This window comes from Myzus persicae, unplaced genomic scaffold (assembly GCF_001856785.1).
Source record: "Myzus persicae strain clone G006 unplaced genomic scaffold, MPER_G0061.0, whole genome shotgun sequence".
In the NCBI taxonomy this organism is placed as follows: Eukaryota; Metazoa; Arthropoda; class Insecta; order Hemiptera; family Aphididae; genus Myzus; species Myzus persicae.
Genome location: NW_019104031.1, coordinates 1 through 144,179, shown reverse-complemented (window position 1 = coordinate 144,179; position 144,179 = coordinate 1). Strand labels below are relative to the sequence as shown.

General features: G+C 30.0%; 4 protein-coding genes across 4 annotated transcripts; all 4 read left to right on the top strand.

The window, feature by feature from the left end:
• The first annotated feature begins 37,364 nt into the window (after positions 1-37,364).
• Positions 37,365-68,758, top strand: LOC111037818 (dynein heavy chain 2, axonemal-like). The gene is given in 58 exon segments (XM_022320597.1): positions 37,365-37,410; positions 40,224-40,346; positions 41,307-41,431; positions 43,341-43,507; positions 44,028-44,207; positions 45,273-45,430; positions 45,506-45,651; positions 46,199-46,348; positions 46,424-46,616; positions 46,930-47,093; positions 47,277-47,344; positions 47,421-47,548; positions 47,631-47,873; positions 48,535-48,665; positions 48,972-49,270; positions 49,353-49,476; positions 49,551-49,702; positions 49,763-49,874; positions 49,940-50,078; positions 50,154-50,368; positions 50,439-50,547; positions 50,608-50,735; positions 50,795-51,014; positions 51,076-51,417; positions 51,495-51,967; positions 52,048-52,392; positions 52,910-53,027; positions 53,200-53,336; positions 53,419-53,574; positions 53,641-53,852; positions 53,912-54,100; positions 54,153-54,430; positions 54,584-54,913; positions 54,984-55,093; positions 55,278-55,393; positions 55,476-55,786; positions 55,851-56,119; positions 56,186-56,325; positions 57,208-57,364; positions 60,177-60,385; positions 60,445-60,772; positions 60,829-60,993; positions 61,054-61,220; positions 61,293-61,464; positions 61,527-62,106; positions 62,182-62,609; positions 62,750-63,116; positions 63,175-63,321; positions 63,385-63,685; positions 63,741-63,957; positions 64,020-64,211; positions 64,321-64,505; positions 67,050-67,380; positions 67,775-67,925; positions 68,000-68,154; positions 68,222-68,311; positions 68,390-68,537; positions 68,607-68,758. Coding segments are annotated over 58 exon segments (11,688 nt in total).
• A 9,415-nt stretch (positions 68,759-78,173) lies between these two features.
• LOC111037819 (laminin subunit alpha-1) lies at positions 78,174-135,621 on the top strand. Its single transcript, XM_022320599.1, has 50 exons — positions 78,174-78,663; positions 104,293-104,585; positions 117,796-118,044; positions 118,131-118,376; positions 118,648-118,872; positions 118,975-119,124; positions 119,218-119,376; positions 119,449-119,592; positions 119,710-119,976; positions 120,148-120,383; positions 120,461-120,686; positions 120,781-120,995; positions 121,059-121,246; positions 122,084-122,193; positions 122,262-122,439; positions 122,550-122,656; positions 122,730-122,910; positions 122,986-123,125; positions 123,190-123,417; positions 123,483-123,734; positions 123,848-124,024; positions 124,082-124,254; positions 124,393-124,527; positions 124,591-124,849; positions 124,912-125,108; positions 125,166-125,359; positions 125,456-125,709; positions 125,799-125,910; positions 126,340-126,484; positions 126,574-126,721; positions 126,786-126,950; positions 127,013-127,167; positions 127,245-127,383; positions 128,729-128,960; positions 129,027-129,200; positions 129,269-129,435; positions 129,494-129,661; positions 129,721-130,169; positions 130,239-130,407; positions 130,471-130,636; positions 130,793-131,034; positions 131,102-131,245; positions 131,329-131,388; positions 131,453-131,796; positions 131,874-132,174; positions 132,254-132,385; positions 132,459-132,608; positions 132,677-132,833; positions 134,142-134,504; positions 134,714-135,621. The coding sequence occupies exons 1-50, from the start codon at positions 78,546-78,548 to the stop codon at positions 134,860-134,862; spliced, it is 9,732 nt and encodes a 3,243-aa protein (XP_022176291.1). The 5' UTR covers positions 78,174-78,545; the 3' UTR covers positions 134,863-135,621.
• A 3,368-nt stretch (positions 135,622-138,989) lies between these two features.
• LOC111037817 lies at positions 138,990-141,488 on the top strand. Its single transcript, XM_022320596.1, has one exon. The coding sequence runs from the start codon at positions 138,990-138,992 to the stop codon at positions 141,486-141,488; it is 2,499 nt and encodes an 832-aa protein (XP_022176288.1).
• A 183-nt stretch (positions 141,489-141,671) lies between these two features.
• Positions 141,672-144,133, top strand: LOC111037816. Its single transcript, XM_022320595.1, has one exon. It carries the CDS (start codon positions 141,672-141,674, stop codon positions 143,916-143,918), a length of 2,247 nt encoding a protein of 748 aa, XP_022176287.1. The 3' UTR covers positions 143,919-144,133.
• Positions 144,134-144,179: the final 46 nt, after the last annotated feature.

The window sequence follows — 144,179 nt, the reverse complement described above, 5'->3', positions numbered from 1 at the left end:
GTAAGAGCTGTAAGTATTTATCCTCTATTGCGTCATATTCCTACCTCGAGGCTGTTAAAAGTGGTTTGATTCTGAAGTGAAAAATACATACATTTATTGCTTGTACCTATTTTAATGTGATGTATTTTAGGTGTTACTTCAAAAAGTTTTAAACAAAACAAGTGCGATAAAATATACAACATTTAACTGAAAAAAAAAATAGTAGGTGTACCTACGTAAAACAGATTACTAGATTGGAACCTCGGATTTTACAACAGTATGGATGACAAACTGGTACAGCATAATTCAAATCTCCACTTAGTGTACGATTAATCGGATGGATAAATGATTAAAAATTATAATGGACTAGTAATGCGTACACCTAGCTGGTGGAAATAATCCTGTTCAAACTGATTTTTTATTGATAAAACAATAAAAAAGGTGACCGTCATGGAAAATGTAGATGGACGGACAAAATTACGAAGGATAAAAATAAACAAGGGAAATCCCGAGGTGGAGGACTTTGCCGTAACCGAAGCTTGTTGAGTGAATTTCCCAAAGAACATCCTGCTGCAAAGGGATGACCGGAGTTGCATAAGGCAAAATAAAATGAAATAATTCAAACTAAAACCACACGAGTCATATTATATATTTTAATGTCGCGTTATACCATAATATACTATATAATGAATAATAAAAAACGATGACGGACATTGTAATGCTATACAATATAATATAGATAATTACAATATCATTCATCAGTATTTGAGCGGTCTGAAAAATAAATAAAAATAACTGTTGAGTTCAATTTTATTATACTTGTTATAATAATATGTGCCCACCAACCACGCCATTGACTTTTTATAGATATTTCCCAGAGTAGGCTATGATTTAATATAATATATTGAAATTTATTGACGTAAATCTTTTTCCGTACCTGTATCAGATATTATCTAAATTCGTATTTTATTAATATTACTCAGATTACGATTTTTCAATACCAATTTGATACCAAATGCTATGTATTAAAACTGACAACTTTTTACTTTATTGGCATAAAATTACCTATGTTATATTCCATAAGTAAACTTAGAAATACCAAAAATCAGACTTGGAATAAATTACAAAAAAAAAAAAAAAACGTGGTTGATCATGTTTGCTGAATCACTCTGTACAATAACTATTTTGTTTTGTTAGACTGGTATGGGTATTTTTAGTTTAAGTATTGAATTAATATAAAAAAATATATTTTAACTAGTTATTCAATTGCCATACAGACATTATAATATTATAAGCTAACAGTAAGTTGAAATGTATTTATTAAATGTATTGTCAATTATTAAATACAAAATAATATGGGTAGTAGGTTGGAACTTTTTTTTTAAATGTATATACCATCAAAGTATTTATATAAAATGGAAATATTTCCATAAATATATATTAATTAAAACAAAATACAAATATTGACTTTGAAAATGTTTGTATTGTACCCACTATATTGTTCATTGCACTGTATACAGGTCATATATCACTCATATTAAATAAAAAAAAATTAAAATCTAGTACTACAGATATATTTAAATTTATGTGTAGGTATAAATGTTCAATACTATTTCAAATTAGAAATTCGAAACACGGTGATCATTTCAGACACTTTGTACAAGTAATAATGTATGAACATAATTAAATATTTACACAATTACTAATTATTGGGTGCACCTCACTTCCAAACTATTTTGTAGTTAAACATTTATAAAATGTTCAATTGTTATAGCTTAGGATTGAAAATTTAAAACAAGGTTCCACATATAAGTAGGTTATATTTTCGTAACTAAATAATCTAAGATATATATAAAAACAGTTATTTTTGATAGAAATTTTAATTTTAATTTTTAGACGAAATTACATATTAATGCCAAGAATAACGATTTAAATTATTGTCTTGTAATTTAAAACTCTTATTTGTGGGTGCTTGAAACGTTTAGAGTATATTATTATATCTTATACCCAAAATTGATGTTCAATTTCTTCGGCCAAAATTAAATTAGTCTAATGTAGTACTAATAATGCCTATAAAATAAATTACATTAATCACAATAATATCATAAAGCTTATTACCTAAGTACCTAATATGGACTGCCTTCACTTAGAATCATTTTCAAACAACAATATTATTTATTTCTAATATCAATAATAATTCAATATATTAATATGTTTATTTTAAGACATTTTTATGGTATATAGATGCAAAGAGATATTTTGTGTTCAGATTTAGAATGAAACGCTTACTCGAGAAGTATTTAATATGTTTGTACGCCGAATTATATAGGATTATGAATGATGAAAAAATAGCTGAAAATGATGCTTAAAATAATTTGTTTTTAAAAATGTTTTTTTTTAGTCAGTTGCCACAGTTAACAAACATATTTTTGATAATCATATTATTTGAATAATTATCTACCCACATATTATGTTTCATTGTATGCACTTGTTTCAAAGGTGATAACTTTTTTTAACTTGAACTTTTCTCTTAAATTTTTTTTACCTCTTCGAGTAATTATACTTACATACTTTTTGATAATATTATACTTATCTGGGTAGGTATACACCTGCTATTATGACAAACAATACAACAAAACTCGTATGTGATACTAAAAAGATAATTGATTTTTTATGTAATTAAATATTTTTAATTCAAAATAAAGGTTTTATTGGATGTTATATTCAGATTTTGGAATATATGCCACTGATTTCATATTTCAGTTTTACCTATTATTTATCGTTATAATTTTTTTTTTTTTTTAGTGTCAAATAAATATTTGAAATTGAATATATCTATTTTACTGAAAGAAGATATGTAGGTTTAATTAAAGTATGGATCGAAATATTGAATATAAAAATATAATTGTATTGTCAAACAACCATCTGTTAAAAATAATGAATCTTTATTTATTATAATTTAAATAAACATCGTAAGGTTAAAAAAATAATAATAAAATCCATGTATATTACTGTTTTGGGGCATACTAAGAATGGATTCTTTAAAATTCAATTATATTTATTTCAATTCTGATATATTTAAATATTGATTGGTTTACTAATTCCTCTTTTTTTTTTTTGCTTAAAATAATAATATATCTAACATTACTAATTTAAAGATTACCACATTTTAATTGTCTAATGAATTACTTGTCTAATGTATCTTATTAATCTATCAATGATTTTGATTTTTTGATATCATAAAGTTTGGAAGTAGGTTGAAAGTATATTCAAATAATAGTTGATCGAAAAATAACACGAATGGGAATCTAATTATTTTCTATTAATTTATTGTCTGTAGGGAGTAATTTATTTTATTGGTTCTGTGGGAAACTTTATAGAAGATATTAGTATGATAAGATTTTTTTTTCTTTTATTGAGATTTCAAGTATAGAATTATTAGATTTTGACGATTATATTATGTATTATTATTATTATTATCAGACTATAAATCGAGAATTTTGTATGTGTTCACTTATAATACAAGTATTGTTATGCAAGTATTTACATCGTCAGTATTGGATGATTACTCTAATAGCACCCACGATACCGATGTAGTTTGACATAAGATGTCATTTTGTAGTAATATTTAAATTTTAAAATAAATTGTGAAAAACTTTAGATCTACCGCATACCAGTTGGCAGTTATTAAACGAATTCGTGTTGGTAAACTTTTTGTAGTTCAGAAAATTATATCTTAGGTACTATCGAAACTTTTACCGATTATATTAGATTCTGAGCTGAGCGATGAATATATTGATTTTACAATGATGTGTTTTTTTGCTTGTGTGTCTGGCATCACGTTTTGGAGACAGTACAAATGTTTCAGCATAATATGTTATGGTAGGAAAAAAAATCTAGTTGCTACTAATTTAGGAGTCAAAAGTAAAAAATTCACATTAGTTTTCAAAAGCAGTGGAAAAAACAAAATAACAATAAGGAAGAATGGCGATTTTTACTCAAAGCCAATTTTTGACAAATTCGATCTTGGTTTTTGTTGTAACTCTAACAGAAAAATAACAGTAGATTCTAAACTCATGAAATTTTACCCAAATGTTTATATTAGCATGATTTATTCAGTGTACAGTTTTAAAAATATTTTGATTCTTCTCGAGACATTTATAAGCATAAGCAAATTTCGATTTGTATTAATTTTTTTTTAAAACTGTTGTCGATAAAAAATAAAAATAAGGTTTATAGTGAGTTATTTTTAACAAAACAATTTGAAAAAAGTTGAGAGTCCACAATATTTTATTGAGCATTTAAACTTCAAATGTTGATACAATTCACAATATTTGCAAATTATTTTGTAGTTGAAAGATCAATTTTGGACAAAATTAGACATTTAAACGAATAATAATGATTTTAGTTAAAATAGGAATATTATTATTTTGCATGCACATAGTGACATTTTTTTTTTATAGCAGAAATTACCTACTCCTTATTTTCTAATTAAAATTATATTTTATGCTCAAATTTTATAGTTTAGGATTGAAAATTTAAAAACAGGTTCTAAGTAAGAATGCAATACTGTAACCAAAAAAATATAAAAAATATGTTAACACAGTGTTTTTTATAGATATTTTAAGTTAATTTTTGGATAAAATGAGATATTTAAGAGAAAAATAACTTTTTAATTGTTTATCAATTCAACAATATTACACGTGCGTACTTGAAACTTTTGAAGTTTATTGTATGCATCACACTGCAATTTTCAAATTTAATTTTTTCGTTAAAATGAATTTAACTTACTGTTGTACTAATGCTTTAATAGTGATATAAATCACTTTAATTACAATAATATCATAAAGCATACTTATAATAATATTTACAGTCTATCAGTCCACCTTTACTCAAAATCGTTTCCCGTCTACGTTTAATGTAGGTACATCAGATTATGCTTGGCTGTTTTTTTATTTTATTTCAATGTCTGATAATTATATAAATTATTTTTAATCGATAATAAATTACAATTAAAGCAGGTCAGATGAAACATTTTAACTTCACAAACTATTTCGATATTATTGATAATGTTATTTTCATTATAATAAACTTGAATTTTCATACTTTGGGAGTAGTATATTATGATATGCTTAAAATTAGTATTCTATTAATATTTAAAAATAACTCATATGAAATGTCAACAGTAAATAAAAAAAAAAAAATAAAACTTGTTCGTATATTTCATATATTGACGTACAATGAATTTAAGCTCATCCCATATTCATCGATCAATATTGATTTTTACATTTCAGGACCATTTTTTTTTTTTTTATTATTATTCGTGTGTCAACGTTTCAACATGCCCACCTATAATACTACCTACATGGCCGCATATTATAATATTGTAACATTGGACCTGCAGACGTTAACAAATATTAGTTTTTTTTATATATATATATAAATATCAGTCTGTACACACTGTAATAATAATAATTGACTGTTACAACACGACGAAATCGTCTGGAACTATTTGCAGGCAAGTGAACGACGGCGGCTGCGATATGGTTTGTGGCCGGGATGGTGGTGGTGGTGGTGGTGGCGGCGGCGGCTGCGTAAAATTGGATTACAAAAACGTCCGGCGGAGCTGGATGCAGTGCAGCGGCGGCATCATCTCTCCGACGGAGATAAAATAATAATTGGACCCAAAACGACAACGGGTTGAGTACACGCAATTGGGATTTAAGATAGGCCTCTGACCGTAGGGCACAGTGTCTAAAATAACACCCTACCCCCCAGCTCTCCCCCGGACAAACCACCACCGCCGCCGCTGCCGTTCCGTAATACGTATAGCATGACGCCACAACGACCGACAGCCGGATGAATATACGGTTCCCCGAGGATCTTATAAAATTATATACACATATAACATATACATACCCACATACCCACATAAATATATATATATATACGTGTTGTACATTTGGTATATATACATCCGAACGGGGTATCCGTACACTGACCCTAACCACGTGTGCTCGTGTGTGCATGTGCATATGTATGTATATGTTATTATTATGCGTATGACACACACACACACACACACACACACACACACACACACACACACCATAATAATAGTATATTATACTCGTGTTGTGTGCTCGTGTGTGTACACTTGTAATAATCGTAATGCCGCGCGGTGGCATCGAACCCTCGCCCGCGAGCAGTCGTACACTCTAACTGTGGTGTGTGTGTGTTTGTGTGTATGCGTGTGTGTGTGTGTGTGTGTGTGTGTGTGTGTGTGTGTATAGGCCAGTCGGCGGTGGCGAGGGAGACACGCCGAGGGTGATAGAGTGACGGAAATAGAGATGAAGAGAGACCCACGTGTGTATAATAATATTATAATGCCGTGCGTAGTATAGTATATCGATTGGAAAATACTATTTTGTGTGTGTGTGTGTGTGTGTGTGTGTGTTTCATTACACGGTGGCCCACATTTTGTGATTCGCGCCCGTTCGTCGGTTGCGGTCGTCACTTCTGTGCACCCGAAATGTACACACACTGTACATACTATGCCGAGAAGTAGATCATAATACTTATATTATAATATTATTATCACGCCGAGGCAGTGGCGGAATGTGCATATCGTATGTATTAAGAAGGAATAAAAACATATGATATTGTTGACGGTGTTGTTGGCACGGTCGTTATAAAAACAAAACAAATACACTCCGCGATATAATACATGACGTTATCCCGATACACGACCATTCGACGAGCCCACTCTCAAATCCATCCGTGGTCGTTCACAATGATGTGCCTACCTGTATATTCTGTACCGTTTCTATATTATAATGATACTATGGAGCTTGTGACAGGTATTATATACGCGTTTGACGTGTCTTGGGTGGTGTCCTCGCGTGGGACCAAAAATATAAATTTTACATGTATATATGCTCATTGCTCACGTGCGTTTGTGTATAATATTTAGGATGTATGATAATAATATGTGTATAATAATAATGTATCGTCGGTATGATGCACGTAAAATATGCATCGAACATAATGTTTACGAGGTCGGACACGACGCTTTAACAGTCGAATCACGTAAAAAATTCTGTACCAACAATGGCGGAGGCGGAAAAAAAGTCTTTCTGTGGAGTTTTACGGACTATATTCCCGGAAGTCCGTCCTATATTATACTTTATTTTTTTATTATTATTCTTAATACGACATTTACGCCATACGTCGTTACGGGTGATGTATCACAACGCGTTCGTTGTAACCTACATGCACACACACACATACACACACGTGGGGGGGGGGGGATAGAAAACGAAAATCCAAGTTTTAGGAATGCGTGTAAATTCTACGCTCAGTTAAATATGGAGAGGCAATCTTCTGTGGGGATATTATGTATACGTTTGCTTACTCTGAAATTAGTATGAGCAGTGAGCATCCACTTTTTTCAAAGACAGCAGCGATATATGCTCGCAAAATAAACTATATTATGCAGAGCGTAGTAGCTATATACTTACATAATATACATAAATGCACACTAACTGGGAGGAATTTGGGGTCTTGAGCACCCCAAACATTTTTAAAACTGACTCAAAAATGTTTTTTTTAAAAAATACAAGTAATTATATGCACAAATCAAAGCACTTATGGAAAAAATACAGAAAACCAGTGTATAAAGTATCAAGGTAAAAATTATATACGAGGCAATTTAATTTAAGCGATGTATAATGTTATAGTACCATAATTTATAGACACCTCGCAGCGTCCTATAGTATTTGTTGGTGTAAAACTAATTCAGCTATTCTAAATATTGAAAATAATATTTTAAGAAATAATGGAGCAACTATAAAAATAATTCATATAGTGTTTTATATTCGGACACTTATCTATACCAATTTTCGAGTCCCATGCTGAGATTTTTGAAAACATTGATTAACAAATTGTTATCTCCCCACAGCGACGCAGATTAGGCTAACACTATTATTCAAATTTGTACTGACTGGAGTGTTATTTGAGGGAGGTAGACTTGTAAATTAGCAACAACCTACAGATTTTAATGGGTTGGTCACATTTTTGGTTCTGAGCAATTTTAGAACGACCGTTATAGAAGACAAAACCTCCGCTCATAATCGTAAATCGTTGTAATTTTTAAAAATCTTAAGGAACATACTAAAGAGAATTATAAAAGTAAAACTTGATATGATTTTTACGATCCCGAATCACGTATTCTTTGCTATTTTTATAAGCAGATACCAAGGTCAAAAATTACAATTTAAAAAATGCTCGTAATATTTTAATTTATTCGCCGAAAAAATAACGTCCATTTTCAGAAAATGCTCTTAACTGGAAGTTTGCTAATATGTTATTTCACTCCAATATTGAAGCTAAAAACTCAAAATTGGTGCTACTCAACGAACATTTGCTATGTTGCGCGTAGGTCAAAGCTAGAGGGAGAAAATAAATATTGCACCGAGTCCAAGTGGTGACATCCTTTGTCAAATAAACATTAAAAAACAAAAAACCTAGCCATATATTTGCAATAACTGCCAACAGTAAACTGTCTTGTGACTAATTTACAATAATTAATATATTATTATTAACAGTAGACATATTGCATAATATGACAAAATATAGTTAATGATTAATTAGCGAAGTAAACCTGTTCTGTATTTCTGGGTGAACTATGTGTAAAGTAAACAGTATTATCATTTTACTATAATAATAGTTAATGCAAAATGTATACTAAAAATAAAATTATTGATAACCTAACATATATTATAACAATACATATCAAATATTTTTCCAAGGTTATATTAATTAAATATTTATATTGGCTCATCATATTTTAATTTTTTCCAAGATATGTTTTTCAGTGCTTGGACCTTTCACAGCATAGTACTTGAAAATAGGTGATATGCAGCGGACGCTGAAATAGCCACTTACATAATACCAACACTTTTCAAAACTAAAAAAAAATTGTTTTAATTAGGTATTGAAGTTTAAAATGGTACCATACCACAACCCAACATTAAATGCACTGTTGCATTGTAATTCGTGTTATTCTTTTGTTATAAAATATATTTAAAGTAGTTGTGTTATGAAAACTATATTGTTTTTTGTAAAAATATTAAATATGCATCCGAGTGGAACGAGTAAATATTATTTATAAATTGTAGTTAAGTACCTTCCCCTATTGATAATAATTATTATAATTATAGAATTAAATAATTTTGTGAAATTGTATGTGTTAATAATGTAACTATAAAGACAATATTATCTTGATCATTTCAATTTCGTCTCAAGAATGAACCAAATCATTATTTACAGTTATCGTCTCAAGTCTCAACAGAAAATAGTTTATTTTAATACTCTGCAATGTCACGTGTGAATGCATAACGTTAACGTATTGTAATATCATTCACGGTTAAATTGTAGTCTGACAGCTTCTAAGCAGTCAAAACTCTGACCAGAATGGCAGCTTAAATGCCCTTAATCCTCGGTTATTCGATGCTCAAGGTGTGGGGGTGAAGTCTGCATACTTTGTTGTCTTTTCGGCCCTGTGCCAATATGCCCAAAGCCAGTCCATTGAGCAGCTTTGGCTTATCCAATGAAGAACACTGAAGTAAATAAGTAGTGTTGGATTTTTTGACTTAAAATGATTTCAAATTCAAGTTTTTCCTGCTCAAATAAAATGAATAATGTCGGTGGTATTTATTTTAAAATAAAGGTGTTCTCCACTTGTCTGAATAGCTGCGAAAAAAATAAAAACCATATTGATATTTCAAGAATGAAAATAATATTTGTAAGGTATCGCAGTGTTCGTCAAAAAGTGATTTGGAAACGTTTGTGAAACTCGTTTAAAAATAAAATAAATGTATATATTCGTCTGTTCACTAGCGATTTAAGATTGGTTATTTTTTTACTAGCGGTTTTATGTGGTGTACCCGGTCTAGGTATAACAATAATGTGGAAAATTCACTTGACCAAGTACCTTAAAAATATTTCGGCTGGTTAACCGTAACCTCTTATGACACAGCAATCGTATCGTTGTATAAACGAGCCCCGGGTAAATCCAAATGGAATAAGGGAAATAAAAAAAAAACTGTAGTGATTTCGAATACGGGGGATTTTCTATAGTCCCGCATTCTGAATTTGTTTAATCCGACTAAACAATAAAAATATATTTTATTATAATACAAACTATTGTATTATATTTGTGTAAGACGTATAAGTTATCCTCAAAAAAATAAATATATATGTATATATATATACCAACTTTAAACTTATATAATAACAACACGAGTGCAAACTGTAACAGTTTAATCGCAGATTATAATATAAAACCAAGACGTGCATTTTAGGGTTGAAACAAAGGACATTTATACAACGTGCTCCGATTTATCGATCTCGGAGCATTGAACAAACATTGAGTAGTCTGTACAATTGTATAACTGAATGTTTTTATTTATATATGTAACAATAAGTAATTATCAGATTTCATATTAATTCTAATTTAACTACCTAGAATAGTTTTGATGGTTCCATTGGTAACTTCCGTTTCCTTATCTACTAATGGCTAGACACTACAGTATATCCTTTCTAGGGTTATACACAGACATGTACGATGTACTACAGCCTATCAGGATACTAGTAAAATCACGTTAGGTCTTCTTAAGATCTTAGGCCTGGACCCTATACAAAATGGTTATCTCATTTGGTTATTTTATTATTTCTAAAAATCCATATAATAGTCATTATATATAAATATAACCTTATATAGTCATATTATTACCTTCTACCAAAATATATTATATTATGTATAATACCTATATTATGATTATATAATATTTATTTACTTTTATATTCCTCTCAATGTATTAACAAAATCAAATTGTCTACCTCAAAAAAATCAAATAAGTCAAATATTTAAGTAAATTAATTGATCTAAAATTTGTTTTTATATATAAATATAAAACACACAACACTTTAAAATAAATATACTCCTCGCTTCACTCTGTCTAAAAATATATTACCTAATTTAAACTTTATCATTTTTATTTGTATTGCAACATTTACTATATTAATATAATTTTATATATATATAAAATAAAATGAAATCGTAAAATGGGGCTCCTGGGTGCCCCTAAAGTTGTACATCAAGATTTAAGAGTCAAGACCTAGGGCCAATAGCGAACAACACCCTTGTGAGTGTCTATATAAGATAAATATACAATATTTTGATAAAATGGATGGAAAAAATACATTCGTTTGTTTCAGCCTTTATGAAACTGAATCCTCGATAAAGAGATAGAAAATGAAAAGGACGGTTGAATATCTGACGGCGGTTTTTACGTATTTTTAATAATCGTTTCAGCTCAAGCTCTTTGTGCGTAATCAAGGTAATTTATATTCACTCAAAATTATACTTTGCTCATTATACATATTAAAATATGATATTTTGCTTATAATACGAGTTTACAGTTGAATTGTTTTTAGAAAATGTCCCGTAACGTTTTTTTTATTAGAAACGTACGATTTGCATTGATATTTGATCGTATAATATAGTCTTTCTGCATATACTGCATTGATATAAATACCTATATTAATATGTACATATTTACATAGCTATATACATTATTCAGTTAATATAAGTCCGCACACCCACACACGACCTTGCTCACTACTATTTGCACGGTGAACTCAACCAATTCTAGCTAAGCTATAACACCACTGGACACGATTTACTCAGGTCGGTCAGTGTGTGATAAGGTGCGAACTCAAATTTCGGTTACCGTGACCACGATCTATTGTTCTTCGTTCCAGCCATAAGACATATTACTTTTAAAATTTTTTTTATAGATTATCTAACGTATAACATATTTTGGGGACCAAGATCACATTCATAATTACTATACGATTATAAAGATAATTATTTAACCAGCTATTACGCTTACATTAAAGTATTTTAGTAGGATACACATTATTTTGCATCATCATCTATATACTACGTAACGGAGCAGAGTAACAATACAAGTGACGCATACAATCAGTGACAATAAAAATATATAATAACCTAACTACTTAACGACACCGCAAGTTCATGAAGTTGGCCCCCCAACTTTGTCATGAAGACTCCAAATTAGTGCCAATATATAGCAACCTTTTAGCATATTTGAGTAACCAACGTTAAAAAAATTTGCAACCTATGACTTCGTGACCGAAATCGGCATAATAAAACTGGGGGGAGGAACTTCAAGCAGCCCCTCGACTTTGTCCCACTGACTTCGGACTTAAAATAATTTTTTTCAAGTTGAGTGCAATTATTTGCTAATAGGTAGCTTAATATTGGCACAAGTCTGAAGTCAGTGGGACAAAGTCGAAAGGTCGCATGAAGTTGGCCCCAAAGTTTTATTGAGCTGATTTTGACCACAAAGTCATAGGTTACAAATTTTTTTATGTTGGTTGCTAAAAGTTGCTGAAAGGTTACTAAATATTGGGTCTAATTTAGAGTCTGTATGACAAGGTAGAGGGGGGGCAACTTCATGCACATAGACAACACCACCTCGGTCAAGTAAAAAATAAATAAAAGAGCTCTCTCACCACCACTTCCAGAAACATACAAACCATTGACGTGCTTTAGAATTTTTTTTTTTGGGAGGGGGGGTTAATTTTTTTATATATAATATATTTTTGTTTCGTAAAAAAAATTAAGAAAGTCAATTTAAGGAGGTTTGAACAACCGAAATCACTCTTTGGGTACACTTCCGATTCAAACATAAAAAATGTTGAAAATGAACAAACTAGTTCAACTATCAGGCGCCAAATACAATATAACGACATCTTTCTTTACCTTTAATTCAAACTAATAATTATAAATTACTTAGTATATATTGAATTGAAGGAGGTTCGCATAAATTAGGACCAATATAGCAAAGGCACTTGTTCGAATTGTCCGGTACTTGACTGCTCTCGACTCTCATAGAGAGAAAGCACGTACCGGCGGGTACTTCATTGTAACAGTTATCCAGCATTTCTTAAGCGTTGGCGGACATAGTTGAGGTACAATCATAGATAAAAATTTTTTAGCCAAATAAGGAACACCGAAAGAAGTTGAGACCATTATAACCGACGACTGAAGAATACCACGTCACAAGAGATTCAATAACAAAACTACCTATTGGTTTTCATAAATATTGTAAATAACTGTTCAAATAATACTTTTGTATTAAACTACGAAACAAAAATAGATAAGTACTAAAATGTAACCTGTGTAGCCCACGGCTTAAATAGAGTATTAGAAAAAGTCCGCGAAATTTTTCCAGCAGTTAACAAGCTGGTAAATAATGGGAAAAAATATTGCTTAAATCACCGCACCGAGTAGAGATATTGTATAAAAATATTATGGAAAGTACTATATTATGGTATTATGGAACTACCACTGGAGCGTGTGATCACAAGGTGAGGAACATGGTTGGAAGCAGTTTTATTTTTTGCGGACAATTTTAATAAATTTAAAATGTTTATTAATGCATTGGATGAAGACGTACAAACTATCAAAAAATTGAAAAGAGTCATAACTTCGGCGTCAATAATTTCTAATTTGACTTTCATAAAATCATATTTGTCAACTTTTCCCCAGGCATTAACCCACTTAGAAACCCGAAATTTATCCCTCAATAAACAAATTGAAATATTTGAAACAAGAGGATAAAGTCTTAAAAAAATAAATAACGAGAAAGGACAAATTATGGCTCACAAATTTAACTCCGTTGTGGAAAAAAACAGGTTACGCTCTCATAAAAAAATACAACGACTGCATAAATGGTGCGAAAAATATTAATGTTGAACAGCAGCCTGCAATCGTCGCTTGCTACAAAATGAGTCCTATCACTTCTGTTGAAGTACATCGAACATTTTTCAAATTAAAAGACGTATTGAGTGATAGAAGGCACAATTTTTCTGCAAACAATTTTGAAATGTATAACATTGTAAATTTGAACTCAATAAAAAAATAATTTTTTTTATGTATGTATAATAGTTAAAATTAAAATTAAATAACTGTTGGTATGGTTTTTTTTACACAATGTGTATATTTTTATCAATCTTTTAATTATTTTTTAATTACTAATTGCTAATCCTGTAATAGAGTAAAAAACTGGATACATAAAGTATAATTTAAGGGTTTAAATCAATGTACTTTGAATGTTTACAAAATGTTGGTAAGTATTAAGCGGTTTTAGGCAAAAAATACATTTTTGCACGATTTAAGCACTTAACTGCATGTTTTTGCAATTTTTAAGTCATTAACTACACATTTTTTTTGATTTTTACTGCATGAAAATCCGGTCTCTAATTATTATGTTCAAATATGTTGTCACTTGTAAAATATCAAACAGACTTAATAGTTTGCAAACGCTGCGACAACATCGCTATCAGCTCAGTCTCGTTCGTACTCCGCCAACGACATAAATACGTGTCATTCCTATTGGTTGTTCTTTTAAACTACGAAACAAAAATAGATATAAGTACTAAAATTATATGATATTCTTTTATACTCTCGGTACTATTATTTGTGAGACTTTTATGCAAGTTAATTCCAATTTACATTACTAAATTTAAAATGGTATCACTCATTGTCAATAATTTCATATAATTTTGTTTATATTAAATAAATCATGAGATGTGTGTTGAGAGCTATCTAGTGGTTAAAACATAGTAACAATAAATAAAAACATTATGACATTTTATATACTTATTATAACCCTATCACAACATCCAGTAGGTAGGTACATGAAAAATTAAAACATTACAACAATATTCAATATTTTATTTTAACATGTAACAAGTTATGGATGTCTAAATAAAACTGTGTAACCTACCATATTATATGTTTTTATATGCAATCTATCAAAAACATTGCCACTGTTGAACAAAAGGATCTTTAGTATGTATATAACATTGAAAAAAACATTGAGAGTATTTTTATACTAATTATATAGGTACTGTTTAATAATAATCAAAATAATTTTTGGCGGTTAAAAAATATTGAAAAAGTTTAAACAATATAGTTGTTTACTACTGAACTTGTTCTTTCGAGTCAAAAAATGCCTCATGGATTAAGATCGGAACATCCATATTGAACTTTAAATTCAACAATTAATGTATTTTAACCATAGATATATTATGCAAAATGAGAATATTATAACCATTCTTGAAGTTAGTGATAAATAATGTAACGGTAAGGAATACATTAAAAACTTTTTAGGGCCACCAAGTCAATACCGAAAACCCAGTAAAACCACACTTATACAGAAGCGATTTGTTCGAGCGAAAACAACAGTACCACGAAACTGCAATCCGGGTAGACAAGGTGATATTCACCTGTCTAACCACGTCACGGAACACCAACCAGGGCCCTTCTCCCTCGCTGACCCTTTTATATTTTACTATAGACATAACAATAAATTTAAAGATTCAGACTTAGGCATTCATATTTTTACTCTACGCAGTGATCTCACACATTATTTTATAGGTGCACATTTTCAAGAAAAATCAAAACTAGATTCTCGTTCAAACTTGTCATCTCTGTGAATATGTGGGTACATGGTGATTGCTAAACAATATTTCACATTCATAGTTGATAATTCAAGTCTAGCACTTTACTGGGGAAAATCTGTGTTGGTATTGATTGGACTACAAACAGATTAAAAATTAATGTAAAACTTGATGCCGGTTCCAATAGTGTCATTGATTTATCACACGATACACTTGAGTATAATTTGAGACTGACATGCAACAAATAAATGCTTATTACACGCCCAGATTATAACTTAAAATATCTATACTGTTGATGTTTGACAATATTGTAAAAAAGTATTGTAAAAAAAAATTGGAGTATCTTAGAGAACATGTATTCGTTATTGGTTTAAACATAGATCTAAGAATTAAAGCACAAGTAATGATAATAAATTATCTAATTACAATATACTTAATTCTCTAGTCTCATTTATCTCTAGACCTCTAGTCGTCGAATTGCAATATTATATTTTAAGGTGAAAAATTTTAATTTACTGAGTAAACATTGATCGGTTTTCAGAATGTGTTTATCGTGACGACTTGTGATCATAATATATTCCATGGTTAGCAGAATTTTCTCGTGGTGCCTAGAAATAACATATGCTACTTTTGTACAAGTTATTTTACTATCGTATCATTGATTTGACTAATTTTCTTATTCGATTAGATGTATCGAAAATATATCCTATCAAGTCCAAGGTATCGTAACTTAATTCGATTTTTTTCAGTCAAGCAATAGGTATGATACCAATCTGTATTTTTAGACTCAACAACTAGTAATTTTTCACTCAATATAATATCATGTTAGATAAAACAGTTAAAAAAATGCAATTATCCAAAAAATAATTTGATAGTCAAATTAAATGCTAAAGTTATTGAAAAAAAAAACACCGTTAAAATAATATGTTTAAAGCTATGTTGTATTCTATTCTATGGTAAAATAGTAATACTACAAACATAATTTGAGAAAAAAAAAACTGTACAAATATTAAATAAAACATTTAGTTGAAATAGTTATATTAATTTTATCATAAAACAAATATTACCGTTACCGCATTGTATTCATTATTGATTCTTTTTAGTAATTTTAATGGAACAAATATAATTTAGGTGTTCCGTGCAGAATACACTTTCCACTAACATATTAATTCTCATAAATATAAATGTACGGTCGCGAGTTAAAATCACAAAAATAAGCTGGGAAGATAAAAATAGTAAATCGTACAAAAGCGATAACAAAAGTAACTAAAAGTTAGAATTTCTCCTCATACCTAGATATATAATAATCATAATAATAATAGAATATGTTTACTACGTGATATTTTCAATATGCCACACCTACTGTTACTTATGCCCATATAAAATAATTTAATTTCTTCAATAATTTTTTTTTTTTTGGGGGGGGGGAGTGTACTTAATAATGAGAAGTGGTTGGGTTACCAGACCAGAAGTCGTCCGAAGCCTGAGCCGTATTCCGTGATGAATCTATAATATCCAAGTTGTGATATTACGTTTCGTTAAAGATTCAAACTTTCAAATTGTTGTCATAAATTATGGACTTCATTGGAAGTAAAAAGATTAAAAATGTATTGAATTAAAGTGGTTATTTATAGGTTTGATTTGTTAAAGGACTTCGTGGACATATTCAAACCACATCTAATTCTAGTAAATGGACGACGAGTTTTTAAAAACCAAATTACAATTTTAAGCTTTATCATCTAAAGACAATCCACATCAGCTAGATTGTTAAGCTCAATGTTCGCTGTCAGTTTACAGAGTTCTTCTTCTAGAAAGTTATACGTATTAAACGAACTTTTTGTCATGTATACAGTAAATGAATAGTTTTGCACTTCTACTACTTCCAACCGTTTAGTTACAATACCCGAATAATATTCCGAAACTATTGCTCGATGTTTGTCATCAATGTGGGAAATCAGATTTTAGTATTTTCAACGAAAACATGCAGATTTACTGTCTAAACCTGAACTTAGGTTAATTTTCAACTGTCAACTGTTTGAAACATGATCATCCTTCAAACGGTTAAATTAATATTATAGTAATTCATGTTTAAATTATTTCAGATAATAATTATTAAGGTTAGTGCAATTTAGTTAAGAGACTTTAATTTTCCATTTAGTGTGTATGAAAAAAAGCACTTAGAAGTAAATTGGTGTTAAACAAAAAACAACTAGAACTAATATTTAAACATATCGATTACTAAATAATTTTATGACAAAGATCCATAAGCTCTTGACAATTATTATTAAAATTATTTTATATTATTCTATATTACAATAATTTATACCTTTTCATTACGATCATTTTTTAATTTTTGTAAAATTTTAATGACAATATTTAATTTTAATTTATATTTTAAAACAGAATATTTACTATTTACTAATTATTGTGTACTTCGATGCTTCACAATCAAATTTTGAACGATTAGTTTATGAGTTATAAGTTCTTAAAGTTTTGATGAGCAGGTGGAGTGGTACCATTGGTACCCAGGCATAATTAGTTCACTACTTCACTACTCCGCTCATCAAAGCTTTAAATACTCATAACTTGTCCAAAATCTGATTTTATAGAATAAAATACTCCAAAATACAATCTGCTTAGGAATATAAAATTAAAAATTGTCATTTTTATGTTAAGTTGTTTTATTATTTAAAATAATATAAAAAACTTATAGCATGATTACGATAGAAAATACTATTAAATATAATGTTTTTCTAAAAACTTTTTTTTTTTGAACTTATTAGTATTTTACGTCAAATGGATTATTCCTTGACTCGTATGTATCAATACTCAAAACAACAACACTGCAATAGTTGAATTTTTTTCTACAGCCTATATATTGATAGTATTTTTAAATTATTACGAACATATTTATATACCTAAAGTTTAAACAATTCGTTTTAACTACATAATAATAATACTCATTTTATTGAAAATATAATATCATTAGTGTTCCATTTAAAATTCCATAACATTATTATATTTGAAAGACTACATAAACATTTCGTTTTTGATAACATATTAGTCATGATTTCATAATATTAATACAATAATTGGATTATAATAACATAATATTTATAAATTCACAGACATAATAATGTTATTTAATAAGTATTATATGATTTTTTTGTTTTTAATGTCATTTAACCATAATATAATTTCATCAAATAGCTATTTTGATATAATATAATTAATATTCAAATATAATAAAATATTTGACAATGAAAAATGTATATTTTCAAAGGTTTATCTGGTAAAAAAATGTCACATTTTTCATTTTAATAATATACCTATTAGGTAATACCTTAGTTTATCTATTTCGTTTATTTTCTCCAGTCTGTTTGGTTTAATTAAATTTACCCTCCACATTTTTGTATCGATTACGATAGCATTGTATATAATTATATACACACATTAAGTGACACCCTGAAACGGATTATAATATGGGGCACAAAGCTCAAATTCACAATGGATTTGTCGCTGACGTTCGGGCTTAAAGTTTTTAGTTCTTACACTTTATAATATTATATACCTATGTATTATAATGTAGCATGCACGAGTTCGAAGTTTTGATTTTAAACTGGACAAATATAATAGAAACCAAAGCCTTTACATTTATAAAGCTTTTACACTCACTTAAGAATCTTTAAATGTACACTCAAGTCAGTAAAATATCATATGTGTTCGAGATTAAGAAAAGAAAAGTCAAGGGGTCGCAATAGTTATTTTGAGCTTTTGAAACATAAAAATGTTACAATTGTCCATTGGTATTGTGACTTGTGAGTGTTATGATATTATGTCTAACATAACGTGGAGAGAGGAGGAGGCGATTGAACGCTGAACTAGATGTCACTAGGTTTCATTTTATCTCGTAGTCACTCTGTACACAATTTTTGAGTGTTATTGTGATCATTTATTTAAATCCAAATACAGGGCATCAAAAAAAAATGTTACAGTAATAATTTGTTTCTGAAAACTAGCTACTGATTTGGGAAACAGTCAAAATGGCTCAAAACAACTTACGCGTGTGGCGTACATTCGTATAAAGAACTATTCGTCAGCTGACAATTTAACTATTATCATTTGTATTATTATTATTATTATTAACATATTAAACATTTGACTTTTCGATTAAATGTATCATATTATAAACGTGTGTGTGTTTTTCTTTTTTTTAGTAACGAAATGTGTATTTCATATTTAACACACACATACAATTTTTCTCCCATTCGTGCTCTTTTGAAATATCGCTGCTGTAATGCCCATGTTTAATACGGTTTACAGCGTACGTCACACGAAGTCAGATATCTCCCATGTATTGTAGTTTTGCTTAAGTATTATTATTCTAGTCAAAACGATTTATTGCATCCATTACGAAATAAGGATTTTCTCCTTTTATTGTTTTCACTCGTATATTATATAAAATCACTGTAATATTATTCTGCAGACCAAAGGATGCACTGCATACATTTCATGCGAGTAACTGGTTTTACTCCAGTTTCTGCTGTCATTTGAATTTTCCAATTCCCAACTATATTATATTATACCATAAGTCATAAGTCATATTGAATATTATTTTCACCATTCGTAGAAACAGGATTACAATTAAAACATTCTATTGCTTATTCCGCGTGAAATACGCGTGAAATACATTTGACTGTCTAACTTGATGTTTACGTACAAGAGAAACCCTATAAACCACAATATAATACTAAACTCTAAGTTTTCTAAGTTGAGTACCTAGTCACTTAGTCATTTAATTTATCCAAAGCCTATACCACTTTGAGATTCTTATTTAAGTATTGTTTTTTGGTCTAAACGAATATTAGTTTATTTAGATATTGTTATTTACATCGAACATATTATATCACCAAAGATGTATTATATATATATATACCTATTTATAGTATAAGAATGTGCTATCATATAATATTGTTAAATATTTTTAAAAAAATAAGCATAATAGTACATAAGATGTGGAAATCTCCAGAGAAAAAATAAAAAAAAAACTATTTTAAATTTAACTAAAATTATTATTTATCATCATTCGTATTATTATAAGTGTAATAACTGATAGTAAATTTATTTCATTATTTGTTCTTATATTATAATTTGTATATTGAAAAAATGGGAATGCCATGCTTCATGTAGCAAGGATTTAATAACAAAGTCAACAATGTGTCCAAAGGTGTAACTATTGAACTAAGTGGTGGCTTAATGAGGAGGGTGCAACTAATCTCCACAAATACTTTCATATCTCCCCCCCAAATATAAATTTGTCAATAGCTAAGTCATAAAAACTTATTTTACTCATTTATAGCAATTGTCATTTTACAACATGTTATTGTGTGTAAATTGTTTAAGATTGCCGTATTTTATTATTATATTATAATTTATCATTCATACCCATATTATGACCTCCGTGTCCTTGCCACTACACACATTTAATTTTAAAAACTTACTCAATTTGTTTTTACTTGTTTGTACTTTTAATCTTTTCGTTTGTGCCTAATCTCTCTCCGACATGTCCAATAGAGGTTGGGAACATACTTAGCCGTCCTTTAAAATGTTTGAATCAAACTTGAACCATTTGGTTGTGCTCGATCATTTCGTTTGTACTTAATCCTGTCCTAAAATGTACAACTTTGAAAAGGGGGGGGGACATAATGTTTATATGAGATTTTATTATTTAAAACTATCAGTAGTACCTACTTAATGCCACACTATGGGCAATGCATAAAATATGGATATCCGAACAAAGTACACACGCGTCGATCCAATAGAGCAATAACACAATGATCTAATGATTCACTTATCCTACACATATTATAATATATATTTTATATATATAGGTTAGTACTAGTAGGTACCCGCCAAGTATTTTATCTCAATAATGTCACACATCTACGCTATTTTGGGTATTTTAGTAATGTTCTGATATTTTGTTCGGCAATTCGTATCGATTTGGTGAAAAAAACAAGTCTTCAATTGAAAATAATAAATTAAAAAATGCCTGGGAAAAGCCCTGCAATGTGTATCCCCCTTAAACCTTCCGTCAAATCCGACCAGACCGCAGCCAACAAAGTATTAAATAATAAATTTCTATGCTCGGTATTAATTTATTCCCGAACGAGCCTTATCGCTTAGCGACCGGATTTATTTTCAAAATCACTGAATAAGCCCGGTGACACACTTCGGTGTTACGTATATTAACATAATATAGCAACAATGTGACCACAGGCCGATAGGTTTGTCAGTTTCCGGACACCGACCTCGGCGTGACGGGGAATTGTATACTGCAGGTACTCGTATAATATAATTGGCGTTCGCGTAATTATTTCGCTAACCATAAAATACTTAAAAATATAATGTTATGATGTCCGGAAATAGTACCTATGATATGAATTATCTTCATATAATATACTAATCGGCTGATTTTTAATCGTTCTTAGAAATACCGGGAAAGTTTAAGAGAGTAGTTTGAAAAAAGTTAAATATATCAAGTGATGTATCCAGTCCACCACAGGCACATTTCCCATCTCGGTGGAATTAGTTCACGCAATGCTAGGCACATCGACGCCGATTTTGAACTTAGGTACACTAAAACTGTGATATATGGTGCTATATTTGATATTTTTTCATTTTTTCACGATTGAAGTTTGTTTGTACATTTAGTATTAAATAAATTAATCATTATCAATAACATTATTTTATGTAGGTAGGTAGATATACGCTTTCTGTTATCGATCTTTTTAGCTTAAAACAAGTAACCAACCCTCGAAATGTATTCATTTTGATACATATTACTTCATTCCACTCATTTGATTTAATATAGGATAAAGTATAATTTTTATTGAGCCGGCAAAAATACTGGTCAATTTTGAAATTTTTAATTTTCAGCTAATTTACTATCAAAGTAATAGAACTATACCTATAATTTTTTTATGGAACCTAGTACAACATTTTTAATCACCCAAATCAAATTATAAGACTGCCATCTTTTGGTTTGTTGAAAGTTTATTCTTATGTTGAATAAAAACTAACTTTCTTCTAGTATGTTGATTACAAACGACAACACTCAGGGTTTTAGAGATATTGGATTTCATAATGTCTGCATATTTCAGTCACAATATGAAATGTGTAACTAAATGTCAGTAACTTAAAATATTTTAAAGTGCTGCAAATCAAATTGTTTTTCATAGTATTTGATAATGTCATTATATGAAGCATTCTTGTGTGTACTTATACCTAAGTTTTCAATTTAAAATACGTAAATAAATAAACTTTATTTGTCTTCGAAACTGTACATTTATAGTTGTGGCACTGTGGCATTCTTGTTCTAGATAAACTAAATAATGAAAATTATTCTGATCATCCGCCTAATCGGCTTGATAAAACAGGTTTCTATTATATCCTAACAGTGCAAAGATTCTTATAATATGTACTGTAGAATTATATTATTCGATATATTGTAATCGATCGAAACTATGTGTGGAAATAAATAAGATGATTTAACGATGTTTTTTTAAAAATAATAATCATAATAATGAACAAAATTTGGAGAGTTTTAGATTATATATCTATATAAACTAAATTAGTTTAGACTAATTTTAATATGTTTCTAGTAAAACTACTAAATTTTACACTTATTTGTTATTACTTTTTAGTACTTACTAGTTTTTATTTTTTTAACATTAGCTCCCTTTACCCGTCCATTTACTAAACTTATTTGGCAATTAATTTTTTTCTTGAGATATATGAGTACCTACCCATTTAAGTGACTTACTCATTGATGATATACAATGACACCAGCAGTACAGCTGAATGAGTTACTTTTTTAATATATTTATTTTCATAATAGTTATTTAAAACTTCTGTTATAGTAATAATCAAGTAGTATAGTTATGTGCTCTTTATTAATATAATCAACCATTTTGACCCCTATGTATGGGTATTTTATAAGATAACTAAAAATACAATATCAAAAATATTATTGAATATAAATAAATATAATAATAACAAAATACATAATAATTGTTAATGATATAATAATAAATGAATGAATACATTTTCTTTTATATGATTCATTTTTGAACATGAAGTCGTACAGTACTTAAATAAAATTATCCTAGAAGAAAAATTAAGTTCGTAATTGTTTTTAAAACTGTATTATTATTACTTAATTATTGCAAATAAACAATTTTTTTATAGCATTTTGGCTTATTTTGAGTAATTTGTAGAAATATTTTAGTTTTTTTTTATTTATAATGAAATACCTAACTTTTTTTTTTGTTTAATTCAAAGATTCTCATAATTTATTTTTATAGAAGTTAATATAAAATCATATATTTTTTAATGTATTTATAAGTGTTTGAAAATCATATAATAACAACATTGGATTTTTAATTGAAAAATAGCTATTTTTCACTTGAATATTTTAATTTGTGGTTGTAATTAAAAAAAAATATTGATCACAGACTTAAAACTTTCCATATATTTTGTTTTATAATTGTATATACCCAATAATAGTTTTCAAATTATTTAGTCTTGTCTGAAGCTGCCAATCATATGACGGACAAATTCATACTTTAACAACTTATTCAATGACGCGTGATGTACACTCAACATACACTCGAAATCGACTATGCAGAAAACTTCATTCCCGGGTTTTTTTTTCAAAGGAATTTATTTACGTTTTTCTTAAGCCTTTAAAGTATACAGCACAGTAAGGAAAAAATGCAGCATTTTTGTAGGGAATACCACGATCGGTCAGAATGTTAACCACTTGCCATAGTGTAGGTACAAACATTATAGTAATATGCATGTGCCGGAGAGGGTCGCTCGTACTGTAATATAATACTCTCCGGCAGACCGGTGTACCATACCTAGGTACCTATAAAACGCATTAAACCATACAAAATTAAATGGACCGAACAAGCGATTACCGATTTAATTGAACGGGTCCGAATGGTGTGGGTATATTATATTGTATGGTCAGTTGTTTTCGATGAAGCTCGTCGTTGCACAGTATTATAGAGTAGAAACTAATAGGCGGGGACACGGAGGAAATATACAAGAGCTGTTGGACTCTTCTACTAGTTTACGTTAGGTATAGTTTTACGTTACCATATGCTTTGGTCGATAATGCAATTTTAACAATACAATATGTATTTTGGTAAAAAATATTGTATTGATCTTAAACTTGAATCGCCAACTCGTGGAATCTTCAACATAATTTGCTACACATATTATACAAAATATAGTCAACACGAGTATGTATGCCCTATAAATGTAAATATTCTATATTGTTAAATTATGTTAACTGAAATTTTAGCGGTTTATGTCGAAGAAAAAATACTGATTATATGAACGAATTGAGGAGAAGAGAAACCCATGGAAATCCCAGGTGACTGAGCCCCACTAGCGTCTAATGAGTAATAATTATTATTTTTAATTATTTAAAGGGAACTATCATAAGTTCCATCTCAGGCCTTCCTTCAGTCTGATCAGTATTCATTCACGCAAATGTACACAAAACGAATAAACAATAACATTATTACAGCGATAGGGAGCTTAATTCTAACTGGTATAAGACTTAAATAAATCCAAATGTTTTGGCTGGAGCTTAAGTTATTGAAATAAAATAGAATAGGATTACACAAGATTTATTTTTCATAGGTATTAAAAATTATTCATCACCATTTGGTGCTGTTATCCTATCTTTTTTATATCTGAACCTCTCAAAGCAGCTACAACAATGGAAAAATTCAGAATATTTTATAATTTCAGTTTATTTACTCATTTTCACATAATTTTAAATCATTAATTGAAATCGTTCTTCAAAGTTTAGCACGTTTAGATAATGTCATTCTACTCGTAAGTTATAATATTATAATTGAAACAAATAAAGACTGAGAACAAATACAAGTATAATTACACGGACTGAAACTATTATCAACAAGTTATATAATTTCACAATGTAATTAAAATAAAATCCAATGATATGCAGTTTTGTATTATGGGGTTGAGATTTATCTAGATAAAAAAAAGTTGAAAATTTATTTACACAGTTATCTAAGATAACATTTGACATTATCTAGTTTCATTTATTCAGATAGTTTAATTTATTCAACTGTTCTTTCCAACATTATTTTTCTACAGTATACGCATGCAAGAGCTCAATTTTCTCAATATACTAATTAGTAGTAATAGTATACCTACCAAATATTTTATTGACATTCATTATTTTAGTTAACAAATTAACCAAATGTATTAGTTATGTCTTATATTATTTCGAAAATGCAAGCACTTAAAAAGTCAATTAACATAATAACTAGTAACTACATGAACAATTATCTAGATAAAACAATTTTTTTCATCTTTATTTTGATAATATTTCGTGTAATTTACGGTAAATAAATAAATAAATAAATAAATGTATCTATATAAAATTGTATTAGTTTGGACTTAACACAACATTTATACAGTAATCAAGTTAATTTATATGTTTACCTATCAATATTATTATACATGACAGTATTAAGTTTGTTACATGTAAAGAGTAATATAATCATTATCATAATAATATATTTTATTTGTTTTGTTATTAAATACTCATATCCAAGGTATAAACATAATATATATTATATACCTATGTAGGTATAAGAAGTATGGTAAAAGTATAAAAAGTATCAGAACATTTCCAGAATGCACATACCTACACATAGATGTACAAAAAATACCTATTTAAGTAGAAGTATGTACAAAATAATATTGTTTCATAGATGACAGTCAATGATGAGTGATGACAATAGTGACTAACTGATGTTATAAGAATGATTCAAGTTTGATAAAAATAAATATCACTGAGCTCTGTTTTCGAATAGCTTGTGCAAATGCAAACTTTAAAATTCTATAATTCTCAATTAGTGATAAGTTATTTGATAAACAATTTCTAAGGACATCAAAATATTATAAATTAAGATATTGATTGTGCTACTAACGTGTTCAAAGCCTAGTGCTGCCGTCTCGGTAGTGGTATTAGATGAGCGTATAGTGTAATGTTTCATGATTGTGAGCTTATTACTTTGTACATGCAGAGGAAAGCTATACATGAGCTGCAGGCTATCAACAGCCCTATTATGCTAGATTTAATTAGACTAAATGTTGTCAAAAATGTACGTTCCAGAGAAAACGTCGTTGTGAATAATTTAATATAATATATGACCCAATTCACAATATTCATATTAAATATTATACTACAAGTCTACAAACATTGCGATGTATTAAATTATTAATATAATTTATCGGGACACAGTATGCGTTTAACAATAAATTAAACTACTGCATACATTGAATACGTTTAAGTTACATTTAATAAAGACTTTAAGAATATATTTTAACATTGTAGCCAACATTAAACAATTTAAGAGTATCTAAATTCTAAATGAAACATCAATTTATGGTTTGGTTGGAATACAGTTTTTTTTATCAAACACATTTTCCGAAAAAATTTTAACGGAATAATGTACCTTTCAGCATATTAATAATTGCTATATGTTTTGGTTCATATTTAAATTAAATTTTAATAAATCATAAACAATAACCTTATAAATGTATGATATTATATAATAAAATAAATTTATTGATCTTTTTACTTGTTTATATTATTATTTTTGAGTAATTACAAAAATATACCCGTTACGTAATGTATTGCATTATAAGAGATTTACCTTTTTTTCTTTGAACAAAAAGTATTATTTCTGTAAAGCTATGTGTAGATCTCTGAAAAATGCCCAATTGTATATTATCCGTGGCTTTTTATGTCAAACTATGTAAAAATGTTTGTAGTAATTCTTAAGTATAACACCTACTTTATCTATACTAACTTACAATAATTATTATTCCATACAAAGCAAAAATTAATATTTTATCATATTCTTCCAGGTCACCTTGCCTGTATAATATAATCATTAAGATAGTTGTACATTTTAGAATAATAATATATTATACAGAAATACCTATCATAAGGCAATGACCAGTTTTATATACCTGGCTAAAACATAATGATATTTGTTATTGTCAAAACAGACTATGATACAAATTAAGTAACTATTTATTTTTCATAGTCATCAGCTAAAGAACCTAGTTCTGTTTAGAATATACCCCGAATATTTTAAATCGAAGAAAATTATAATACATAACGATGTTACATGTATTTAATTTACACCGTATAAGCTAGTGTGTGGATAGTATAAGACCAATAAATATTATAGTAAAATATCTCCACCTTCGGATAAGTTGAGTGTATATATTAAGCAAATATTATAAACTTGTCGATTCAAAATATGACCGTAGCCAAGTAGATTTGTATAATACCTGTAAGACCGTTTTTTGATCGATTTTATATCTTTCAATTTTTTTGTTTGCATGTAATTAATTACCAACTGAATATTCCTGTTCGTAAATAATATTTTAATCAATACATTTTTAATCATCATAAATTGTTTATTATTCATAAAATATGTCCTGCACGAAAATTCCAATATATATTTGTATAGCCGCTGGGAAATTCTAGTGAATACCAACGCAAATTCCGTAAACTTATGAAATCGGCCAAATCACAAAAACACTTAATGGCAACATTAAGCACTCCCTTCTTTAATTTTTTTTTTTTTTAAACAAAATTGACATTGATTTATAAAAACTAATATTCTAATGATTTTTAATTTTCTACCTAACTAGGTATTCATACTTTATCTTGCTTTTTAATTATTAAATTACAATATAGGAACATTAATATTTTAAAATTCGTGAAAATGCAATTTACTTTGCGTGAGTATTAAAGGCGGTGCAATAAAACTAATAATATTTTAAACTTTACACGCAACGTTTAAAAACAACTATATAATCTTTGTTTGTTTTATTTAGTTTTTTTTAACATGTTAAAAATTAATTATTCGATTACTAAAAACTTAGTTTATTAAAATTTTAAACATTTTTCGTTTGAACGAAATTATAATCCGAAACAAAAATAATCGTTTAATAATTAATTTCCTACACACTGACTACGAAATTCAGTCCCCTAATTTTCCAGCTGCTATTACATTATAATATTATGTATAGTGTATGCCCGTATTGAATAGACTCTCCTTAGACTTAAATATTACACAAACACTTCAATCGTTCTTTGGCAAAACAAGGGTCTTATTTATGAAAGCATATACTCACAAACCGTATTTATGTCCTACGTAAACATGAACTGAATTTGTACTACAGTAATACAATTTTGTGCAGAAATGGGTATATCATGCCGAATATTATAGCTTTCGTAATAATGTATTAAGTATTTAGAATATTTATAATTAAATGACGGAATTGGAGTAGTTAAGCCGCTGGGCAAAATAAGGTGTCAGTGTCACCTGCTCCGTGACCAAAACTTAAATTGCAATTTAAAAAGAAATGCATCCATAAATATTTCCATTAAAACTTAATGCAAAGAAAAATTGGTTTAATGACTCCACTGAATATTCTAATGATTTTCAGAGATACTATTAATATGTTATACCTATTATACGTCTTATACACAAGTGTTTAATAGTTTAAATTTGTATTAAAGAATACTTAACTATTGGTTACTGTATATTACAAATCTAGTCGGAAATTGTCCAAAGTATTTATCGACTTAGTTTACCAATTCTGGAAAACATGCAGCAGCACTGCACATTATAATGACATAACTACCTAGTATACAATAGGTAGTCTAAACTGTATTTAACAGTATTGTAAATAATAATTTAATTTTATATTAAGAGCACATATTTGAATACTTATAGATTAGGTGAATACATTTTTTGCTCTAATTTTTTTCAATTTTTAAATGTTTGCCGATATTTACATAATAATTAATAATACATTAATGTAATAAGTTTAAAAATCACTATTGTATTTATAGTGGGTATTTACAGTGTTCAAATAATAGACTGTTGTACTAACTGGTTCTAAATTAAAAAGTGATCTGAACACTCCCTACATATTTAATCTAACCTAATCTATTTAAACGAACTTTATAATGTAAATTCTATAATATCCTTGCAAGTTTATTTAGAATTGTACTTTTTATTAATTAATTTAACGATTTCATATTGAGCTTTCTACCCTAAAATGTTTAATTGAAATGTTTGCAAATAAATTATATAGGTACCAATATAACTAATGAGATAAGAATAGCATTGTTAACATGAAAAATCCACAATTTTCGGAAAAAGAAAATTATAGAGCATATAATTAGACCATAGTAGTTTGTACCAGTGGCCAAACTCAAATTACCAATATAATTTATTCGTCAAAGGTTCATGGACAAAACAACTTTTTTTTACCTACTAATTTTAATACTTAATCCAAAATGAACACAATAAACAAAAACAAAATGTACTTATTCTATTGATAGTATAACTGTATTTAAAACTATTTATTATAAAGTAATTATATAATATTATAGTATATATTGTATTATTATAATTACTAGTTATTACAATGTACATATTGATTTTTTCTTCACAATTATTTCTTTTTATTTTCAAAATGTCTTTAGAAATAAATATTTATGCAGGCCACTAGTCTATTACTCTATAATACACGTATAATCTAATTAATTATACATTTTAATATGCTAGTATAAAAATATAAACTGTACAAAATAAATCGGAGAAAGCTACGCTTTCGCTTCTTCATCATACTGTTAAGAGTCTTTCAGAACTATTGGATGAAGCATCGCAAATGCTTATTTTTATTACATTGATAACTGGTGATTAATAATATTCTATAACTTACCGTATTACTTAATACGTATAGAAATAGAAGACCTTTATTTAACTCAGTTATAAGATCCAGTTAACTGTGTATGAATGTACTCAATAAATATTTATTCTGTTGTAATTTTTGCATTGGTAAATTTAAACATAATCAGTTTCTTTTAATGCTGTAAATACGTTATTATAACAGCACCCTATCACTCTGTCTTATCATTTTGGAGACAATTCAAATTTTAAATTTAATGTACCTATTTATATTTTAACGTTATCATTTCTCACCTTAAATGCAATTATTTTTTTTATACCACTGTATTATTTTATAATACTTTCATTAAAAACACCCCAAATGTGGCTTTTAATATTTAATATTTTGCAATTTTTCCATATCATTGACGTTTAAGGTCAGTACTAGGTATATATATATATATATATTATTTTAACATTTTGTTAACTCAAAAAAAAAAATACAAATAGCTTGATAATATAAGTTTATGACTACCACAAATCACAATGTATTTCCGAAATCATTAATTTATCGTGTACTTTATGCACTTGGAATAACCCATGTTCGATCATTTTTGTTTCATCATTTCCAGATAATATTAATACTTACGCTGATATTAATGATTGCAAATGTGTACTAAACCACAATGTTCTATACTATTATACTCTGGTTATTATAATAATACAACAGAAAGTATGAATTTAGGGTAGGTATGAAAATATTTTAATGTAACCTCTATAGTAAACAGTTGTTTCGATTAAATTTCATTATATATTATGATTATGTAGTCGTTGCATTTACAAAATAAATGTATTTTGTTGAACATAGTTAAATGTTTAACATAATTTATTGCAGTTTTTCAATCGTATTTCATTAAAATCACTTTACATTATTTTAAGTAGAGACAAACTTGTATAAAATACTTTTGAAACGCAGATTAAAACACTTGGATACACATATTTTAGTGATATTTAAGCTAAATATAAAAACATGTTAAAAGTTTACCAAAATGTATTATCCCATAACATATATGATTTAGTTAAATCTGAAGAAGGTTCATATAAAAAATTATTTACCAAACATAAAAATGTATGAAATCCGTACATGACTCATTTTTTTTTTTTACAACTATAATCATGATTTCAGTTCGTATGTCACAATAATTATTGTTTCTTTGGAAATTGGAAACGACAGTTTATTAAAGGGTTATGCATAGGCAATGATGTAGGGTGATGGTGTACGTATACCAATGTCGTGTGTTATGTGAAAAGTAAATCAACGTATGCCAGTCGTACATTTTTCAGAATAATGTAGCATGTTGGATAGAATTATAAAATATGCTTTTTCTACAGTTAGACTTCAGACCTGCCTCTAAACATTTCATTTAAGTTATCTTATTTTCTAGATTAATGTAGAAATTGATATTTAATTCAAACAATTCCCTGTGTTCAACTAGAATGTGTGCTTTTTTTTTTTGGAACCATGTTTTAGAATAGAAAAAATATTACAATAACTTCAAAGTGGAGGGTTATTTCTGGTATGACTTGTATCCTTGTTACAAGATAATAATATGTTGTATGACAATACATATTATATTTTCGACCAAACTGATTTCATTTTTTTTTTTTTGTAATTCATAAAGTAGGAGTCTTAAATACTTAAAATATTCAACTAATATTTAGATAGCATTTAATTTTCAAAATATTTGGGTTCATTTTGAGCTATTTACTTTCATTTTAATAGGTAGGTAATTGTTTCAGTTATTATGGGCAATTAAAGCTTATAGACTTTCTTAATAAAGATCAAGGGTAATTTATTTTTATAGACTGTACGGAGAATTATTTTTGTTTATGAACACGATTCCACACAAAAAGAGTTTAATTAAAATTTAAAGCATAAGGTTAGTATTTATACATTATACATTTTTAAATATCACTTCCTATGGTAAATGCGGTTATCAGATTTTTCATTATATTGGAATACATAACAAAAATGTATGGTTATTTATAAATTATTCTCCACATCAAAAGCATAAAAGTAAAATCTCATCATTTGTAAAATCCATAGCTTCTCCACCAATACTCAGAACATAAAATGGTTTTAAATCAATATTTATAACTTATACGTGAATTCTGAACATTAATATGGCTACCTATGTGATCGAAATACAAAGTTTGTAGTGTATTCGTGTAAAAACTTTTTACACGACTTCACTTCGACTACACGAATTTTAGTCACTAAAAAATGAAATATGTCAATTTACTTTTTAGGTAATTCTGAGTATAGTCAGTTCGAATGTTTGATACATACTGCAGAACATATGAATATGCAACAATTAGGAAATTCATTCCAAATTCTTTTAATTATAGTATTTAGCATTATTTATGTATTTATAGTATCTGAATAACCTATATGTATTTTTTAAACTGCAAAATGTAATAAAATGTTGTACCAAGATACGTGGATCCCAAAACATTGGTTGTACATGGAAATAAAACACTTTCGGCTCTAGGGTTATTTGATTTAGATAACAATTTTTATTTAACGATATCATTTAAGAATAAATGTGAATAAATATATTTGTACGATTTATGTGTAAAGTAATTTTTCATGTCTCACATAGGAGAAAAAACTGGCTTTGAAACCAATGAACAGAAAAATAAATTACGATAAGTGTAAATTGTATGGCTTATGTGAATAAATTACGTATGGTATAATGTAAATCTTACAAGAGATCTTTTACGGTTGTTGAAAATATTAAAATAAAAATGTATAATTATAATTATAATTCAAGAGTGGAGCTTATCTACATTTTTTTTTCATCCATCGTTTTTGCTAGAATTTCAATGCGGCGCAATGCAGGGCATTGTTTTACTTGATTAATATTTGCTTCAAGCTGTTCTGTTGTGTTTTTTTTTCTATCGCACGTTCCTTTATTAAATTTATAGAATAACATGTGCCAAGAAGTTATGATTGACTATTCATTTGGGCGAAAAATTACTAGAGCTTTTGCCAATGATCGAATAATACAATAATGGCAATATGTACTTATGACCATGTCATGTGTTAGGTAAGTATGAATACAAATCGATCAAAAGTATGTAATGAATCATCATTTAGACTCTTGAAATAGGTTTTCAGATATAGGAATGTTGTTAAACATTTAGTATTTTATTTCGACTCACTAAGGTCTATGCGTTAGTCCTCATTTGTACCACCTGTTCGTTCGAATTATCGTGATTTACAATTTAATTGATTGGCATTTAATTTAAATATAGTACATTTGTATTATTATTTATATTTTGCAAGGTACGAAATTCGAAAATAAAAATAAAGTCTTTTAAAAATGTATGAAAAACAAAATAAGTTAGTTTGAAAATAGATCGTTGTAAATTAAGTATCTGCTTAACAATATCATCATACATTGAATGGATGAGAACAAACTTCGGTCAAATCAAATTATGGACAAAAATGCAATCGAACCAAATTCAAGGTATATATTGGTTTAGAGCTGCGCATTTAGAGACTGTAACATACATGTATTGTAACTGTATAAAATAAATACCAGGGATTATATTAAATTGAATCTTTTATAAAATACTACTATTAATTTGATTTAAGAATAATAATTTTGTTAATCTTAAAAATATAAGAATTAGTAACATTCAAAGGGAAATTGAAATTGTTCATAACGGTAGGTAGATATTGATATTTTTTTAGGAAGAATGGTTTGTAAAACAAACGTAATATCAATAGTTACAAAAGCAAAATGAACAAGAAAGAAATGTATAACACATCACTCTATTATAGCCTAATACAATAATAAACTTTATTGTAAAATATATAGTGCAAGCATGATGTATATAATAATAACTCAACATGAAAAACTGTAGTTGTCACTCTCGTAATTTTCTCGTTATGACTAAAACAAATAAAAATAAACATTATTTTTATCCGAAAAAATATTCTTGATTATTTTTTCACCATTGTTTCCAATTCATTGGTTAAATTCATTAATTTTGATTTTCAATCATATTTATATGTATATTATAGCATAATTAATTTCTTATTAATGAGAAATTAGTTATTACTACATTAAACAACTATGTGTGTATAGGTACTTACGTATGTTAATGTTAGGTTAAATATATTATTATTCAACCCATTATCAATCCAATGAACCAGCGATTCCAGATATGTCAATCTGCGGAAATATAATTTTAAAGCTAAATGAAAACAAAAACCACTCTGACCGCGAAAAAAAACCAAGACATCAAATTTAAATACTTTCATTGAATAGAGCTGGCCTATAACAGTACGACATAGCAAGCTCTTGTGTTGTAACTTCCTTTGTGATCAACTTGCTTAATTAATGTATCAGCATGAACAAGTTTATGACATTTACTATAAATATAAGTGTATTAGGTATATTATATTATTTATGTGAAAATATTGTATGATTCACTTACAAAGTTTATAATATATTTCTATTTTGGCATTCTGCCTGGACGATGAATTATCTACGTACTCAACTTTGACAGTATGCAAAATCGTATACTAGTTTTAGTTACAAGTTCTATAATCTCTATTACATATTATGTGATAATTTTTTTTCGACATAAACTACATACTATTTAAAATAATCAAATAACCCTTAGGTACAGATGGAGCAGCAGGTATCTTGCTCTATCTAGCAGTAATCCCGTGTTATTTTGATGTAATGGAGTTTATTTTTGGTATTTAGAAACCTAACTTTTAAAGTAAAAAAAACGTGTATTGTATATTTATATCAATTAGGTGATACTGATTTTTTCAATTTTATTGTTTAATTTTGATTGCGATTTTCGTCAAGTTTGACTAAATTTGGAGGAATTGTTCAAGTTTAAGACCATCTTTTACAAATTGTTGAACGTAAATTTAATTTTTTCAGTTTAATATATAAGTATGTTATTAACGTGTACAGTGTACAGATTGTGATAAATATGAATTAATTTTAAAAAAACTAGATTAACAACGTTCTCATTTTTACAAGTCTTTAGAGTCTAACAATGAAAATGGCACATATGCAATCAACAAAAAAATTCTCAGATTCCCCAAGAAAGCTAATGGAACGAAAATACTAAAGAATATATTTTAAATAGCAAAAATCCTCAACTACAAAATTTGGCAGAATAAAAATATGTAATATTAACTATGGACGATATCCCATCCTATAATTAATACCCTGTTATATCTAACCTGTTAGATTTATTTATTTAATTTAATTTTTTTACCGAGAAATATCGGGTCTCGCTGAAAAAACCAGCACGGAAGCCTAAAAAAATACAAAATATATGCATTTTTAATACCTATATTGATCTTTAATCTGTATATATATTATATATATATACTTATTAAGTTTTATTAAATATATTTTGACTGTGTTTTTATAGTGCAGTTCAGAAACTTATATAAATCGACTGACAAAATATTATTTCATATTATTTACTAATTATAAATGTATTTATGAAAATAGTAAAATACGAGTCTCACGATAATGTAACAATCCAATAGAAATCTTAAAAAAACAATTTTTAAAACGAACCAATATGTTTATTTTGTTTGGTGTCTCTGATAAGTAAATAGGTTTAAACCAAACTTGAACAATATTATTATGTTGTTTCAAGATTAAAATTTATAGTAAAAACTACAAGTTATTTATTTACGTTTTTAAATTTAAATCGTACATTTAATCATTGAAAACAAAACATGATAATAATATGCGTTTGAAAAAAACTATATGTTAAGTTTATGAATGCAGAGATGTACCTTCGTTTGTATTATTGCAACTAAATTTTAAAATTAAACACCGATCACATGGCTAACGAGATAATATCGACGTCGATACAACATGAATAAACTATTGCAAGCAATATATTATGTTAATGGGAAATATGTATAAATTACAACATTAGTTGTTTTGCTGTTTTAGTACTAACCACGATATTATATTAAAACCCGTTGAACAAAAATAAAAACAAGTTGATTCAAGACGTTCGAGCAAACATTTATTAATATTATTTAGAATGTAGCAGTATGTTTACTCGAATATTTGTTTTTAGTAGCACGTGGATAATTGTTTATCCAAGAAACCTATAGCTTAAGGCTTAAAGGTTACTAAATTATTCTATAGATCTTATGAATAAATATTTAAAAATGTGAACACGAAATCATCCTTCCTGGGTTTTGAACATACAACTAATAATTGTATGCTGCTTGTGTTGTATTTCCATCTAAATGAATATCAATATTATCATTTAATAAATTTGAAAATCTGAAAATCAATACGAGCTTATAGTTCAGTTTATTGAATTATTTTTTCAACAGTTTTAGAATTTAAGTACGAGTACAATAGTCATTTAAAAATTAAAAATGAAGTTACTATTTTTAAAATACAACAGCTAGTAGCTTATGTATTTTACAGTGTAGTTAATAACATTCATTTTTCTAAGGCGTTTAATAATTGAAAGTAGGACTTATCTGTTCTACGGTTTGTAAACAATATCTCCTAAGGTAATGGGAGATCATTTAACTCTTATCGAATTTTCAAAAATTGACAAGCTCGACAAGACGATTGATGAGCACAAAACGCAGGTAGAGAAAAGTCGCACGAGAGTCGTGACTCGAGCATTGCGTGATTTACCGTAATGAGTTTAGGACTAATTAAGTTTCCTATACTATTATTAATTGTTCTTTCTATTTTAATACAATATAATACACTATTTGTTTAAAAATAACCAATCGATTTTTTACAAGCCATGTTACATGGTATCTACATGTATCTAAGGCAACGAACAAAATTGTTTGCATTTGTTTTCGTTTTATACGATTAATTGTTTGTGATTATTTCTTTTTTTTTTTGAAAAACTTAATTTTGCTCTTGGTCATATTATTATTTTGGTTACCCTAAATCAGCGTTAATCGTTTACAAGATGTTGGAGGAGGAAGAAGAAGAGCATTTCATCAGGCAACAAGAAGGTTAGTCTTATAATACTCGAGTGCAGCTAAAAATAATTATAATAGTAAAGAATTGGTACTGAACCATGATACTATTATTATCATTGTTGTAGTATTAATGAGTATATGTGTTAAGCGTGCAAGAAAACTAAATAACTAAAAAATAACGTATATGGTATATTAAACAAAAAGTGAGAGAAGGGTACAGATCTTAAATAAAACAGAAAATAATTATTTTACATCTAAAGGAAATCTTTTAGGACTTCATTATAGTAATATAGTGTCTTCTGAAGGAAAGGAATGTCAAGCTTCACAATTATCATCTATACACGATTTGTCGAAGTATTTACGATTTTTAAGTGATTAATAAAAAAATGGATTCAAATATTAACAAGGTACTATTTTTTAATATAGTATGTTTTTATGAGAGTTCTCGGGAGAAAATTGATACCAAAACCCGTAAAAACAATGGTTGCCATAACTAGCCTTAGTTGTATTAAACAATCGCTTAGAATGAAAATATATTATAAATATAATAAATAATGCTGTAATATTATTTAAAGATTAGTATTTTTCGCAAAATGAAGAAACAAGAATGTTTAGATTTTCTTATGCACCGTAGGTGATCGGTATTTTTCGAGATTAATTTTCAGTTTGAATCATATAAGTCTTAAAAAAAATTCTCGGTCTCACCAATCGGCAATCAATGAGGCATTGAGTGGTTTTATGCTATACCATTCATGATTGGAATATTGGAATACATGCCTTTATTATTTAAAATAAACTGGTGAATGTGATTTCATTTTGAATGTGCCTTTATGTTTGGGTTCATATCGGTATCAAACCAAGTACCTACGGGGCTATATTTAATTTTTACTTTTTTGGGGCTTATTTCATACACTCAATTCAACCGGGAAAATTGGTAAGGCCGAACAGATTTGTATACTGTCGTTCAGCTTCCATTTTATGAGTCGTTACGGATAATCGAAACCGATCAAAAGCGATTGAAACATTCGATTTGGACGCCGATGGTCTATAACAGAGATTGCACCTAATTATTTATATGGATCTTAAAAAAACCTCACTACCAAAAACCTCTTTTAAGGAGTGGAAATCTGATTCGACTCCGAGGGGGTGGGAAATGGACAGTTCGAGTGCACATAATATCAAAGTGACAATATCATGACAACAGGCGAATAGGACTCGTCTTTGAATAGTCCACAAAGAAATCCTACGAACCTCGTTATGCGGGTACGTCATTTCAGCCGATTGTAGGCTGCAGCGTACGACGTTTTGTCTACTGTACTACTGTAGAATTGAAAAATACAAAAAAATGAAATAAATGCAAATTGCAAACCTTCTTTTATAGCCAACGTTTGAACCTTGCACCGGGACTAGGCGAATAGCCGTCCACCGAGGGTGGGTGCGTTTTTCTTAGTAAATGTGTCCCATGGGTGACGACCCCGTCGTTATACGAAAGGCGTGTAATGTCTATAGCCGACGGTCGAAACGCATTTTACGCCACCGTATACCTATTACCATTAAATGTATGACTTGACGCATGTATGAAACGTTATAAACCTCACGAGAAAAAAGATGTCTGCTCTCGTCTGAGAAGAAAAAAATACGACTGTCTATCACTAAAATAAAGAATCGCTATTACACTATTTCTATGTGCACATGTCTGTGTTCTGCTGCTGTCAGCCCGTCCACAGAGAAGTTTGTTCGATTACTTGTCTTAATTCAACCTCTGATGATTTTGTTTTTAACGAAGTATTTGTTTCTTGATCCATGTATCAATTTTATTTTTTTTTGTACTCCACAATATAATGTCTCCAAGGGATGGTTTTTCTTCACCGTGTATCACAATACTATGATATTTACTATGGTATTTAAAAATATACATTTAACTAGGGTATTGTGTTTAAATCGTTGATGTTACACAGTCTGATATTAATATTAATTCTTAGACGCACATAGTAAATAAAATTATTAATACTCCCTGATATGACATTGAAGATTTTTTTCACTTAGTTCGGTCAATTTTAAAAAATGTATAATTTTATACTCGTATGTGATTTAAATATCATGGTACCTAGTAATATTAAGCTGTAAAACAGTATTTTAGTTCACTGTTATTGAGTTTTGAAATCTTAAATCCAATTTATTTTTAGACGTAAATACTAACGAAAGTTTATAATTTATTATAAATTATAATACAAATATACAATAGTATAGTTCCTATACCATCTTATTAAAAGTCCGTAGTTTTATCATTTTTTTTAATCTATGCCTCGTACAAAACATTGGTTTCAAACTTAAATGCTTGAAAATATCTCCGAAGTTTAAATACACTAAATTACTTTTCTATATTTTGCACGGGCACAAACTTAATAAAAACAAAATAGATACGTTTTTACAAAACATAACCATTAGAAAATTAGATTTTTTAAATTTTTTTTTAAACAATGAGTGTTATGTTATGTATTTATTTTATCTTTAAATTTAAACCTATAATTATTTGGTTTATGTGTGAAATAATAAACAAAAATAAAATAACTGTCGAGTGGATAAAGTCTCCTACGCAGTTACTATTACGGTTTAACACTTAAAAATATCAATAAATATTAGTTGAACATTTCGCACTTATATTTTTTTCAATAACTGACGTCACGTCATTCTGATTTCACCTCCAATTACTATCACTGGGAATTTTGTTCATGGTGACTGTGTTGTTATATATTTTTTGCTGTACATTTTAATACTATATTATGATCATTATAAATTGTATTACTTATTGTCCCATATGTGATTTTATTCATTTGTGGTCGTAGCCGAATTGGTCCGATGGTACACCGACGTACATTTACACTTGAACAATGATACTCGGATCCCGAGTCGATGCGAATACGGAATGATACACATCGTCGACGAGCTCACCTACTGGGAGGAAAGACGTTAGTGATCTATGACGTTTGGTACAGTAGCACAACCAAAAATTTCGAGAGGGGGTTCATAATAATGATATAGTATATAATACCTATATTTATTATGTACATTTTTTAAAATATATTATTATTAAATAATTTACATTATAACCACAGCTTGGGGATGGTATAAAAAAACTGGCATTTATTAATGCTCTAGAAAAATCAATAAATATGCCTATAAAATATGCATAGTGTTACTTGAATGTGCTCTTGAAATATGCGATAAAAACGTAAACATTTTAATTACGTTGTATATAAGAATAATTTTTATATCAGAAATAGCATTGATTTATGTTGTTAAAAAGTTTACATTTTAAATATTAACTTAAGTTGGGAAAAACTATAATGTACATCAATAATAACACTAAAAAAATAAAAATCGTAGATCATAAATGTTGAAGAATATAACATTTTTCATTGATGAACATCATACAATGATGTATTTTTGTAGATAAAATATTACCGTTAGTCCATAATTTCTACTATGGATATATTTATAAACTGATATAAATCGATACTCCTCCAAGTATATATTTTTGAACAATTTAAAGAAAACTAAATATGTAATAAAAAAAATACCTATGTGTGATTTATGCACTCCAGTATGCAAAATATGCAAAAAAGTAAAAACTATCATAAACTCCTGATATTATTACACATTTTTATTTCAATCAGATGAATGTATTAGATGGTTATTAGAAATCATGCAAACTCCTATTACAAGTTCCCATTCTTAAACTTAAAAGCAATTCAAAATTTCTATACCACTTGATAATACGAAGTACACAAAATATATACGGTTCAAGGAGGTGGGTTTAGACCAACCCCCCACAAAAATGGATTGCGCTACTGGTTCAACGAACACGTGGCCTTGCCCTCCAAGGGGCTCACCGAAACACTAATCATTTGTTTTTTTCCCTTCGCTAGTCGCGGACTTGGAATTCATAACGGCTGTAATGCACCGCGTCCGGGTGTCCGAAACAGTGGAACGTTTGAGGAAAGCTGAGTCTGGGTTCGTGAAACTTTACGACAACATGACTAATAGTTTGCAAGTAATTATACGATAAATAACACATAAATACTACGTCTGTGTCACGGCGGTATACAAGTCACGCGTTGCTGTTATTAGCGGGTCCCTGTAAAGCATTTTTTTTCTATTTTTCTTCTCAGTGTACGGGAAGTACGGGAATTACAAAAACTGCGACTTGCTTGGACCTCCTAATGGCCTTTTTTTAGCCTCGTAATTTGTTTATATCATATTATAATAGGTATTAATTTATTATGTTACAAGGCGCTCATTCGTTTGGAAAATATGTGGTAAACGCTTAAGGACGACAAGCCACACGTCTAGTATGGACGATATAATATTATGGCCTTATTTAATTGAAACAATATCTGCTTGTTTTATAAATAACATGTATCAGATAGGTGTTTAAAAATATAAATTTTTTAGTGTTTGCACCAACAAGCATAACGTGCATTGTTTTCGATGGGGAGGTACCTTTATAGTATTATTTTTAATTCATAAATCATAATATGTGAATAATATGTAGACATTGATCATGTTCTTATCAAGAGAGTAGAACCAAAGAATCATTAGGTTACACTGATCTATAAATCGTTGGTTTATAAGTCTACCAATCTTGAAAAAAAAAATAAATAAAAAAAAGGTATATTATAATATATATATATATATATATATAAATAAAGCGGAAACAAAATCGGTTGTAAACAATAGAGATTATTCGTGCAGTTTATCGTTCAAGTACGTTTATCGTTGTACATCTACTCAAATGAAACCTTTGTAACATAATAATATAGAAATCTCGGAAGTATGTTAAATTCACAACAGTTTACCATGCAAGCAATTTTATTTTGTTACTCAGGTACTACCGACAGCTGGTACCTATATGACGTAATGTAAATAATGCTAACGAATAACCAACTGGCGTTGAAATAATATTACAATAATGACGTTATAAATATTATGTTTGACATGCATCATTCTGCCTGGGTAGGCAACAAACCGTTGAGGTGCATTTATAAGCAGATCTTTACGTGTTAATACAACACTGTGCCCGGATAATATAAGGTGCAATTTTCGTACTCCGTTTAACGTCATATTGTGCGGCCGAGGTAACTGGTGTATTTTATGAAACTGTGTGTAGTAGAAGGTGCCTATAAAATATATTACTTTGCGTAAAATATGTATCGTAATATCGCTCACTTGAACAGTGGAATTCAATAAATCTAGTTCTCGCGCTTCGGGTATATTGAAATTTTTCGAAATATTTCGTCGTTCCTATGGTATAGAAATAAGAACCGACAAACTATTTCTCACATCACATCAATCCAATTTTTATCGACAAGTCGGACCGTGGACATAATATGATTTTGATTATTCCCATATTAACAATGACAGAGGACTGGGAGTGTGTTTGTTGATCATGGCGATCTTATGTGTGTAACATTTTACAACTATTATCATGCATTCATGCCCGTAGGTATTATTTAATATCATTGTTGTCTCTTTTAAGTTATAAACCTTCATAATGATTTATGGTCCACGATAAAATATATTAAATAGGTGCACCATAAAAATTGTTTACTTAATATTAGTATCTTAAGGTTCGCTTCATTATCAAAATAATTAGCAAGTCGTATAATAAATATTTTAATTTGGAATCATCTTTAATATGGAATGCGATTTATTAAAAACTGTAAAAATGTGCTACAAATTTTCTTAAAATAATAAAAAGTTTGTTTTTTTATATCCTCATTTGCAATATTTATTTTTCTGGCTGGGTTATTTTCTTCACATTTATCTTGTCACACACTAACAATTTACAATACACTGTATAGTATTATTATATACGTTATTCTGTTGAAATACTATACATCTAAATACTATACTACATGTCGAATCTTTTACAAACATTTTTATATTTGTGAATGTTACAGAAATCATTAGCCGAAACGAGATCTAACCTGGATTACTTACAGATCCTTAGAGATACATCCGTGGATATGTACAATATAGAATCTCTGTTCGACATCATACCCATATTACCGGATTTGTTTTTAAAGTTTATTTTCATATATGAAGAATCTCTTTACTACAATAATGTGTAAGGCACATTTTGCGCTAATTGTCCTAACAAATACTTTATATGTATTATTTATACATTAATTTGATAAACCTTTGATCTATTTTAGACATAATTTTGACTATTTGTGCAGTTGTCTGTGTAGTCAAATAATATTTTTATGCCGAAAAACCATAGACACTGTCACTATACTTGACTGTGACATAAAGATGTTGATGGATTTCCTTTACAAATGTTTACTGTGTTGTGAACATTTTTTATCTATATATTCTGAAGTAACAGTTTATTTACTTACAACCGATAGTTTCGAGATAATGGGTTTTTTTTTATATGTGTGCCTAGGTGATAAAAATTTATAATAGTCAAGATAAAGAACACTTATGGGTGAAAGCAAAAAATGTGTACAAATTTATTGAACGCTGCAAAGATTTGAAATATATTTCGAAATCAAAAATAGTATTTAAAAGGTATCAACTTTGTATTACTATATGATAATGTGGTAGAGGTTACTTAGAGACTAATGTTAACAACATTTTACCAGGTTAAACGTATACGATATTGATGTAGCGAAACCAAATTTTTCATTCACCCCTGGAGATTATTTCGTGATGTATGTGGATGACAATGAACGTTATTACGATGTTATTCTCCAAGACTTGAAAAATCCTCTAATACACATATTCAACGTGCTTGACAATGATTGGGCTTACCATATCAAGAAGTAATGAACGATTGATAAATTATACGTATGCTAAATATAACAAAAATCACATTAAACTATTTTAATGGTTGGTAACTATAGTTTATAATTACTTATAAATTGCCGACGAGAAGTTGAACTATATTTTGCATTAGATAAGTATCGATCTAATTGTATTGTATTATTATTATTATTTTTTTTTTGTATGTTACTGTTGTATTATTACACACAGTATAAAAAAGCTTCTAACAAAAATAAATCATTCAAAAAATGAACTTTGATATATTTTACTAAAATAGAACGAACAATTGAAGTATTAATAATTGTTTAACTATAGATTTCAGAATGAAATCAAACAATTATGTTTAAAAATCGAACAGCTAACTGACATGGCGTTGAAAACAGCGTGCAATGAAATAGACTGTATAAAAATATTACAGGGATTACGATATTTCATCGAATGGCCACCACTTAAGTATTATTTTCGTATAAAAACCAGAATAGTATATACATTTATAATGGACTATATTGCGTCGGTGATGGAAATGTTTCACAACAATAAGTATTGGATATCTTATTATATGCCAAAATACTCAGGTATCTGTATGATGGCCGTCATCCAGTACAACAATATAACAACAATAAAAAATGTAAATTTATATACTTAATAGTTAATATTATTATCTTAAATTAATTAATTAGCCGAAATGGTATTAGATAAATATTTTTAAATAAATTTTAAAAACAATATTTCAAACACTGTCTAATACGATGTGGTTGTCTTAAAATAGGCCATCTTCAACCGGCCTTGGTTATTGACATGTACCCTCACTAAACAATTACGGGAGGCGTATAATTCTTTCACAGATCTTTATCAACGAATGCTTAAGAATTCATTTAGAGCCTGGTGGAATCAAATTGATCCAGAAATTGAAAATCAACTGGAAAACCATATTTTTGTAAAACATCAATTGACAAATCGTAGTTTTAAATATACTTTAGATTTAAAAAGGTATCTATTATATAAGTATTTTAATGAATTGCCATACTTTTAAAATGTACAAATTATTTCGTTTTCCTGTAAAGTTCCGTCTATGATTTGACTACGGAAATAATTTGCTGGAAGTTAATCAAAGTAGGAATGCCATACGAGTACTTAGAATTTACCAAAATGGCTCGAAAAATAAGAAATGTATATAAAAATACGAAAATGGTTCTCAAGAACTACAATTACATTATTGCAGGTACTTTTTTTATCATTGTGATTGATAATATTGTCTATGGTAGATTAATGTAAGAATTGTACGTGTTTCACACAGGCTTATCCAAACAAGAAGTACAACTGTTTTATGAAACAATACATGCATGCGTCAAGACAATAGATCCGTTGGCTTTTAAATATACTTGGGCTCAATCGGACAATGTTAACAAATATATTCCCAGGTGTTGTGAACAATTGGAATCAGTTAAGTCGTATTTGAGTAACGTCGATAAAAAAAGTTTTTTTCAAAAAATAAATTTCTTATTAAATCATTAAACACAACGGTTAGGTCCAAGACATCGAAAATTGCTATAAGCAATGCAATTCTGAAATATTGGAAATATGTCTACAAATATCCAATACGCCGTTATTTGGCAATGAACTTGAACTTATAAAGATAAAAGGTTTGAACCATAGTACGGATCATTACAGGTTTGATTTCAAATTTTAAAAAAAATGCCTATAGTATAAAATACAAAAAATTTAATACGATTTTTCTTTCAACAGTAATAGGAATTCGGTTATAAAAATTATCGGCTATTATAATGAAATTATCAAATACGTGACTGTTGTATACGAAGGATTTGAAAAAAACATTAGGCGTGTATGTACAGTTGTGGCAAAATATTGTATTCGATTTTTAGCTATTTACAGAGAAGATAAAATATAAAATAAAAATATTTAAATTGATTACATGTCAAAACTATAAGTATAAAATATTACATTATTTAAAAAACATTAATTTAAATAGATGATGTCGTTTTGGGAACACTACCTAGTCAAAATTGATATTCTCATACATGAATCGTTAGTTCTCAATGTAAGATGGTCTATGAAAAACACTTTAGCACAACGAAATGATACAGTGTTTTTGATTAATGTCAGTTTACATGGCAGTAAAGTAAGATTGACGGAATATTTATTGTTGTTATAATATTTTTGATCACAACCATTCAATCCATTTGATTGTTGGCAGATTATATACAATCCAAGTTTAATACAATTAGTGGTATATTCTATGAAGCTACTTTTGGATATGGCTACAGCATTAAAAGTCATACCTAGGTTGTGTCACACATTTAAAATGACAAACCTCAATTTGATGCCATACAGCTATGCGATCGCCCACGACCGAGTGTGCTCTGATCTGCAAACGGAGATCGATTTTAGTATGTATAAACCAGAAATTACATTTATTCTTTGATCAGAGAGGCCAAACTACGGTTTTAATCTATGACACCCTTTAATGTCGTAAACTCGTAACATTTGGTGGTATTATCTAATTGTTACATTTAAATATACAATAATTTTACTATAGTACTTATTAACTATTAACTATTAACTGTTATAAAGCTGATTTAGAGTATTTTTTAAATTATATTTTTTAATTCAGTTTTTTACATTGCTGTATATTTAAATGTTTAAATGTTAGTGAAACCAGTTAAATTGATTTCCTAATATTTATTCTTTTGTCTTATTAAGCAACGAAGGATATATTATTAAGTATAAATACTTATATGAAAACCTTAATAAAGTTCAGTGATATTTGGACTTTGGACAAACGAGAGCAATTAATTAAATTTCAGTCATCACCACATAATGCGGATTCTATTGATGACAAAATTATGTTGTATGACAAATCACATGTAATTTTTACAAATTGCAAATGATAATTTTTCTTAAATTGTTTTGTTAGGTACCAAAATTATATAAATGTGTTAAATGATATGGAGACCGAATCGATAGTATCTTGTATTATTATAAAAATCACTGATATGATAAAGCAAGTAATAAGACACTGTCAAGATTGGATTTTCAATTATTCCCAGCTACTTTTAGGTGAAACAGTCGATCTTATCGAAGGATTTTATGAATACATTGAAATGAATGGTGAACGGTAAGTCTTAAATAAAACTTTAATATACAATGTAAATCAAAGTAATATGAAATGCATGCTTTAAATATTATTACAGTGTAATGTTACCACCATCAAACCTGGATGAAATGGTTAAATTTATTGAATACAAAAAAAAAATTGATTTAGAGTGTAGTGCAAAAAAAGAAGAGATAAATTTGATTACAGAAAATGTTATTGTTTTAGGTAAGTTTTCGATAAGATTTGGTATATACAATATATAATATACATTACATTTTGTAGTCTGAGTTTTACTTATACTTTATAGACAAACACGAAATACAAATGTCAGATGCATTACGCAGCTTATACAATGATTTACACAATTCGTGGAATAATTATACAATCTTATTGAGCGAGGCGGAGTTAATGTTAAAAGAGAAACAAGATGAATTCCATGAAATGGTGTTACATGATCAAGAAATCTTTAGACAAAATATTGAAGACTTTAAGAAAATTTGGGAAGAATTTAAAGAAACCGAATCTAAGAATGTAGAGTTGACCTCGTATGGTTCGTAAAAGCAATCACCTCAAAAACCGTTTCTTTTCATATTATTTTTCATACATACGTCAACCTCATATTCAATCATAGTTCATAATATTGATATCTATAAATGGATAAAGTTTGCACAAATACATTTTTAACTGCGGCATACTTTGTTTGAGATTCTGAGTAGAGTGATGAATGAATTTATTTTACAATAATTGTTTTAACTTTTAACATTATATATCTAGTAGAACTAATGTTTGGATGTTCAACTCAAGGGGGGACATCAAAATGTTTCAAAAAAACTTTGTGTAAACATCTTCTAGACATTGTAATATTTTGATTTTTTTTGTTGGTCTTCAGTTCATTTCCAATTTCCGATTTCTTTGATATATTATTCAAAAAATTCACTTTCCCGCAAAAAATAAGTGTTGCAAATCAAAATATGAAAATTTTGAGAAATACATTTTTATTTCTATAGGTGTCTAGTTATTTTGTGTACACAGTTTAATATCCACTTAGGCTCTTTCTCAATGCCGAGGTAAACTGGATACCTCATATACAGCATAGCAACTTCTCTAGTATTTTTTAAAAGTATATTATTGCACATTCAAATAGCTGATATTTGGACTAAATAAACTCAAATGTAATAATAAATATTTATTAATAGTATATTACATTACAGCTGCTTTGGATTACATGTCTAAAATGGAAGACAAGTATCAACAATTAAAAGCCGAAGAAAAGCAATTGAAATATAATCTTGCAATATTTAATTTAAAATATGTGAAGCCACCACAACTTAATATTAAAAAAGTAAGATAAATACTAAATATAAAATAACTTTCAATAATTAATTTTAATTTAATTTAATATTTGCAATCTATAACCTCTCGAAGTTATTTATAAAATGATAATTTAGAAGTCATTAAAATATTATACATCAACTTTATTTTATTTTAAAAGTGTATTTAAACGGTTTAATTAAAATATATGGATGGTAGGATAAAATCCTGTGCAAGAAAAATAATCTTGAAAGCTATTAGAATGTATTCCATAATGCTAGGCATTTGAAGATTTGTTAAAAAATTAAATATAATAAATTACATGAATTGCTCTTAGGAAATGATTTTCTTGCGTCAAACTTTTACAATTGCTTATAATTGGGACAATACGTGGAATAAATATAAATCTGCAAACTTCTGGGAGATCAAAGTATCTGAAATAGAAGTTACTGTACAAAACATTTACAAAATGTTAAATTCGTCATTGAAATTGTTAAAAGATGAAAGTTGGAAAATGCTAGAAATCAAACGTGATAGTTTGGACGCTTTTAGGCGTGTTTTACCACTTATTAGTGACTTGAAAAATCCAGCAATGCGTAACCGGCACTGGGATGAAGTACGAGAAGCGATGACTAAGTAAGTAAACGTTGAGATATTATGAAAATAGTATTAAGCTGTAGTAATTAACCAAATTTAAAAATTGATTGAATTTCAATAGATATTTTGATGAAGCTGATCCCGGTTTCACTTTGGAACTAATAATGCAAATGCAAATGCAGAAATACGGAAATCAAATAAGTGATATTTCAAATAAAGCAACAATGGAACTTAATATAGAAAACGTAAAAGTCATTCAATATTCGATATAAAACAATAATTAATATTCAATTAATTAATTATTTATGTTTCCACTCAGGCAATAAAATCAATAGCAGATACATGGATTAACATGGAGTTAAATATAAAATATTATAGTGATGAAGATATTTATCGTATTTCAGTGGCCGATGATACATTACAATTGTTAGAAGAACATTTAGTACAATTATATTCTATGAAAGGATCAAAGTAAATAATTATCCAATACTTATTGATATTTTTTTATCAACAAATATTTTTTTTTTATAGATATATTTCTATATTTTTCAAAGATGCTGATCATTGGTCAAAAGGTATTTCCCTCGTCACAGATGTTCTAGAAATAACACTTTCTGTTCAAAGGCAACTTCTGTATGCAATGGTATATGAGCAATGTTTAATAACTTAGGTGAACGTTGATGTATTTAATTATTTCTACCATCTTAGAACATATTTAAAGGAGAGGATATTCGTATTCAAATTCCAAAGGAAGCCGACGAATTTGATTTATTAGCAAAAGAGTGGAAAAAGATAACATCTAAAATGTTTACAGACAAGAATCTGTTCAAGGCGACTCGTTCAAAACGTATATCTTATATTCATTCAGTAAAAATTGAAATTTAGAAGTGTTTATTATTGAAATTATGTAATTTATATATAGCTCTATTAAGACAATTGCAAGCTATGAGAGCACGATTAGATGCAACCCAGAGAGCACTTGAATTATACATGGAGACAAAGCGAAACATCTTTCCTCGGTTTTATTTTATATCCAACGATGACTTATTAGATATACTAGTACATTCAAATAATCCAAAACGCTTACAGCCACATTTTAAAAAATGTTTTGACAATATTAACAAATTAGAACTCTCAGTAATTAAAATATTAGTTTTAATTTTTTCATATTTATGAACTATTGTAATATTATAAATTTGACTCAAAGGATAATGACACATCAGCCGTAGGAATGTATTCGGCTGACGGAGAATACGTAGTTTTCACAAGTAGAGTCAAGTGTAATGGACCTGTAGAACATTGGATGAGCTCTATTGGTAATTTTCTTAAACTGATTTCAATTCTGTCACAATTATAATTACGTGTTTCTTATATAGAAGCGGTAATGCGAGAATCACTTAAATATAAGTTAGTACATGTTTTGGAGGCGTTGAAGAAAAACCTTAAAACTCGTGATAAATGGATATTAAAATGGCCAGGACAGTTATGTATTACAGCGTCTCAAGTATGTATTATACACTTATTTTTCAAATGCTTAATGAATTAAATTATTATTATGTTAAGATTCAATGGACAGCTCAATGTACAATGGCGTTGTTACAATCCAATCATGCTGGGAATAGTAAGCCATTAAAAAAACTCCGAAAACGACAGAAAAAAATGTTATTAAAGTTTTCTGATGCTATTCGAGGAGACTTATCAAAAATAGATCGATTAAAAATCGTTTCATTGGTAACTATAGAAATACATGCTAGAGATGTGGTCGATCATATGTATAATTCGAGTATGTAAAATGTATTATATGAATCTAAAATTAAACAGTTAATTATATTAATCATATTTAGGATGTATGAATGTGACCGACTTTGAATGGATGTCACAGTTACGGTTTTATTGGAATAAAAAAGAAGGTGAACTGACCATACGACAAACAAATACTAATCAGCCTTATGGTTATGAGTATTTAGGAAATTCTGGAAGATTAGTCATCACACCATTGACCGATAGATGTTACATCACAATGACTACCGCACTAAATTTGTTTCGTGGCGGTAGTCCAAAAGGACCTGCGGGTACAGGAAAAACTGAAACTGTAAAAGATTTAGGGAAGAATTTAGCTTATTATGTCATTGTCATAAACTGCTCTGATGGCTTGGATTATAAGAGCATGGGACGTATGTTTTCTGGTAAATTTATACAAAGTTTACTTGTATTCTACCACTACCTTAATTTGTATTCCTTATTTTATTTCTGTTATTAACAGGGCTTTCACAACAAGGCGCTTGGGGTTGTTTTGACGAATTTAATCGTATAAACATTGAAGTATTGTCAGTCGTAGCACAACAAATACTGTCAATATATTCTGCTCTTGCAGCTCAAAAAGATAAATTTATGTTCGAGGGCTCGATAATAAACCTTATACCTACATGTGGTATTTTTATAACAATGAATCCTGGATACGCTGGTAGGACAGAACTACCTGACAATTTAAAGTCAATGTTCCGTGCCATATCCATGATGGTTCCTGATAGCAAACTCATTGCTGAGATTATGTTATTTGGAGAAGGTTTTAGAGAAACCCGAGTTTTAGCCAATAAAGTGTTTGTTTTGTTCGTGTTGTGTAAACAAAAACTTAGCAAACAAGATCATTATGAATTTGGACTTAGAGGTTTGGTTTCATTAATAAGGTATGCTGGGCAATGTAGACGACAAAATCCACATATGTTAGATGATGAGGTATGAATCACTTTTGTGTAATCTTCAATAGATAAATGAATTAACTTGTTGCTAATTATAATGATAAAATATTAAATTAGGTACTATTATTGGCAATGCATAACATGAATTTAGCAAAACTTACAGTAGATGATCTTCCAATATTTTTGGGCATCGCGAAAGATTTATTTCCCACTATCACTCTACCAGAAGTAAAAAATGACATACTTATTCGTGCAATAAAGCAATGCATGGCAAATAAAAACCACCAACCATCAGAATCTGCCATTGCAAAAATTATTCAGTTGTACGAAACCAAAATTTCTAGGCATTCTGTTATGCTATTGGGGCACACTGGAGCCGCAAAAACTTCTACATGGGAAACTCTAAAAGAAACAATGGCATTATTAAACTCTGAAAAGGTTGAATTATTTGAAACAGTTACTGTAAGTCTAACGTTTATATTTAAAATAGAATGGAAATAAAACATGTTAAAAATTCACTTAATATGAGCTTACTATATTTTATATACTCTGCATCATGTAATGAAACCTCAGAACTCAAAAGCTTCACATTATCATTTCAACAACCATCTAGTTAGCATTTTATTAGGATGAACTCGCTAATGCGATTTTTTGCACGGCCATCGGCAACGAAAGATTTCTAAAATTTTACTCTGCCGGACTACTACCGGTCGCATCTTAAGGTTACACTTATGATACACAATAATATAATCATAATGTTAGTAGTAAAATTTTTAAAGACCTTATACAATTATAAATATTTAAAAAATACTAATTTAAATTAACTTTAGGTAAATATCATAATAAACTATTAAATTAAAAAATAATTGTATATCCGATGATAAGTAAAAATATTTTGAGTCAATTTTCAGCATTTAAGATTCCTATTTGCATAATTGTATATATTTGTGTTTGTGTACATTATTTAAATTGTTTACAGGAATATCCTTTAAATCCAAAGGCACTTACTCTGGGTGAGCTGTATGGAGAATATAATGCTTCAACTCAAGAATGGAAGGATGGTGTATTGTCATCTTTGATGCGCTTAGTTTGTTCAGGTTGCCAACATTAAAAAAAATATGTAGTTTGATATTAATAGTTGAATTGTCTATAACAAATTTTATTTCGTACATGAAAAAAAAAACATTATTTTGAACCTTAAAAGTTTTTTCATGTCATCAAATTATGCGTTCCTAGTATATATATATTTTTTTTCAAACAAATATTTAGATATTCAAATGAATCAAAAATGGATACTTTTCGATGGCCCAGTCGATGCACTTTGGATAGAAAATATGAATTCAGTTATGGATGACAACAAAGTCTTAACGCTTATAAATAGCGAGCGAATTACAATGCCTGAACAGGTAAAACGATTGTAATATCTTTATACGATACAAATTGTAGAAAATATATTGGGGGGACTTGCGATACTGACTATTAAATTAGGTATCCCTCCTTTTTGAAGTTGAAGACTTAGCTGCTGCATCTCCCGCAACTGTTTCTAGATGTGGAATCGTGTACAATGATTATAAAGATTTTGGTTGGAAATTGTATTACAAGTCATGGTTGAACAACTGTGAATTTCAACCATACAAGATTAATGTCAGTATCTAGTGAACCATTGTTATAGACATACACAATAATTAACTAAGCAATTAATATTTTTAGATAGTAAAAAATTTTGAGAAATATGTAACTGCTGTGCTAGAATTTAAAAAGTTGAACTGCGTTGAAACTGTTCCTTTACCCGAATTGAGTTCTATTGTTACGTTATGCACATTGCTGGAATGTTTTACATTTAATGATTTAGCTATTAATATGCCCACCGGATTAAATTCCGATGATTACGATCACCTAATTAAGCTATGGTTTCTTTTTTGGTAAAAACTGGTACGATTAATTAAAATCATTACAATACAGAAGAAAAATAATTTTCTAGTGTGGTTTGGTCAATTTGTGCAGCAGTTAATGAAGACGGCCGTAAGAAAATTGACACTTTCTTTAGAGAAAAAGAAGTAGTATTTCCAGTAAGCGATACAGTTTATCACTATTATGTTGATACAAAAACTGCACAGTTTTATCACTGGGATAACTTTTTGCGAGATAGTTCTTGGATATACAAAACAGAGTATACATCATATCATTTATAGTATGCATCTGGTTAATTATTTCATTTTCAGGTTACCTTTTTTCAAAATTATCGTACCCACAATTGACACTGTTCGTTACAACTATCTTGTAGAAGCATTTTTAAGTAAAAAGCGGCCCGTATTATTGGTTGGTCCAGTTGGCACTGGCAAAACGTTGACCGTTCAAAAAGCACTGGAAGTTTTGGATAAAAATAAATTTTTATGTATAACAATTAATATGTCAGCACAAACTACAGTGCATAATGTCCAAGAAACTATTGAAGGAAGATTGGAAAAACGTACAAAGGATACTTACGTTCCTCTATCAAGTATAAACTTATGATAAAATATTGAATAAACTTAATACAAATTAAAAAAGTTTAATGATAACTATAAGTAATACGTATAAGGGTTGCATGTTAAAATGCACATCAATTTTTAAAAATATGTTCTTTATTTTCTTTATTCATTTTCATGTGTAGATAAAACGTTGGTGACATTTTTGGATGACATGAATATGCCTGAAAAAGAAATTTATGGTGCTCAGGCACCACTAGAATTGATTCGACAGTGGATAGACTACGAGTTTTGGTTTGACCGACAGACTAGGTTACTGAAGTACGTAAAGAATATGCTGTTGATTGGTGCCATGGGGCCACCCGGAAGTGGCAGGAGCTCCATTAGTAACAGGCTGTTGAGTTGCTTTAGCGTGATAAACTTGACATTTCCCGAAGAAGCTCAAATATCAAATATTTATGTGTCAATGTTAAGTCAACATCTGAAATCATTTGTAGAACATATACGCAACTTAAGTATGATGAGGATATTAAGATATATAACACTGTGTGGATATTGTATTAACACATTTTTCACCTGTTGCAGGAAATGGATTAACTAACATGACAATTAACCTTTACAAAAGCATAGTAGCTAACTTGCTGCCAACACCTGCCAAAATGCACTATTTATTCAATTTAAGGGATATATCTAAAGTGCGTCATTCATCGTATAGTAATATACATTACACGCGTTTCTGTAGTTATGAACTTGATTTCAAAATTTAAAATATGCTGAAGATTTAGTCATGCCTGATAAGACTTTATATAATAAATTACATTTTCTCGACACATTGTCAAGTGCACAATTCCATCTCCTGACAGTTAATTACATTTTTAGGTATTTCAAGGCCTGTTGCGCAGTAATACTGATTACCAGACAACTGACAATGCAATGTTGCGGCTTTGGTGTAATGAGGTGTTCCGCGTATTTAACGACAAATTAATCGATGAAAAGTAAACCATTCAAGCTTCCTGTGATAAAATGTATAGTAATGTATATTTTATAACTTCATAAATTCTGATTTCCACGTAACAGAGATCGAGAATGGTTCATGGAGCAAATGAATGTTCAACTGGGAAAACATTACGATGTGACTTATCGAAGTCTATGCTCATCAGAACAAGGTCTAATATTCTGTCATTTTTTGAACAAACATTCACAGTACGAAGAAGTTACCGACGAAAAATATCTACGTGAATTTGTCGACGATAGCATAAAAGAATACAATTTAAGCTTTGGAGTTATACCAATTAACCTCGTATTATTTAGGGACGCCATCGACCATGTATGTCGCATTGTCAGAGTTATATCCCAACCAAGAGGCTATATAATGCTGGTCGGCATTGGTATAGTGTTCATAACTCATCATTATTGTTCTGCTTTAATAATGAGTAATAATTGTTTTGATAGGTGGATCTGGACGGTCCTCACTTTCGAAGGTTGCTAACTGGCTATGTGAATACAACATGTTTACAATAGAATTGAATAAATCGTATGGAATAGCAGATTTCAAAGAAGACTTAAAACGCCTGTACTATCAAACAGGAGTGAGGGATCAACAAACGTCGTTTTTGTTTAGTGACACCCAAATTGTCAATGAAACGTTTTTGGAGACCATAAATAACATATTAAGTACTGGTGAAGTACCACAACTGTACAAGGAGGAAGAGTTTGACGAGGTTAGAATACCTTATTAGTTATTAGTGTTGAAAAATTTAATTGCGAATTTGTATTGATATTTTTAGATAAAAGAGCAATTATCTCCCGCTGCTAAAAAAGAAGGTATTCCGGAAACAACAGATGACATTTATTCATTTTTCTTAGATCGCGTCAGAAACAATCTACACATTATTCTATGCCTTAGTCCGATTGGAGCCAAATTTCGGTAAGTCTGATTTACTTATTGATTTATTCAAAATACAAAAAAAAACAACTGTGAAGCTAATATATGTGTATAAACGGATGAGCAGTAACTTTGTAGGTACCTACTGTTTTTTTTTTTTTATAAATGGAAAACTTGAACTTATTGGATGGTCGGGTAAAAACATAAATGCCAAAACTTAATCACTTTATCTTAAACAAAAATTATATTTTGCAAATGCGATCTTTGCTTTTTGCTGGGGTTCATTTCAGTTTTTCAGTTTTCAGTTTTCCATTGCAGAACTTCTGCAAGTGAGACTAAGCTATGTTAAAAATGTTCGATAGTTACATGTACTGGGATAACATCGTCTGTAGCACTTTCAACTTACTGAATTTTACTTAAATATAATTTATATATATTATATAGGTAATATGTAAATAATTTTAAACTACGTCTTATATTATTTCTATATACAATATACATAGTATTATACGTTTATTTCTTGATTAATGAGATTTTAAAAATTGTTTGTAATTCACTAATTTAACTTAATATCGCTTGCTTATTATATATTATATAAGTCCAAATTATTCACAATCTTCAATGTTAGTTTTCGCCATACCGTGTGCCAACACTTTCTTATTTCTGTAAGGCCTGCTAAGACAATATCGAACATAAAAATGATCACCTCCTTGCATTTTTTATATTAGGTTATAAACAGTGACCGAAAACCAACCATATTATAATTATATTACATATCGGTAGAAAACATTCTCATTTATTCGATATTACGAAAAAATTAAAAATATTTGTACAGATAAATTAACCTGGTATACATAGTTTACAATTAAATAATTTTACTGATGTTATTTTTTTTTTTTTTATTTATTTTTTTTTTTTAATTAGAACGCGTTTGCGTCAATATCCTTCATTGATAAATTGTACTACAATCGATTGGTTTTTGGATTGGCCTAAAGAAGCTTTACTGGAGGTGGCATATAGCTCTCTTACTACAATAGAAATCTTGGAAACTATAACTGGCGCACCAAGAGTAAGATTAAAAGTTTAAAAATACAAAATACCTTTTTATTATCCTTTTATAGATAATATTGATTAAGAATAGGATACATTGTGTTGAAAAAACCAAAAATTTTATAATTTTCTCAATAGATTATACAGTTTTTATATTTTACAACGTCAATTATCATAACAGTTATGTATAATGCTTTTTATTAAATAATTAAAACAGATATATGTAACTATTAGCTAGATGCCTCAATGAACTTAGGTTAATTACATTAGTATGATAAAAAATTAATATTAGAAGGACTAAAAAAAAAAATGAATAAAAAAAACAATGTAATACATGAAATAATCATATCTAATACGATAAACATTGATTAATATAATATCAATTTTAATAAGTTAACTTATACTATACATATAATAAAAAACTAATAATTATAATATATATTGCATTAGGAAAACATATAAAAAATATTTGTATACAATACAAATAAAAAATTGTATTTCTTTTTGTTGCATATAGATTTATAAATGTTGGATAATATGATTGTTCCAAATTTTTTTTTAAATTCATTATTCCATGAATACGCAAGAAAACATACAATGTACATCTATGGGCTATGTCCTAACTGTTAAAGATTAATAACTTAATTTGTATATTTACAAATTGTGTATACTTCAACCTCCAATAATACAACTTAAAATATCAAATTACTATGGATAGCTTAAAACCAGTCAATTTTTTTTTCAGAAATCAAAAGTAAAGATTACTTCTATAGTTCTGTGTATTTATAAAAATAACCGTAATTGACAAAAAAAAAACATTGTGACTAATTTAAAAAATATTATTCATAGTTAACTTTATTCATTGCTCTAATTATTATTTACTGAACATAATACAATTTTAAACATATTAAACAATCCATTATCTGTTTGTAACTGATAATTTATTAAACTATTTATACGACGACCATAATACACAGTTTACCAGTACGAAGGTATTACTAAATTATAGTCTTAATATATTATTATGTTTTTGAAATGAGCAACCTTCTTTATAAGCGTTGCAGCATAAATTGTATTCATGGGCTCAGCCGTTGAGTCCAAAAAGCGTTACTCGACAATTTTTGAATCAGATGATCAGATTTAGACAGCCGGTCGTCGTGTTCATCCTAAATATTCTGGAGCCAATGAACTGGGTGAACTGGCCGGCCGACGAAAAACTTCACTGTCTTCTTATCACTATCTAACTCTAATGCCATGTTGCATAAAAAAATGATTACACTTATTGGTTCATTAAAATGTAATGCACCAATCATGGGCAGCTAAATCTTGTTTTAGAGACCCTTAACTCTTTATTGATTCATTGAATGTATCGTACAACCCGTCATATAAAGATAGAAGTACTCTATAATATATTATACTTAAATATAAAAAAACTGGAAGACAGTCGGAACAACCAGGTAGTTTATTTGAATTCTAAAGTTTCTATGGTAATAAATACTAATTAATTTGACTTATCTTTGTATAATTATAATAAATGAATTTCAATTGAAAATATTATTATTTTCATTTTTTCATTACAAACTTGATATTTGACAGTGATGAACTTTTTTTTCATAACCTTTGTAAAGTAGTTTCACTTCATCCTCTAGTATCATTGCAACTCGCACGATTTTTTTCTTATTTATGAAATTTGTTTTTCCCAAAAACTTGTCAATAAGCAATACTTTTATATTAATAATATAAACATACAATCAAATATTTTAAGAAATTTAAGCTACAATATTTATTAGATACCTTCTCTAATTAGTATAGTTTTTCGTATACAATGGTTTAACATTAAATTACAAATGGAGGCATACTCAATGACAAGTTACACCCAATGCATTTATATCAGAATGACTTCCCTGTTTTATTATAATAATTCAAAATACAATTACAACTATTATTATATATAGGATAATTATAATAAGTATACTTTAATTTATAATTTATTTATTCTACAATATCATTAGAAGTCTTAAAAAATATTAAGTTAATTTATTTTATAATTATCTAATTTCACCCAAGTATTTAGGTAAACTCAAAATATTGGATGCATAGTTAACATAATGTTATCTATTAATTATATTATTGTGGATGATTAAAATTGTTTGGAAAGCTCCACAATTCTCGTTATTTTCTATAATTTTATTAATATTATAAAAATTCATAAATGTAATTGGTTAACCTTTTCACTGCTACGGACGTATTATTACGTCGCACGCAAACATACCGTTCCCTGCTACGGACGTACTATTACGTTCCTTTATCTACAAAACGAAATACGCACGTTATCTCATTAGTGATTACACCGAAAAATGCAGAAAAATTAAACGAATTTAACGGTATAAAAAAAACGTTTCTATGTTCATTGTGGTAGGAATGAAAATTTATTTGACATTTATTTGTATTATGACATATTATTAAAAACATAAAAATTTTACAAATTATTTAAAAAGTCGCTTATGTGCTCTATGTTTAATTTTATAAGCTTTATACAGCTAATCCATATGCAGATACATATAAGGTATCTATATACTTTCTGAAATGTAGACAAGGAAAAAGGGGTAACAGTTTTCTCTTGTGTTCAGTGAACATAACTAGTTGGTGGGAAAATGTTCCACACATTTACCCCAAATCACAAACGACATAAATTAACAAAATTAAGATTCGAATTGCAAATTTTTGGTTTAACATATTATGTTGTGCTTATAAATACCTTTTGTTAATTTTTCAACTATTAACATCTTTTATAAACATTTATTTTGCAGGTATTTGATGTAGATACAGTTTCTTTATCAGAGGTAATTTACAGCAAACCAAATACTACATTGATGATTTATTTACTATACATTTTTATTTCATAGAGTGAGCTAAAACTATGCATTGCAAATTTATTTGCTGTTATTCACCACTCAGTAGGAGAATGTTCCAGACTGATGATTTTAGAATTAAAGAGATACAATTACGTTACACCGACAAATTATTTAGAACTAGTAACTGGATATAAAGAGTATTAAAAAAAAACATATAAATATTCTATATATTTATTGATTTGGTTATTTCAAATAGAACATTACGTAATAAACGAATCGAGCTTGCAAACAAATCGAATAAATTAAGAAACGGCTTGTATAAAATAGATGACACCAGTGCAAAAGTAGCTGGAATGACAGTAGATTTAGAAAAAGCAACTAAAATTGTTCAGGCATATACCGTCGAGTGTGATCAATTTCTTGAAGTTATTTTAAAGCAAACCTCAATAGCTGACCAACAAAAAACTGAAGTTGATGAGAAAAGTATTAAAATCAAAGAAGAAGAAATTGTGTGTAAAGAGTTGTATAGATTGGCTATGATTGATTTAGAAAAAGCATTACCTGCACTAGAGGAAGCTATGGAGGTGAATAATTATATAAAAATAACATACGATTAATGTAATCATTGTCTATTATTTAGGCTTTAAATGCACTCAATAAAAAAGATCTTGCTGAAGTAAAATCTTTTTCAAAACCCCCGCATAGAGTTAAACTAGTGTTAGAAGCTGTGATGATATTAAAAGAATCTGAACCTAGTTGGACTGAAGCCAAAAGACAGTTAGGAGATCCAAATTTTCTAACGCAGGTTAATTTCATGTTAATGATATAAGTTGATTAAATAAATAATACTAAATGAAACTTTTAGCTAAAAGATTTTGACAAAGATCATGTGTCACAAAAAGTATTAAGAAAAATAAATGCATTTACATCAAATCCAGAGTTTGAACCTGATAAAGTAGGAGCTCAATCAGTGGCTGCTAAATCACTTGCTCAGTGGGTCATCGCAATAGAAAAATATGCAATAATTTACAAGTACGTCAAAGAATATTATGTACTTATGGTATCTGCATAAATATGTTGTTACAACATTGTTTCGTCTAATAGAATTGTAGCTCCCAAAAAAGAATTTGCAGAAGCAGCATTGGCCGATCTTAATGAAAAGGAAGCTGAACTACTTACTGCTCAGCTGAAATTATCACAAATTCAAAAGCTGTTATTGAAATTAAAAATTGATTTTGATATAAAAATGGAAGAAAAGGAGCAACTAGTTAAAAAGGTTAATTTATTTAGAATTAAAATGTATATTATTATGTTTGTATTTTGAAAATTAATTTATAGGCTGATACTTTGAAAAGAAATCTTGATAGAGCAGCATCATTAATCGAAGGACTATCTGACGAAAAAATACGATGGACGGAAACTGTAAAACAATTAGATATATATTTTGACTATTTACCAGGTGATTGTTTACTGAGTATAGCATTCATTTCATACATGGGTCCATTTCTATTTAAGTATAGAGATATACTTTTGAAATTATGGACAAATTCAGTAAAAGATATGAAAATTCCAAATAATCCATCATATGACAATAAAGATTTTTTATCTGATCCGGCTACTATAAGAAACTGGAATATCCATGGCTTACCCAACGATGACTCAAGTACAGAAAATGCTATCATAATCAGCCGTAGCTCGCGGTGGCCTTTAGTTATAGATCCACAATGTCAAGCATTGAAATGGATAAAAAACATGGAAGCAGAAAATGAATTGAAAATCATTGATTTTTGTTTGCCAAATTACATGAGTATTTTAGAAATGTCATTACAAAACGGAAATCCAACACTGTTGCAAATAACTTCTGAACATCTCGATCCATCAGTGATGCCAGTTTTATCGAAATCTATTATTGAAAAAGGTTAATATTTTTCTAAGTACTAGATTTTATTTATTTTTAAAGTTTAATAAATTCACTAACAGTCAATTTTTTTAGGAAATGAGCTTTTTATTAAAATGGGAGAAAAGATGTTACCATATAATGACAATTTTAGATTTTTTATAACAACTAAAATAAGAAACCCGTATTATCCTCCTGAAATTTTTACACGAACAACAGTAGTTAATTTTGCAATTAAAGAAGAAGGGCTTGAAGACCAACTTTTGGACGTTGTTATCACAATGGAAAAACCAGAATTGAAAATACTTAAAGATAATTTGATAATTAACATCGATCAAGGGAAAAAGACACTGGTTGCACTAGAAGATGAACTACTTAGACTACTCAATGAAATTGAAGGATCACTGTTAGAAAATGATGAACTTTTTCAAACATTAGCTTCTTCAAAAGTGACATCAGTAACTGTAAATGAACAACTTGAAATTTCTTTTTCGACTCAAATTGATATTGATGTTGCTCGTGAGGTATGATTAAATATTTTACATTAAAAACATTATATATAAACTAAATTCAAATAAATATAAATAATAAATAACTAATTGTTTATATTATTTGTAATTGTATTGATTTACAAAATTAATTTCAATTTTAATTTATTTTGTAGGGTTACAGAACTTGTGCTAAACGAGCCTCAATTTTATTTTTTGTCCTTAATGAACTCAATCAAATCGATCCTATGTATCAATTTTCGTTGGATGCATATATGAGTTTATTCCAGAATTCAATAAGGAAGAGTGAAAAAAATGAAAGACTCTTTGAAAGATTAAATCATTTAAATGCTTACCATACATATGCGGTTTATAAAAATACTTGCAGAGGGTTGTTTGAAGTTCACAAATTATTATTTTCATTTCAAATAATTATAAGTTTATTAATGGCTGATGACTTAATACCTGCGTATGAAATGGAGTTTCTTTTAAAGGGTGGTATCGTAGTTAATAAAGTAGAACAGGCAGAAAACCCTTGTGCATGTATGTCTACAACCATTCTAACTTAAAATTAAATAAATACATTTATATTATTTTAAAGCTTGGTTGTCACCGTCAAATTGGGATAATATTTCTGAATTAAATAAATTGCCAGGCTTTCTGGGAGTAGAAAAATCATTTGAACAGTTTTCTCGAGAATGGAAACAATGGTATATGTCTTCAAATCCGGAATCAATAAATCTTATTGGTGAATATTTGTTCAACTAATGTATACTAATATATCAGTTAAAACTATTAATGTATCCAATAGGTAAATGGAATGAGAACACTAATTCATTTCAAAAAATGTTATTCGTAAGATCTTTGCGATTAGACAGATTATCATTTGCAATAACAAATTTTATTTCCGATAAACTCGGTCCTAAGTTTATAGAACCACCAGTTATGGATGTCAAAAGTGCTCTAGAAGATTCTAGTTGCAAAACCCCATTAATATTTTTATTATCTCCCGGAGTAGATCCAACTAACACATTAGTTGGTTTGGCTACAAGTAACAACGTATTGTATGAATCTCTATCTCTGGGTCAAGGTCAATCATTAGTTGCAACACAGTAATATCACTTATAATTAATAAGTGATTTGTAATAATATCTATTTATTTAATAGTTTAATTGAAGAAGGACAACGAACAGGAAAATGGATATTCCTTGCCAACTGTCATCTTTCTTTATCATGGATGCCGCAGTTAGATAAAATAGTTGATATTATGCAAGACGGTAAATCTCACCCGGATTTCAGGCTGTGGTTAAGTTCAAATCCTGATCCTAACTTTCCGATATCACTATTACAAAGTGCTATAAAAATGACAACCGAACCACCAAAAGTAGTTTTCTAAAAATTTAAAAATAACAATAACTGTAATAATTTTATATTTAATGTACTCAGGGATTAAGAGCAAATATGAAACGTTTGTATCAGAACTTAACTGATGAAAAATTTGATAAATGCAATTCAAAAGAAAAATACAAAAAACTAATATTTTCTCTTTGCTTTTTTCATTCAATATTAATTGAAAGAAAAAAATTTCAAAATCTTGGGTGGAATGTGATTTACAGTTTTAATGATTCCGATTTTGAGGTAAATAATATTATAGCGAGTTAAATTTTAAATATTCTATTAACTTATAAATCTCATTTGTATAATAAAATAATATAGTCTATACATTATTTACCATTTTATTTTATAGGTGTCAGAAAATTTGCTATCCATATATTTGGATGGATATGAAGACACCCCTTGGAAAGCTTTAAAATATTTGATTGCTGGAATTTGTTACGGGGGTCACGTTACTGATAACATGGACCGAAGACTCTTAGATACATACATTAGTCAATATTTTAATGAAGATGCAATTAATACTCCACATTTCAAGTATAATAATTTATTTAATTATATTATTGTAGGTATAACCAAATATATTTGAATTAATATTATTTATAGCAATAATTATAATTACAACGAATACTTAGGTAATAAATACCATTTATTAAAAACATTGCTTGGTATACATAAATACGGTCCATTATAAACGCTTTAATGATAGCCATTTATACCAGGTGTATCTTATGTCATTGTATTCGGATTTTTTTCAACAATTATGGATCGATGATATGAGATTTCGAAAATGCAAGAAAGACGTGTTTCTTCATTGTTAAAAGGAAATTTTTCTATAACAATTTCAAGATTTTTGAACACTCAGTTGTACCAACACAAAATCAACTTTATTTTTTCAAATAGTAACGACTATATTTTTTAATGGATTCTAGTAAGTCTTTTTTTTCTGAATTTTTTTTATCAAATCAACAATTTTAGTTCACTAGTTCATCGACTACAGTATATATGGTACTTTTAAGTTTAGTAAATACATTTATACTTTGAATTGAAATAAGTGGTACTAATTTAATTTCAAATATATAAATATTTTTTCTCTCAACTATATTTTGATACTTAGTGTTTCGTTCATCTAACAAGATAACTCATTTGGGATAAATGCCAATAAAGTTGTTGGCAAACATAATTCATTATTTCAATTTAAACATACAACCATCAAAGTAAGTAATATTATTGTAATTTTTTATAATAATCGTATTTAACTAATTACTTTACATTATTTTCATCACAGTTACTTTTCTTACTATGACAAAAATTTGTATTCTTTGGTATGTGGCTAAGTTGATAATGGTATAATGGAGATCGACTATCGACATTAATACGTATGTCTTATGTGCGGAGGTGAAAAAAAAAGTTTTTAGTGACAAATTGTCATTTTCCAATTTTGCAGAATTGAACTGCCAATACTGTCGTTATAGGTCTCACTCTAATTAGTAATTTCCATGTCCTGAGACAAGGACTTACATAATATTATTTTTTAAATTTGTTTAATTCCCAAGTTAAACTATTATGAAGTTAACTATATATTTACATAAATATTCAATATCAATATATTACGTTGGTACTTATAATTACAGATTTCCGATATTAATATTAACAAAATGTCTCTCTTCTGGAAAAAAAACATGAGGTGATAAATATGTCCTGATTTTGGGGTTAATTTTTTTAAAACAACAAGTAAGTATTCTAAGCTTATAATAGAAAAATTACAAAATAAAATATAGTAGTTAATATCCAAAAGAAATTAAGGGGATGTCTTTCAACTTCTAAATTTATATTTTGCACGAGATGCCATTATAGGGATGCAAATTTAATGGTTCAAATTTCAAACTTATATCACCACTAGAAGAGCATAAAATAATATTATTTTCGTTACACATAATTAATTTTAACCTCCATAAACAAGATATATCAATAATTAAACTCCATTATACCATTATACCATTATTACCATAGCCACGTACCGAAGAAAACAAATTGTTGCTATAGTGAGAAAAGTAACTGCGATGAAAAATGTATAAAGTAATTAATTAAATACGAATATTATAATAAATTACAATAATTGTTGGGGTTTTAATTTAGGTTGTATGTTTAAATTGAAATAATAAATTGTGCTTGCCAACAATTTTGTAGGAACTTATTCCGATTTTGTTTAGGAACGTCTCGTTGATGACCAATCTTATTGTGTCAAAAGATGGTAGAAAGAAAAATATTTAACTCTTTGAAATTAAATGTATACTATTTATTTGAATTCAAAGTATTAATAAATTTATTAAGCTTTAGAGGACCATAGTTAATAAGCTAGTGAACCAAAATTGATGATTAGACTACCAACATTTTCAGAAAAAAAAAGGTTTACCAGAAATCAGAATCCATTCAAAAATATAGTTGTCACCATTTGAAAAAATAAAGTTGACTTTGCTGTTTGTACATGTTTTTTTTGTTTTTTCGAAAACCCCCTATCATAATCTATAATCGTTAAAAAAACCAAGCGTACAATCACATAAGATACACCAGATATTCCTTAATTACTTTTTCCAATACTACAATACTATTGTGGTTTCTTTGGAACTACATAGTTTCAAGGTGAACTATAGTTTTAAAAAAATGTATACTTAAATGAGAGAAACAGTCAACAAAATCATACTTAAAATATCAAAAAACAAAGTATTATGTAATACATTATCAATTGTTAGAACTATACCAATATTATGTATTTAATCATTTTTATTATTTTTCTTACATGTATATAGGTATTATTAGTTGAAACTCATTAAACATTTTTTTTTTTGTTATGATAATTCTTCAATTAATTAATTTAAAAATCTATAATTTTCAATAAATATTAAGATATGATTGAGTACATGATTTTAATTAATAACATACCAATATCGATGATATTTATCATAAAATCTAAATTCTAGATAACGTTTATGAAAGAGTCATTTGTTTTAAAACTTTAACTTAAAATAAAATACATTAATTGAAATAGATAAAGTAAAAAATATGCTTATGATTTTTAAGGTTATCTTCGCTGTCAACTTATTTTATTCCAAGAGATGGTGATCTTCAAATGTACAGAAATTATATTGACTCATTGCCAATCGTGGATAGCCCTGAAATATTTGGACAACATTCTAATGCTGAAATGGCTTCCTTGATGGGAGAGAATCGTATAATTTGCGATGCCCTCATGATTTTACAAGGACAATCAACAGTGGCTGAAGAAAATACAGAAGGCAAAGTTTTAGACTTATCTTCTAAAATTCTGAAAAAACTACCTGATCTTATTGATTATGAAACTACTGCAAAAAATGTCAAAAGGAACCCCTTGGATATTGTACTGCTACAAGAGGTACTCGTCATAATCATAATAAATCTTACTTGCTACCAAAATAATTAAAAGCTAAATTCAACTCGGAAGACCTTTTATTTAGAAAAAAGAATGAAATTAAAATGCTCATAACACAAGCCTATGTGGGGTCTAGGTCGGTGAATACTACTTATGACATTTGAATGTATCAATTCAATCTAACTTAAGCAATTATAGAGTAAAATAGATTCTTCTGATCATACAATTTGCTATGTTATGCCTGTTAGCTGAGACATAATATGAGGGTACAACGTCTTCCTTAATATAACTATTAGCTACTCAAAATGAAAAATTTAATTTTTCTATAGCTTCAAGATACATTTTAGTTAAATTTAGAAATATAATATATATTTTAGAAAATAATTGTTCTTTTTAGGTACAACGTTATAATAGTTTATTGAGTGAAATTAAAATGTCATTAATCAACCTAATGAAAAGCATCAGAGGGTTAGCAATAATGACATCTGATCTTGAAAGGATATTCCAGTTTATAAATGATGGTAGAGTTCCTGGTCAATGGCTCAAAGGTAATTTAAAATGATGACACTTATACATAATACATTTTTTATTAATAAACCTTAACATAAAAAAAAACATTTAGCATATCCTTCATTAATGTCTCTGGGACCATGGACCGAAGATTTAATAGAAAGAATCAATCATTTTAAAATTTGGGCAAACAAAACCCATCCTCCGATTTTATTTTGGTTGGGAGCTTATACTTACCCAATTACTTTTTTGACAGCTGTATTACAGGTAATTATTTTTTGTTTCTGTTATTATTTATATTAACAATAATTGATTAATTAAAAATATAATTTAGATTCATTCACGAAGTTCGAATATAGCAATAGATTTACTTTATTGGGAATTTATTCCAATACAACCGGAGAGAGAATCACTAGCTCCAAAAGTAATCGTAGATAGTATGATACTATTAAAATATTGAACAAATATCTTAAATAATTATGAACATTTAAAATTATTCTAGGAAGGAGTTTACATACGTGATCTTTATTTAGAAGGAGCTGATTGGAATTTCAAAAAATCATGTTTGTGTGAATCGGTACCATTAAAATTTATTTCCAACTTGCCGGTTATACATTTTAAGCCCATAGAAAGTGCAAAAATCGCAAAAAGTACTATGCCGTTAAAAATGCATGTATTTTAATGTATGTTAAACACCTTACATATTTACACATTTTTAGATTTCTACCAATGCCCTATATATTATTATCCTTCGAGGTGTGGAGAAGGAAAAGAATCGTTTATAATCATGATGTACCTTGACAGTGGATCGGAATCTCCAGAGTATTGGATAAAACGAGCAACAGCAGTATTACTTAGTTTATCAGCCTAAACTAAAAATTATCAAAATTCATTGTTTATAACATTAAACTTATTTTTTTCTATTTCAACAGTCTGTACATATTTATACGTTGAAATATTACTACTTGATGAGTTAAAACATAAAGATATAACTAAATTACTTTTTATAATAAATGAAAATATTAATCAGAAACAGTAGTATTCTAACATCATAATTATTATTAATTAAAATGTGCAGATTTATAAAAATAAAATAGTAGGTGTATTATATTATGACCTTAATGTATAAATCTTAAATCAACAATAAATTTTTGTTAGTTTTTAAGACGAATATGTCAGTTAGTGATTACAATTTTGAAAGGCACAATTTACAAACTTATTATAGTGTGAATTGACAGGGTAAGCAAACTCCAGCATTGGCGCACATTCAGTCTTAAACTTGTTAGTGCTAAAATTTTTTACCCCAAAGTGACCCGTGGAGGGCTTGGTCCCCTAGCCTCTTATACAGCTATACAGTTATACACTCCTGACGTAAATTAATTGCATTTCAAATAAAATTATAAATGTTTTCAATAAAAAAGAAATCGAAGTAATGAATCTGATTTTCAATAAAGAATCTTTGTTTGACTAATATATCATAAAAAGTTAATACAGTGGCTGTTAAATTCTTCGGTGAACAAGGGATGCAATCAGGGTCATCCACATTTTCTCTACTTTCATCATTTTTTATTTTTTTTCAATTTAAATACACTAAACATGTTTGAACAGGATATATATGTCCATTACCGATACAAACTGGACTAAACTTTTTCTTTCAAACGCAAAGTTCACTTTAAACAATATTTTTAACTCAAAATCATCTGGGGATGCTAAGCTCCCCCACGCGCCTCTGTGTGTGTGCCAATGAACTTCAAGTAATATACCCATGACCCATTTAATACTATGCATTAAAACCAGCATCGAACAGCCTTATAATTTCCTTTAGCAAATCTATTTTAAATATTTAAAATGCCCTCCGTGAGACTATCCCCATGTTAAGGAAAAATACACAAAATAACTTGACGATTGCACTTCAGTGAATAGTATACCAGGTGGAACAACACAGCGTACATAGCAGTATCATTCTACTACATGTAATTTTACATCAACATATGCTAGAGATATGATGATAAAAAACAAAACATTCAAGAATAGTTGTATTCAACGAGATTCGGGTATACATAGATACCCATTAACCAAGCGGGAGATTCGCTACCATCACATATTGCGAGTCACCCTTCACACTCGAAGTAACATGTAGTCATATCCCAATTCGGTTCCGTCAGTGGCTTCACTCCCAGCTGCTGACATCTTTCAAGCATCGTGCTCAGGACGATTTCCCGCCCAGTCTCTACATTAACCGTAAGATGCATATATTTCGTTTCCTTATTGCCACAGACCATAAGACAAGTACACCTCAGGGACTCGCATCTCCACCACTAGTGCCTCGTAAAGTCGTAACCTTATAATGGCTATAGAGATAAGCATTCGTATAGTAGAAATATATAGATTGCTATATTATGATATACCTACATGCCTACTATATAGATAAAATGTATGACTTTTATGAATGTTTTTGTAAGGTTCTTGATAAGTTTAGTAAATTAACACCATTATCAATTATGTAATTAATATATCATATATTATCATAGATAAGTTGGAATGTACCACCAGACTCCTACGTAATGCGGTTGGCCTAGGATGGCAAGCTAAGAAAACAAAGAGTGTATAGTTAACTACCGTACAAGGAGCGGCTGACCAATATTATAATAAACAAAACCAATAATTTTTATATGCACCGTCGTGCTACATATGTACACTATAATACGCGTCGTATAAAATACACAATATAAATAATAACAATAATAATGAAAGACGAGCGCCCAAATACAAGAAATACTAAATTATAAAAATAATTATAAATCGATTAATATTGATAATAATTTACGTGATCGATATCACTGATATCACGGATAGTATTCAAAACAAACAAAATAACAGTAACAGCAAGCAGCTGCTAAGCTCCACTGACGGCTGGGTCCCTTGCAGTGTGACCAATAGACTGGTGGCGCTTAATTATTGGCCTGATATCACTTTATGATAAGTGACAGGTGTCAGGCCATTGACACCAAAATCCGCCTAATTTTTACGCACTCGTAACAGACAAGGGACGCAATGAAAGTGACGACCCGCAACGACAATACAATGACTACAATGCGGATGACGTAAAGGCTGCAAAGTCAATACACGACTTCAACGGTTCACACGGCCAATAGCCAATAAACGCGCCCACGCACGACAGCAACGATGTCCCGCGCGACAAGATGCTGAACAATCAATGGAAACTAGCGTTCGCAATACTACACACGCCAACGGCGCAAAAAGGCACAAAAAGGCCCACGATGGCAAACGCACACGCGACAAAGGCGACGTCTCGAACGATGGTAGCGGAAGAACAGATAGTACGTCGTACGTCGGTGGATATCCACGGTTGTCGTACAGGCAAGTGCGGAGGGGACGTCCGTTGAGCTCGCCGAGCTCATCGAGGTACAAAAGGTCGTTGGCCTTAGTCTCGAAATATCGCGACGAACGATAATCATATTATATCTTGAACAACTGGTCAATGGATAATACTGGTGTCGCGTATGTTCATAAACAAAACTATCATATTTTGAGTATTCTTGTAAATACCATTAGTATTGTAGTATAAATCGTCAAGTGAACATATTATGATTTTTTTTTAGCAATTAAGTATTGTAATGTCTTATTACATACATTTCAATGCACCTAAGAAATATAAAATGTCAACAATATTTATCGGTACCTATGATTTTTTACGACACTTTTGCTTAGTTTAAGTATAACACGATCCAAAATGCACACACAATGTATATATATTTTTTTACTTACACAAGTTAAATATTAGTTTGATACTAAAACGTATGGTTATTTTTGTGAAATATATACTATGGTGAGGTAATAACGGTCAACATGTACGAGTTATGAGGTAATAACGGTCAACATGTACGAGTTATGAGGTAATATTAGTTACTTTCGATTATTTAAAAAGAAAAAATTAATATTTTTTTTGAGATCATTTTAGCTTAGTCTCAATGTGGGCAACAGGTTAATGCTTCAACTCCCAACGGAACTATAAAAATGTAATTAATATTTTCGTAGATATTTGATTTGTAGCTTAATAGTGATCAATATTTCACCATTGCCTACAAATTATGATATAAATTAATTAATTTCTTTAAATATATTTTATCATATTAAAAATAGATAGAATCTATTACTAATAGGTATTTAAGAAATAATATTCTTAAATTTTTTGTAACAAACGTTCATGTATTTTTTATATTCTGAAGATAAAAAATTAATAAAATCAATAAATACATTTAAATGCATTTTATAGTTTTTTTTTAAAGTGGATTCGTTAAGGTATTCAATGCATATTTTTACACTTTAAGTGAATTTTGTACAACTTGTAGGTATCTCATCAAAATCTATATCCTAGTAGTATTATAGATAATTATACAGTATTGTAAGGTACTTGAGTAAAAGTATTCAAATACTTTTTAAGCACTCAAGTCTCAAAAACGTATTTTAAATACTTTCTCAAAGTACTGTGTTTAAAATCAAGTATTTACTTTGATAATTATTATTAGTTTAAATGTTTTCTATTTTAATTTTGATAGCTTCAAATACAAATACAAATTGAGAATATAATACATTTTTTTTTTGTAATTTTTTTCCGATAATCAATTACTTCGACAAACCAAACATCAGTAGAGTACCTAAAGTTCAACCTAATGATGTGGTCAAAAATATATGCTTCAAACAACTAACGTAAAACACGAAAATTAGTTATAAGGTAAAAATTATATTTTATAAAAAATTTGAACGTTTTTGAAAATATCAATAAATAATGTTTTTACTGAATATTTAAATACGTTATTTAAATACTTTTCAAAATAAGTATCTTTGTGACTGTAATACTGTATCTGTACTTGAATACTTTTAAATAATCTCTTACAAGAATCTAGGTATATTATGATATTAGAGTCTGACTTACGGCAAATAACAATAATGAGGTGCATAGTGCATACCATATTTTGAATAAAAAGATATAACAGTATACATTTTTTCTAAATATCTGGGTTCAGTTTAACTGCCAACTGTACTTATGCTATATACGTACAATATTATAATAATATATTGTTTTTGGATTACTACTAAGATATTATATCATAGAATATACAGATAATTCGTGTAAAAATTAGGTAACACATAATTATTATTAACATAATCTTGCTATAAGTTTAGCCGATTTATTATACGTAGTTCAGTAGTTGTGTATATAAATTATAGCCGTCGTGATTCGTGGCTGTCATTGAAAATTAATTAGTTCCAGAGGGGCTAGGGTTTCATAAGATCCAGTATTGAACAATTGGTATTTACCACCATGATATTCATGTATGGTATAACTACTCGGTATTGTGAGAAATATTTTTAAGTCCACGCACGCGTTCAGAAGTGATTATCGCGTCCGGGACTTTGGAAAAGTTGCTTATCATCGTGGATTAGGCCAACGCCTGAGTCATAGCGTAAGCTATGCGATCAAGCCTACACTAAGACGATAGACTTTATACAGCCAATTCTCACATGAGACCATTAAGCTTAATTTATTCTTTCTGCAGAGCGTTCCCTAAGAATAGTAACACCAAAAAGGGACACGCTTGATACTAAAATTATAAAATTAATAACATCTTGGGATCGCATTACTCAATAGTTATTATTTAATAATAATTAAGAATGCCATTGTTAATTACTGCCAATGTACATTCTAGGAGGTAAACTGACAATCGAGATTTTTCGTCTTAACAATTTTTATTTATTATGACATGTCAATGCTCAGTGGGTGAATTTCGAACGCATTTAACGAGGGGTTAGGTTATATGTTTGACAACCGTGATTATTAGGTACCTATTCCGTTTATTGTTTGTAACACATTTTACAGATACTAATATACTATATACATTTAAAATTCAATATAATTGAATTTAAATTGTGGCTTAAAGTAAAAGTATACAGTTATTATAGGTACAACAGAATATTTTCTCTAGTATTTTAGTACTATTTTTATGAACGTTTTCAATTCATACTTTGTCTATGTCATCAAATATACTAGATTCCACTTCCACTTTATGGCCTGCAGCATACATACAATTAGACTAACTACTAACTGTATTATAATATTATAACGAAACCATCGATCAGCTTGTGATGTACATGTATTTACTACTTACAACTTAGTACTTACCTACGCAATTACTTCTAATAAACATAAATATTAATAATAATATGTAGAATATAATAATATAATATGTCTTATAGGACATATGTAGATGTTCATTATATGTATATGGTATGTATATGGTAATACATAAGGGTACCCGGACATGACACCTTTTGGCGGTAGCCAGTAGGTATAGTATAATATGATATATTATGTACCTATTTTAAATTAAATATAAATTATATTTTGTGCAATCGAAATAGATTTTTTTTCTCGTGTTCGGTAGTTTTAATCATTGTTTGTGTGCGTTCAACTTGTAGTACTCTTTGTAAATCAGTACATTCACAGTATATTATTATACCTAGGTATATTTTATATACCTATACTCGCCGATCTTCAGCCACCCCAGCAGCCCACCTGTAAGAGAGCGGCCGCGACAAACGTTTCGCACAACAATGAGAACCGTATATTATATTAGTGTTTATTATTATCGTATGGTCCCGGTCGTTTTTATTATAATATACAATTTATTGTAGTACCTACCTACGGTGGGCGTTGGAGAAATATAATTGCAGCCGATTGGGTCTACCGCACTCAGAAAGCCATGTGCATTGTACGTCTTTTGGCGGTGGCAACGAAACACATTGTTATTAACATTTCAGCGGAGTATAGTTGGCCACCATGGTAGGTGAAAAGTGGTATTGGTATACTAAGTCGAAGTTATACCTATGCAGATTTTATAGTTTTTACTGATCATCGGAAATAACGTGTAACGGCATCGATTGATGATTTTACGGTAATATAAGTAATACGCACAGCTTCGGCGTATTCAAATTGAATTGAAAATCATGAGGTCTAATTTACCATATTATTATACTATTTTCTATTTTTTTATTATAAATATATACCTCTAAATATACAAACCTACGATGCGAACACGATACAGTGAGATTTCACCTTGATAAATGAATTGAAGCGGTAGAGCCTATAGATGTGAGTGTATCGTGTATTGGTTATATATATATATAATATGAAGTTACAGTTGATATTTATATCTTGTAAGAGGGCTCTCGCATGTGGTGTGGTTCCTAATAATGTGGCTGGGGTGGCGGTTTAATGGTTTAAAGCTCGGTATCAAAAACCGTGCATATTTCATTGGACAGGACATCCGTCATTATATTAAAGGTTTTAGCTCAGCGGCATAAGTACGTTCAATTTTGAGAGGGGATTTAAATGACACAGACACATGTTTATGAGAAAACTTCACCCACTATAATTAGTACTATCATAATGCCATAGACTCATTGACGGTGATTCGGAATAGGGGAAGGAGCCTTTCTAATTATATAAATGAAAATATTTTTGTAATATTTTCCTTGTCAGCAATGGCAATATATCTAAAGAAAAGTACTATATTATAGAATATTACCTTAGTCTTAGTAAAAGCGATCCTCGATTTAAATTATCTATAACTTGTTGGGTTAGGGGGCAGCCATTGTCGTACAAGCAAATTACCAAATATCAATGGTGAATCGAAAATGCGTGTATTGTGTATATTTTGACATTTTGTATTACATTTAAAATTTTTAAGCATTTTTACCAACAAATAAAGATCAAAATTATTGCAAAACGCATTTGTTAATAGCTCATAAAGATCCAAACTATTTCGAGAATTGTATCATGTCTAGAAAATATCAAGCCCGATATTTATATTATTTGGTAAACATTTTAAGCACCTATTTACATAGGTTTGATAACTTTTCTTGAATTATAAAAAAAAAATGAAATCTATGTGTTCGAAAACTGGTGTTTCGTAAATATCTTAGTTGTCCGATATTTTTTTTTTAGTTTATCATAATTATTGATAAAAATAGGTAGGTAGGTGTACTGGGACTTTCCTATTTTTTGTCTCAATGACTGGATCAAAATAGCTTATGCTTCAAAACGTGATGACATGGATGATAATAATAAAACACTCATCGCTGTAAGACCTAACATTCCTCGGTTTGCTTCTCCTCGCATTCCGATATTAACAAAGTATTTATACCTATTGGTAATGTATTATTTCTATTCTGTTCGTTTTAACTTTTAAATCTGATTATTTCTTTTTGGTTTTGGAGAGACTGTTTATCTTGATCTCTTCCCACCCGTCACTATATGCACATTGTACATTTTATATTAAAGTACATATATATAGCGGTTACATACAAGACATAAGCATACCTATAACCTGACCTGCAGTGCGTATCAGCTACCGCCGTGTATAGCTGCACCCACGATTACGGGAATACGTAAAACCGTCAGTCGGATTATTAATGTTCCCACGGTGAAAATGAAATTGTTATATCGAACGACGACAAAAAATAATATTATTGGGTAGGGGCACAACGCGAGCGTATACCTTTTAAAACTAATCACACGGGTAACATCGCAGATGATATCTGCACGAGGCTGGCTCCAATACCACACCGTCCGAGTGGAGCCTCGGTCGTCCGCACCCACATGGTTATATTTGAAGAAAAAAAAAACATTTTATTAATATCGTTATCTCGTACAGGTACGGTTGCGATCGAAAAGCAGTCGCACCGATCATGTTTCGAGTCGTCAACGAAATTCAATAACAATGTTATTATTATTATTATTATTATTATTATTACTATTATTACTATTATGTGCATCGCCGTCGTCGCAGGCATGGGCCGTGCCCGTGCGGTAAAAAGCATACGCACACGGCACACGCACGCACCGACACGCACACGCACGCAAACGTCGTCGTCGGACGGTCGGCGACGGCGGTGGCGGCGGTGGCGGCGGCGGCGATCGGACTAAAGATAAACGCGCGCTCGGCGACCATCCCCCTGCTCGCCCCGCCGACCCGCACGCCGAGGCCCCGCGCCACGGCCGCCAACACGGTCGCGTCCGTCGCGGTCCGTCCGCACAACTATTTCAGGTTCATCTCTCCGTCACACGCACACACGCAAACAGCCTCCGCCTCCGCTGCACCGCACCACACCGCCCACCGCTGCACGGTGCACCGGTGCGCGGCGGCGGTGCTGCACTCGTCTCGAGACCAAGCTTCCCCGGCACCGCATCGCCGAGACGCTTTATCGGTCGTCGCGACCAAATAATAATATTATTGTTGTTATTATAATAATATCGATTACCTAACGGTAACACTTGGCCGACCACTGGAATCGTACAATGATGTGCATCGTATTATTATTCGTGTGCAGCAATGCAACAAAGAAAAATCGTGCAGAGTTGCACTAGTCGCGGTGGCCCGGGACGCATTAGATCTCGCTTTTTGAATTCACTCGGATATTAGGATATTATACATAGTAATGGTCACAACCCAAGTCCCGGGAGAAACGTATTACTGCGGAGACTTTATTAGAGATACTCTGCCGCTCGTCGCATATTATTATACGACATGCACAGTTGCACAGCGGTCACTCGCGTTTTCCCATCCGTCATGATAATATCATCGTGTCGGTGTTTTTTTACTCGTACCACGATATCTAAATAAAAAAAAAAATGATAATTTATGACTTATAGGTACATTTTTAATTTAGTTTTTTGTTTCGCTGCCGTTGAATCTATGACAGTCTTTGTTGTCGATAGGCATGTTATTTACACGCATTTATATTATTATTATTACAGGTACGTGTCGTCGCCGTGCGTATACGAATTATCTCGGCGAGCAATATCGCCGTCGAACGGAATGTCTAGCAAATAATCATAATCCGATATTCCTTCAAGATTCGTTTCACCAAAGAGAGAGGGAGAAAGAGCAAGAGTGATAGATATAGAGACCTTTTTTCGAATATTTTATCATCGGGACGGGACAATAATAATAGTACGATATTTTATCGTAAAATATTATGCGGTCCGTACCGTGTGCGCCGTGTTTTATAATAGCGTATAATGGTAGTCCGGCGGGATGCAGCGGCGGCGGCGGTGGTGGTGGTAGTGCATTATACTCAGTTGTCGTAGTAGTAATGACTACGGTCGCGGTAGAGGTGGGGGTGGTGGTGGTGCTGATGGTTGTGGTAGTGGTGGTGGCGGCGGCGGCGGCGACGACGAGAGTAGTATACGCGCGCGTTGTACCGGTGTGCGACCAGTGTCTGCGCGGACGGTAAGCGGTGTGCCAGTGTGTCTGTGTGTGTGGTTGTGTGCGTGAGCCGGTGTGGTGTGTTCTTCTCGGTTTTGCCCAAGCCAGCTGCAGCGGCGTGTTCCTGCCCGAACGGACAGTCAAGTAACCCGATCGGTTCTTCGATTAATTATTGTTCGACTCGAAGATCCCATCACCATCGCGCACCATATCGCTCGCGAACGCCATTCTCCGCATCGGACGGATCGCCCGGGTGCAATGACCGCGTGAACACACGGCACACGCCGGACGGACTCGAGAGCGCTCGCGAAAGACACACCGCCGACGGACACGACAATATCCGTAACGGCCGTAGTATCCGGCACGATGTCGGCCGAGGATGCGCCGATGGCCTCTGCCCGGTTCCGGCTGAAGTCGGTGCTGGCTGCGGCGGCGCTGCTGATGGTGCTTTCAGTGCCACCGTCCAAGATCGTCTCCGCCACAGGTAACTTGTCTCCCTATTATTATTATTATTACTATTATCAATATCGCACATTTGCGCGGCAATAGCCCACTATGGTTACGATAATATTATTGTCGTCTTCCGATTTCGTCACGCGCCGGGCACCGACGACCGCGACTCGTGCAGGTACGAAACGGGTTCATCGGTATACCATTATACCAACCCAGGTATACCCGTGCGTGTAGGTATCTGGTATACTATTATAATAGATGTACATATTGATGCGCACAACTCCGTATGCTCAAATTTAATAATATTCTAATACTATACACTGGCGCGGCTTAACGGGGGGGATATTATATATTTTGAATTTTCGTTTGAGAAGATACGTTCAGTTAATTCATTATTTGGACGACCATATTTTTATTAGTCCTCCAGATACTTGAGGATAATTTCCTAAATAATATCACATAGTCTTTGATCGCAGCCCACGATCATCCTACATACGAATGGAATTAAACTGACATATTACGCATTTACGCGATGTGCCACAATCCACTAGTACGTTAATATCGTACACCTAGTACCTACCTATTCTAAAAATACCAAAGTTATTGTTTTACTCGTGGATTTTCCTATCAGCCATGGTATTTTGAAAGGGATGTCAAAACGTTAATTCTGGACCTAAATAAATTACTGCATAACAATAAATATATGTGTAGGTATAAATTATAAAATTATCAAAGAATTAAACTAAAATTTTCGAGGATAGTCAGCGAAGGAGTTATAAAACATAATTTGTTTAGGGGGAGGGGGGGGGGAGTAAGCAAGATTTCTATGCCGCGCCTATGACTGATACTCCACGGCATACATGTATGTCACATATTATACCTAGTATACCAGCTATACCTAACCATTTCTGTAATAATGAATTATTATTTTCTGCGGGGACTTCGTCCATCACCGATTCACTATTCGAGTTTACCCTCTTCTCGTGACAACAAAACAACGCTATGGAATCTTAATTATTATTACTGTTAAGTGCTTGAAAACCCGCCCTTCTCATTAACTCATTTGAAAATTACTAAATACCTCACAAACAAAATATGCTTTATAGGGCAATAATGTTTTTGTTTTTGTCTTTTTTTTTGCGATGGACCGCGTTACGGCGCAAACGACAGCGTGTACATTTAAGTGCACATAGGTACGTCGTAATGTCGTCGTCGTTAAAGCTACACCTTTAGTATTAAGAATCCCATTTCAGTAGACGTATATACATATTTATTGGTGATCTATGGTGAAGGTCCCTCCTACTGGCTATAGGGTTCTTAGGAACCGGCAGACTCGTGCACTATGTTAATTGTTAATATGTACAAATGTAGAATGTACATAATGTATAATACATGTAATATTATATATTACCGATTACTGAAGAACCAACTCTGGTTGTTTGTTCATAGTTGGTAGTCGTTAGAACTAAGTATATGATTTTGTGTTCTATGTACTAAGAAAATAATGTTTGTGGTCGTGTGTGAACTGTTTAATTCTGTTTCACAGTACCTATATTTAGTTATGCCTTAGTTGCACCGCCGTCCGCCAACCTACCTTCAGTTTATACAAATTTATTTCTTTAACATAAATAACTGAGATTCGATACTTCTTGAATATCTTATATATATATACCTATAATATTAAGTATAGTATTCTAAGTAGGTATGCAGTATTCTATACCTACACAATAATCATAAAAAACACTTAGTTTTCTAGTCAAAAAAGCTGTTTTAGAATCAGTTGATTCAATCTTCCTGATGGTGCCTAAGATCGTTTTCTTTGTCGGACATACAGGTTTTTCTTGTGCCAGTCTAATTAATTGTATTTTTACTTATTTTATTTTATTTTTGTAGTCTCATAAGCGTGTGTATATTATAGTCTGCGTAGTTTTAGTCTTATAAATTCAACTCAATAATATATTCTATCGAATGTTTAAGTTTCAATGTTATTATTATCACAATTACAATCAATTTTATTGGGTAGGTATATATCAAAAAGTTTACTTGGTTGGTAGTTCAATCTGATTATTTTTTTCAAACGTTCTCATTTTTTATTTGATTCTTTTTAATAGTATAGGTAATGCTTAACTCTATAATTACGTTATATTTTTCAAACAAATGTATTATTTATTTTGGAATTTCAGGAAAACAAATTTTAAAAGTACTATTTGAAATAATTTTGTATGAATATATCCATTGTATTTTCAAAATACCAATAATTTTTACTTAAATTGATCTCTTTACAAATTCGTAATCTTTTATTATATGGTTTCCAAATACCAAATGTATCAATTTATGACGACCGTTAAAGTGGAATATAATATTTACCTAAAGTAGAAAATAGAAGTGACTTAATAAGACTTAATGAATGTACACAAAATAAGTTTTTTTATGCACACTAATAAAGTGTTATTTTTGGTACAATTTATAAAGAATTATTTTGAGTAGGACATAAGGTATACACGTACATATTTTGTATTTGAACAAGCTGTCACACATTTAACCACTTAAAATATATCTTTTAGCGCCTGCATTGTGGTTCGTTGACGCTAGCAACATTGTAACGATAAAAATGATACTGACGTTACTAGTTAACTACGTATTAAGTAGGTATATGTAAGAGGTAAACGGTTTTGTTTCGTACCGGTTATTGTTACCTAGTGGATTGTTCGGTATGTGGTTGTCGGATGAAAGGTGATTATAGTGGAAGAGGAAACCATATGGTTTACGAAAAACTTTGTTTTTGTTTAAGTTTAACACATTAAAGTGGAAATGTAAATCTTCCATATAATTATGTATAGAAAAATATCACAATATGTCCTGTAGTAGTAAATTAATTTTATATTGATTTATTTCTGTATAATATAATATATTCTGAAGAATTTATTAGTGTATTATAATAGGGCATGTTTCATATACACACGAAATAAATAAAAAATATGTTTTCATCTAGCATCTACTAAAATCATATCTCATAAGTATTGGATTATGTACCTACTATCCATAAGTTTAATTTCATAATTTCAAAATCATAATTTTTTTAAACATAATGAATAATGATTTACAACTCAAAAATGCTTTCTCACATAAATCTTGATACCCTGAAATGATTTTTGTTCTAGAAAGTAGGTACCTGCTATATTAATATACTATCTGTGCTCTTTTCATTAGTATACCTATAGTAATAATTTGTTTAATTATTAACTATAAGTATGCAAGTACAATTACCGTTATATGGAATGTTTATTGTTTATGTTAGATGGTACAAGTTGATAATTTTCTAAGAAGTACGATGCTTATGATTTTTACCAGTAAGTAGCCAGTTTACTTGAACCAAATATTAATATTTTTTATTGAAACTTTATAAATGTAATAGAATATTTCTTGTTTGACTAATCCCTAATAATCTAATATTGAAATTAGTCTAAAGTGTTTAACTCATTTCCAAATTCACATGAGTCTAAGACTAGTACCATTCTGGAATGCTGAAACCCTAAGTTAAATTCTGGAAACAAAATAATGTCTGTAGACATTTAAATATCAAAATTGTATTAACCTCGTTAATTTCAGGACCCACGTACCTGTTATATCTACTGTAAAGCCTCTTATTAAGAGGACATCGTATCCACATGAGTTGTCATCGTTTTACACACGTACGACATAGGAAATTTTTCTTCATCAGTTTCAAAAGTATGCTGTTAGTGTAAATTAGTGTATTACAGTAAATTGACTTATTATACAATTTAAAGGTAAAATTATTATTTAGACCTCCGAATAGGCTTGTATTGGTATTATTATTTTCAAGTAAGTTATGATCATTTTAAAATTAACAGATTCAAAAAGGTTATAACTTACTTATAAATAATAATATCAATAAAGCATCATTAGGGCTCAAGATAATAATTAAGGTAATAATCTTACTTTTAAATTTTATAAAAGGTCGATTCACTATAATATCAACTAACAGCACACTATTGAAACTGGTGAACAAAAATGTCTTATGTTGTACCTAAGTGTGTAAGGTGGGGATAACAAATGCGGAAACGACGTTCTCATGAGTATGATTTTTTTTTTCTAGAGAATATTCTTTAACAGATTCAGCACTACACATTTGTTTCGACAATTTTTTAACAATTATTTATTTGCATTTTTTTATCACTCGTTAAATAACTTTGTTACTGAATTAGGTACTTGTTTACATGCATATGTTATTAACTATAATATGCCATTGCTCTATTTGTTTTATCTCTCAGTCCCACGTGCCATACACCAAATGTGCGTACAGTGGAACCAATCTTGTGTTATTAGCTTTAGGACTTACAAATGTATAGCATAGTAAAAACTATTTTGCGCGGAACAGCTATACTTAGCTATACCGTCTGTACTTATAGTATATTTACCTGAATTCCAAAACACATAGAGAACAACTTTAACTGTGTCTTAGCATTTTTATTTGTTGATAGCACTAATCAATAATTTTCAATAATTAAATTAGAAAAAAACTTAATGTTCTTAAGCTAATAACATTAATAAATTGTGTTTGTGTTAAACAAATAATAAAAAACCTGCGATACAGGTAAAGTTCTTCCTTAAGCATTGTGAAATTTTGGTAAATAAACTATAAAATACAGATGGAGAATAGTTGTCCAGCGAAAAACAGTTTTTGATTTGTTGTACATTTTTAAGACGGGGACAACACATGAGAATCCTTTTAATGTTATACTGAATTGACTTATCCTAACACTGAAAAGTAAGAATAGTATTATTAGGGACAGGGTATAAGCTTTTATTGATATTTTAATTTTAAAGTGAGTTATAACTTTGTAATATATTACAGTTTAAAAATGTTTATAATTATTCGCTTTTAAAACAAATACCTATAAAAACCTGTTAGGTAGGTGATTATGATAATATTCTTACCTTTAAGTTTTGTGAATCCGTCAATTCGCTCTTTTATTATAGTCTGTTATCAACACATTATTGGTTTTGCTGAACGCATATTTATTACGATGCTCGTAAGTTGGAGAGTGAAAACAGATAGTGCTTTTAATATGCTTTTTACATCCTTTTAATGGTACGTACTTGTTTAATTCTTGTATGAATTACGTAACCGATGAGCTGTAATTGTTTTGTGTAGATAGCTCCAACAAAAACTAAAAACAATCATTGATTTTCCGACACTTATTTGTTTTTCACTAGAATATCGTTTCCTGTTTCAATTGCTGATTTCGAACTCACATATTTGTTCTGTAAAAGTAATTTATTTCTATTGGAGGTGGACTTAATTCTAAATAACATAATATCCTATCAATGAATGTGCGTCACTATTTTCTACCAATGACCATTGGGTTTAGTATAGTCCATAGTTATCAGAATTATAAGCTGTTTATTAGGTTTCTTACATGTTACAGTTAATATCTATGTTATAGTTATCACATAATAATCATGTGTTTAATATAGAATCGAGCCAGTGTCCACGCCCCTCGATCACGATTTAGAAAAGCAATGGAACAATAGCCAACACAGGAGACATTGGCGTCCATATACGGTTAATTTAGAAATAATTTATTGGTGATTGTGTGAGTGTAGGTACTATTTATCAGTAAATATTGTCGTGATATCTGACACTATGACAATAATAATAAATGCATTTTACATTTTTGGCTTGCAACCAGTCGTTGAGTCTTGTGCCTACGTAATATTGAAAATAATGTGATTTTGCGAGTCAGCATATTATGTAAGCATATCAATTCAACAAAAATAACATTTCAAAATTTCAAACTTAGTCAAATTTCTCGATGCTCTCCGTTGGTGTTACATTATCGACGGGAAAAAATATATAATATTATGTATTGTAGCGACTAATATAATATTATTTAAATACCGGTGAAATTCTGTCCGAAGGTCGTAAACATCCAATGTTATGTGTAGTGAACGCTGCTGGAGTATATTATATATAAGTACGTGACTTTTAGTGCGTAACATAATAAAATCAATTTGATCACTTCGGGGAAGAAAAGAAAGAAATAAGATTTAGAACGGCTCATTCGTTTCGAGAACACCGCACGAAACCGTATATGCACAAGCACAATAGACGCGTATATATGTTATAATATTTTATTATATTGGACCTGCAGTGGAAGGTTCGGTTTTGACTTGTGAATATTGGGTGTATTTATTGTTATTATTTTTTTCCCTTATTTTTTTTACTCGTATTATTATTCTGCATGCCGCCGTCCCAGGCTCATATATTATTATTATATTGCTGTGCCGCATAACGTGCCGGTCCGCGTTACATTGTATATATACCGTGGCCGAGCACGACAGTCGGCCCTGTCGCACAAGGGACAAACAATGCGACACTGAACATAATATATATAATAAAACTATATATTTACACCAATGCGAGCCACCCTGAACGCAGTCGGACCTATAAGCATATAATAATACGTACGTATGTTACATTCACGCACGCGCGCTTCAACCACAGGGGCGGTAGGTACGTGTTGTCTCCCTTTCGGTGGTCCTCATCGTAATATATTATGTTATTGTAAAGACTCTCTGCAGGCGCATATGTATAGTTGCCGCACGGATTTAGATTTCGTTCGATTGCATTATATTTTCGTTTTAACAATACCACGTTGTATATACCTACCCACTGCTGCAGGTAGGCAATATATCATATTATTATTATTATTATTATTATTATTATATTCTTATGGTATGGGTAGGCACACTGCGGCGGTACGCCGGTACCCACCTATACGATCATAAAATCCGATTATACGGCCGAAGACGAAATCGATTGAACGGTGTTAGCCGTGGTAAAAACCGATGACGGTGGCGGCTGTTGTACGATTCGAATAAAAGGCATTTTGAGCGAGACCTGCAGCAATGTTTCACACGTTTCGAATCCACCCGACTGCAAACCCTTACGCGGACGGAGAACTGCATAATCGCGGGTTTCGGTTTTTATGTATATTGTACAGACAAAATATGTATAAGAAACGGATCGTATAATGATGATATTATTGTAATGGGCTATGCGTCGTGCGAAATGCACGTGCGCGACGACCAAATGCCAATAACCCGGGCACATAATATAATATAATATATTGAATTTGAATATGAGAAATTTAAATATGTACTCGGAATTCTCGTACCAAAAATTCGAAAAATCGACTTGGCTCGTGCGTCGTTCACCCGACCTGCAAATGGTATTAAAATAGTTTAATATTATATTATAATGTCCGCAATACATACCTACCCATATTACTCTGTCCCCCTAAGGCAGTGCGCGATGACAGAACGTAGAAAATTTATTTATTTGCGCGAAAATTAACCTAGTGGGTGGTCGTCACGTATACATTTTCGAGCCGACAGAATACCCCGAATTCCTCGTAGATCTGAGTCCCCCGGTTTGAATATCATTATTCATTAGATTCACTCACACACACACACACACACGTATATACGGCTCGGAGATCATCAATTTCGGGGAGGTCCGTCGTAACGACTGCCGCTGCGGGCGGCTGACAAACGCGGATGACGTTTTATAATCGTTCGATAGGAAATTCGCAAGACCAAATAGAAATAATATTATTATTATTATTATGGATGGGTACCCGTGCCCTATACGAACGTGTTCCGATGTCGGCGGCGAGGGAGAGAATAAACGCGACGAAATTAACGACCGACTGCGCAGGCGGCTGCTAAAAGTCGTGAATCACGAACTTGTAATATATCCCTCGCTCTCGTTTGCTAAACACATACACCTGCACCGTATAATATTGAAATAATAATAATAATGTATTATAACAACTACGCAACCATACTATACCTATACTAACCGGCGACCGCGATGCCGCCACCGTGCAGTACGCCGACCGTGGTGCCGGTCGTCGATACACGTTTTTCTTTTTATATTCGTTTTTATTATTACTACTATCTGGGTATAAGGTACCTCCTATACCGTTTATACCGCAAAACTTCAAACGGTTCCTCATTAAGCGACCGCGTCCGGCGCTGCAGTCATTAAATAATATTATACAGATGCAGCGGACGGCGTGTATACTTCGTCGTCGTCGTCGTCGTCGTCGTCGTCGTCGTACCTAGTCTCCGACCGCGTTTTGTATAAAATGTTATAATATATACCTGTATAATATACCCGTCTACACAGTACACGTTTGGACGCGTAATAAAAATCGGACGTTAACGTTTTTCACACGGCCAGAAGCGATCGTACTGCAGTAATACGAACGTCGTGTGGTTATAGGTACAGTACCTATAGGTATTTATTTATTTATATATTTTTTTTTTTAGTAGAGCGGCCAGTTATATTATTATTATCATTGCCGTATACCTATATACGGTTCGGCCGGCACGGTCGCCGCCGCGTACCGGTTGGTGGTGGTACGTGGAGACGGGACACGACGAGTGTAATATTTACGATGGGAAAAATTCGGTGGTAATAGATGGGAAAAAAAAAAATTAATTTCGTGCATCCTCCGTCGACATTTCAAGTAGGTTTATACCTTTTACCTAATACGGTTACTCCTTCCCCCTTCCAACTAGGATATATATATATATATATGTACGTACGACGATATTATTATAATACTCTAAACGCCACGGCGGTGCATACCTGCAGCAGCAGCAGCAGCTGTATTAATGTATTATACACGCGCGCGCGCGCACACACACCTAAACACACACACGCACACCCGTAGACGCACACGCACTCGCACACCGACGTACGCATACACACAGCTTCTACGACTTCTGTCACGCGCGTCTTGTTGACATAAATCCTCCCCCCGTGTACGTCATATGGGGCCACGAACGACACGTGTCTTCGGCACATTCCTCCGTGGACAGTTTCCATTTTTGGACGATAGACCGCTGCTCAGATCCGGACCACTTAACGGAATGGCCGACCGAGCCGGTGGCGTACTATAGTACAATACTCGTATAATGCTTAAAAAAGGAAATAAATATCTATAACACATTAACGTGTGTACACGTTATTGTCATTATTATATGCCTGTGCGGCTGTGCGTTCGTCTCGTGGTAGGAAAAATAAAAAGCGTGTGCAGCACCCAGTTAAATATTATTATTATTATTATTATTATTATTATCCGTCGCGGAGACGTTTATTAACAGGGATAACTGTCAACACGTGTTTAAAATACTGTACTCGCTCTTACGAATTATTATTACGACCACTCGTTCTCCGCACCGTAGTGCAGACGCTTTTATGCTTGCGCTAGCGCGGGTGTGTGTGTGTGTGTGTGTGTGTGTGTTTTTTTCTTTTCACTTGGTACTTCGTGGGTTCTCCATAATATAATATCCCTGTACACGCGTTTCTTCGGCCCGCATTTTTTATAATAATAATATTATGTATATGTGTATATTGCGAGCACACGAAACTCAGTTTTTACCGACCGCCGCCAAAAGACAAATTGTTTCTGCTTTCCGCGTTTTTAAAACGCCGTCGCACACCACTTGCACTCCCTCACCGCTCGCCGTCGCGAACACCGGTTTGAACACATGCGGCCGATTATAATAGTAAAAAATGAGGTTCTGACCATTAACAACGGATCGCATTCCGGGAACCCCGTGAGACCATTACTGTGCTGCTGTATGGGGATATATATATATAAACAACAAAAACGACAAAAAAAAAACCGTAAACGGAAATGCACGGGGCTTTGTTATCCTTTTTTTTTTGCTCCCGAAACTTTTTCGTTTTTAAAAAATGAATATTCATTTGTAATACGGAACAACGAAGCGATCTATACCTACTGCCGCTGTGTTGTATGGTATAGGTAGTATTGTATTTAATAGTACCTACCTATAGCAGTAATAATAGTACAGGAGTCTGTAGTAGTCCACATGTTGTCATCGTTTGACCTCAACAATAGAGGAAAACTTTGGTTTAGGTTTTTTTTTATTTCCCACGTAAACCCTTTATAATGTAAACAATCAAATACATACTCGTGTATATAAATGTGTGAGTGTGTGTGTGTGTGTGTATATTGGGCAGTCCAAACAGCCCGTCTGCCATGTACACTGGGAATACACGTTTTCGAGACGCTTTAATTACGATAACCCTCCGTCGGAGTGTGCGTGTACGGATGGATATTATATTACGTGAATAATGTATATTATATATACGTATATACAAGGAATCCGGTGGAGCTGGTTCGGACCGCTGAAATAACTTGGGAGCGTAAGTGCCCACCGATAGGAATATTCAAGTCACGGAGATGGTAATTCCTCGATATTTTCACCCGCCACCGCTGTTACACATCCCAGTTCAATTATATACGGCTTTGACATAAAAACATCAACATCTAATAACATAATATTATTGACTCCGACAAATGTCCTGGTCTGTGTCTGAGGAATGTAACAGTGTCGATTGTTCCTTTCGACTCTTTTTTAGCTCAAAATAATGCTATGTGTCACGACGTCGCTCGAGTACACGCATTTCAAATCGTTACTAGTCCATAATGGCATGCGTTTTCAATAACCATTCGAAGATGTAGTATAAACATGATAATACCTATGCCTATTAAAAAAATAAGATAAAATATAACAAAATATATTGGTTTTTATAAAATATTGAAATTATGTTCATTTTATTTACTTATAGCGATATGTATGTCAAGTATTATACTTCGTTTACGCTTGAAAAATTAGTATTAAACTTCATCGTACCTACACTAATATTATAGAAATGCATTTCTAATTAATTTTATACCCCCTGTTTTAAAAAAAAATATTCAATGAATCGTACTTTTTATATTATTTCACAATCGTGACATATTTTTGTTTTGTAATAGTTTAATAGTTTTGTACCATCTACAATAATATATTAAATTGTAATCACACAATGTTTTTTTGTGATATTATTTGAAATAAGATTGATCTACACCATGTTGAAACAAAATGCAATTTATTATCCTGATTATTGTCTTACCATGCGTGGCACACAAACAATCGTTTACTTTCATGTAAGTATTTAGTATACAATATATCAAAACTAGTTGACCGAAAGTTTAATAGATTGATTTAATTTTACTTTTAATGTTTGACAATCTTAATGATGGTAAAAGTTGTTTTTTCTAAGGTTAGGTTATTCCGGGGGTTATTCATTTAAATTCATTTCATATCTGAAATGTTTAAATACCTACTCATAAGAAATAACAATATGGTTTAAAATTGTTAGTCATACATTTAGTACGTCTAGTTAGTAGTTGAAGCACTTTTTTGAAGATGTATTATTGAAAGTTAACCATAAAAATATAATCAATGGTAAAGTTGTCTTTTTCTGACAATTGGTATTTGCGGGGGTATTTGCTAATTACAAGATGTCAAGATACGACCCGCCTATTATAGGCGTTGCAAAAAAAAACAATATCTATAAATGTTATCCCACTGTGAATAATATATGCATCGTATTACCACGTAGCGAAAACTTTACGATCTGTTTGTATTTTTAAAACTCGTAGTAATGAGGTTAAATTTAATTTTTATGCTTTCCATACGAGACATAACACAAAAGTCTGACGCCATTGTGATGATGGCCGGCAATATATTAAAATAATGCATTATATTATTTATAAAGTTCTTGTGTTTTATTGTTACGCGTGTCTAACTGAGTCTCAAAGTAAAAATGTTTAATTTAAGAGTCCATCAAACAATGTCAATTGCCATTCAGTGTATTTTGCAGATATAGGTACACTATGAAAAAATTCCTTAAGTGCGTATAGTATACCTATTGGGGCTAGGGCGCAGACTTCATTATGACGTCGTTCTTTTTAATCCAATGCTTTTGTCACGAATGCCAATTATAATAGTCTGTATAATAAATTAAATACTTATTATATTATATTAGTAAAATTTACGATCAACGATAAAAACCGCTGGTAATTTATTGAACATAACTGCTTATGCATTATATTATATTATATTATATTATAGGTATTCCGTGTACGTACCTATGTTATGTTACTATACATAAAGGAAAAAATTAATTGATCAAATGTCATGATTTTCGGTGATTTGTAAATAGTTTTATTTGGTAGGTATATGAACCCTGTGAACTGGTAGAATGATAAAAAGAAAACTAAATGTAAAAAGGTACATCTACAGCCTACAAAATATATAAGGTTCATTAAATGTATTGACATGTTGGACTGAATTATTAACGTTTTGCTCCACCGCCTCCGTGTACGATGTTACCAAAATGATGTATTATTTTTTATACACCCCAAACCCCTCAACAATATAAATGCCGAAATTCTTTTCAAAACACATAAACCTGCAATCAAAATCCCCTATTGGAAACGCATACGGTGGGGTCACCTCACACTTTAAAAACCACCATGGATTTGTTTTACTCGTATAATTCGTTTATTCGGTTAATACCTATATACTATAGTTTATAATAATCTAATTATATTATAATGGTAGGTATTATAGTCTTACCATTTCAATTTGAAACATTAATTAATTTTTGGTTTAATTATATTTTAAACACATAAAACGACGGTGCTCATATACGCAGTGTTTTAATACGTCCCATGCGAGATGAACTAGGTAAGTTACAAACAATCGTTATGAGTAAGTTATAACCATGACGTGTCATGTGAATATTTATTAATTTATATTATTTAGACATATTTTTATCAACACTTTAATTTTGATTTTGATTTAAATATTTTAAGGGTTGAAAAAGAAATTCGTGGGTTTCCATAAATTTTCCCTACGTGAATTTAAAAAAAAAAAGTTTTACATACATCTCATACAATATTTTACGACCGTTTTAAATTAAAATTTTGATGAAATTGGATAATTAAACTAAAAATAACTCGATTGCAGGAATGTAACTTTGAATTTAACACATCCATTACGGTTGACGAAGTACACTTGAAACCTACTATACTGCAGAGCTACTTCCCAGGTTTATAGTTATTAAATATTTTCTGAACTTTATTTTATATATAGACTATAATATAGTACGTGAATTATATTTTTGTATCTGTTAATTGTAGCTATATTATATATACCACTATAGCACTTACCTAGGTAATATTTTAATAAATACAATAATCAATGTTCCAATATACAGAATACAGATACGTGCGTTTATGAATCGAAACCTAAGCAATTTAGTTCACCAATTAATTTGTAGTCATTGAACATACATTTTTATAACTTAAATGTTATTCATATGAGATATTCACCATACATACAAATTACTACAATTTTATTTTAAGTATTGTTCAACCGATGATTTGAAATAATATTGTATACGTGTCTTACTGATTTTAAAATATGTAGTAGAAAAGAACACAAACAATTTAACAATAGCAAGTAATCAAATATTTAAATAGTAAAAGGTGGATTTAATTTAAGAATTAAATTTGACGTGACTCAAAATTGTACAACATCCAAACTGTTAAATAGCAGGGATACATCATTTAATCCCACAAATGTGATGTCGAGATTTAGAAAATCAACATAGAACTACAAATGCAATACTTACTTGAAATTTAATATATTATGGTATTATATTTTATAATGTTGTACTTGACTATTTGTTTTTAAAATAACTATACACGGTTGAGTAATTTAATAAGCTTCGTGGACTGAGTAGTCTGAGGATAACTAGGTACATAAACATAATATAAGATAGTAGAATCGATATAATGGCGAATGGCCGTAAAGTTATTCAAAAACAAATCAAATAAAAACAATAGGTGTGCCTATGTAAGTTCAGCGTATATTATATTTTATATTTTTATTTAACTTTAGTAGTTGACTTTTACTTCTGTGCCTAATTTAAAAATTAAAATGAATTTTATAAATACTTAAATCCGTTAATTTGAATTAATAATTAATATAGAAGTTATTAAAAAACTAACAAGTAAGCAGATAGGTAGTAAGTATAGATAACTTTTGTAATAGAACAATATTAATAATGTGCGAGAAAATTTATTATAAAAACGTATTGCATTATGACCTATTTGACCGTTTTTGTTATTATAATTTATAAACATAATAATTGTTCATCATCTACAATGTTATATTTTATCAAATTTCAGTTAGGTTAGGTTAGCTAATAATTATGACTAAGATTATTGTATGCAATTGAATTTTTTTTTTCTTATACCTATTAATTATAATTATTTTATTTTATTTATTTGTTTTAATAGTTTTAATTAGTACATTTTTATAATAAATTATTCATAGTTACAAATAAATAGAAATTCTACGAACACGTTTATTATAAATTATTTTCTGTTGGCGCCCATTATGAAGAGTAATTAATTGTGCTGGGACACTACTTTATCACTCGATTATGCAAAAATCAAAATAAATTATTATCCTTATTCAATTTTACATACTTGGATTTAGAAATGTGATTAACGCGACAACGATTTATCCACTTAAAAGGATGACACGTCAAAATATCCCCACAAAAATATTCTATGACATAATATCCCCTGTAATTATTAATTCAAAATTTAAAAAAATGTTCGTCAAAAATTAGATACTTATTTATTTATTTATTTATTTATTCAGCCAAAACAATTTTAATTAAATAATTATAATGAAATACATTAATAATAGCTGATACATATACCAACTGATCTATGAGCTCGTATCTGGTAGGTTAGGTTAAACTAAGTTCAACGATATTACAATTCGTTTAAAGTAAAATACTTATACAAATAAATTATGATATAAATACATACAAATAGCATGATAAAATAGACTTAGAATACAAAAATATTGTCTGTCAAAAAATGTAAAAATACAAAAATATGGAAATGATTAGTCAAAAATTATACAAAATAAAACACGTACCTATTATAATATTAAGTTATGTGCTATTGATTTTAAATATTTATTTTTATTAGTGTCACTATAACTTTTTACAACAGCAACCAGCCGCTCGTCCAAATCTATATATTTACGCCTTTTTTCCTGTTGAGGCACTCCAGCTATTTGCTGTTCCATTTTTGCCTCCTGTAGACCTTGTTCTCGCTTCAACATGTTTATGAATTTCCACACTGTTACATGGTTAGCTCCCAGCGCAGAATTAAATGCTCTATGCCATCCCTCTACTGCATTATTTTTCCTGGGGGAACCTTGTACTACAGTATCAAACATATTCCATATTTTAATTGGAAAAGTAGGTGATCTTTGGAATTTAGATAAAGTGCGATTATTACTTCTAATCGCAACTTTTATAATAAAGGTCAACGTTTTGAGTTATTATTTAACCGGGATATTTTGTCATGGAATATTTTTGTGGGGATATTTTGACCGTTATATTTTGTCGTGGAACGTAATAGTGCATAAATATAATTATTGCAAAAATAGAATAAATTATGAACTGAAAATTAATCTTATAAAAAAAATATAATGCCTAAAAAAATTGTTGATATAGGTAATAGCAAATAATATAATGGATTAACATAATTTTGTCGCATTCAATATTTGTATTTAATGTAAATCGATTTTTAGAATTTTACACATTGGTCCTCAACATCGGAAGTCTAAACAACCATTTTTTGTTCTCAAATAATCTGACGTTTTTCAAAAAAATTTAATATGATATAATTTATTACTTATATGAATAAATTATAATATAAAATATAGTAAGATTCCCAACATTCCATGGTTTCAATTAAAAATTCTCTGATAAATAAGTCAACAAAAATAAATTTAGGGAATGGAATTGAATTGTCCAACAACAATACAACATGTTACATCTCCCCTGATTAATTTCTATTGCGTATATTATGTTATTTATTTTAATTTTTAGAATTATTTTTATCATTTTTTTTATTAAATGTATTGGGAAAATTTCTTAGGAAAAAAATTAATGAGTTCTTGCTTCTTTTGAATTTTTTTGTTTCCAAAGAATCCCTAGTTACACAGTAACTTAGCAAGTACCTGTGTAAGTATCAATACTCTAAGATGATGTATTTTATAAGTCTTATATGTTGGCAATCAAATTACTTAACACAATCTTGTTAAAATTATTTTATTTAATCAGATTTCCTATATATTTTATAAAAATGATATTGAATCTACCAATTCTAATAAACATGGTTTACAAACATTTTATGTAATTCAACAAGCCTAACCTAACCTAACATATTGATAGTTTTACATTTCGTTATCGACAACAATAACTTCGTTTTAATTTGTTCTTAAAAAATACATTAAACACGTATTCCTTATAATTAAATTAATATTAAATTATATGCGTATTATTGTGTATGTCTATGATTAAAATTAATTATTAAAATTCGCAATATGCTATAATTGAAGGCAACTTACTATTTACCTAATATTATTTTATTTGAAGCAACTATTGTGAAACATTTTATCTTGTATTGTTTTTGCTTTATTTGTACATAATATTACACTTTATTCTGAAAAACTGAAAAAATATTACAACAATATTATAATGCCCGGGTTAAAAATTATGGATTGTCATGTTTTAAGATAAAGAAGGATTTATCACTTCATTGCTGGTGAAAATAAAATCTAAACTAATGAGCTTCATAAGAAATAAAAATGTACAAATGCAATTCTTAATTTAACCTTAATATATCTATTTATAGGTAGTGGCAATAATGATATGTTTTTTTAAACTATTTTACCAACCTAAATTTTCTTTATTTACAGAAAGTCAAACTTTAAACTACTTTCAAGAGATCATAATAATTTAAGCAAGCACTAAATCCAATAAATTAGGTACAATTATAAAAACAACAGTTAAATGTGTACTCTTATTGAAATTATCACGTATACACTGATAGGAATAAACATAATTATTTTCAACAAAAGCAATAATACTCGTTTCATAATTTTTTAATTATTTGTTTAATTTAAAAAAATTTAAATCCATTCATAACTAATAATAAGTACCTATTTTAATAGTAAAAATATAAACTTATGTACTTAACTAATATATGACAGTATAATTTAAATTTACCAAATAGATAATATCTGTAATACAGATTCTGTATATCCATACACAATAAACAATGTTTACATTTTTAATAATGTATTATAATCATTATAAATACTCTAGAATTCAGAAAAAATAAGTTATTCCAATATAATGTTTTCTTGTTAATATACGATGTACAGGCTGATTTTAAAATATGCTCACTCCCATATTTTTTTTTCCTTTAATAATAGGAACATTTATTCAAATTCTGGCTCTTTAAAATTTTTAAGTACTTCTACCAAAAACCATAATTTGAAATTCCTGATATTTTGTGAACTTTAAAAAAAATTCAAATTCAAATTTTTTTTTTCAAATTATTTTATTGGTGGTTTTTTTAAAACGTTGACTTATCCAAATCAAAATTCTAATAAATAATTTCTGAGTTATTAAAATATTTATTTTAATTTATTAAAAAAGATTTGTTTTTTTTTTTTAAATGATGTCCATTATTCTTACGGAATGCTTTTGGTGCTTTCTAAAATGCCCGCGGTGAACACGACGATGAGGTACAGTAAGTTCAACTTTGTCATCTATGTAGACAATATATGCCTACTGTGCTCACTAATCGTGATCTTTAAAATAATTATTTATGAATAGCCAATATTAAGTCTATAAGAAAAATCTAAAATGAATAAACCTTTATATATTACTTATTCAGTAATCACCAATTAAACTTCCTACTATTATTCGAATATCTCGATGATTTTCTCCCTTTCCAAATAATGAGTATGCCATTGAAATAAGCTATCTCGATCCAAGCACATCTAGAGCATAATATGAACCTTAAATTCAAATCTCAAGTTCATACGTTCTGTCATTTAATTGAAAATAAACATAAACATTAAAACTGTTTTGTTTTATACTATTTTACGATAAAGATTGGACACTGGTGTATATTTAAATTTGATTTTGCTGGACAGATTGCGCCCCTATTGTATTTTTACAAACCATTATTTTCACATTTAGTGGTTGAATTTCCAAACATCTTCTCTTAGCAGATGCCCACGTCATTAGCTATCACGCAGCTATCTATATGCTAAATTGCATTGAGATCTATCCGCTGGTGTGGGCCTTGCGTTAATAGATCAGTCAATCACTCACGCAACCTTTTATTTATATATTATATAAGATATATTGTAAAATGATGTATACAGTATACTGTATATGTTTATTAACTGAAACAATTTTAATATTCATAAAGCATAAAAAAATTATATTATATTATATATTATAATATTTAGTCATTATTATGAGTATATGAAGCTCAGTTATAAATTAGGTACTTAAATGAATTACAATGAATACAATGGGTAGGTAATGACAGTATATAATAAATTGAAATTATCTATATTATGTTGATATCACCTAAATTCCAGTATGCAGTATCACCATGACACATTTTATCGCCCACCGCATCATAATATTCTCTTAGTCTAAAGGTAACAACAAGGAAACAAGATTTTGAACAAAATGTATTTTAAAAGATATTAAGAATGCTATACTTTATGATAATTTAAAAACCATATAGGTACCTAATCTGTTTAACATCTAATCCGTATTACCGTGTTTACCTTAGACAATTATTTATCTTCATTCGCTTCGACGCATTTTAATAAACATTCACACGATGACAAGGATATTATTTTTATAATGTTATACCTAATTGTTTGATAATAATATTATTAGAAATGATGGTTTATAATAAAGAGAAAAATTATTTATCGATACCGATTGTAGATTGCCATACAAAAAGGTTTTTTTTTTAATATAGATTACTGGTTAGTTATTTATTATTTTTTAGTTTTAATTGTATTATTTTAGTTTTTATTAAAAATTATCAAAATAAAATGTACACATAATGTTGAAAATAGTGTAAGATTATCATAGGTGAGGTTTTTATTTATTTTTATTTTATTATAGCTTTAAGTAACAACTAATATAGCTCAACAATTATATATGATAAAATAGGTTAGGTTATGACCATTTAATTGAACTATAGGTTAAAATTATAATCAAATCAACATTTAAACATTAAATAGTAAACTGAGTAAAACATTATTATTGTTTTTAATCAATTGAAAACAAACTAAAATATTTAGGACTATATCGTCGGTTCATAGCTCTAATTTTTGGTACGAAATATTGTAATTTTTTTTGTATTTAAGCTGTTCAGTGTTCAGATCTGTAAAAATTCATAGAACTACCTATTTAAAACAGAATAATCTAAAATATATAAGATACTTAGAACAATGTGTAATTAACTACATCCACTCACTTGTTCGTATTATAACCTGGACTCCATATTCAAAGACATAATATATCCTTTAATATATAAACAAACCACTGTTCATTAATCAGAAGACGATGAGTCCTAGATCTAACGGGCACCATAGTCACTTATGCGAATTTAATTCATAGTTGTTAATTGTTAGCTTTGTTTATTAAAATCTTAACTAATATTAATGTATTGTTAATTTTGTTATGAATTCAATTTGATACGGACAAATAGAAGTGATATGTTTTGAATAAATGATATAACAATTTTTACAGTATCCGTTCCAAAACATAGTTCCCTATTTTGTTTTATTGCTAAAGTGACTGGTAAAATACTGTCATAAATGAATCATAACAAAATATTATATGCATGTCGAGGTACCTACTTCTATTAAAAAATATATGAAGCGATAAAAGTAAGATCTTTAAAGTGGGTGTTTTTATTTATTATTATTCCTGTTGATAAAGTTTTTCTTTGATTCCCTTGTCTTATTAAGTATATGGTTTGTTTTTATTGCTCTTTGTGTTAGAAAATTAATGACAATTTGAAGCACTCATTTTGTTTTCATTTGATTTTTTTCACTGGTATAATTAAATTTGTATTCCTAATTATGACAAATGCTTTGTCGGCTGTCCGATAGATTAACACTTGGTTCATATTTAATATGTTTGCATCTCGAGAATCATAATTCGACAAATTCCTACGCCAAATTAATGATTATAGACGTGACCTTAGAGACGTCATGTTATAAGTATAACAAATTACGTCGTTTAAATAGAATCGCATCTCATTGTTTCGAACACTAAATAAAAAACGTTTACGTTGATTAGAGTTGATAAAATTTTGTTGTGAACTGCTGTGTTGATCATATTCAATGTTTGCATTATAATGGTTTCTCCATTGTTTCCATTTACCAAGTGGATGGAAAATCAAAAATATTTGTAATAACACTAACATAATATTAATATGGCCATGTGCTTATAATATAATATAGCTGAAATTAGAATATTGTTCTGAAAAAAAATATAAATGAAAAAAAATGTTGGAGAAGTTAGTTGATTCCATCAACTTTTACAAAACCAAGTTCTCCGTGTTCTATAAAATCACAATTTAAATGAGATAACGCTTATGAGAAAATAAAGCTGAGTTTTGAGTATCTCCAAAAAGTATCAATAGCACCGATTATGATCTACAGTAATTATTATTGTTGTCTACTATAACAATTTAATGTCGAACATTTAACAATTAGATTATCCACGACATTATTCTCACAGAATTTAAATGTCAGGTTAATAAGCTTTTATGTACTTCAACAATTTTATATTGATTTAAATTTTAAATATTTTATACAACTTTTTTGAATATTAGGTTATGGGACTTTCAATAAAACTTCATTCTAAAATGACAACTAACCCTTTTGACTGGTTGAATCGTCGTAATTTATTGTTTAATATGTATTAGTAATATTATTTAAGTTATAAAATACTGAGGTAAAACTATGAGGTTATTAAGACTATGTAATGATCGATAACTCTAAGTATATGGTTTAATAGAATTTAAAAATCAATATTTATATAATTTTCAACTTTGCACTAAAATGTATCCATTTTTCACAATTGATCTACTTCTGTTGAAATAATTTTACGGTAATAACTAAATATTCTTGATAACTTTCTTTAATGTTGTTATATATGATTGGTTATTGTGACAGACAATTTTTGATTATAATGTGTTTATGTTACAACAACACGCGTTTAAGGGGAAAAAAATCAAATTTTATTGTAGGGAAATCATAACCTCAACATCAGTTTTTAAATTTATATTCTGGATATTCGATACTATAATGGTAAAAATCTAAAATCATGCCCACAGCTAATAAAAGTTATAACTAAAATTAACTATAACTAGAAATTTACTGTTGAAACTGTTAAATAGTTAAAACAAACTTCATTTTATTTTTAAAAATACATTATAAAATACTTTTGTCGGAAGAGTGTACATAATTTTCTGCAAAAATTATGACTTGTGTTATAAGTTATAACATATAGTAATAACAAAGTGTGGACACTCATTACATAGTTAGTTAAAAAGTTAATGTTAATTTTTTTACATTTTTATTCAACTAGGTCGTTAGTTATTTTTACAAGTGCCTTAATATCTAACCGAGTTTGTATATTATTTTTATTATTATATATTAAATCAACTTCATTTTATTAATTATTGTAATCATCCAGTCGACAGCTATAATTAAGAAAGTTTAAAATTAGTCCACGCGTCACCGACAACGGATATTCATCTATTATAACTACTTCCAGTGTATTTTTATTTAAATATGAAATATTAGTTATCACAGTATTAGGTATATACATATATACGTATTAATTAATATGTTCCTAAGATAAAAAAAATTTAAAAGAAAAATCGGGTAGTTGGTTAAGTAAGGGCTAACGCTTTGCTGTACATTAAGTGTCTGTATGAGTCACTGTAATAGATGTGTTACATTTGAATGCAATAATATAAAAACATTGTATACAAAAAATAACTCTGAGTGAAGCCTTTAGGCTATATTGCTATAATATTACTAAGTAGGTATATTCCATGATATTATTTTGATTAAAGTAATTCATTTTACTAATGAGCTTAGTATACTACAGTAATTAGTCTTGTCAAAAAAATTGTATTTAAAAATGTTAATGTGTGTATAAAATATAATAATATACTCTAAAAGTTTCAAATAAACTCTAAAAATGTTTCTAAATCAATACAAACTACTGAAATTTTTATTTTTGTATTTAATATGTAATTTCGACCAAATTTGAAAAAAAAATGTGTCAATAGATTTTTTGGCTAAATTACTTTTTTGACTAAATTTTGTCAACAGTTGAAATTAAATGCTTTTATAAAAAAAATCATTCCTATATATTTGTATACTTATATTTTAACATTGTGTGATGATCCTTGTATTAAATGTTCATAATTTTTGATCCAACGAAAACAATTTTATCAATATTTATAAAATAAAAACTAAAAAAATTTAAAATTTAAAATGTCTGCAATGAGTTCAAAACGAATCAAAGTATTTTGAAAATTTTATTGTGTATAGAAAATGATAAAATATATTGTAATTAATTTCTGAATTACACAAAATACTAAAATCGCTCTGTGAGAAATCAAGTATAAATAACCAATGTTGCATGAGTTAGAACTTCATACGTACATAAACATTTTAATTGAGTTTTCGCTCAAGTATTTTTTTTGTTTGTTTAAGTAGATAAACTCAGAGAAATCTTGCATTACATTTTAAAAGCAAAAATATAAACAAAAACCTTTTTTATGAATTTCTAACTCGAAATAATTTACAAGTGTTCGTGATATTACGAATGTTTCCAAAATTCTAACTTCAGGTGCTTATAAAAATTATTATGCATTTAAACTCAACTTTTTTTTTAAGCTTACATTAACAAAAACGAATGAAAAATCTTGTATTACATTTTAAAGGTTCTTGACTGAGCGAAAATTTTTTAACAACATAAATAGAAACTACCTATCATATGCCTATAAATATGTCTACATATTCCAAATTATTTTGAAAATTGTATTGTATAGAAAATGCTCAACATTCCGTGAAAATGTCATGTTTCTACCGTAATTTGTTTTTTTTTTTTTTTAATTGATCCTGAGCCCGGCAACTATGGCCATTAGCTATTAGTAGGTATTGTAGGTTTTTAGTACGGTAGGGGGAACACGTGTGTGTTTGTTTTGGCAGAATTTCGAATGGGGCACCCGTAGGTTTCTGCCATGCCCCGGGGGTGGGGGATGGCAGCACTTGTTCTCCGGTCACCACGACTTGTCCGGAGAAAAATGCCACCCGGTGGCCGAGGATCGAACCGCGACCGGCTGCGTCGCAGCGGAAGAGTCAGGCCACTCGGTCACCTCGTCCCCCGTAATTTGTTTTAAAGATGAAACGAAAACCAAAATTAATTTTGTCGAAAACTAATTTTACCTAAAAATTTCTGTTACAACAACTTGATTACTTAACTTTTTCTCCGGAAAAAATGGTGAAGTAGAAAATCGAAGCATTATTTCGACTATTTTTCGTGTACACAAATACAAAAAATAAAAACATACATTATTGTAAAATGCATTGCTCTACTTATAATTATATTTATGTTTGTATGTACTTATATACGTATGTATACATCAAGTAATATTTTGATGAAATCGTAAAATCAAATAAAAAGAAATAAGCACTTTATGCATGTTAAAAAGTAATATTTTGGACCCTAATAGGTAGCTGGTAAATTAGCTGAAACAAAAATCCAACAGTATACCCGAAATGGTCATTATTTTGACGGATTCGGGTAATTGCCGAAATTGCTTAGTCGACGTTTTTTAGTTACTAAACAAATAAATCAACGATCTTGCAATTTTCGATGGTCCAATTACTGTTAACAGTAATTAAGTAATTAGCAGATACATAGCGTAATCAGTGCTATTATATATATTATTTCAGATATTATTTGTTAGGTAGTTATCGAAAAATCATTGTTATTATTTGCTCGATTAAAAAACGGTTCACATGCAGCCAAATTAGTATACCATTCCATAATATTATTTTGTTATTTGGTATTTTGATTATTCTATACTTATACATGATCGGTTTCGTATCGAAAGTTAAAGACGTGTTATGATAAAAACAAGATGAATTAAGCTTATTCGATTATTTCGACATAAAAGTAAATACACACAGAATTTTTTTTAACCAGGTAAAGGTTAGGTTAAACACACTTATTATATCTTAACAAGAGCAATAGAATGACATGGCAAGGGGAGGATTACAAATCCAATAATATAAAGTTAAAATGCTTAGACGTATAAAAATACAATGGCATTCAATACTTCATCAGGTATTTACACCGCCATCTAAAATACTATTTTATTTGAATTAGAAGTATTTTACACCATTTAAAAATTGATGATTTATATTGTTGGTTTCAATTAAAAAATGTAGTAAATCATAATGATAATACAAGATCCATTAAGTGCTCTCATTTCTTGAACGAAATTACATTTTTGAAATTTTTTTTTCACATACTTTGAATTCATTTGAAATTATGTTCTTACTATTTAATCACAACTTATAGTTTTTTAATTTGTTTACTTTTTCAATAATAATTTTCCTTTTTTAATTTCACGTTCAGAAACAGAATATTTTCTGGAGTATGTTTCAGATACAAAAATCGAATAAGTTGTAAGTTAACAGTTACAAATATGTGTAGTTTATATGTGCGTAGTGCACTGTGTCACTACAGTGGGCATCTTAATTGTATTCTTACTCAATTTTTGTTTCGACTTAAAAACTTGAAAATGTTATAGAATATCCCTCATAAACATAATTGATACTACATAAGTACTAAAATATTAAAAATTCATATTACATTGATACGAATACACAATTCATATTTTAAGTGTTTGAAGTTCAAATGTTAACAGAACTACTCAAATTCACGAACATTTGCAAATTGTTTTTGGGGTAAAAAAGTTATAAAAATTTTAAGTAATTGCTATGGCTTTAAATTTCCATGCAATATTTCTCGTAATATTTTTTTACAGAAATCTAAAATTCTCAATAATACAAATGCACCAATTCAATCAGCAGGTGACAATAGTAAACTTAAATATACATAAAGTAGTAAATACCTAAGTAGGTACCTTCATTACCTAAGCAGAATAAACATGACTTTTTACATATTTATATTTTTATAATTATACAACTACCATTCTGAAATAAAAACACAGTGTACATAACTAAATACTGTATTGTACAGGTACCCAACTATTTTCTCAGCTGATTATTATTATTATTATTATTGAATGGAAAAAACAGAACTATTTCAGAAGTTAATATATTTTAATAATGGAAACCGTATCCTGATTCCTGATATTGGTATTCCCTGGTAAACGATTGTTAAAAACAAAAAAAAAATTAACCAGTTTACATAGGTAATGTATTGGTTGGTATGATTTAAAAATTTGGTCACAGTTTACACATTGAATTTTTATCACCAGAAAAATTCCACCTAATAGTCTCATAACATTAGCATGCTTAGTACATTTCAGCTCAATGATTACTCCCATGATATGATCACATAATTGTATATTATGATGTGTTTAATATGTGTTAGGTACTCGCTGAAATCCGCATGTGTATTATGTTTAGTACCTATTATTTGGTATTACCATTATCGTATTGTCTTTGGATATAAATCGTGACGGTTTTTTTGTTATTTGTTTATGCACAGATGGTGGCGGCATCAAACCTGTTTATCCGCAAATATTCAACCTGGCGTCCCGGGCCGTGGTGACAGCGAACGCGACCTGCGGCGAGACGGAAAAGGGACCTGAAGTGTATTGCAAGTTCGGCTCAGCGGGACAGCAGTGTGGCGTTTGCGACGCCCGGTCCGGTGACCCAGCCAAGACACACGGGCCGGCTTTCGCGGTGGACAACGCCACCGCGGGCACTTGGTGGCAGAGCCCGTCTCTGCACCAAGGTGACCAGTACCAGTACGTCACGTTCACGATCGACTTGAAACAGGTGAGAGAATATTTGCCACAAATTGCGAAACAAAATATGTGATGCGAAAATAGGCTCAACTGAATTCCGCCAAACTGACAATCGACCGTTAATCACCATGACCGTTTTCCGTAAAATTTAAAATATTCAGATTTTCTAAAAAAAAAAATAGTACATTATTTTAGGTACCTTTTAAATGTCCCGGAACCTAAATCCATCAAATTGTAATGAATACGATAATGTATATACTCTTCACCTCATATACGTGCATCTTTACATATTCTCATATCAATATCATTTTAGTAGAAACAATACATTAAATTATAAAGTTTAATTAAACGTAGGTATAGCATCAACAGTTTACCTATACGATATAAATATAAAAAACCAGCATAGCCAGTTTAGTGTCAAAATTCATAATTTATATAAATAAATTACACATAAAATATCTTTATATATTATGTATTTTTACTTACCTAGAAAAATGTAAACGTACTGTTGATTACAAGTTGTACTACATGAAAAGGAAACTTTTTTTGTACCACCTCCACTGCGTAATTTCATTTTGAGATCTATTCTATACGCATGGAAAAATTTGAATGTTCGATCGTAAATTATTAGCATAAGTACTATGCCCATGGGTTCTCGTTGTCGCTTCAATATTTTAAAATATTATAAAAAAACGCAATCAGGCATACAGTTCAAAAATCAGTTCAAAAATCAATAAATAGTTTTTTGTTAGTTATCACTTATCGTGGTATCGACTGGAGCTTTCATCAGCGTCCGCGATAACACACCGGATAACGGATCCCGGTTAATGATAATAAAATGGGATATAGGTTAGGAGTTCTAAAAAAATATCTAATATAATATTATGAAACACTCCTCTATGGAGAATATAACCATTACATGTTCTACACTGTATACTTTAGCGGAAAAATACTAGTCACTCAGTTATTAATAGGAGTACATGATATTTTGAATATAACGACACAGGCAGATATATATCTGCTTATAAAATTAGTGCATCACAAAAACGTATAGCTGTATAAAAAAATGTTTTATAAAAACAATTCTTTGTAGGTACCATATCAAGATATCCAGTAAAATAATAATTACTTTATAATAAAAATGCCTACTGAATTAATTTTATACTCTTCGATTATATATTATACTAAGGTTAAATTGTGTATATTAAATTCGTATTAGATTTCCTAGCTTAAATCACATATCAGTATTTCAATCCGAACTGCATCAACAAATTTCAAATGAATTTTGTACATTTTTTCATAACTACGGAAAATATTTTTGAACTGTCATTAAAGATATATATATAACCACATAATTATTTGCATTACATTTTCAAGCCTTTTTACTAAGTAGAAAAGTGTTTACCGAGATTAATTTTAAAAATATTTACAAAAATTAAAAATATTCTCGAGACTATAATTAGCTTAAAAATTAAATTTTACCATATATGGAAAATACTAATATAAATATTAGGTGCAAATTGCATGTTTCTTCGAATATTAGTTTTCAAGTTGAATTACAAAAATAAAATCGATTTTTTTCAAAAATTAACATTTTTTTTTCACTTTTTGTTCTTTTTTTTCGACATTTTTCATAACTATTAAGAATTTTCAATTTTTACCTCTTGAAAGTATCAACTAGATTTACTTTTCTATCGAAAAAAACTAATGTCGAATATCGAAGCATTTTTTATTTTTTTCTATCCCAAATGTTGATGAGAGGCAGAAAAAAACACACATGATTGTAAATACAATATATTAATTCGCTAAGCTCAAAATCTAAAATTATCATGATTTGATATAATATTTTTGTATTGACAAAACGTGAGAACCTTTTCAATGTAATCTTTTGTATGAATAAATTCCTAAGACTGCAAAACAATTTGGAGGATATTTTTCTAATGGAATAAACTTTCAAGAATACGATACACATCTTGAAATGACAAACTGTCTCGCTTTTTATGATTTAATTAGTAACTTTCTTTCGGTCAAAATTGTTTTCTTTTAAAAATGAACTTTAGTTTAACATGGTAACAAAAGTAAGACATTGTCCAAGGGAAAACATTTCAACAGTCCATTATTTTATGACATTTCTTACGCATCATTTATATTGTTATATATGAGTCTTATTATGAAAAACAATCCACGTATTTAATACATTTGATAGCATTTATAAAAAAACAAATAATTAGTATTATAATAGCTTTTAAAAATGTAAAAACTACTAGTATCTGTATAGTTATGGTAAATAATATATTAAATATTAATATAGGTACTAATGACAATTTAAGCATTTATTTTTAATTAATATAGTTAACTAACAGTTATAAATACCTATACTATTAACCGATATAATTTCAAAATGTACTTAATAAGTATCTGAATACATTATGGTATATTGTAAGTCTATAAGTTTCACAATATTAAAAATGTATTAGTGTATTACTCACTACTTTCTACTTAGCTCAAATTGTGTGAAAAACTAAAACCATACAACTCGTCTTATGCAGCTGTGTAGTGGCTGTATCGTAGATCATGGATAAATATCTTTATACAGCCAATAATTACTGAAATTCTGGCATAAAAAGACAACTGTCTAACTGTCTGTGTTACTTTGCCAAAACTATTTACAGCTTTTCATCTTAATCTACACTTTATGCCTAATTAAATACGCTATAAATAAATGTCCAATAATTATTCACAACATAAATATTCGATTAATTCGTAAAAAGTCGTGAGTAGTGGATTTTTTAAAAATATGAATTTATAGTAAATAAAAATACTAAATTTAATTACCGATGTACGAATAATAAGTTGCAAATTATACCCATTTTACCTATTATACTGTAACTGAATAAAAAATATTTCTTTATAAAATAATAGTAATAGTAGATCAAAAAAATAATAATATTAGAAAAATATATTAATAAGAAATCATTTTCATTGAGGTACATTAAATTTTTAAATTATAATTATGCAACAGCGTATTGGTTTTCTTAGTTAGTTTCTAAAATTATTGTGTGTACAAATTATTTTTATTCATGATAATTATTAAAATATTTAATTATTAGGCTAGTTTTAAAATTAGAAACTTAGGGTATTTAAATTATTTTGATAGTTTAACCGGATAAGTAAATTAATTTTACAGAAATGTGGCCAACTACCACAAATTTTTATAAGTAGTGTATATCGTAAACAGATAATAAATAAAATCGATACAATTTTAAATTAAACAAAAATTAATAACTCGAGTATACAATATAATACTTGTATAATAATATGTACCTAACATATATTATATTAATATTAATGTTATATTTTATTATTTTAGATTTTGCCTAAGCATAGGCGTTTGCTGAGTTTTTATAAATGAGCCGCTGAATGGTGTATTGTAGGTACACAGTTTTTGAAGTGTTTTAGTGAATAGAAGAATTTTTTTGATGAGGTCGACCAGTAGAAATTAACATTTCTAACATTTACGTAAAGGCTTCCTAACCTAACCTAGCATAGACCATCTAACAATGAACTTAAATAGTACTTTGTGAAAGCAGAAAATAGCACAGAATAGACCAATTAACAATTTTAAATATTTTAAATCGTGATTAATCACCTATTATATGATAGTAGCTATCATATTATATATTACTTTTGTAGTCATCTATGGCGTAGGACAGCTGTCTTAAACTCTTATCATAATGTAAATTGTTTTTATGAAAATAATTCATTTTTTGTAGATAAAAATTATATATTCTTAAGGAAAATCAGGAAACTGAGTTCCAAGAATTACCCGTACTCACGCCTATGTTTGTATGAATTTAGGTATACGAGTTTTAGTAATACATTTATCCGTTTAATATACTATAGGAAATGATATGTTTTATTTTGACTTCCGTTTATAACATATTACCTACTGTATAAACTTTTATTTGGTGGATATATTATATATATATATATATATATATATATATATTAACCTATTTTCAAGACAGGGAAAAATAGTCCAACTTACAGTTTCTATGAATCTGGACGAAAGCGGTCAATTACTTGATTGCGAGCCAGCAAATAGTAAGAGTTAATGGTAATAGTTACACTAAGTGTTGAGTTCCACAGAGTAATTCAATACCAGACGATTTAATTGTAAAACTTTTGCCCCTGCGTAATTTTAACTTTCAGACAATCGGGTATAACCCTAATAGTAAAAGTGATAAAGACATATTTTTTCACGGATTAATTGTTTTATAGAAGCTTTATAAGAATATTTGCATGATAAACAAGATAGATTTTCATTATTTTAAACTTAGTTATGAAACGCATCGTGACTTAAAATAAATCCTGTTCTTTGAACATGTTATATTTCAAATTCTGGGTAGAGTGATAAATGTAATGGTTTTACTATGATGTGTGTTTTTTATTGCCCGTCGACTGTCATCACCCTTTGTGGCAGTAGAAATGCTTAAGAGAGCGCTCTCTATCCGTATGCGTTGTCTCCGTTTTACAAATGTACAACAAATCAAAACTGTGTTGCGCTGGGTAGAAGTGTAGAACTACTCAGACTAGTAATAGTTAAGACTCTAAATTCATATATAATACAGTTAAAAATGTTATCTGTGAAATATCGTTCTTATTTTTTTGGTATCACTTATACGGAAGGAGTTCTTATTGTTTCAAAATCAATTATTTTTGTATTTTTAAACTACTTTTTTTTGTAGTTCAGAAATCAAAAAAAAAAATAGAACTTTATTTCACAACCAAAGTCCTCCTTTTTATGTGGTGAAAATGTCATTTCTTAGTCATGATTTTAGGCTTTTTTGTTCTCTACCGCGCCAAACAGTAGCGTCCTCTTAATGTTCAACATTGACGGTGATTTGTGGTAAAATTGAATTTTGTTGATATTTCTTAGGAGATGTGGGGAAGGGGGAGTCAAAACTAAAAAATTGACTGTAGTAATCAAAATAATTAGGATATGACAACAACAAAAAGGTGGGCAAGTAGGTAATCAATCTACTGTAAGCTATACATGTCGAATGCAATTCGTCGTTGAGTAATTCACTATTTATTGCTGTTTCAATTCGATGTACAGATGTGTTAAATCTGAAATAAATGACCAATTATTACATACTACAAACGATAAATAGTAATAAAGACTTTATATTGCTACTATTATAATAATAATATATTTTACAATTAGTAATATGGTAGATTGAAATCATTTTTACCAAAAATATTGCATTTATTATAATTTACATTATTAGTGCACTGCATTGTTATTAACTTATGAATCGATACCGACTTAGATACCATAAAACGGTAAGTTTCGATTCAACGGTTCTGGTTAACACTTGAATACATTATAATTTGGTTTATAATTAAAGATTAGATAGTATTAGTTGTGCGTACAAAATGTAAGATCAAAAAATATAGTAGTAAACAATTAAATGAATGTATTCTATCGTACAAAAGAGTAAAAACTTAAAAAATGAAAACGATAAAAAATATTTATCCTGAAAATATAGTTTTGTAATGACTTTGTGACCATCTATTTTTTAACTTGTGAAACTGTATTGAACACCCGTCCACTTAAAATATCTTAGCACGCCTCTGATGTTAATATTTAGATACGTCTAAAAGTCTTGCAATACATCGCAGTATGTATCCCAATGACATAATAATAAGGTTTGAAAATTTATCGGAATTATTAAACTGCCATTTTCAATACTGAACTTTGAAGAATATTACCAGCTGTGGAAGAAGTTTTATAACTTGAAGTTGACTTCTATACATTTTAAAACAATAAATAATGCAATATCTTGCGATGATATACCATTTTATATTTGTTTATAATATGGTTGGTTAAGGCCCTTTTAGCTGTATAGAATTTGTGAATTATTTTCATATAAACATGTTAATAAATGTAATATTGTGTGTAATATTTATTACATATTTTATAAAATTTGATTAATTTTTAGCGTATAGTATTTTCAATGTTAACCAATTTAAATAAAGAATGTGATGATATACTCACAGTTATAACACATACTATAATTTATTAATGTAGTCAGTATATGAAACAAATTTCGACGTTTCGTAAATTGAACAGTTTGTTTCTGCTGAAGAAAATAGTGTGATAAATGAAAATGAATTAAAAATAATATTTAGACTGTTTTAGGCACTCGTTTAGTAATTTTCCTATCTAATATTTTTTCCCTGTTGTAATTTGGTATGTGTCGTACTACAATGCTACATTTATGTATATTGTATAATGCACCTATAGGAACAAAATAGTATATTATAACTAAAAAAAACGTGATATTTTTCTAATTTTGCTATTGGTATACTTACATTGAGTCTATTGAATAATAAATATAATTATAATAATGCATTTTTTGATATTAATATTTAAGGTATAACAAATATTATGTAAAATATACATTTTCTAAAACAACGAAAATTATAATAAAGAATTAAAATAATGAATTAAATTGTTAAATATGTATTTATTTAGGTATTTTTTTAATTTTAATTGTATGAGAATTATAAAAATTGCATCAAATTAAAGAATACATAAATAAATATACCTAAAGAAAATTTAATCACTTATTGATTATGTATTATAATTATATTTAAATATACTATAACGTTGTGTTAATAATAACTATGTAATAAAATTATTTATTTGAAATTAATGTTTTTGAGTTGTAGATACTTGTATTAAATTAGAAGATTTATATCAAGTTCTTGCTCGGTTTTAAGCTTTCTATACGGATGCCCAATTTGTTTTTAAATATTATTATAACCATTTTTAATGACCTTGAATTGAGGGTATCGGTGCCGGTTTTTCCCAATTGTATTTTATATTTTATTTGGTACCTTAATTTTAATAGTTTTCGACTAATTTACCATCCGATACATATTTAGAGTCGAGCGGGGTTGATACGGTATTATGTAAACAAAAATTATTTCACAGGAAAAACAGTCATGCTTTATTATATGTCGAATTTTGATGAACATTTTTGCTCTGAAAGATGGGAACTTTTTTGCAGGCATGATGAAAGCCCAAATTTTCAATTTACTTTAAGAAGTACTAGAACAATACTTTTGAAAATTAACAAATATTGTGCATATTTTAGCTTCTGTAATTATAGTTACGATAATCGGGATTCGAACCAACCCTTCGCGGAATATTCTCTTCTTTTGAATAATAAAAAAAAATTTACGAAATCCAAGTTTTTCCTGTAACATGTTTTTGTACTAAAAGCGCGCCGGTCTCTGACCTCCGGTTAAGATACGTCATAATATCATGCAATAATTATATATTTTGTTATTATATTACTTATCACTTATTGATATAATGATATGACAAAAAAAAATACGTTTAAATATACGTTTTTTTTAAATTTACGTTCATAAATACCTGAAAATACTTTTGAATTTAAAGTGTATACAGTTATGACATTTAAAATAAACTGTTCAAACATATATTTTTTTTCGATTCTTTTAAAATAATTAGAATCTAGACATTAAACAAATATGCCTTTAAATAGTATTAAGTATTAAAAAATAACAGTTATTGAGGCTCATTTATTTCATATTATCTATCTTGTTTTATTTTTGTACTCAACAAGTAGCATTGACACATGCATGTTTTGATTTTTTTTACATATATTATTATAATACATGCTATTTTTAGTTAAAAAACATGTATAAACATTTTACTATTCATAGAATTTTAAAACAAATTGTATTGGCACAATAGTGAAGAATACCACTACTTTTGACGGGACAAATTAACGTTTGAACGTGATACTTCTGATCTCATTTATGTTCCTACGGGTATGAACAAATTTGTATTCTGTTTGCATTGTGGAGTAGTTTAAATTAAATTTGTATTTTTTGATACCAAAAAAAAAAAAAATAATAATAATTTGTGTTGAAAAAAAAACATGCAAATAAAAACTATATTTCATTCGCGTCAAGAATAATACTAGAAGAAATTGAAAAAATAAAATCATGACCCGATAATACGATGTTACAATTCTTTACATCTTTATCGTTGTTTGTTATTATTATTATTGTTATTATTACTATTGTGTTAATGTAGTTATGTAGTCCGTATAGGCTCTTGCCGTTATTCTTCAGTGTCTATCCTCTAGATTAGCAGTCTCTCTTTCCCTCCCAAATAATAATAAAAAAAAAACATGCAAACAAACAACCTTAAACAAATCATACCTATTGCCAATGCGATAAAGTCGAAATTGAAAAATTCTGTTAACGTCAACTGCGCAGAAAAAGGATTTACCATTAGTCATTCTCGACCGTTGATGTTCTGCCACCTCACAAAGCATAATTTTTACATTTGTCGGTACATGCCTACTTCCCAGTGGTGTACCATTTTATCTAACCTATACTGGAAAGTATAATATATTTATTGCTATAAACTCATGTCGATACTTCGCATCCGCATACGAATCTTATTTTAAGTAGGGATGGGCCGATACTAGAACCGATACTAGATATCGGCCGATATCGGTGATATCGGTTTTATCGGTATCGGTTTTTTTTCAAAACCGATATTTCAACCGATACCAAAAAAAAACCTATCGATCAGCATAGTATTGATAGTATCATAATTCACAAATGCACAGGTTATCAATAATCAAATACTATAGATTATTTTATAATAATCAATGTTTTCACTTTTCTAGGTAATATTATTTGTGTTATCGGGTATCGGTTCTATTATATATCGGTTTTATGGTGGTATCGGCTCATGTTTTTTTTGTCAAAAATGTTGTTTTAACATTTCCATATATTATCGGGTATCGGTTTTATGTCGGCAGCATATATCGGAATATCGGCCCATCGACCCAATCACCTATCCGTCATTAAAGACTGCTCCATATAATATAGCCCGCTGGGTGCAATATGACGTGATCTAAATCTCCGGGTAGGTATCTAATAACCCAATCTAGCAAAATTATTCATCTGAGCAATTTAGAAAAATATGACTATATGAACATAAATATATCTCTCACTATAAAAAAAGTGTTTAAAATAGGATGCGATGATTCGTATAATTACCATTGCATCTGAAAAATAAAAATAAAGTTCCAGCTCTAGGTGTATTGAAATATAAAAAGCATTTTATATAAAACACCTGTAAAGGTTGGTAAAATATAATTGGTGGCGAATGGCGAGCGGAACGCGAGTATATTGAAAACCCCTAGTATATTATAATCATGATTAAAAATATATTTTATAATTTTTAAGTATTTAGATATTATATAGTATATACGACTAAATAAAGTTAATAATTCATTTTTTAAAATTTTTTTTATCTAGTACGCCTCTTAGTTTACTACTAACAAGCTTTTTGTTTAAAAAAAAAGTCAAATTTGATTAATTTTAACATTAAGGTTACATCATCTCATATTGATAAATACAATAATTGATATTTATTTAAAATTTAAAATTATCTTTATGATAATAAAAGTTATACTTATACATGTAGTTATTTTGTCTGATACTTCTGTATACGTCTTACAGTTACTATTGTACAATTTTACAAAAAGATGATTTCATTATCTCAAAAATATCGTTCTTCTCATATATGGAAGTAGGTGCTTGAACTATAATATTAATTTTGGGTTCCATCATTTTGATTTCGCCTAGTGGAATTTTGCTTTATTGTCGGTTATACAAGGTGACAGGATAATATACGGTTATCATGACCTCTTAAATCATACATCAGATACTCAAGATTACATGTTACACCTATGTTATATGACTAGATCGTAGCGCCAAACTCATAAAAACAATGTGAAGCCCAAAAGATATTTATGGACTTACTTTGACCCACCCACATACCTACCATGAAATAATATAATAATAAAAATGATTATATAAATCGATCGCTTCTGTTCAGGCATAGGTTTGCCGCCTCTGCAATATGACTTGTGGTCATATTTTCCTACAAACATAATTTTGCAGTTATCATAACACATCACATTTAATGTTACATTATGTGGTTATACGTTTTATGCGATGCTGCTTGTGTTTATTGAGATCTCCCCGATGGGTGCATCCGATAATGTTTTCTTTAAAAATGAGACTATTTTCAAGCAAACTTCATGAGCGCAACAGCCTTTTGGTTATATTTATTTTATTTCGGGATGTATATTATTTTCATTTTGGAGTAGGTATTGCATAATACATCGATCCGTAGCTGAATATATTATTTTTTTCTTTAAATCAAAAAATAAAATAATAAAGAATAATAATTTTACCTAAGTGTTGTATATTTTGAAAATTAAAAGGAAAAAAAAATTACCATTATAATAACAATAACAATAATATTGCAATCCAGTATTTTTTTTCAACAATTCCCTCTTTATTTAAAACCCATTGTGTATGTATTATTAATTTTTTTCAATTAAATTCTTCATAATAATTGCCATTTTTACTACGTGAACATTTTTTTATTATTAAAAAAAACTGTAAACACCAAACAGTACTTATAATATTTTATGGAGTGCAGAAAAAAATTAACTGTAAATAACTTGTATAGGCAGTTAAATATATTATTATTTATTTAAAAACGATTTCATATTTTACTATTTTACTTTATTGTTATTCAAAAATACCAATACAATTCTAACAGGATACATACACATATATATTTTCTATTGTAGATAAATACAAACTAAAAATGTAAAAAGTATTATAATCCAAAATGTGGAAATGTGGGTACGTACTATTTTATAATAAAAAATTATTATAAGTAAATGTGAAGCTGAACTGATAATAACAAGTAATCATATACAAATATTATCAATTAGTATAAAAACATTGATTTAAATTGTGTATTATAATGCATAAGATAATATATTATGCATTATTATTTAACTAATAGTACCTATAGTATTTATTATACATTAAAATTAAGTAATAAGTAAAAGTATTTAGCAATAAATTATAAATCAAAACGATATACTAAAACTACCATGATCATTGATCACGTTGTTCAAGTTTGATTATCAGATGTATTATAATTGTTATTTATTATCTATACTCATAACATTATTTTATATGTTTAATAGTATTTACTATTTAATACTACTAACTCCATTGATAGTAAAATAACTTACCAATTCTTAAAGCTTTTAAATGATTTATTTAATTCTTTTCACCTAAACATACATATAAAACCTATTTAATATGTATAGTAATATCTGATATGTCAACTTGTATAACATAATTATTATATAGTATATCATATAAGTTTATATTTTTGAAAATTGTTGGGAACACTAATTTCAGCAACTTCATTTTACTAATTTTATTTTTATATCTTATCTTAAGAGTGGGCAAGTAGGTAAAATCTATGCTGTACAGTAAGTAATATATATCGTAACTATTATGGATATTATGTTAAATATGAATTCAATGATAAATCATAGCATACAAAAACAGTTATAAGTGGTGATGGTGTGTCGATTATATTATATTACTTTATATTACTATTTTTATTATATACATATATATACAAATGCAAAATACTACTCACTATTACTAGTATTACATTACTCAACCATCGCTCCTTCCAAAAAACTACAAAAAAATACCAATTTGAAATGTTGAATAATGGTTCCTCTGATGATCTTGATGTGCAATAAGAAACCTAATTTTCACATTCTAAAGAGGTATTTTGAGATTCAGTATGGAAATTGGAAATTTTTTTTAGCCTATAAATAATTTCCATTGGTTACAGATTATAATTGTGAATTGTAACAGTAGAAATTAGATTTTAGATTCTGAGCTTAGCAAATAAATGTATTATTATGTTTTTTTTCTGTCTGTGGTCAACATTTGTAGTAGTAAAAATTCTAATTTTTGACATCAGTATATTTTTAGAGCAACGTAAAAAAAAACTTCAACATTGAAAATAATCTTTAAAATAGCTTGAATTTAGTCTACCAATATAAATGTTAATAATTATAAATTAAACATATTTGTGGTATTGCATTCAACTATTTTTAATAACTCATGAAAGAAAAACTTATATAGATTGATACTTAAAGAATTCCCTTTTATCACTATGTTAGATTCTGAGCGGAGTGATGAATAAATTGATTTCACAATTATGTGTTTTTTGTGTGTACATGTCTCCGCCTTTAGGGACAGTAAAAATTCTTCGATTTTCTTCAATGGCATATTTAATGGTAGGAAAGTGAATTTAGTTTAAGGAAGTTAAAAGTATAAGTAAATTCCCAACAGTTTTCAAAAGCGTTAGGAAAAACTATCAAATAATTAAGGAGAAATTGAGATTTTTAGGCAAAGACGGTTTTCGAAAAATGTCTTTTGATTTTTAATATAATTCTAATGTTCATATTATCAACTCCTATAGACCATAACATTTTAAAAATATTGCCACTATTTTTAAGCTATTTGTAGGCATATAAGAATATTTCAAGTTTCACTTTTTTAAAATTATTGTCTAATATATTATTATCTAAAAAATTGTTTGCGAGGTCAAAAAACTTGAAAATTTAATACAACGTTCCTCGTAAGTTGTTGTTAATGAAATTTAAAAAAGTTGATATTAAATATATTCACCCGTAAATTAACAATTATAACGATTCTCTTATGTTGTTGTTATTCAATAATCTTAGGTACTCAAAATAAATTATCGCCAAATGTTTTTTTTTAGTATCTTCCTTTTTAGTACCTAATTTACAGCAAAGCGTTACCCATTTACCTGCTCTTTGGACTTTTTTGGCAATATAAGATAGTTATGGACTTCCTTCCATTCATCAAAAAGGAGGAGTTCCGAATTTTTATAAATTGGTTCAAAGCTTTTACCATTATTTAGAATCTAAATTTTAGATCATGCATATATTGTATTTAATCCCTATATACAATCCTTATAATATGATGGACATGTTTAAAATGCAAAAGCCATATGCTTGAGTTTATTTAGTACCTACCTAGTTAAGTGTTATAATTTTCAAACGTCATTGTCATTTAAATCGTTTTACCTTGATCTGAAAAAAATAATCTTAAGCTTTTCCATTGTCACCTGTACAAAACATGGTCTCGACGAGCTTAAATTGTCATAAAACTGACCACATATTCTATAACAATTTATAGAACATTTAGCTGATTAGACATTTCATTATTTTAAATACTTTGTGTATTTGTTGCAGATTTATCAAGTGTCGTACATCATAATGAAATTTGGTATTTCGTCAAGACCCGGCAATTGGATTCTAGAGAGGTCAACAGACGGTGGTATAAAATACAAACCGTGGCAGTATTTTGCCATCAATGGTGAGGAATGCATTCAAAAATATGACGTTCAGCCAGTGTTTAATAAGGATAAAATAGTGCAAATCTACCGAAACGCTACGTGCATTACGTCATTTTCGCGGTTCAAACCTCACGAAAATGCTGAAGTAAAATAAATACACCTTATACGAATATTTTTATAATATTTTTGCAATTTACCTCTTAATGTATTAAATAAATGCCTGTCCAACAGATTCACATCAATCTGCTAAAAGGTCACAGCAGCATGAACTTAACGTCAGCTGAAATATTAGACTTTTCTGCGGCCCAACACATACAACTGAGAATGCAAAAAATAATTTTACCCAATGACAAGATGGCAATGTTGGACAATTCATTTAAACGTAAACTGTTCTATTCAATCAAAGATATATTCATTGGGGGAAGGTGCGTTTGTAATGGACATGCAAAAAAATGCAAGCAAATGTCAGAGAATGTTGTGAGTTTTTTATATTTATTTTTTATTACTAACTTGTTTTCCAAAACATAATTAAAAATATAAAACTTTGTTTTCAAAAAGTAAACTCTTCAATCAGTTTAACAAATAGCTTTGTATTTAATGATGTTTTCTGTTCCTAAATTACAATATACCTATCTAATGATCAGTGTAATATAGTTAGGTTAGGTATCAGTAATACTAATAACCTAACCGAGTTCAATAATTTTTATAATTTGTATTTTATTAATAACCCCCACCAATTATTTGTTAGGAGCCGAGTTGCGATTGCCTTCATAACACTTGTGGCCCAAATTGTGACAGATGTTGTCCAATGTATAACCAGCGCCCTTGGAAATCAGGTCCGGTGATATGTGAAAAATGTCAATGTCACGGTCACGCTACTGAATGTCAATACGACCCGATTGTTGATGAAGAGAAGTCTAGTTTGGACATCTACGGAACGTATTCAGGTGGTGGAATTTGTATCAACTGTTCAGTAAGTATATGTAGGTTTTTTGGGATGTTGATTCCAGAAATACGAGTATCCGATATTTATTGCCTATATAGTTCTATAAGTGAAAAACCTAAACTATTATAGAAACATACAATGGGTACGAATTGCGAAGTGTGTGAGCTTGGGTGGTATCGACCAATAGACGTTCAACCCGACGATCCTGAACCATGTTTATCATGCGAATGTCACCCTGATGGGTCTGATGGCAACGTGTGTATTCCCGATAAGGAAACTGTAAGTTTTTACTGGTTTTACTCATTACAGTTTAATGTTTAAAGTTCAGTCAGAATAATGCCTAATTTTTAACTAATTTTATTTCACTTGAAGGGAATTGCACTATGTAACTGCCTGAAAGGGTATGGTGGTGCCAAATGTAATGAATGTGCTCCTGGTTACAACGGGTTCCCTAACTGTAAGCCATGTGCTTGCGACGAACGTGGAATTAAAACAGTGCCTTTGTCCTGTGAAAGCGAATGCGATTGCAAGGTATTATTATTAGGCATATCTTAAATTTTGAGTATCAACAATGTACCATGTATGTTTAATGTTAATTATTAGGAACATGTAACCGGGGAAAATTGTGAAAAATGTAAGATGGGCTATTTTAATTTAAAATCCACAAACCCAGACGGCTGTGAGAAGTGTTTTTGCTCTGGTGTGTCGTCAATATGCAAGACGGCTACAAATTTAAAAGCAACTAGGGTAATTCGATATTTTGATAATTTTTCAAGTCCTATATTATATAATATATTGTGTATGATGGACTTTGAATAAACTATTATAACCGCGTTGGAGTGTACATGTAGGCCCATGTTTTAGATTAACGAAACTGAAGGATGGTTGATAACTGATTTAAAATTAACCAAAACCATATTTCCATCAACTGACCCGAGTACAGGACTTGCGTTAATAAGTAGCTTTGATATACCAGTTGACGTTGACAGCTTTTATTGGCTGTCTCCTAGTCAATTCACCGGTAATAAGCTATCTGCGTATGGTTCTAGTTTATACTTCAGTATTTCATGGGTTATAATGCGAGGTGATTCTAGCGGCAGACAAATGCTTGATCCAGATGTCATAATTATTGTAAGTACTAACTACTATAAACAAATTGGTCATTAATTTATTATATTATAGTAACTATACTGCATTTCTAACTTAAAAATACTAATTTTTTTATTTTTGCGTTTAATATATGTAAAATTAATTTATATTTTGAATAAATTACTGTTTTAAATGGTATGCCTGTATTTTCAGGCAAAAGAAAACATTCTGATTGCATACGGCGGTAAAAACTTGAGATATTCCAACAATATTTCTGGTAAAGTGAATTTGACTGAAAATGATTGGTTTTATGTTACCAAAGATTTTAAAAATCTCGAAACACCTATTGATAACACTGAAGTGTCACGTGATGAATTTTTATCGATCTTGTCTGATATTAAGCATATACTTATTAAAGCCAAATACCACACCAATCAAGTAGAATCAAAGTATGTAATACCACACACAATAATGAGTAAAATATTGACAGTTCAAAAATTATATTCAAACTTTCAACTTATTTCAGTTTGATTAACGCATATATGGATGTGGGAGATATAAATGGAAGTGGAGAAATTGTAGATGGTATAGAAAGTTGCACATGCCCAATAGGATACTCAGGACTATCTTGTGAAAATTGTGACTATGGTTATGTAAAACAAATTGATCCGTTTTCTACAAATATAATTTGTAAAAAATGCAACTGTCACAACCATTCACCAGAGTGTGACCAAATATCTAGTCATTGTTCGGTAAATAAAAATATATGTTATTAACATTTATATTTATATTCGGCTGTTAAAAACTAATGATAATAAATGTTTTATTTAATAAATTATATCATAGATATGTGAACACAACACAACAGGGCCGCAATGCAATGAATGTGCTATTGGTTTCTATGGAAATGCAATTGAGGGCACACCAAATGATTGCAAAAAATGTGCCTGTCCCCTGGATGAGAGTCCGAACAATTTTAGTCCTACTTGTAAATTGAATAGTGTCGGAGGTTATATTTGTACCGAGTGTCCCAAGGGTTACTCTGGCGATCATTGCGAAAAGTATAATTTCAAACCAACCTTCCATAATCGACAAAATGTTTACAATATTGTTTTCATTTATAGATGTGCTCCAACATACTTTGGAAATCCATTAGTAATTGGTTCTACTTGTAAACCATGTGATTGTAATGAAGCTCCTTGCGATAACCTCACCGGTCAATGCATTAATTGTCTTGGAAACACTATTGGATGGAATTGTAAAGAATGTAAACCTGGTCATTTTGGAAATCCCATTATTTCTGACTGCAGGCGTAAGTGGTGCACACCAAAGGTGGTCATTAAATAATTTTAAATAAATCAACTTTTCAAATGGTTCATGTACGCATTGCGATATGTTACGGCTTAGTTTTTTTCTGTTGACTTGAAAAGTAACACACTAAGTTAAAATTATGTTTATAAATAATATCTATAATTTATTAATAAATAAGTTCAATTTTTGATTAATTTCTGTGTATATAATAATTTTAATAACTTATTGAAGTGACACAGCCGTACATTGCCAAAACAAGTACTTACTAATTACTGCTAGCGTGTAATGAGAATAAATATATGATTACAGTTTCGACAAAATGTTAATTTTAAAATTCTATAATTTCTATGTTACCCAAGATGGTAATTAAAATAAAAATGAATCAACTTCATTTTAACTGAATTCAGTTGTTTTTTCTTTGTGTTTTTACTTCAGTTTTTTCTGTATTTGAATGTGATATTATCTCATAATAATATCAAAAGTATTATGTATAAAAAGAAACAGTATTCGTTTATTTAACTTTCATCAAATATATTGACCATTCAAATATTAAAACTAATAACTAAAAATATTGGAGCTGCTGAAAGCCTATTTGTAATGCTGTAAGTTTTTAAGATGAAGATAACACATGCAGTATAGAGTCCTCTCAAGTAAACTGTGTATCATAAAGTAACTTACAAATTAACATTATTAACATTGACTTTAATTAATTAACTTAAATTAATTTTTTCCATTATCTTTTCTTATAATTTATTTACCCGAGTAATAACTGTAAATACCTATATTAGTATTTGTATTATTTACTGAAGACTTAAAACATGTTATGTTTTGTTTACAGCCTGTGATTGTAATGCTATCGGATCAGTTATAACTGATTCCTGTAATGTTGACACTGGTCAATGCCAGTGCAAAGAAAATTTCACTGGTAGAACATGTGATCGTTGTATGGTACGTATTTAATTGTTTTTTTTTTCATCAGTGGAAGATTAATATTTTATAATCCAAATTGTTTACAGGATGGTTTAGGTAATATAACGGCAGAATGCGTGGAATGTAACTGTAATCATATTGGTTCCATATCTGACTTATGTGACCCTAGATCAGGATTATGCCCATGTAAGAAGGGTATTTCTGGAGTAAATTGTGATACATGCAGTGATGGTTTTCATTTTTTTTCAAATCAAGGTTGCATTGGTAGGTGGATTAATAGAGTTCACTTAAACATCATTAGTTAGAAATATAGACATATTATAATTATAATCTGTAATATATTGACATTTAAATTATTATTTGTTTCATGTTAGAATGTCAATGCAATAAAACAGGAAGCAATAATAATTTGTGTGATACTATTACTGGTCAGTGTAGTTGCCGATCGAATGTGATTGGAAATCAATGTGACACTTGCAACGTAAGTATAGACAATTTGGTGTAAAATTCCATTGTTAAATTTGATTGTGCCTAACAATGATTTATTATGATAGGATGGTTTTTGGAATATTTCTGAAACAGGGTGTCAAAAATGCAGTTGTGACAAAATAGGTGCTATTAACAATTTATGCGATTCGGAAAGTGGACAGTGTATTTGTAAGCTTGGAATAGGGGGTAAAAACTGTGATCAATGTCTTCCAAATTATTATGGATTTTCGATATTAGGTTGTTCAGGTAATTAAACTTAACTTTGAATGTAATGATATTTTGACAGATACTTGATGAATATAACATTTAATATTATTTCAGAATGTGAAGTATGTGAAAAACCGGGGCACACTTGCGATATGGATACTGGCAGGTGTGTGTGTCCTCAACTAACAGAAGGACCAAACTGTAGTCTATGTACAGCCAATGCTTTTAAATGGGAAATAAATAAAGGATGTCAAGTAGGTTTTTGATGATTCATTGAATGATACAAATTAATAATGTCAATCAAATTATTTATTTCAGGAATGTCATTGTGATTCATTCGGAGCTTTCAACGGGTTATGCAATAATGAAACCGGGTCTTGTGTTTGTCGGACTGGCTATGACGGTCCAAAATGTGATAAATGTTCTTTTGGCTACTATGGGTATCCAAGATGTCGGCCATGTACCTGTAACTATGCTGGAAGTGAACCAAACAAATGTAACGATACTTTATGTGGTTGTGATGAATTCGGGCAGTGTGAATGCAAGGTATTAATCTCTATATATGCTATGTATAAAATAGATTATAAGCACACTATCTATTTTTTGTTCAGATTAATGTTTATGGCAAACGATGTGATCAATGCAAAGATGGAACCTTTGGACTTCATTCAATAAATTCGGATGGATGTATACCTTGCTTTTGTTTCGGAAGAAGCAACTCTTGCACAGCAGCAGGCTTAACATTTAATCAAATTAGATTATCACAAATGCGTACTTTATCTATAAACTATGATACAAATAATAATACTCTGTACAGAGAGGGTGATTATCCAGTCAATACTCAAGAAATATGTTATATTAATGTAAGACTAAAATTATATATTTTAAACATTATGAATGAATAATAGTGTCATAATTAACATCTAACTAGTAACTATATAAGTATTAACATGAAACGTGATATTTATTTCTATAGCTAGCAAATCCAGATAGTACGGGGTTAAAACCTAACAAAGACGAACGGAATCAACTTAATGTAACTAATAATCTTAGAGTTATACCCGGAACTATAAGTAATGTTGAGATTGGAGTGAAATATTTGTTTGATACGCCTGTTTATTGGCAGCTTCCTAAACGCTTTTGTGGAGATAAGGTTGGTATTCACAAATATTGATAAAAATTTGAAATAATTACCAATATTTTGAATTAGGTACTATCATATGGTGGTTACATACGGTTCACCATAGATGCCGAAGGAGGAAACACTCTTTTCCCTCAATCTATTCTAACTTCATACCCACTGATTCAGATTCAAGGTAATGACCACATAATATTAGAACATTTCCCCGCAACTATCAATGTGGGGACAAGCCATCAAGTAAGGTAAGTTAAAACTAAAATGGAAATATTTGATTATAATAAATTGTAAATATTAAGAAATATCTACAAGCAACATATTTATAAAACTTATATATTATGCATAAATAGATACATTGCACATACTATATATATATTTTATAGGTTACATGAGTCTTTATGGCAAGTCAAAAACAATCCTAGCGCTAAAGTCAGCAGAGAAATCCTTATGCTTGCACTACAAAATATAAAATATATATTTATCAGAGCTACTGATTCGGTAGATTTCACTACAGCAACGTTAGTCAACAAAAATTAGTTAAACTATTGTTTGTTTTCTTTAATAATGATTTACTATTACAGTTTAAAAGATGTAACTTTAGACACTGCTACAATGTCTCAAAAAAAAACTAACCACTTAACTGCTTCTCAAATTGTTGAAGTATGCGATTGTCCACCAGAATATAATTCTTCATCTTGTCAAGACCCGAGCTTGGGATACTTTCGTTACTACAACACTTCAGTAAGTGCTACGATAATAATACAGACTGTTGGTGAAGCTCGTCAATGTGAATGCAATGGAAGGTCATCCATCTGTAATGTTGACACTGGGAATTGCGAAGTAAGATACTTATAATGATTAATGTTACATAATGAAAAACAAAAAAAATATTTATTTTACAGAATTGCACACATAACACTGGAGGTGCCCATTGTGATGTATGCGCGGAAGGGTATTACGGAGACCCATTTACTGATGGTTGTGAACCATGTCCCTGTCCGTCAGTTACAAAAAATTATGCTCAGTCTTGTGAAATTGATTTTGATGGGAAACTAATATGTCGTTGCAAGCAAGGTTATAAAGGAAGCATGTGTGATCAGTAAGAATCAATTGTATTTCTAATATTTTATAAGCCTTCTAATAAGATTTATTATAGATGTGAATATGGTTGGTTTGGATACCCAAGAGAAGAAGGAGGAAAATGTGAACCATGCCAATGTAACAAATTTGGCATAGTAAGTGATGAATGCCACGAAGAGACAGGTCAATGTAACTGTATGCCAAATATAACTGGTAGAGATTGTTCAGTTTGTCAAGATAAACATGTTTTGACTAGTAAAGGATGCACACGTGAGTTAAAACTATATTTTCAATAAATATTTGAAACACCATTATTGTGCTTATTTATGAAACTGATTATTTTCATTATAATTAAAATTAATTTAGCATGTGAAGATAAATGCATTGACACATTATTAGATCATGTGTTTAAACAAATTAAAATGTTGAATGAGACAACTAATCACCTCTCTGAAGGAATGATATCTCCACCATGGTCACAACTATCTTCTGTTAAAGAAAACATATCATTTTTAAGTAATATAATAAACACGTCAAGTCAGGAAAATCTAAAATTAATAAGTCTTTCTGATGAAATTGACCAAAATCTTAAAAAGAAATTTAAGTACGCTTTTGTTAAGGTACCTCAAATGTCAAGTATAAAATTACAAAATTGTTTTTAATTTTAAGTAAGTAGAGCATATTTACACATCCATCAAATATTTTTCAGGCTAAGAAAATATTGAAGTCATCTCAATCCAATGAAAATGAAATACAACCTCTTCATGAGTTAGCCGAAAACAAGTTAACCAACAGCGTTGCTCTAGAAAGGGAAGTAGATGGTATGTGAAATAGTTCGAATTACATATTAGAAAATCATTGATTTTTTTCTTTTCAATGTGTTTTTATATGTTGTGTATAATATTTTGAAAAACATGTGTATTCCTGAATTATATTTGATAAATTTATTTACTAATTCAAACTCATTATAATGTGTATGTTGTAATCACTTATTTTCTGTGGATTTTCAAATTTAAATTTTATGAATACAAAATTTGTACCAACTTTTGTATTTAATTTCTATAAAGTTCATTAGAAAAAATAAGATTTTTATGATAATATATATATATTATTTATGGATATACATGTAATATTCAATTAAACAAAATTATAAAAATTGTGTATTCGTATAAATTATTTCTGTTCCTATTCTACTGTTTTTAGCTTAACACTACTGAACTTAAATCATGATCAACTTGATTATTTTTCAGAATTAGTTAACAGTTTGCAGAGCTATAGTTTTGAAGATAGGTCTCATGTAAATATAATAAGCACCATGAGAGAAGCAAAAAATTATCTGAGTAAAATAAATAACATTGATTTTGGTCCTTCAATTGATCCAAAAGCGATACTCAAGTATTTTAACCCTATTTTATGCATAAATGAAACTTTGATTTGCAAATAATTTTTATACTTAATGTACATAAATATATTTATTTAATTAGAACATGCTCAGATGCAATGCAGAATTTACAGTTAAACACAGGAAGTCAAGCTCAGACCATTAATCTTCGACATAAATTTGAAACCTTATTAAATCAAGTGAAGGACTTTGATAGTATATTATTGAATCTTTCAGATACTTCAGAAATAGTAACTATAATTTAATTAAAATATATTTTAATCTATTTAAACATAATTTCTCAAAAATAAATAGACGGTGCAATTGAAACAACATAATTTTGAATCACTAAATGATCTTAATAAGATGATAGAAGACATAAATCATCTAGATTTAACCTTTAGCACAATACAAGGAGATACTAAGGAATTACTGACAGAAGCCAGAGAAAATTATTTTTCATCTCTAAATAAATTAGAGGTACCTCCCTATACAGAAGTGTGAAATTGTTTTCATACTGTATCTGACTATAATTTTTTTAGGAACTGTTATTAATCAAACCAAAATTAGAAAACATCCAGAGTAATATGAATAAAGGAAAATACCTTAGCTCTCGATTTGATGACGATCAACTTTTGGTTAATTCGGCTGAAATACATGCTAATTTTCTTTTACAGACTGCTCAAAAATATGCAGAGTAAGGTTTATTTACACATACGTAAAAAAAAATATAAAAAATGAAGTACTTAATAATTTAGCATTGTATTTTATTAGGCTATTTAAACCAATTAGACATGATGCAAATATTGCTCTTGAAGCCAGCAATGCATATTTAAATATTGTTGATTCGCTCCAACTAGCTCGTAATGCAGCAATTAATGCTAGTATATTAGCTGATACATCGTTCAAAACAGTAAGTGTTAAATCATTTGGATAAAAGTTATTTTATTCATGATCAATAACTTAATATTTATTCTTAATTATGTCATTCTATATTGTATACTGTGTACAAAATAAGTACAAGTTTTTAATATATATAAACAATTACAATTTCTATAATATTTATACTAAATTTAATAAATGCATGAATAATTTAATATTTAGTAGCTTAGGTAGTTTTTATTACTTAGATATCATTATTTTTGATTATCCTGTGTATAAAATATTGATGTTTTAGTTTTTTGAACGTCACTTAGAAATGTCATATTTTCTTTAATATTTTAAAATTATTTAATTGTAGCATTAAATAATATTTTTACTCACCGTATTTCATTATCTTCCTTAAAATTTTTGACATTTCTTAAATACTTTTGTCATTATAATATAACCAATTCAGCAAGTAAATTATGAGTTAATAAATGCTTAGATATTCGAATAATTTTCTTACAATATGTAGTAGAATAGAAATAATAGATTAAAAAAAGGCTACTGGTTGGGCGCTATTTGTTGTAGAATATAAATAAAATGAAGGAGAATGGTGTTACCTTGGGAGTTTTATTTGGTATTAATAAAAGCTATTTGTGGTTCATATGGTGATTTCTATTATATTTCTAAATACTATTAGATCAGTGTAAAAGGTGATCCACACTTACCTCGTTTGGTTGCAAACGATGTGTATAATATAGTCTCTTGGGTATGTGTCAATGCACTCTATTATCACACTATCTACAATATCCTATTATAATTAAAAGTACATTATATTGTGTAAGTTTGACTGCCGTTTTACTTATATTGGTATCTAATATATTATAATTATATACTGTCTAAATATTGACCTATACCTTATTTAATTTGTTAAAAATATATGTTTAACCATCATGATTGGATAAAATGGTAAACCGAGGATAAATTAGAGAAAAATGGTCAGACAGTGAAGTAAATAACATAATAAAAATAGTAATAATAACAATAATTTTCTCTATTGCAATATATAGTATGCATAATTAATGGCTCAGGATCTTTAAATTTATTGTATATTTGAAAAAAAAACGGATTGTTCACTTTAATTATTATTGCATCATATTCCTTTATCACATTGGTTATAAGCCATTCAAATATAAATTGATAATCATACTAGTATTTCACTAATTTTGGTTTATAAATTGTATTTTTATAAACACTTATAGTGTTGTTATTTTTGCCCTTTTTTATACAGACAGCGATTAATCCAAATGCATTTTTAAAAGCATTAAATTTAGTATCAATATGAGAGTCACTCATTTTATAAGCTTGATATATTTTATTTTTATACGTCTTAGGCATATCCAGGGGTTTATCAAGAATCATTAATTGATAAAGCAAAAACAGCTGAAGAGTTATCCAAATTGACCTATAAAAGTACAACCGATATCAAGAATATTGTTGATTCAATTCAGTCAGATTTCGACATACAAGTTGATGAAATTGAAACCGTTAAAAATGACATGAAACAAATCGTGAAAAATGATAATTTAAATTCAAAACAAATAACAGAACTTGAACAATCCGAAGGTATTTTAATAAATATATCTCAAGTGTCTTGTCTGAACTTATTTTGCTTAACTTTTTTTGAAAAAGGAATGAATATGGAACTGAACAATAAAGACGACGTTGATCCATTAGTAATTGCTTCCAGTAATGTTGAGACTAAGATAAAAAATATTCAAGACAACATTGATAATAAATTACGGCCCGTCTTGGCTCAATTGAATGAAGAAGGAGAACCAAGTCTAACAATCGCACAGGATAGAAGTATAATCTCAAAAACCTATGCTTTTAATTTAATTATTAAAATAATTTATTACTTTTATATTTTTTAGTTGATGAAACTGAAGAACACGGGAAAAAAGCCATCGACATGCTCAGTCGAATTGTCAAAACCTCTGAAGATTTTAGTAAGAAAGTAGCTGCTTGGAATCAGTCTATGAATGCTAAGCTTGAAGCTCTAAGAAATAAAATAACAAAAGCTCATCAAATAGCCGATGGTGTAAGTTGATATGATTATGAATTTAATTACATATTTATTAATATATTAATTTTTTTAGATTCGAATATCGATATCTGGTCAAGAAAACGGTACTGACAATGCGTGTATTCGTACGTATCAGCCAAAGTTCTTGGAGCCTAGTACAAGAACTACAATCGTATTGTCTTATGCTATAAGCTCGAACGAAAGAGACGCTTTATTATTTTACCTCGCTAGTAAAACTACGGTACGTCAATTTAAATTGGTTCATATATTTCCATATACAATAATAATTGTGTGTTACAGGGTGATTTCGTGGCGATTGAAATGGTGAACCGTAAAATACGTTTTGTTTGGGATGTGGGTGGTGGGATTGGTGAGATTACACATCCAATGCATATCCAGACAGCTAGTGATCTAAACAATGACCAACATTGGTATAGAATCGAAGCCGAAAGAATACACAACCTGGGTAAATTGCTGATTAGACCACAAGTTGTACCAAATGGATCATCTCTAGCCATGAGTTCCCCACATACAAACATGTCCAGTGCTGGAATGGGCCGTTTGGATATAAATTCTGATGATCAGATATGGATAGGGGGGATAGACAAAGCACCACTACCATCATACTTACACTCTAGACAACATGGCTTAATAGGATGTTTACATCAAGTGTGGCTTGATGGTCGGCCTGTGGGACTTTGGAATTTTAAATCACAACCATCAGGGACTTGCTCCGCCTGTATTGAAGGGTACTTTTTATTTTAGTTTTATTTATATTTTTTAAAGATGTCTTTTAGTAACCTGAATTAATATTACAGTGCAGAAGATTTGGTAGATGATGGTTCATATAGATTTTTTGGGGATGGATACGCTGTATTACACTACGATACTACGACTACGTACAATAAATATTTATTCAGTGTTTCTCTAAGTTTCAAAACATTTGATGAACGGTCTCTACTGTTTCTTGTCGAAGGTTCACAGCCGGTAAGCATATTAGTTGTGTGTACTAAAATAAATACTTTTATAATGGAGTTTATTTTGACGTAGGATCAATATATCGAAATACGAATACACGATGGTAAAGTTGTATTCCGTGTTAGTTACTCTGGGTATTCCCTTCTTGAAATATCATCAACGAGCCGATACAATACGGGAAGTTGGACAAAATTAGAAGCTACTCGATACTTTGATCGAAAAAAGAAGTTAGAAAAAGGTAAATACAATAAAAGCTCAAGAAAATTAAACTGTCTATGTTATATAGTTTGATTCATATGCAAATATACTTAGATAAAAACTTATTTCAAAGAATACAGTTTTAATTGATTTGAAATTTAAATCAAAGTGTGTATGATAATTTATTTTATTTAAGGTGTTCTAAAAGTGGGTGGAGAATCAAAAGAAGGTGTACCATCTCCTCCACCAAATCAAAATGATATACCAGATTTATCTGAGTCAGAATATATGGTTGGTGGCGTTTCTCCTGGCTTCAAATCTATAAATGGTTTACCCAAATCGTTTTTGGGATGTATGTCAGACATACAAATTGCTCAGCAAGGGTACAATCCAATGAGAGGAATATCTTGGGGCGTCCAACCGACTTGTTCAGATAAAGTATGACTTTTGTTTACTTTAATAAAAAAAACTGTCCTAACATATAATTGTATGTTACAACTACCAGCCGTTGACTGTAGTGGGTTTCTATGGAAATGGTTATTTGGAGCTTGTGTCACACACGTTAAAAAAGAAAGCATCATTTGGATTCATGTTTGCCACATTACAACAAGACGTGCTATTAATGTTGTCTACAACTGAGTCATTAATTGTAAGTTTTTATGGATTCTATAAATATTTCTGAATTTCTATAAATTATGTTTTTCGATTATTAAAAACGCAATATAATTTCAGCCTGGAGTAACTAATACAAGTGACAGCCCTGAAGAAATAAATAATAATATTGACCAAGAAGTAATTTTGGATTTTATTTCCCTAAAATGATATGATACTAATACAAGTTTGGTTTTTATTTCAGAACAAGCAAAACTACTACTCTGTCAGTTTAAGAAGAGGCCAAGTGGATATTCGAATAAATGCGGGACGTGGAGAAGTTAGACTTGCAAGTGAAGGGTTTGAATTTGGCGATGGTAAATATCACTCCATTATGGTGACCAAAAATGGAAAGAAGTTAGAGCTGCGCATTGACGACGTTCTACATTCGTCTTCGTCATTGCCTGAAGGGGCGAATATAGTCAAGGCACCTGGTACAGCTGGAGGGCTATTTTTGGGAGGATTGCCGATAGAAATAAATACCACTGGAAAAGCGGTGTCAAGCGTTCCATTGATCGGTACCATCAAAGATGCTATTTTCAATGACCAGTAAGTAAAAACACACATATTAGCAAGTTTAAATTGTCCATACACAATATTATTATCACCTGTTTTTTTTTATCAAGACTTCTGTTTTTTGATTCACCGATCGAGTTTGAACACGCTGCTCTTGGGCAAGTAGGACCAGTGCCGCAGAAAGACAATAATGTTTTCAGTGAAATTGCCTCAATGACATCGGCTGAAAAATCGGTAGGCTGCATGAAAGAAGGAAGCTTTTCACTCGAACCTGGTGCAGTTAAGTTTGGAGACAATCCAAACAGCTATGTGCTCGTTACATTTGGTAAACGCCACAACATGCAGAAAAACTTTAGAATGGACTTCAGATTTAGAAGCTTTTATCCAAACGGGCTGATATTCATGTTAATTGTAATGAAATAACTGAATAATATCTTACATTTTGGTTTATGTGTTTAATGTTTTAGTAAACTTATTGTTTGATTATTAGGGAACACGCGGGAAGCAGACAAATTATTTGTTGATGCATTTGTATAATGGGCGTGTGCAATTAGTCTTGAAAACCCGAAAAAGACTTGAAATATCCACCCAAGCTGTGTTTAACGATGGGATATGGCATAAGGTATGACACAGAAAAAAAAGCATTATATTGAATACTTTTAGGTTTAATATTTAATTTGTGGTTTGTACAATAGATTCAATTAGTAAAAGAAAACAAGACATTGAATTTCGTGATTGATTCAATTCCACAGGAAAAATTAAATTTGACCAAAAAATTGAGTATGGGCAATACTATGTACGTAGGTGGCATTCCAGAAAAAGACATTCAGCTACCGGAATCGTTGGTATGGGAATCAATTCTAAAAATATCTATACCCACAATTTCAATATTTTAATAAATTTGTTTTTATAGAATGTCCAAGCATTCAGAGGATGCATGCAAGGTTTTGCGATAAATCACCAAGAAGAAGAACTGGTAAGTGAAAAAGCAATACGTCACAAGGTCGGGCAATGTTTTCCGCAAGTTGAAAAAGGATCATTTTTCCCTGGTGACGCGTACGCCATTTATAGTAAGTCATAAAAAATAAATATATAATACAATTATTTCTATTTATAATTTAGTGTTAAATCAACTATTTAATGCCTTCATAATTCGTATCAAAAAATATATTGGTTTATTAAATTGTCATTTCTTCAAATAATCTCTTAATAATGTGGAAGCTAAGTTGTAACTATACGTTTTTGTTATGTATGTACATGTATGTAACACGAGTTCTCTCAGTGGGGCTCAGTATTCATATGTATGTATATATGTATGAAATTAAAATTAAATAAATAAATAAATAAATAAATGTATATATTTTCATTACGATTGTTAATTAGGGTATTTACGGGTCGGTCCTTTTATACTTGGAAAAATATAGTAAATGTAAAAGTATTTTTTTGTGAACATTTGAAGTGGATTATGATTTATTGTGTTGGTAAAACCTGTCCATCCATTGGCCTATAATAGACTGATGTATCTATGTAACCAATATTAGATACATTTTTACACACTATAAATTACGGAGTGGAGCATGATAGTTACGTATGTATCCGCTTTATTAACTGGAGAAGGCTATCAATTAGAATCTTCTGTCTAAGTAAATTGTATCAAATGTTATCATTTCTCTGGTTAGTTGGAGTAGGTACCTATATCTAATATTGAATTTCCGATATCTACCGCTTCTCTGTGTCTCCGTTTTGCTTTAAATATTTTATTGTAAGTGTTACATTTATAAATTGTTTTTGTGTATTATACGTTTATGTTAAAACGAATATGGTGCCTTAGCCAACTAGATTATGTATTTGGTCAGTCGACATACTTGTAAACTTGTGCTATGATATGCAACGATATGCGTGCTATCTGTATTGATTTATTAGCTATGATGGTGGCTGGTGGCGTGTAGATTGTCTCATGAGTCTACTATACTTGATACAAAATAAGAACGTACTTTATAATAAGAACTTTTGCAAGTCGGCGTTGATTGACTTTCAAAAATGAAAAGAACGTTAGCGGTGACCAGCAATGATAAGTTTACGGTACCTATGAAAACCGGTCTCCGTCTGCTCGCTAAAATACGTTCTTATTTTGCGCATAGTATAAATTCGTGGCATAATATATAATCCGTGGTTGCTGCTAGAGCTGTTTGCGCATTTCACCAATAGTGACGGTGCATATATATTTATTGTGTGGTAATTTGTAATGATTACTCTTTTGTCTCTCTACAATATGTGTTACATTAAGACACTTAAAATGTCTGCACGTTTAATAATATAAATATCATTGTAAAATATAATTAGCATTATATTTTAATTGTTCTTTTAAAAAATTACAGAAAACAAATTTTATGTGGGTGCATTGTTGGAGTTGTCGTTGGAGCTAAAAACTACGCAGTCGACCGCTGTCCTTCTGTCCGTGTCTGAGCCGGAAGGCTATCCAGCGTTGTCATTGGAACTGAACCAAGGTAAAGTAATTATATCTGGTGATATGGGTGACCGCAGGCCATTCCGGGTAGAACAGAGCTTCCAATCAGAATTTGCGATTTGCGACAACAAATGGCATCAGATTCAAGCGTTCTACGTTGAAGACAAACTCACACTGAAAGTTGATCAGTTTGAGCAAAAGTATTGGCTTCTTGACAACGGGCACATAACCGGAGCGCGTACGCACAGTCCTCTGTATATTGGCGGACTACCAGGTAAATTAAACTGTTTATTTGACACTATTTATGATATTGAAAATATTATTTTCTATTTTCTATCTAATAGTATAGCGTAATCTCAATCTAATTAATCCTCGTAATTAATTAAGTCAAACATAAAAACATCATGTGATTTACAATTTATAAATATTACATCATACATTTTACCTGTGTTTACGTAACGAATGTGTTGACTTGTTTTATAGACGCTGCGTCAAGTGGTACCTTAGGAACCAGAGAAAACTTCAAAGGCTGCATACGAAACCTCGTTATTGGTGGCGAACGCACTGACTGGACAAACATGGCGGGTCTGCACAACATACTGTTGGGTTCTTGTCCACTGATCGTCCACTAGCACTACGCATACCTAATATTACCTATTTACCTATTTTATTCAGTTTTTCGTTATTAACGTATGTGGTCGGAGAACGTACCGAAATGCGATATTAATTAATTATTATTACGAGGAAAAACTATGTATCCTATTTTGTACATTGTACATAACTATAATTTTCCGAGACTGCGCTCCTCTGTACTTTTTTTATGCACGGCGGATTTGACTTACAATTTTTTTTCTATTGTAAATACTCATATACCTACCATATTTCAAATCAAAAGTATAGTTAATTTTTATGAGTATAATTTATTGGTAAAACCTATACAAATTTATATATTATATTATACAATTATGTTTTTTCATTTTCATACCAATTGCATTATGGTTTAAATCCTTTAATTTTGTATGTTATTTTTTTATTTTTTTCACCTTTCATAATATGATGCAAATAAATAGCTGTTTAAAGCTTATGTTTTAATATATGATATTTTACAATAATAAATATAAGAAGAAGCAAACATGGTTTATGATTTAATGTTCATTACATAAATAATGAATAATTAATATAGTTGGTGATGATTCATCTACAAGCATAATTCCTACAATCAATATATGACACATAGTTGTTTCTTTATTTTTTTTACTGTTAGGGTTTGAAAAGTCAGTAGACCGAAAATTATTAAGAACTTTACTTGATAGTTTATGGGAAATTTTTTACTTTTATAATTGTTAAGATTTTCTTTAAAATATTCAACAGTTTAAGCTTTTTTTTTTTATCAAATCCCTTGTATACATAATTACATATATAAACATATAATATATTGATTTTTAGTGGTAATAAGAATACAATTTTGACTTAAGAGTATTGATAACATTTTTTTAAAAATTCGTAATTTATTGATTTTAAAATGTAACTTAATTTTTTGAATTGATCAACATATTGATATTGTTATATAATACAAACATTATGATTCAAATTCAAGACATGATTGCTTTTTCAGAAATAATTATAATCTGAAAATTCAGTAAGACAAATTACTTAAATTAAAATTTAATTTAGAGTATTTTGTTACATAATATTATCACATTTTAATTTTGCATAAAAACACTTTTATAAATAGTAACTGTATTAAAAAAATTAATAAAACAACATTTTCTTAGTAATTTTATTTGTACAGTATATATTTAAAATTTACATTGGCTGCGAACCAAGTATAATTTTAGTTTGGAATAAAATAATAAATATTACAAACTTTAAATACTTATTGCAGTAATATTTAGTAACATTTAATAAGAATTGCCTCATGACAATAATTATATATTACACTATGACAACTTGATTCCGAAGAATTCAAATCTGGCGGAAGTTGAATAGGTTCAGACGGTTCAGTTCTTGAACTATTCTGCTGTAGTCGCCCAAGCAGCAAACATATCATAACCGTAAAATAATAATTTTATAGTATTATAGTAACAAGTACATTTTTGTTTTTGAATGGAGAAATGTATTTATGATTTGTTTGAGGCTTTTTTACTACCTACTTAATGTTGTATCTTTAATTTGTTAGTTGATTTATTTTTAAATAAACCAAAAATCACAATTTTAAAATTGTTATTGAATAAATAACGATACATACGATGACATACTATAAGTGGTCACACATTTAAAAATAATTGTGTCTATAGGTATACCTTCTTAATCATAAATATACAACACAGTAGTATATCATTGCCATACATTTTGCCTGTATTTTAACATAAAAAACAATACAGCAAAGAAGAAAAATTATTATAATATGATGAAACCATCAATAACAGATTAATTAAATAAATATCATTAAGCAAGCAACATCAAAAGGCAGCCGGCACACGCGATGCTGCTCCGCGGAAATCTAACAGGGAATGGAAACGGTTTTATAACGGCAAGTAACAATTGTCAAAGACGCCGAGTATGTTTTGCACAGCTGTGTATATCTACAGAGTACAGAGCAATGTATTTCTACAGACTAGTGTATCTCTGCATGCAAGGCATTACTATTTACAAGTGAAATGCATCTCCAAAAGCTGACCAGTACACAACGTTCATATCAGCCTATTTTTATTTTATTCTAAACAAATAAGTAATAACGTATAGTTGTTCATTTCTTCCTCGAAATATTCTTATTGCGTGGGTATAATATTGGTATATACCAGGTATGTTCTTGTTGGTTTAAATTTATATTTGTGATTTTATTCAAACAGAAACTTATGTTATTATTTTTACACTGACCATTACATTTTTCTTAATAACCCTTACAATCGTTTTCCAATTTTCTACAAACTTTACATCAATATCGTAAACTGAGTGAACCATATATAACAATACATATCGCGAGGAATGATATAGTAACATCTTAACGAGTATCATCAAAATGTCATCGTTTTGTGTATTTATTAGTTGTTTTGTTTTATGTCTGTATAGTGGTGCCAATAATTTGTGAGTACCTATTGCCGTTGTGTTGCACTAGTGTTGGAAGCACTTAGTTATCATCGACAGCGGCGATGGTGCTTACATAATTATTGGCTATATTCGTTATTCTCGTTATGTTATTTAAAAAATCCGCTCTCTTCTTTTTAAGTCCTATAGGCCTGTACTCTTTAGGGGTAATAGTAATACCCACTACCCAGTAAATCGTTATTACGTAACAGCCACCTTTTTTTGTTGTCGTGCATGCAAAAACCTCGTGCCTAGTGAAGTTTTTTTATATTATTGTCTGCTGTGATCAACGCCAGTTTTCTTGTTTCTATTGTCTAGTAATTATAGTTCGGAGACTCTAATTTGAATATTTTATTATTGTTAGCCTAGGGTTGTCACTTTACCAGCAATAGGACAACTCTGACACTTAGTATCTGTTGGTCCAGCTATTATGAATTGCACGTGGTTCATTTTGTTTGGCTGGCCGTCTTGTGTCAGTACCATTTGTTCTGTGTGGCCACGTAAGTGAATTATACTTTTGTAGTTGTGTGGGCTGCAGCTCGATATTTAGTATTAGTGGTTTGGTTACCTTAGTAATAAATTATTATATGATTTTTAGGAGGGCCGCCTGAGGCACTATTGGTATTTTGCTATTATTATTATATTGTTATAAAATCCGGTTAAGGCAAGATTGATTTATTGTATTGTTATTATTATTGTTACCAGAGCCATTTTAGGCATAAGTTTATTTTTATTAGTATAATTATTTTGCCTTAGGCATTTGTATTATTTATTATATTTATTTCTGCTATTGGAGTCAACTTGGCTGTGACTTATTAAATTATTTTTTTACTGTAATTATATTGGACAAAGTGGTCAGTTGTATTCTAATATATTCAAATTTATATATATATTATTGCTGATTTGCATTAACTATCTGTTGATTATATTACCAACCGGGCAGTTTGTTTTACTATTCTTATTCTTATTTATTTAATCACCTTTATCTATCATACAGTCCACTAAATCCTTTCTTATATAGCGGCAAGGCTCGTCCACTATTATTGTGGTCACCTTATGCGCCAACAGTCATTTTATATTTATATATATGTATATACTATAAATCAGTACACAGTTTCTGCACAATGCAATATATTTTAATACTATAAGCTCCAACAGTTGAGAAGTAATGTTCTAAAAAGTATCATTTAAAATTCACTGCTGTTAAGGCTTCGACTTAAGGGTATATCTGCAATATAATATCGAATCAAGGGAGTGCTATATATCCTTTGTGCTGATCACTGAATCGAATATCCATACGAATCCTAAAAAAAAGTGGGAATTTGTAAGAAATAAAGAAATAACATGACAGGTAGTACTGTTGGGTACGTTATTAATTATTATCAGCGCCGTCGAAGAAGGCGGTGTGGGAACTAATGATCTACACCGCACAACCTGTTGTTCCCCTGATAAGTGAAATCGATATCGAAATCAATAGCGCGTATCGTTATTATCATTGTTTTTGTTGATAATAAGAGTTCCGTCGCAAAACAGTCTGTTCGTTCGGTTGTTGTTGTTTTTTTTTGACGCAAACCACGTTCTGTTCGTGTTTTTTTTCTTTGGTTTTGTCGTACGTAAGCTGTCGTGTGCGCCCTCGTCGCCGCCGACAATTACGGCCTCGTCGCCTCGTAGCATGGGAGGTAATGTTAATGATATGTCGGATTTCATACAACTACCAACGATTGAGTTACCAAATTTCGATGGAAATCTTGTAGAATGGTGTTCTTTTCGAGACACTTTCTTATCATTGGTACATACTAATCCAAAGATCGGAAAGTTAAAACGATTTCACTATTTGTTAATGTGTGTGTCTGGGTCAGCACGTACAATTGTTAAGTCTATACCCCTCTCAGAAGCCAACTATGACATAGCTTGGGGAGCCATGATCGAACGTTATGACAATCAACGTCTCCTTGCCACGGCTCATTTAGATAAGTTATTTGCTTTTCGTCCGATCACTACGGAGTCACTACCGTCGCTCTTAACGTTCGTCAACGTCTTTCAAGAAAACATTGCAGCAATCAAAGCGTTGGGGGTAACAGATCTGGCGGGATTCATTTTGTTTTTTATCGGTTCGCGGGTGCTTGACCCCGCCACGCGTCGCCTTTTTGTAAACAGTGTCACACATGATTCGATTCCTACGTTTGACCTGTTAATTAAGTTCGTACAACAACGGTGTAAGATATTAGAATACACTCAAGGTCTATTCAAGGTCGACACTCGCACTAACAAAACTAAGCCCACGTCTTGTGCTCGATCGTTGTTGTCTACAGGAACAACCAGTAGTTCGCCGTCCGTGAAATCATCTCACAACGTAGGCTCGGCTTCCTCTGAGGGAACTAAATATTGTTCTTGTTGCCAAGGTGACCATGCAATTTACCGATGCAATACGTTCAAAAAATGGTCAGCTGTTAAACGTCGTGACTATGCATTGAAAAACCGACTATGCTTTTCATGTTTGAGCGCTTCTCATATGGTAAACGCGTGCTCGTCTAAATATAATTGTAAAGCTTGCGGTCAACGGTACAACACACTCCTACATTTGAATAAAGGAGAGGGCACTACTTCTCCATCTACGTCGAATCAGGTGACTACCGCTGACCCCTCTGACGGTACTGAGAAACGTACTCATTTCGCAGGAGCTGCACGGGCAGATAATACGGTACTGTTGGGTACAGCCATCGTACGCGTACGGAATAAAGCCGGCAGTTATGATAATGTACGTATACTAGTTGATAGTGGTTCGCAAATTTCTGCTATTACTACTGAGTGCGTCACTCGACTAGGCCTCGCCCGCCGCAAATGCCGGACCGAAATATTAGGTTTGGGTCAAAGTCCCGTTAAGCAAGTGAGAGGGAGCGTCACGTGTTCCTTTTTACCACACCATGCTTCCAGTCCAATTTTCAATTGTCCCGAGTTGATAGTCCTCAATCAAATCACGTCATATTTGCCATCAGCTCCGTTACCATCAAGTGTGCGAACGTGTTACCAACATTTAGCCTTAGCAGATCCACAGTTCGATCACCCTTCAAAAATCGACATGCTTATTGGAGGTGACTTATTCCCTCATCTCATTCATACTGAGGGTGAAATCAAGCATACTCCAGGTTTCCCGTCAGCGATAGACACGCATCTTGGTTGGATCTTGATCGGAACCGTCTCCGCACAGGATCGGCAGTCATCGCCTTTGACATCGTTAACAGCTAGTTCGAATCCGTCCATTGACACTCTGATGCGTCGTTTTTGGTCCTTTGAAGAGCCAGTTTCTCCAATTTCCCCTACGACTGAAGACGAATGCTGCGAGCGATGGTTTTTGCAAACAACGTCGAGGAAGTCGGACGGCCGCTTTTGTGTAGCTTTACCGTTCCGAGATAGTTTTCGTGCCGAAAATAATGTACCTTCTCATGGGTTAGGGGACACGAGGTCATTAGCTTTAAAACGACTGTACAACTTGGAACAACGTCTAGGTAAGGATACTAAACTATACAACGCATATCGTTCCTTTATGGACGACTACTTGTCCCTTGGGTATATGAGACTTGCGTCCAGACCGGGTAAATACTTTATTCCGCATCACGCGGTATTAAAACGTGATGGGGATGTGTCTAAGCTGCGTGTTGTCTTCGACGCTTCAGCTAAGTCGTCTTCAGGCTTATTCCTTAATGATACATTATGTGTCGGTCCCAAATTGCAGAGCGACATAGGCGAATTATTACTTCAATGCCGTCTATATAAATTTATATTCATTGCTGATATTGTTAAAATGTATCGCCAGATTGAGGTGCGTGACGAAGATTGTGTATACCATCACATTTTGTGGCGAAGTTCACCTGACCATGATGTACAAGAATATGAATTATTAACGGTGACGTACGGTCTGAGTTCCGCTCCCTTTTTGGCCATCCGGGTTCTGCATGCTTTAGATCAATGCTCCGAGCCACAATTTCCTGCGGCAAAGGGGATTCTGACCCATAACACTTATGTCGACGACATTGTAGTTGGGCGCAACACTGAAGACGAATTGCTTCACGTTCAAAATCACATCATTGGATTACTACAGTCAGCTGGATGCAGGTTAAAGAAGTGGTGTAGCAACAGTGCAAGCGTGTTAAGGTGTGTTTCTCTAGAATAGGTAGTAAGTCGCCCATCGTTCGATCTGGAGGAGGAACCGTTCATAAAGGTTCTCGGCCTTCATTGGGACCCTCGTGGTGATGTGTTTGGATACCATATCAACGTCTGCGGCGCGCCGGACACCAAACGAGGGGTCTTGTCTACGATTGCGAGGCTTTTCGATCCTGTCGGGGCTTTGGGACCAATGTTGTTATGGGCCAAGTCCTTTATGCAACAACTTTGGCAACAGTCCGTAGACTGGGACACTCCTCTTCCTTCAAATTTAAGTATCATTTGGCATCAATTCTTGGCCGAACTGCCGTCTTTATCGAGGATAGCACTCATTCGTCATATTGACACTCGTGACTACCGTGATGTACAACTCATCGGCTTTGCCGATGCTTCCCAATTAGGGTACGCTGCGACCGTATACATACGTGTGGTCAGTTCCTCGGAGAGAGTACAGGTACATTTTCTTACAGGCAAAACGAAGGTCGCCCCACTGAAGAACAGCGACACGGACATGACACTTACGATTCCTCGGTTGGAATTATGCGCGACATTGTTATTGGCACAACTGTTACATTGTCTTCATATGAAACTATCTCCTACCGTCAGCATTTCGAAGATACAAGCTTGGACTGATTCGTCCGTGGTATTGTTGTGGCTTACGACTGATCAAAAGAGTTTCAAAATTTTTGTAACAAACCGTGTAGCAAAAATTCATCTTCTGGTCCCAAATTGCGTGTGGTCACACGTCTCCACAATCGAGAATCCAGCTGATCCATCATCGCGGGGATTGTTACCTGAAGCTCTCATTTCGTGTGCACTGCATTGGAACGGACCTTCGTTTCTCCGTCTTCCCGAACACCAATGGCCGAAATCTAAATTCTCTGTGATCCCTGTTCACCACCTTCCTGATGTCAAACCTGCTGTTGCCGCTGTCAACCTTGTCCAGAAAGGTCCACAGGCTGATTGTTTTCTCCGTCGATTTTCATCGTTTAACCAGTTACAGCGTGTGTTAGTTTACGTCTTGCGTTATATTTACCGCGTCATAATGAAACGATCTACTATAGTCGGTGTCATCACATTCGCGGAACGACAGCGTGCAGTTCTTGTCGCGATCCGTATCACTCAACGTGTTCACTTTCCAGTCTTGTTCAAACAATTGGCTAATCCCGAACGTTTAGTGACACCATCAACACTGGCTCAATTAGCCCCCTTCATAGATGTTTTAGGTATAATCCGAGTAGGCGGAAGGCTTCAAAGTTCTTGGTTGACCGAAGAGGCGAAACATCCCAGCCTCCTGCCCAAGTCGTCTCATTTAACGGCATTGATCATCAACCATTATCATTTAACCTTTTTACATGCGGGGCCAAAGTTGGTCATTTCTATGTTGAGACAAAGGTTTTGGATAATGTCTGGTCGAGATACTGTACGTCGTATGATATTCTCGTGCGTACCTTGTACTCGACACAAGGCGCAAAATCCTATTCCAAGCATGGGGAGGTTGCCGGAGTCGCGAGTTCAACCACACCGCGTCTTTTCCAAGGTAGGTTTGGACTTCGGTGGACCGTTCTTAGTAAAAGAACGTAAGCGGCGCAATATTCGAACTACCAAAGTGTACATCACTGTTTTTATATGCATGGCTGTCAAAGCCATTCATGTCGAGGTAGTGTCAGACCTCACAACTGAAGCATTCCTTGCAGCGCTGGATAGATTTGTTTCTCGTCGAGGTTTGCCCACAGATCTATACTCAGATTGCGGCACGAACTACGTCGGTGCTGCCAGGCAATTGCAAACATTACTTGCTGACAACGAAGTGCAAAACCGGCTGTCTTCTCGAATCGAGTGTAACTGGCATTTTAATCCTCCAGCCGCACCGCACTTCGGTGGGCTGTGGGAAGCAGCAATAAAAAGTATAAAGTTCCACCTTAAGCTTGTTATAGGAACTCAAATATTAACATACGAAGAGTTTCAAACTGTCGTCACCAGGGTGGAAGGCGTCCTAAACTCAAGACCGTTGACACCAGCTTCTACTGACCCCCATGATCTTGATGCCCTGACTCCTGGACACTTCCTCATTGGCCAACCCCTGTCGTCGATCCCAGAAAAGGATGTCACTTCTGTACCCTTAAATCGATTGACACGATGGCAATTATTGCGTCAACTGCATCAATCTTTTTGGAAGCGATGGCAACGGGAATACCTCACTACCTTGCAGGCCCGTCAGAAATGGACGAAGGTGTCGGACAATCTCGCAGTAGGTGATGTAGTAATCATTGACGCTCCAAACCAGCCACCTTATGTTTGGCGTATGGGTCGCGTCATCGCCGTCCATCCAGGGCCCGACCAGATAGTTCGTGTGGTCACTTTAAAAACTCAAGATGGAGAAATGCAGCGTCCTGTGGTCAAACTGGTCAAGCTTCCGGTTGACACAACAACTTCCTAACCTCTCCATTCACTATCCCATTCAAAAAAAAATCTTTCGTGAACATCCTGCCGATCCTTGTAATTTGTAGTGTTTTGTTCATAGTTATTTTATTTTATTTTTATGTTTTGTAAGTAACTTTAAGATTGACCGCAAGAAGTCTGTTCTTTTGGAAGGTACCTGCGTCTTCCAAGGTGGGGAGAAATGTTGGGTACGTTATTATCAGCGCCGTCGAAGAAGGCGGTGTGGGAACTAATGATCTACACCGCACAACCTGTTGTT

Excerpts from the sequence above, each read along its gene's own strand:
- LOC111037819 (XM_022320599.1), top strand. The coding sequence starts at position 78,546 with ATGTCGGCCGAGGATGCGCCGATGGCCTCTGCCCGGTTCCGGCTGAAG. Across the intron at positions 131,035-131,101 it reads AACCGACTTGTTCAGATAAA|CCGTTGACTGTAGTGGGTTT; the intron begins GTATGACTTTTG and ends TACAACTACCAG. Across the intron at positions 134,505-134,713 it reads GTATATTGGCGGACTACCAG|ACGCTGCGTCAAGTGGTACC; the intron begins GTAAATTAAACT and ends CTTGTTTTATAG.
- LOC111037817 (XM_022320596.1), top strand. The coding sequence starts at position 138,990 with ATGGGAGGTAATGTTAATGATATGTCGGATTTCATACAACTACCAACG.
- LOC111037816 (XM_022320595.1), top strand. The coding sequence starts at position 141,672 with ATGTTGTTATGGGCCAAGTCCTTTATGCAACAACTTTGGCAACAGTCC.